The sequence below is a fragment of the Manis pentadactyla genome, chromosome 8 (assembly GCF_030020395.1).
Source record: "Manis pentadactyla isolate mManPen7 chromosome 8, mManPen7.hap1, whole genome shotgun sequence".
Classification (NCBI taxonomy): domain Eukaryota; kingdom Metazoa; phylum Chordata; class Mammalia; order Pholidota; family Manidae; genus Manis; species Manis pentadactyla.
This window is the reverse complement of record NC_080026.1, coordinates 130687439-130831617: the sequence shown is the minus strand read 5'-3', so window position 1 is coordinate 130831617 and position 144179 is coordinate 130687439. Positions and strand designations below refer to the sequence as shown.

Genomic DNA, 144179 nt, shown 5'->3' with positions numbered 1-144179 from the left:
ATGACAAGTAGTTAAATTTAACTTTAATTTAATAAAAGAAAATATCAACTGAAATAGAAACCATGGTTGGAACCACACATTTTTTGTATCTTATGAAGGATTTTTATCCAAAAGAGTTCTCTAAAGCTGAGCATTTAACTTTTAGCTTATGAAAAAAGAATTACATAGCTAGAAAGTCCGATGAGAGGGTGTTAATTCTTGGTGCAGCTCGGTCCAGGAAGGACGGTGAGATTATCAGGCCTCCGTATCTCTGCTTCACCCAGATCTCCGGCTGCTTTCCTCTGGTTTATTTCACACTCAGACCAGCTTTCTCCATGTGGAGGCAAACATCGCTAGGGGCAGCTTCACTCGTACATTACACCGAAAGAGAGAAGTTGAAAGTGTTGAGAGAAGTTGAAAGTGTCGAGAGATTGGAGTCATTACCTCTTTGTTTAACTCCTGATTTCAATTTTAGACAAATGCACTGACTTCCTGCTGTAATAATTGTAAAGGAATATTCTCAATGTTAAGCATTCTTTTTCACATTTTCCTGGAATGCTGTATCTTCCTTCAGTCAGCAGATTTGGGTCTTCATCTGAGCACATCTTCATGTACTGTGTATATAGATACATCTTTACCTTCAGTTGTATCTTTCATTACGGGGTACCAATTACTTTTACGTTGGATTGTTTTATTCTGACTTATATTTTTATTAGCTTTTTTCATTTTCCCATTTTTTGTGAATTCTTAAAAACTGTATTTAGGTCAATTATTTCAAATCTCTATGACAGTAATATGAACTTATAATTTACTTTATATTTACCATTTGGGGTACTATTTAATCAATCTTGCAGTACCAAGTTCCGATCTATTGTCATTTCTTTTTAGCTTAAAGAATTCCTTTAACCCTACTTGGCAACATAGTTGAGTCATTTACAGTCACCTTCAAGATGACCCTCTCTTGTTGCAAATGACACCAAATCTGTCACAGAGTAGCTTGAGCCTGAAGAGGAAATGTATTGACTTGCATCTCTGAGAAGTCCAGGGATATGTCATCTCACATGCACCCTGATCCGGGAGCTCACCCATTGTCCCCAGGGCCCAATTTCTCCCTTCGTCTCTCATCTGTACCCTTGGCAGAGCATGAACCGCACTCTCAGCAGATTCTCGCCTCACGGTGGCAAGATGTCCACCCAAGCCTCACTTCAGTTTGAGTCCAAGTCCAGGAGGAGTAGGAGTGACTCGGTGTCTCTCAGGAGAGCCACTGACTCTCACTGGCTCTGATTGCAGCATCGCTGTGCCTGAACCAGTCCCTGTACCAGGAGGATGCGAGCCTCTCATTGGCAGGCCTGAGCCAGCTCCCTCCAGACGCACAGCCAGAGCTGGCTCCGCTGGAGTGCGTTGGTTAATGGCACAGGAAGTACAGTTTCCCAAAGGTGAAGCATAATTGTGTCAGCAAAAGAACAGTCGTTACACTCTGGAAGGCCGTAGAACAGATGTTCTCCACAACAAAGTAGTGGGTTTGTTGGTTAGTTTGTTCCAGGTGTTATTTTAAAACTCCAAGTCCTGAGTACCACTAACTTCCTGCTCATCAGTTGCCTCCTGGTATGTCTTGGGACCTATAGGAACCACCTTGAAAGAATCCACCTGAGTTTTCCTAGCAGACAGTCTGAGATACTCACAGAAAGCTGGGATGCTTGTCTAAATAAAAGAAAAATTTGTTTTCTAGGAAGATTAATCATTTCAGGTTTACATAAGGTAAAATAAATGTTTGAATTTTATAAAATTAAATAGAAAACTATTTCCTCTGGCATTAAGATGAAACCTCTACTTACAAATATTTAATATTCTAAGCAAAAGATACAGGGCCAGGGCCTGTGGAGGCTACAGAGGCCTCCAGTTGACTCACATCATTCCTTCTTACTTATCTGTCATTTTTAAAAGAAGTGAGACTATTCTGGTATGGCCTGTTTTTGCAAAGTTTTAAATTTTTAGAGAAATATGCAGGAGGAAAGGATCTGAGAATGCTATCTGGAATTTGTTTTTAGTAAACCAGACAGAACTAGAAAGAATAGATGGAGATCCTTTGCTATGTAGCATGAAAAAGAATTATCCTGTGGGACAGAGCAAAGCCCAGTGTGGGTGTATCCTTTCTTTGGGGCACTTCATGGTCTCTGTTTCTTGTCACATCTCAGGTTATCTGGGAACTTTTAAGGCAAATGTGCAGGCTGGTTAGTTTCTCTTAATCAACATAAGCATCGTTTCATCTTTAGCCTGGACTGTGCTGTCTGGTAGATAAAGAGGTTATCACCGTGTTAGTCTTACACCTAACCTTTAGAAGTTCAAAATAAAATAAAATAAAATTCCACAGCTGAAGAGATTCACAGATCTCCTATTCCAGTTTGATGCACGGAGGCCAGTGTTCAATTTGATACTTTTAGGATTAAGAACAGATTTGAGACCTTCAGAGGTTTTTTTTACTTTGTAAATGTCTAACGCATTTTTCTGCAATATCTGCATGAATATTCTTAACTGGCACTATCCTCTTGTTAGAGACCAAGGAAAAAAACAATGACTAATTATTATTTTTACAGGACTTTGTGGCAAAGGGTCTCAGAATTGGGGGTCCCTCAGAGCACAAGGAGGTACAGAGCTGGGTGCCTCACTGCATCTTGTAAAATTCTCACAGTTTACCAAATATTATTTCTACTCAGTTTCATTTAAAAGATAAATATTTTACATTTCTAAGAGATAAGAAAATTGAAACCTAAAATTTTAAAAACAACCTCTTGCCAATTGCCCAATATCTAATGACTCACGAGACTTACAGGGTGACCAAGGTTTGCCTCCAAAGGTGTCAGATGAACCACCTTACGGTTTGTCTAAGGACTGTGCCATTTGGGGAGGTACCTTAGCACATGATCTGCTTGCTTCTGGGAAAGCAGTGGTGCCACATGATGAGGAAGCGGGCATTGCAGGACAGCTGGGAGGCTGTCACACGGAGGACTCGAAGTGAGGCTGCCTTGCCAAGGGCACGTCCAGCCTCTGTGCCTGCTCCCCTCTGCCCCAGTCTCTGAACTACAGATCAAGTGGTTTTGAAAAAGCACAACCTTGACCTTGTCACAAGCCTGGTGAAAATGCAGATGTCACCTGGTCACTGCACCCTTACAGCCCTGCATGGGTGCCCCCTACTCCCTTCAAGATGAAGCCCAAATTCCTGTGCATGCCTCTCCAGGCCCTGGTGTGGCCCCACGGACTGTCCGGCTCCTCTTGTCATGCCCCCTTCTGCTTGGGGCTGCAGGCAGGAAACGTAGCTTGCTAGCTCCTCTCCTCTCTGCTCTGCTGACTCCTAGCTGGTACCTAGGTTCTCCCCGTCTCCATCTCACCCTCCCCCTGACCTTTAGGCTCAGATATCAGCAGCTCTGGGGGACCTCCCTGACAGGCCTGTCCCTAAAACCTGGCCCCAACGTCTCTTCCAGCTCCTTCTCTGCACTGAAAGCTCCCGTACAGACTCATCTTCAGTATTGTGTCCTTGGGGCCCGGCATGTGCCTGGCTTGAGGTTGATGCCCAGGAAATATTTGTTGAATAAATCTAAGCAGAGTTCATAATCCTTTTACAGGAAGGCCTGGGGGACAGAAAAATAATTAGCAGAGAGCTATTTGTTTTGTTTCCTCTAAAAGAATTCTCTCTGAAAGTGATGTCATTTAAGAATTTCTGTGTGTTGTGTACGTGTGTGTGTGTGTGCATGCTTTAACATTCTTCAGTGTCTGCCATTTTACCAAAATCCTTTCTTGATTTAAGGCTAGCACGACTGAACGTCAGCAATGCCAATCCCTGGAAATGGTTTGCTCGGATTTGAGGTAGTGGAAGCAAGTGAATGGTCTTCCCACTTTCCTTCTGAATTATCCTTGTTTATAGTGAAGATTTTTCTCCTAGTTTTTATTTTTTTTTTCTCTTCAAACATCTTGTCTGAAGGAAGTAGGAGGAGAACTTGGAAAACTATCCCTTGAAGCATTCATTAACTGAAAAATAGTGTTAAAGTAAAATATATGCCTTATGAAAACGCAGTTATCACACATATGGGATGCATTTTACTCGAGTCAAAAAGTTTCTGAAGAAAAGAATCCCATAAATATACAAAGTGCTTTATGTTGTTTTTCAGCTCAATTCAAAAGTGCTACAGGGAATTTAATATAAGAAGGCTTGGCTTTTGAAGACCACACCTAAGATTTTATTATTGTTGGCATATTTATTGAAACATGTAGCACAGATGATTGATTTATTTCCATGCTGTTTTGCTGAGCTCATGTTTAAATCTTGATTTCTGTTCAAGGCTGAGTTTTGTCTTTGGGATTTTATTTGGAAGATTTTTTTTGACAATATAAGAATAGATCCATTTTGACTTTTATTTCTGTAAATAGCCGAAGTGGTCTCGGAGCTTCCTTTTTTATGGGTAAAGTGTTCAAATTAGATAGATAGTGCTGGTTAGAGAATCTTCTGGGAGACTCCACCGCTGAAGTGCCTTCTGGTTATCTCCCCAGAGGGCCACCTGGGTCAGGGTCGTGAACTCCCATGACTCTTTGTTATGGGAATGGCTTACAACATGCTACTTACCCCAAACATATAAAGAGATCTTGGAGGACCTTCATCTGGGCTCGTAATCCTGGGCTCCTGTGATACCTGCATGTGGCTCACACTTTCTGCTCTTTCTTTGCCAATGCTGGAGCAGAACGAAGTTAAAGAGAAGATAGGACCCTGGCAAGATGAATGGAAAACATATAATAAAATGAACATCTTACCACTAAATCCAGATCGCTTTTCAGCCACTCTAAACCACCTCCAACATGACCAGGGTCCTCAGGGAAATGCCCTGGACTTGCAAGTATACCAGCAAAGTTAGGTTGCGAGAATTCCTCTTATTGAAAGAAGCTTTGTGGAAAGGAGGGAGGGCGAAGGGGGAGCTTGGAGCATCCCCTACAGCTCTCCTGCTCTTCTCTTGCAAAACAATCCCCTCCAGTATTCAAAGGCCACTGTGATGGCAACTCTTGGCCTTGTAGATTCTCAGGAGTGTCCACGTTGGTCTTGACTGTTGGTCTGGCCCCTCCAGTCTTCAAGCTGTTGTAAGCCTGGGATACTGTTAGGTAATAGCTACTGCTAGGTATGCATACACCTTCAAGGAGGGAATGACCAGAACTCACTGCCCTCAGGGAGCCTCCCTAGAGAAGCATCTCACTCAAATAGGTTCAGGAACAGAAGCCTCTAAGACAGAAGTCTCCTGTGTTCAGCGTTACGCATGGAAATGTTTAAGGGAGGCACTGTGTTGGAGACCAGTATACACTGACATTCATCTTTCAATGTATCCACTGCTCCATTTCCCCCCGGGATTGTAGCTGATCATGGCTTCTTCTGTTGAGCACTAAATGAAATAGTTGACTTGCCTCTAAAAGGGCCATGTTAGAAAAACACATTCTACATAGATATGAGAAACATTCACCCTGCAAAATCCACAGTAAGGAGGTAGGGTGGGTTGGGAAGGGAGACACAACAGAGAGATATGCCCCTCAGGCACTTGCTCACTGGTGGAGAATTGTCTATTATTCCTCCTTTTCCTCCCCTAATCCACTCAGCTTCCCTCCCACACTCTCCTTGTTTGACAATAATTGAATGTGTGTTTGATGTTAGTCCATTATAAATCAAACAGGAGACTTTGTGATGGTGGGAAACCTGTTTCAATCATTCCTGTACTGCAAGGGCCTACAGTGTCTGCTATTTTCTGCAAAACATTTGTTAAATGAAATAAAATATTTAGGAAGAGATGACATGAGAAAAGAAAATTATCATAGGTGTTCTGGATGGTAAAAAATGGGTGAAATCACTTTGGGAGCTGCGAGAGTGAGTCTATCAGCTGCAATGGATCAAGGGCAGTTCCTGGAGGGTTTAGAAATTCCATCAGCTTCTGACAGTAAGGTTGAATTAAAGAGGAAGACGGAGCCTCAAAGTTACAAAGATTAAATAAGTAGAGGCAGGAAATAATGAGTGGTCCTAGAATTCTGGGTAGACCAGTTAACTAAGAGAGGTAGGGCAAAAGTAGAAAAATTACACAATTAATCAAAACATTGGGCTGAACTGAAGTAAAATCGTAGTTTCCAAAATATTTGGCTCCTTTCTTTGATGTTTCTTTTCCTCTCTGACTTCTCAGTTATCTACTAGGCTTTATGGAGTGTCCCGTGGATTAGAACCCTATTGGTTTAGTGTTCTTGGGTAGGATCTGAGGAAGGAATCAGGTGGCATCATTCTTGAAATTGAGGTTCTCGGTGGCTGAGTCCATGTTTCCATGAATTGTGACACAAACAGATAAAAAAAAAAAGCACTTCAAAATATATAGGGCGAAACCAAAGTGAATGGGGTATGATGGAATGCTGTCTCTCTCTAGTTTTTCAATTGTATATTTACAGGGAAACATAATACTTTTTTAAAAAGGAAATGCCCTGAAAGAGGGTGGCTGATTTGGGCTGATGAACCACTGCCTATCATGAAGATGGTTTGGTTATCAAAAAAGCGTTACCCGGTGAAGAAGGCACTCCAGTTCAGAGCATTCCTCAGGGTTCTAATGATAGAGGAAATGCAATAATCAGGAGCACATTTCCTGCATTACTATGCAAATCATGCTACCACTAAATTAGTAGTTGTCATGTGTTGTGTTTCCTGGTTTCTCTTATCCCCTTCATTTTGGTATCACAGATTAAGAAAAAAGGCATATTTCTACTATCAGTCAACTTTTGACTACATGTATTTTCCCTCTTTCTGGCCAAGCTCTAGTTCACTGACACAGACTTAATGGAAATAAATGATAGTACTATTAAAAAATAATTATGGACTCAAAATAGCAGGCACATTCTTAACTACCATGGTTATAATGGAGACGGGTTATGATTAGAACCTTAAATGTAACTGTGAATTATCTTCCTTCTGCTTTTTGGGGAGCAGAGGGAGGGGTACACATTGATTCTGACTGATATTTTTCCTCTTTACAATTATTTTTGGCTTTATTTATCTTTAAAATAATTTAAAGATGATTTCGCTGTGGCAGGCTCGAAGAAGAAAGTTTAATGGCTTATCCGTGATTCCCAAAGTGGGTGGGAGGGTGAGCTGCATATCAGAATAGGCAGGAGGACTTTGTTAATGTAAAGTCTCCTGGAGATTCAGACATATAACTTAAGGAGGACCATTTTCCCCACTCTTTATCAGCATGAACCACTTCTATTAGGGTTATATAATATTCTGAAGTTATCTTGGGGCTATGTGAAGATTGAGAACTGCTAGCTTGACTGAATTTTAGAGCCGAAAGAACGAGGGTGCTCTTACTTAACTCTCCGATTATTGAATATTCATTGTGTTCTAGGTCCTTTGCTAAGAGCTTACGCACACATACTGTCCCGTCTGAGTATTGTTCTCCCTGTATGGATGAGGAAGTGGAAATCTAGCAAAATGCCTTGCCTGAGAGTACCACGCCATTGGCACTGTAGTGATTTGCCGCCTAGCTTTTGTGGCTCCGGAGCTAATCAACAAGGTCATGTCAGTTCAAACAACTGGGGCCTGGCCCTGTGAGGGCACCTGGTTTTGACTGTCGCCAGCTCTAGTCTCTCCTAGGGTAGCAACATCCTGACTCTCCTTCAGGGATCATTCCTCACTCTCAGTTCACGTGGCTCATTCTCACTGCTGACCCCAGGGATGGGCATTTTCCCCGGCGCAGCCATCCAGCACATTCTGTAAGCCCGGCCACAGAGACTGCTCCAGGGACGGGCACGTGGCCCGTATATATACTACAAGGAATTGGTCCAGGCAATCATGGACGCTAAGAGGTCCCAAGGTCTGCAGCTGGCACGCGGGAGGCCCAGGAGAGCCAGTGCATGACTCCAGTCCACGTCGGAAGACCTGAGAACCAGGGCGGCCGGCAGGGCAAGTTCCGGTTTGAAGGCAGGCTAGAGCCCCAGGAAGAGCTCATGTTTCAGGCTGAGTCTGAAGGCTGGGAAAGACCCAGATGCCAGCTCAGGGGGGAGGCAGAAAGAGTTCCCTCTTACTCCTGCGATGGTCGGCCTTGTTCTAGTCAGGACTTCAATGAATTGGATGAAGCCCACCCTCCCTGGGGGTGGGGGGAATTCTGTTTTATTCAGTCCACACATTCAGATGCTCACCGCATCCGGCAACAGCCTCCCAGACACACTCAGAATGATGTCTGACCAAACGTCTGGGTGCCCCATGGCCCGGTCAAGGTGACACAGAAAATTCACTATCATACCTTTGGAGAGTAGAGCTGAAAGACGCTGTAGGAGTAACAACATGTCATTGGCACCTCTAGATCTAGCCACACCTTATTTTCTCTGTTGGGTCTTTTTAGTTACATGAACCAACAAACCTCCAGCTCCTGCCCTCCTTTCTGAGGGAGGAGGGAAGAATTCTGACTAATATGAACTGCTTGCCATCCAGTGTGTGTCTCCCAGTCTTTACACGGCCCTGATGAAATTGGTTAAAGTCGGAGAGCTGGGCAAATGCCACTGCACTGAAATGACTGAAAAGCAGCGCAAACATATGTGTATGTGCGGTCGTCAGCCCCACGGGTGTGTTCCTGCTCATTAGGATCCAGGGCATAGCCCACAAAGCGAGCACGTTGTCTATGGGCATCTCACACTACAGCAACAATATGTATAGCAAAATTCAAATGCTTTGAATATGTCTTCAATCTTCAGTGATCTAAAATTTTTACATTGGTCAGTTTTTTTAAATTGTTTACTTTGATTTTTTTAAATTGCAAATAAAAGTACTTAGTGAAGCAAACTAGCCCTGTGGCCTTGACCACATCCTTTAAAAGTTAACCTGATTTTTCTGCGGAGATATTTGGAATAAACTCTCAATGGCAAAATTAGACGTTGACTGCTTCCATATCTCCAGGGTCCTCTTTCTGGATGGCCTCATGCTCATTTCCACAATCCCTTGCACATGTGCTCTTCTGTGATCTAGCAATGGCATGTGATCGAGAAATGGGACTAAACAGGCATGAATTGTAATTACTTCCCAAAGTAGTCTGTGTTCCTTTAGATGTGTCCGTGTGTGCTGGCTCTGGATTCATTCAGAAATGTTTATTGCTAAAAAGAAGACAGATCCCCCAAGCAATTAATGCAGATGCCCATCTCACAGTTGAACAATATGCTTCATTTCTGGTCAAAGGCCTCTCTTTCACCAATTTGCTCATTAACTTCAAACTGTACACTGCTTAAAGGATGTATACCCATTACACTTATCCAACTGTTTGATGAATCCTTAGAACAAAACAGTAAAGCAATCTGGACTTGCAAATCTATAAAGATACTCTGAAAAAAAGCCTATAGCTCAGATTCTATTCCCCCAACAGATGGGACAGTTGATATATTCGCAGTCTACTTCTTGGGGCAATTTTGAAAATAAATTGAAGTACAAGATAAGGACAAGTACATTAAAATACTTCCAAAAGTAGTTATTCCATACTATTCTTTATAACATGGGATAGAAGGGTTCTAATAGGGCTGAGTGATGGGTAACTTTTTAAGCTAAATCATTTTAGGAAGTTGGTAAAGTGTTCTAGGGGTGCTAGTGGAGGACAGGGGACCTCAATCTTTCCCCGCCATGGTGTGGATGATAATCACAGCCCAGGTTCCTAAAAACCCCATACTCCAAATTTTCTGGCATTCAGCACCCTCCAAAAAAGCGTGGCCACAAATAGGAATCAAATATCAGCTAAAGTGGCACCTCTGGTCTGCTCTGGGGCAAGGACAGAAGAGGGTAGAGTGATGGAATCTGCCCCCAAAAACCATTCCTCATCTTCACCCCTTTCTCCCTCCTAAAGTGGATGGGAATCCAAAGGTGTGACAATAGATCAGTAGCAGCAAACCTGAAATCTGCAGTAATATTTTTAAATCTTTTAAAGTTTAACAACATAGCTGCTTAACCTTAAACTTATGCAAACATTACTTGGGGTATACCTCACAAATGAATGCGATCCATCAGTGGATCGTGACCCTGCAGATGAGAACCGCCTGTGTGGGGTTAGTAGAGATACTCGGTAGGAAAACTTGGGCTACATGTCTAAAAACATTTGGGAATATGCTCCTTCCAAAGATCAGTGGCATCCCTGGAATTTCAGAGTGACTTCCATTTCTTCTATGACATGGGGTTAGCATTAGGACTGGAGACAATGTATGGAAGCATCTAGCCTGCAGATGCTTGACAAATGGAAATGAATCTGGCTTTATCTGATATGACCATGGAGCAGTCTTCTGGGTCTCAATGACTCAGAAAGCATTATTGAGCACCAAATTTTTGCTGTGCATCGAAGTACTGGGAGGAACATGGAAACAAACTGGGCATATAATCCATGCTCTCCTGGAGCCCTCCCACCCACAGGGAAGACAGACACAAGCCTAAGGAATTCCATTATGCATGGGTAAAACCTACATGGAACGATAGAGAAAATTCCATGAATATGGGATTGGTAAGGGAAGGTAGCAAGTGTTTGCACTAAGCCAAATAGATATTGTTGTGATGCTTATGAGTCCCCATCTAAAGAAAAAAAAAAAGTCTGCCATTCTACCTTAACACATTTAGGACAGTGCAGTAGAAGAACTCCCCCACCTCCCTTTTTAAAAAATATATCAATGTGGCTCCTGGGGGCACCAAGCTGTTTCCTGGTGCCTTCCCAGGGAGCAAAAAGAAAATTACAAGGGTGTGAACTGCAATGCTTACAAAGAAGCTGAGACATGAGCCTCTTTCAAATGCCTATGTTCAGCTGGCTAGGTATAATCCAGTTCAGCTTGTCTTGAACAAACAAATGCTACCAGCTAGTGGCATTGTAGGTGGGCATCAAGAAGACAGGTGGCCACTAACAGTGTGAGTCTCCTGTCTTTCCCTAAAAATGTTTACACTTAAAGTAAGACAACTAAATGCTTGCCTTCCTTAGGACTGTAACAGTGAAGTGAATGATTATTGACCTCCTCTCCTAGGTACCGCCTGCCCAGTGGAGGATGGCATTGTCTTGTCTCTGTCACTGGCCAGAGCTTGACCTGTGACCTGGGAGCCTGAGAGCTGCCACAGAGCTTCGGCTTGTTGAGTGGCTGCTTAATGTGCATGTTGTGTTCAGACCAAATCCAGCCCTTTGTCTTGCACAGCATGGAACAGCCTCCGAGGCTAGAGAAGACCTGGCTTCATCCAAGACCCGCACAAAGCAAAAGGCTGGAACAATAGCTTGTTTGGAGCAGTGATCTGAAGTGAGGTTGCCAGCATCTGGTCTGAAGGTTAGGACAGTGTGTGCGAGCTCTTTGCTCAGAAGCCCCGTGATTAATGCACCGGCATGAACAGAATTGGACAGGTTCACTCCTAAAACTGGGTCAGGGCAGGGCAGGGCAGCCCCACATAAAGAGGCATTATGAAAATACTGGCACAAATAAAAGCTTGGACTGTTTAACGGCCCAGAACTCTTCTCTCTCAACACAAGGGGAGGGAGACTTGCCTTGTTTGAGGTCCTGTAGGCTGCCAGCTACCTGCTAAACACTCTCAGTAATTTACTTAATCCAGGTTCTTAACAATGTAGGAAGGGAGGATTGTTAATCCCATTTTATAGGTGAAGCAGACTCTCAGAGGAGTTAAGGAAGTTGCCTGAAGCAGTCACACTAATAAGCCCAATAGGAGAACTGAGGTCCAAACCCACCTTGCCAGACTAATGCCATTTTCCTACACTCCCTTCTAGAATGATCCTCTGTGAGATCAGGTGAGCTGTCCTTGTTGGTGTCCCTTGTGTGCTTAGCCAGGATCCATTCTCCTTAGATACTCATTAATGACCAAAGAGCTGAGCCTGAGGCATGATCTTGTGCCAAGCACAGTCCAGAGGGAGCCGAGACCCTCCCGTGCAGACGCTGGAATCTAGTAGATGGGGCTAGTCCACAAGCATTTTGATCTTCTGCCACAGGAAGCTGCCAGATTGGGGGCCCAGTGGGAGACACAGGGCAGCTGTGTTGCACAACCTCGGGGACACTGTTCACAACAGAGGAGCGCAGGATGAAAGGGCCGCAGGGGGTCCTGGCCAGCGGGTCTGTCTCCCACCCAGTGAGACGCAGAGCGGTGCTGCATTCGTTGGCTTGCTCGGTTTCAGCTCTTGGCAATATGTCAGCTGAAGGGCAGATACTGGTGTCTAAAATACAGTCAGCCTTCTTGCTTTTTGGATGTGGAAGCTGAGGTTCAGATGATTGGCAGTGACCTGTCCCAGATCCCCCAGCAGCGAGGGGCAGATCCAGACCCACGCCAGGCAGGTAGAGTCTGGGGCTTCCTGCAAGCCGTCTTTCCCTCTGAGCGCTGGAGTGCAAGGCCTGCCCCGGGCAAGGTGTGGCTTGAGAAAGACCTTTATGAAGCGTCACGACAACAGATCTGTCTCGTGAGAAAACTCAAGCTCCCTTTCACGACCACGATTGTTACCCAGTCTGCTGAGGGCCTGCTCTGTGGCAGGATTGTTCTCCGTGCCTTTCCAGCCTTCTCTCACTGAATCCCAGGAGAAATCCTATAGAAGCACCGTTACCACCATTTTTGCAAAAGAGAAAGACTGATGCTTAGTGACCTACCCACAGCTGACCCAGCTGAGATTCCAGTCGACGAGACCCTGGACCTCACCAAAAGCTGTTTCTCCCTCAACTTTGCACTGAACGCAATGATCACTCAGCCATCTTTTCCATACATGTTGCATTTCTTCTGGTTATAATATATATATATATTTAAAATGTAGCAAGGCGTGCTTAAAAGAGAGTAGGCTGAGAGATCCTGTTTGTTATTTAGGCCACAGTTTCAGTGATGACTTTCATATGAACCTTATCAGTGTCAAAGCAGAGTTTACTAACACTTTGCTAACTTATAAACAGACTCCCACACACTCACTTTCGTGCTTATGCAAAGAAATACATGTAAACATTTCAAAACATTCTGGTGGGCAATTAATTATTTTCCTTTGGGAAAATATCCGATTGGTGATAATAAGGAGGCGATGCGTATTTTGGAGATAAATAATATTAACATGGGTAGCTTCGGTCTCTTTCAGGAATTTTGGATGCTTAAAAAAATCTCTGTGTACTTAGAGATCCATTTTCTAGCATGCTCCAAGGGGTGTGCTCAGGAATTCGAGACAGAAGAGGGGGATCAGTCATGATGGTTTTTTTTTTTTTTGGTCTATTTGGAAATTCTCTGTGTTCTGGAGAACTGAAGACTTTTTTGGAGCATACTTTGCTTTTTCTAAAGTATGCTGCTGCATTTCTAAGAACCCTCTCTACAGCTCCTTCCAGATTTCTTCCTTGCCATTTCTGTCTTCTTTTTCTTCTTTTCTATCTCTCCCTTCTCTATTTGGGGGGCTAGTGCCGGCAGAGGGGAACGGAGTTGCTTGTGGACCATGCTTTATGACCCCGGTGCTTCAAAAAGAAGAAGTCTTCTGCACTGAGTATCTTCCCCGGGTCTACGGTCCATCTTGGACATTTTCAAAGATGTTTCCTCCAGGAGGAACCCCTGTGTCACACTGGCTTGCTTCCCTCTAGCTGCATTAAGATCATACCATTCCTCCAACTGACTGCCAGACAACCCCTGTGGTGAAGTACTTGAAGAAAGACACCAACCAATTCAAATCTGTGACCTGCAGGCTTGAGTGTTGCATATTGATCATCCGTTTGGAAAACCTTTCACCTGGGGTTCAGTTCAAGCCCTGGGAAAGTCATGAAGACATTCACTGCCTGTCCTTTTCTCCCAGAACATGAGGACTGCACTTCCCTGCCCCTTTGAATTGAGTGGGACCATGTGCCTTCCTTGGGCCAATGGGATGTCAGTGGCAGAGCAAGGAATCAGCATGTGATTTGCCCACCTTCTCACTCCCTCTGCTGTGGCAACCAGAAATGTTTTCCAAGGTAAAGGCTCCATCAGTCACAGAGGCCCCTGCTGACCTGTGGTGGGGTGTCCCATGTGGCACACGTGGGGTCTAGGCCCAAGCGTCCCTCTGTGGGGAATTCCTCGGCTGGGTGGGAGTTGCCTCCTGAAGTTCCTTTCTATTCTAGATTGCCTGTGACTGGGAATTAACTTGGAGTTACCTGTGGTATTTTGCTGTATGGTGCCTCCATCATATGTTTCCTCACTTACATCCAAAGATCCACAGGCAGATTTTGTCACTGCCTCTTAATAGCTGTGCAACCTTTATTAGCCAAATCACTTACTCTTCCTGAACCCAAGTTCCAGGAATCCAAAGTGGGAATTTTAGTTTTTCTGCCTATTTCACAACACATTGGAGGAGTCTGAAAGGCAAAGCAAGACGGTGTTTGTGGAAGGGCAACCAGCCGTTTAAGGGTGGAAAGCATGTCGTCATTGTGTCATCATTCCTAGCTACCAAGTTGCATCACTCCCACCAACCCCTTTTTCACTGGGATGCGGGGCCCAAAGGTTGGTGAAGACAGCCATGCATCCTGGTTGGGTAGGGGACCTTGCCGTCTCCCTGGCAGAAGAAATTGCTTCTAGACTCAAGAATCGGAGGCCTCCCAGCTACTGTGAATCACGCTACCTGAAGGTGGACTCTCTATCTAAACACAGGCTTTGCACCTGGACTCATCCATTTGCAAAGCACCCACAATTTCTACTCATTGGGTGGATGCTTTATTAAATGATATATAAAGAAAACTGGAAGGCCAGAGGGTCACACAAAGGTCCTAAGAGGGCCCCAGTCCTTTTCCCTCTGAGAGAGCTCTGGAGACCCTCCAGGCAGTTGGTCCCAATCTGTCTCATCTGTGAAGATTCCAGTCCCAAGAATCAGTCATTTGGGCCATTTCATAGTCAGTGGGAGATAAGGCAACATTTACCAACTTCCGATTATCTGTCTTTCTCAGCAGACAGATTCCCTTTCTTGGATATGTCCCCATTAATTTTTATGAAAGTACTCTTTTGCTGTAGAGTGCATCCTGAGTTCTGAATAATTTTTTAACTCCAAGACAATGTTCAGATGTTTCAAGACCCCAAAACACAATGGCCTTTTAATTTTTACGTATTTCTTTCTTTTCAATGTAACATTGCTTCTGTTTACAAAGACTTGGCATCACACAGAGACTCAGAATAACTCAGTTCCTCAATCCCTTCCTTCTTCCCCACGTTTCTCCCCTCCTTAATCCCTCCCTCCCTCCCTCGCTTCCTGCCCTGTGGCATTTTGACCACCTCTCTCTGTCTCTCAGCTGATCCTGGCTTCTTTGGGGAAGGCACCAAGGGTACCTCTTCCCCAGCAGCCCCTGCGAAGATGATAACTCCCATAGACTCTTACTCAGAACAAGCACCCCCAGGACCATTTGCCTCCCCATTTCGGGGTGTGGTTACAGGGTTTGGAAGGGAGGTCAGGCAGAAACTGATTCATTCATAAGTCTGACCACAGGGCACAGAGAGAAGCCATTTCTCTGCCCTGGACCCCCCTACTCAGCCAAACCGCTTCAGCTTATCTCTAAGAAGATTACAGGGCGTCTGGCTCATCGCTGGCTTTCCTTGTGCGCCGAAAGGCCTGGCCGATCAAAGTCGACATTACTTCACACAGCTAGTGGCTTATCTCCTGCCTGTCCTGAGACTGCTGACCTCTCAATTAAGGTTTTAACAACAGTTTCTCTTTGGGGAGGAAATGCTAGTAGGATGGAGGACAGTTTACACTACTGGACCTCTGATCCTGACCCCCTGGCTGCGCGGCCTGTCCTTACTGCCTACGGCGCAATTAAACGGCGTTTTTCAGCCCCCTTAGAAAGAGAAAAATGTTATTTTTACTCAGAATATCTCCAAGTGTCCTAAAGCATTCTATTTTTCGTATCTAATGAGGTGACAGTGGAATTTGTTAGATGAACATGACTGTATCAAGCTTCAATGCTGACGCGCCTCCCAAATCCAGAGCTTTGTGGCGCGTCGAAGGAGTCGGTGCTCGCCAGAGCGTTGTATAAGATTGATGTGTTTTAACGCATTCCTTTGCTTTCTCACCCCTTCTATGGTTTCGGCTTCGCTGGAGTTTCATTCAAAACATGGCCTGCTAGTTTGAAAGTTTTGAGTTGATCAAATAGAAATTGAATGCCAAAGGAAAACATTTTGTACCCTGGCCCTGAAAAATGTGCTTGAAAGATGTGGGCTTTTCAGATGGGTTTTGTAAACTGGTGAATTATGATTTTGTATATATACATATACATATAATGTTTCTTTGCTAGCAGATAAATTTCTTCTGTTGGAAATTTGTGGCAGTTACTCCCCTGGTAGATGCTATAGATGTATTTATCATGTGTCTCTCCCACGAAGAAACTCGCACTGTAATTAGGGAAACGGCAACACAAGAGGGTGATTAAGTGTTCGACTATTGCAATAGACTAGCTCTTAGTCTTGGGGACAGACAAACCTGGGTTTGAATCTCAGCTTTGCTCATTATGTTCTTTGCACCCTCAGGAAGGTTGTTTAACTTGCCAGTTTCTTTGTCTTCCACACTGGAAGATGCACCCCCTGTGCTTCTCAGGGGTGTTGTATGGATGAAATGATGTAAAGCATTAAGTACATAGCCCCGCAAGTGGCATATGGCGAGTACGTGATAAATGGCAACTGCTGGTTGTTTTATTATTAGTGTTTATATTCTGGAAAGTTTGTCGTAAAAGATAGGGTAGAATTTACTGAAAGGCAGGGAGGCAGGCATCCCTTCCTGGAGCAGAAGCAGACAGAAGCCCAAGCTGAGCAGTGAGAGGACAGCTGGTGAGCCAACCGTCAGGAGCCACTTGCTGGCCAGTTGATTTTACGCCTGCCTTCCTAGTCATTCATACCTCATCTGCCTACACAACTTGGCGAGAATTACTGAGGAAGCCACGAAGTTAGTTTTCTGTATCTGTTACAGATGAGGGTCAGTTGTCACTTCCATCATAAAATCCATGCTTCATGGATCTAAAGCTTGGAATTTAAAATGACATGGGGCTTAAACTCTACTTAACACTTGTGATTTAAAACCTTCTGAGGGAACAAGAGCTCTTAGGTCCACATGGCCGGTAATACCACTGCAGTCTCCTTGGTATAAGTTACCTTTGAAAGTGAACGCTGTATCTGACTTTGCATAACCTTTTCAATGACAAATAGCTTTAAACAAAGAGTCATAAAAAATCAACACTTAAAAAGCAAACAATCAGTCGCATTTGCATTTGCTGTGGAAGAATGACTGGTGCCTTGGGAGGTTTCATTTTCATGCATTTTAATGATGACTTTCCAAAATGGCTACTTCAGAAAAGTTTAAGCAGTTTAAGCAGAAGGAGGAGAGAGATTTTAGAGGCTAATGTCTTAGCCTTTAGAGGTATATATTTAATTGATTTATATTTTTTATGGAATTTTGATTTAAAGATAAAACTGCATTATATACCTTATAGGTAAATCTTTTGACTTTTGGCTTTTGCATCAAAGACTTACTACAGCTAACTGTGCATCTGGTAGTGGACTGATCTGAAAGCATTTTATTTAAAAGTCACAAGATCAGTATCCCACAGGAAGAATATGACAGCCAGAATCAGCAAGGAATTTTAACTTTTTGTTAAAAACGATTGCTCCGATTTCAACTTGGAGAGAAATGGAGACATGAAAATGCTCAGAGAAGACAAGTACCAAATGATTTCACTCATATGTGGAGCATAAGAACAAAGCAAAAACTGAAGGAACAAAACAGCAGCAGACTCACAGAACCCAAGAATGGACTAACAGTCACCAAAGGGAAAGGGACTGGGGAGGGTGGGGGGGAAGGGAGGGAGAAGGGGAATAAGGGGCATTACGTTTAGCACACATAAGGTGCGGGGGGCACGGGGAAGGCAGTACAACACAGAGAAGACAAGTAGTGTTTCTAGAGCATCTTACTACACTGATGGACAGTGACTGTAATGGGGTATGTGGTGGGGACTTGATAATGGGGGGAATCTAGTAACAGCAATGTTGCCCATGTGGTTTTATATTAATGACACCAAAACAAACAAACAAACAAACAAACAAATAAATAAAAAGACCTTTCCACCACAAAAAAAAAAAAAAAGGAAGAAAAGAAAATGCCCAGGGAGGTTTCCAAAAGAAGGTTGAGGGTTTGAAACATCTGCAGGAAAATTCTGGTGATGTAGTTGAAAATTCGGAAGTCCCGTAAGTGTTTAGTCTCATGCTATAAACCCTTCTGTATGGTGTGCAGGTGGAGGTGATGGGAATGGGGAAGAAATAATAGGGATGCATCTTCATTTACTTGCAGTTTTTATTATGAGCAGGAAGACAGGTCATAGAGGGCTGGCTTTGGGAAATCACCATTTTTCCTTCTGGACAGACATGGGGTATCTCCCATATTCTTTTACTTTTCATTTTCCAGGGTCCAGTGACTATATCTTCTGACCTTGGGCTACCTTCATAACTAGAGTAAGGTTTTAAGAAAAGCTATCAGAAGGTGTAAGCAAAGCTGGTAAGGGAGATCAGTTTCATGACTGGCAAATTGGCTTCTGTGGATTCATTCTGGTAATAAGGGGCCTAAACTGCTCACAGGCCTTAGAGGATTTCTGCCTACTGGGCAGGGATGTGAAGGCTGAGGCATCCTGCTAATTTCTGAGACAGATTGGAAAATAATAATGACAATATCGAGCCGCTCCCTCTAGGCTCCAGAGGGGGGTCCATTCCCCACACCTTGCACCTGGCCCCCGCTTGGGGTTTGCTTTGGCCAATGGAATGTGGCAGAAGTGGCTTAAGTTCTTGAGCCAAGGCCTCGAGAAGCCTTGCACATTCTGCCTTTTTCATTTTAGAATGTTCTAATCACTGCATAAGAGAGTCCAGGATAGATTAATGAACTTTGAGAGACTGTGTGGAGAGAGAGGCCAGCACCAAGGCCCAGTCACAGGAGTGAAGTCACGTTAGTCCCTCCAACCCACTGGCTGGCAGAACTTGCCTGCAATGAAATGGGACCAGCAGACCAGCAGAACGTCCCACTGAGTCATGGGAAACAATAAGTAGTGGTTTCAAGTCAGGGTCTATGGGTCAAATCTGACCAGGCACATGTTTTTGTAAATAAAGTTTTACTGGAACACTACCACACTTATTCACACCTGAGAGGGATGGCTCTCATGCTAAACAGCAGAGTTGAGTAGTCGGGACAGAGACCATATGGCCCATAAAACCTAAACTATTTACTATCTTGCTCTTTACAAAACAAAATTTGCCTTTCCATGTTTTATGCCGCTAAGTCTGGGGAGTGTTTTGAGATGCATCAAAGAAAAACATAAGGTTTGTGTATGAGTTAGGGCCCTTTGGGGAAACAGAACCAATAAGAACTGGCTCACGTGATTTTATAGGCTGAGGAGTCCCAAGATCTGCAGTCAGCAAGCCGGACATCCAGCCTTGCTGATGGTGTAATTCCAGTCTGAGTCCAAAGGCCTGAGAACCAGAACCAGTGGTGTAAGTTCCGGTCTAAAAGTTGGTCGTCACAAAACCCCAGAAGAGCCAATGTCTCAGCTTCAGTCTGAGGCTGGGAAAGACTGACATCCCCATTCATACTCCAGGCAAGAGGAATTGCCTCTTACTCTGGAGTCAGCCAGCCTTTTTGTCCTGTTCAGGCCTTCAGAGGGTTGGATGAGGCCCACCCACGTCAGGCAGGGTGTCTGCTTTCCTCGGTCCACCAATTCAATTCTTGATCTCATCTCACAGATACAATCAGAATAATGTTTGGCCAGGTATCTGGGCACCCTGTAGCCCAGTCAAGTTGACACATAAAATTAACCATAACAGTTGGTATCTAAAAGTGAGGTGTCCCAGTAACAAAAACCTAAAATTAATGATGTGGGCTGTGGACTAGGAGGTAGGCAGGACACTCCGCGTGAGGACTGGAAAAAGGTGGTAAAACTGCTATTGGGAGCTGGAGAAAAGGGGAAACTAGGCTATGAAACGGAGGAGCAATGGTCCAGAATGCTCCAAACGATCAACCAAGATAACTTGAAAGATAGAAGATTATCTATTGAATGCATAGATCTGGTCAAGGAGATCTCTAGATAGAATATTGAAAGTGCCCGTTGGTTTCTAGCTGCGTTTGATAGTGTGAATGAAGAGAAGATGAGCTACAGAACTGTTTAGTTTACAAGCAGAATTCAGAGGAAATATAGAAGGCCTGGGACATGCTTGATTAGGAAATGAGATTGCCTCTCATTTCCAGCATGCACATTCCACATTCCAGCCAGTAGGACATTCTCCAAGTGAAACAAGATATGAGGCTACAAATCCACCAAATGTCCGACTATGAGATCCTTTACTAAGACCTCAGAAAGCCTTAAGCTGATGCCTAACTGACCCTCTCAACCAGGCAAAGAGCTTCTAAAAATCTTAAACATGTATGCCACAGCAGGTTCACAGCCCAAAGTAAAGAGAGGTCTGTCCCCAAAAAGAATAATGGATGTGATTTGGGGTCCATAGATGCAACCCCAATCAGAATTAAGAGAAACTCACAAAATTTTAAAGCCACTGGATTGGTAAAAACACCCCCCAAACTCGTTATAAAAGGGCAGAGACATTTGAAAATGAAAGGAGCATCTGGGCCCCCAACTTTCTAAGGAAAGAAGCAGGCAGAGAAAAAAACCTACTCAAACATGCACCATTTCTTATGGAAAAGGAAGGACAACTCAGAAGTCAGAGCCAATACCCAGGAAGTAGAGCCAGGAGCTGAGGTGAATAGGTCATGGAGCCATTCTGCTATGGACTGAGTGTTTGTGTCCCCCCAAATTTATGTCTTGAGGTCCCAATCCCCAGCGTGGTGGTTTTTGGAGATGGGCCTTTGGGAGGTCATTGGGTTTGTGTGTGTTCTTGGATGTGGAGGCCCCATAATGGGATTGGTGTCCTTATAAGTGAATGAAGAGACCAGAACTCACTTTGTCATGTGTGGACACAATGAGAAGACAGCCGTCGGCAAATCAGGAAGGGGGACCTCCCCAGACACAAAATCTGCCAGTGCCATGATCTTGGGCTTTCAGTGTACAGAACTGCGAGGCTATGAATACATTTTGTTGTTTAAACACCCGCCTTCCCCCACCTGACCCCACCAACCCCAGTCTATGGCATTCTGTTATAGCAGCTCTCACTCACTAAGACATACTTTAAGGAGGCAGAAGTCAGCCCTGATCAAGGAGTATTCCATACTCCTGGAGTAGGGAAATGGGAAATTTGTGCTCAGCTGAATTTCAGAATGTTATGACCAGCAACTTGCATGTGCCTCCCAGTCCCCCCCTTTTGAATGGCATTATCTACTCTGGTAACATACTTTACCAAGCATGTTACAGAGTAGGGGCAGATAGCATCTCTTTATAGTTCTTTGATTCAAGAGAAGCTGTGTCTGAAGAACTGGACCTGAGGAACTGTGTTCAGAGCATCTCATCTGTATTTGCATCGAGATGGTCAAGATCTCAGGACTTGGCGACTGAGTCTGATGCTACTGTGGGATAAGACAAGGGGTGCATTGTGGGCAATGGGATATAGTTATTTGTGTGGAGGACCAATGAAAATAATTTTTCAGCTCCTTCTATTAGAAGGTAGAGTGTCTTCCCTCAACTTCTATACCTAGAATGGCCTTGTGACTTACTTTAGCCAATAGAATATGGTAGAAGTGACATTCAGGAGTTCCAAACTTCAGTCTTCATGAGACCTTTGCCCTCTTGGCCCCATGATTGAAAGCCCAAACCAGATACTCGACGGCGGGTGATCACATGAAGAGAGGCACAGTCAACAACCTGTACTAAGACCCCAGACATGTGAGTCAGGTCACCGTAGACTCTCCAGACCCAGTTGAGGGACAGCTACTGGGGCCACAGGAGTGAGCCCAGGTGAGACCAGAAAAATGACTACCTGGCCAACCCACAGAGCCATGAGAAGTAATACATCATGGTTTGAAGTGACTATATTTTGGGGTGATTTGTTACTCAGTGATGAGTAACTGATACACTTTCCAACTAATTGTTTTTATGTTCATATTCAGCTGAAGGCAATTAAGGAAGAACAGCTTATTTAAACTTGCCACATATGGAAAAGCAATTATTGCATACAGATTCCAATGTAATCCCTTTATTTCTGTTGGAATTGCTGCCAGTTTGTTTAGACTGAAATTCTCTATCTTCTCAAAGGAAAGAATTCCATCAAGAGACAGACTTAGGGCAATCTTATGTAGCAGGAGTTTATTAAGCAAAGCAAAAGCACACTGTGGAGAAGGGGGAGAGTGGGCCGTCTGGAAACCAGAAGCTGGTCCACTATTAGGGTTAAGGTTGGTTTTTAAAATGGTAGAAGGTTCCTCCCCACCTCTTACAACATTTAATTGACATGTTGACTGATAGTTTCATGTTATGTCACCTTCCTCCTACTGCACAGGTACCCACAAGTACCCAAGTGAATCCCATGGGGTGGAGGGGATAAGGGTAAAGGGAGGGAAGGATGCCAAAATAGCAGTGTAAATTTATTGAAATTATGGCATAATGAACCCCAAGGTAGCTCCGGGTCCCCTTCTGGGTCTTAGTATGCCTGCAGCCAACCTGTGCTGGTCTGGAAGCTCCGCTGGGCTTTTTACATCTTGTTTGGCCCTGATAAGGGAGGAGACTGAACCGTAAACAGGAGAGTTTGGGGTATGTTCTGCCATCTGACGACAAGGGGGTAAGTGGAGAGGGGGCGGACCTTGTCCAGGACAGGGTAGGACCCATGCATGTCTGCCTAGCTACCTTAAAAAATCCATTAGGCACAGGCACTATAGCAAACCGAATACAAATCCAAGATCATGAAAATGTATTTGGATCCAATAGCTAAAAAGAACAGTTCTAAACCCACAACTAATGTTATGTGTTTATTTTTATTAATACATATTTATTAGTTTGAAAAAATGACTCCAGGGACCTTCCTTCCAAATTAGAAGAAAGAGTTTTCATTCCAGAACCTACCAAGGGCAACCCAGAAAGGCATACCTAACTCAGAAATTACCAGTTTGCTTCACAAACTGAGAAAAAACATTAGTCAGTTGTGATAACATTGTCACTGCAATGAAGGCAAAGAGGAATTTGGGGTCAGTGTTTTAAAGCGTGGCTGACTGCAATACTTGCTACTAGAAAATTAAAATAGAGCTTGACGTTTGGACAAAAGTCTCTGTGAGTGAATAAATAGAGCTTTCTTCCTCTTTTTGAAAAAAAAATATATAAGCAGTGATGAATTTCCTTGTCACTACATTTTAGCAGAATGAGGGCACAAGGAAGCGATAGGAATGTTCAGCCAGCCGCTGGGGGTTTCACATGATTCCTGGATTCCTGCCCATGGCTGGAATTTACGTGAGTCATTTTGGTTTGTGTCTCCAGTTTCTGTTTGTGAGAAGGGAGCTTCTTTCTCCCCCCAGGGCTTGGCCCATGTCAACTTGAGGCTGTTCTTAGCATGCGAGAGTTGACTGATAACCCTAGGATTAAATGCCCCTTTCAAGGATTCTCTTGCCATTGCTCATTCTTCCGAGCTTTCTTTTGTACTAGGGTTCCAAGCAGCTCTGCTACTTACTGTGGGCCTTGGACAAGTTACATAATCTCTCCGCCTTAGAGTTCTGTATACAGAGGAACATAATTCCTTCCCCTTCCAGGATAGACCCAAATACCAGAGACAGTGTGGGCACAACACCTCTAATGGTGCCTGGCATGTAATAGCACTTCTCTTACAGGGCTGTAGGCAGACCTAGCAAGTGAATATTTGTAAAGCTCTCAGAACAAGGGCTTGCACATGGTAAGAGTTTGTTAAATAAACAAATATCTTCTAGACTCTGTTGTAATCAATAGACACCAACCCTGTGTGTATGTGAAGCACAGGGTCAAAAACCAGATCATTTGTAACCAAGACTCATGGTCAAATGCAACTGTGCCCTGGTTTCCATGCAGCCTGCATGCTTTGGGTGCCTGCTGTATGCACCATACTAGCACCCTGGAGAGCACGGTGGGGTGGGGGGGTGCACAGTGGAGGGGAGAGCTTGGCAAACCACTCCCCAGGTGTTCTAGGACAGTGGACAGTGGGGATACCTGCTCAGAGTCTTGGTCCGTTTTGGCTGCTATCACAGAATATCGAGACTGAGTGGCTTATAAACAGCAGACATTTGTTTCTCACAGTTCTTGAGTCTGCAAGCCCCAAATCAAGGTGCTGCCCGATTTGGAGTCTGGTGAGGGCCTGCTTCCTGGTTTATAGTTGGTCATCTCTTCACTGTGTCCTCACTCGGCAAAAGGGACAAGAGAGCTTTGTAGGGTCTCTTTATAAGGACATTAATCCCATTCACAAGGGTTCTGCCCACATGACCTAATCACCTCCCAAAGTGCTCACCTCCAGATACCATCGCATTGGGGTTATAATGTCAACACGTGAATTTTGGTGCAACACAAATGCTTCATAACAGCAGTCAACCTTGTACTTACAGTGGGGAGCCACCCCCCAAGGGATACAGGCACGGCGGGACTGCCCATCGGGGTGTGTTCCCTTCTCCAGCCACAAGGGAGCCTCTGCCCCGGCCAGACCAGTCAGAGGCGCTCCCCAGAGATCAGAATCTCTAGCCCAGAGCTATTGAGAGCCCACCGACACTGGTTCTGACTACCCCCCAAAATGGTATCAAATCTCGGGGGGTGGAATCTGGAAATTAGTACATTTATCAAGGGCCCTGATGATTCCTCAGCTATGAGTTGCACACTGGTTTGTGGGGACCCCTAATCCAGTCCGCGGCTAGACTAAAAGAACCACATGACAGGTAGGCCCTACCCCAGTGCTCTTCAGACTGGCAGTTGGTTAGTGAAATAGGCTGCAGGGTGGTAACCAACCCTTTTAAAGATGAAATAAAGTAGAAGAGAGTGGCAAGGAGTGGAGTGAAATGGAAAAGAAAATAATGGATGAAGATCACGAGGACATGTAGTGTCCCATGAAACTTTTCAAGTTAGTCGATTATGTGTATGTATGTGTGTTGATTTATCATGTAAAATGCATTTATTAATGTGGGTCTGACTGTGGGTCTTGGCAAAACAAACAAACAAACATGTGACAGCCAGGCCCTGAAGTGTGTTTCTCAAACCCCTGGTGCCCCTGGTGATTCTTATCTTCATCAAGTGGCTGGAGGTGGGGGTGGGGACACCACCCCAGAAGCACACAGCTCTGTGTTTGAGGAAAAAGAGGCTGGCAGAGCAGGGTAAAGACTCAGTAAAGCTGAAGTCAGAGTGGGAAAACTGCAAAACTGGCACGTAGTGAAAATGAAATGGTGAAGGCGTATGGAGGGGTGAGTTTGTTGACCGTGACCGTGGCCTGGCATGGCAGACATTTCTGCCACTTCATACACCACCTGCTCATTCCCTTTTTCAACGCACGTCTCCTGAGGCTGCCAAAGAGCTCCTGACAGACCAGCTCACTTCAGGCCCACAAGCTCTGTATGTAGATATGGACACCGAGGGCTCTGACACTCCAGCTTGGGGAGTGAGGTGGATTTTGAACCCACATCAGTCTGACCCCGTGCCTGGCTCTGCAGGCCTCACTGTCCTGATCCTAGAGGCTGGCCTCCAGCAGGCTTCCACTGCTCCGACTCCTCAATTGGCCGGTTGTAGCCTTTTGACCTTTCCCGCTTGTATCATTCTCCCTGGTCACAGAAAATACCCTCAGACAGCGGGAGGGAGGGAAGGCCATCTCTGGTCTCGGTTTCCTAGGAGGAGATGAGCCCATGGCCTGGTGAGCCAGAGCTGCAGGGGAGAAACGTGATTCCTTATTTACATCCACCTCCCCTGCCCCGAGGCTCTGATCAAAACACCGGGGAGGAGCCACAAGTCTTCCCGGACACAGTGCCTCCCCTTCAGGACACAGCTGTTCCTCATCATGAGATAAAACAAGACCCCGGCTTGGCACAGCCCAGGAACCTCTGCCTCATCTTCCCTTCCTGTGGCAGAAATCTCTGTCCCCCTGTGACTGAGGCTCAAGGGAGGAGTGGGGCCGGTTTGCCCCTGGCCCTTCATCCTGGCCAGAGGGTCCAGCTGCTGACTGGGGGAGCCCCTGGGGTCCACCATGTACCTTGGCTCAGGGTTTGTCCCCTGAGACCTGACAGAGGGGTCTTTTGCCTCACCGTGGAAAGAATCACAGACTAGAGCCACCAGCAAGAGGACCCCTGGGCTAGGTGGGGGAGGCTCAGAGCTGAGCTCACCCTCTGTAGAAATGACCCTGCCCCTCTGTCTTGCTGAGGGGTTTCAGCCCCGGGCAAGTTCACTATGGATTCAATGTAACCAAAGAAATGACAGTAACACGTTCCTGGGGTGAAAGGGTTATACCCAAGTTTATTTCCAGGGTGGCAAGTCAATCTCTAAAATCCCATCCGCTCAGAGTGAGTCTGCGTGCAGCAAGCCGGTCTCTGCCTCTTGGCCCGCGCAGCTGTCCTCTGGGCCTCTGTCCTTGGCACTGCCACCACTCCAGCCTTGCAGCCGTGCCACCGTGTTGCCCAGAGCACTAGGTGGAGCTCTTTATATAGAGTCACTAATAACATATTGCCCACACCTGTGTAGTGAGCTAGCCAGCCAGGGTCGGGTGAGAATCCTGGCCACAGGAACCTTCATTTTATCCACACCCTCTTTCCATCTATCTGTCTCTTTGAAGCCTTTACATGGGAATATGTCTTGGCTGGTAGAGAAATGAAGTATATGTTTGAAGAAAAAGTTAAATTAACATTAAATTAAAATGTTTAAGTTAAAAATGTTAAACCACTATCATGCAGTGAGTGTGTGTGTATGAGAGATTGTTCTAGAAAAATGGCACAAAGAGGCAGAAAGACCTGTGGCCTGAGAATCATAAGATATGCACATAAGTCCTAGCTTTACTACTTCTATCTACCCCTTAACTCAGTTTATTCTTCTCTGAAATGGGGGAAATGATAAAAGCCATCTTGGATTCAACAATGCTTGGGCAAACTCCTACCATGTGCCAGATACCATGTGAGAACTTTTCACATGCATGAGTTTAATGCACACTTACACACAATCTCATTCGGTGGAGAGGATGCCCATTTTTGCAGGTGCGAGTGTAGAAAGTTAGTTTTAGGGATTTTCATCGGGTAGCTGACTCCTTGATGATACATCTCTGTTGTACCATGTTATCCCAGGCTTGTATTAAGTGAGAAAGCAAGGTTGTATACTTTCATTCATTCATTCATTCATTCAATAGATATCTGTTAAGTGCCTGCAATATGCCAGACACTGGTCTAAACTGGAACTACACTGGTGAATAAGATGGATAGGTCCCTGCTCTTATCAAAGTCCTCTTCCAGAGGAGAGAGATTATAAACAAACAATAAGTGCTGTGAATGAAATAAAAAGAGGAAGTTCAAGGGCCATTACTTAGAAGAGACATGGCTGCCTTCAGACCAGTATTACTAAAACACAGGCTGGATCCTACTGGCTTTAAGGGACAAATGTGCTCTTCTAAGCACCTTGGTTCCCGGGATGCTAAGGGTCCTGTGACTCCAGAAGCTTACCTTTATAACCACTCCAAGCTGTTTTCTGCCTATCAGTGTTTCCATGCACTGTAATAGATGTGCGTCTTAATCTTCAAAAGAAGATCAGATAATGAGATTGAAGGAGGCCAATGCACCAAACAAAATATGTGGTTTTATACCAATTTGGACTCAATTTAGAAATATAAGACAGCATCTAAATAAACCATAATTTTTCGAAAATGAATAGCCTGAATGTCGGGGGGAAGGGTGGGGGAGTGTTGTGTGTGTGGAGGTGTGTAATGTTTCTTCCCATTAACAGAAATTTCTCTGTGGCCAGAACTCATCAATGAACTTCGGCTGTCCCTCCCTCCCCATCACATGCCCTTTGTCAGTGACACATGGAAAGAATCGCTCAGGAGCTAAGGACTGAGGACATCAGTATCTTGCTGTGGACGGTACTCAGCTGGACTCTGGCCCCCACTGCCGAGCCAGATTCACCCCCTTCACAGACCCACTCCAAGGCCACCAGGCCTTGTGTGTCATTACAGAGGAGCAGAGGATGACTCTCGGCTGCATGCCAAACTTTGGTCACATCTTTCATTGTGTTTGGCCTTGTGTATCTTTTCCTGTTATCTCTGTGTCCCTGGCAAATACTAAAGAAGCAGGCAGCATGGTTCTCATTTTCATTCAGCAATTCCCATTCTTAGCGTCCACTGCTGATTGTGCAGGGAGGGTTTTCACATTACATGGGACCTGAGAAAGCAGGTTGCTCAGCAGTTTGATTTAATGGATTCATGCATTTAACTGTTTAATTACTTAATGGGTTTTTGGCCACCAAACCCTATATGGAAACAACATTTCACACAGAGTTCTAAAACATGAAACAGATACAAGTGGGTCACAGACACAGAATCCCTCCTTCTGAGTCCCGCTTTCCCTGTGGCAGCCTCAACAGAGGCCCTTGAAATGCCCAGGGCTCTTCCCAGAAGCCAGTTTGGAGAATACCCATCTTGTTCAAACAGCGCTCTACCCCACCCCAGTTCCAGAAGGGCCAGGAGGAGCCTAAGTCCCTGTTTGCATGACCAGCTGGTGGCTATAGGTGATTGAGTCAGTGCAAAAAGCAGAAGACCAAAAACAAGTGCTGGAATCAGGAAATGGCTACTGTGGGAGGGTCATGGAGGGATCTGGAGGTTTTCCTGGGCAGCAGGAGCATCTGGGTTAGAGGGAAGCATGATCCTCATTGCCAAGGAGCTCCATGTGCACAGCACACGATGCCGGGAACCCGCAGAGTGAGGGCAGTGATGACAGCTCGGTGATACATTGATCCCCAGGCGCTCTTATACATGTTATGGGTTTTGATATTTTTATTTAACTGGAAGCGGTCAATCTGGTGCATGTGAGGCAACGAGGGTGGATCTGCCATTGGCCACCCCATGGCCACGGCTTGCCTCCACACTGAGAGTGCTCCTGGCTTCTGAGTGTTGGAAGTAGGGTGCCAGCATCACTCCGGGGCTCATCCCAAGATGCTCTGGACTTCCTCTTAACTTAACAGCCCCATGGAAAGGGTTTGGTGCCAAGTGTCCTGCAAGAAAGAGACTGGAGGAAAGTGCATTGGGCTGGAGGCTGTGTGGCATAGGGGCCACATGCAGGGATGAACTAGCTGTGTGCCTTGGGTATGTTTCTTAACCTCTCTGGGCATTATATTTGTCATTTGTAAAATGAGGTTGACAACAATGGGGTCTTCCTTGCAGGGTCAGTGTGAAGAATACACGAGGCAAACACTGTAAAGCACTTAGAATGGAGGCCGGCACATGCTTAGTAATTCTCCAGCAAATGCTAGTGGTTGGTACTGTTAGTTGTCCCAAAGTAACCCACATTGCATTAGCACCTAACTCCATGGAGGGCTGCCTTCTGAAGACATTTAGGAAGAATTTAGAGAAGAAAATTATGCTGCTTGTTAACAGGCAAGTGCCCCTGCTCTCTGCTGCATACGTCATCTGCATTTTATCATTTAAATCTCACACTGGCCCTAGGAGAGGGACCTGTGCTCAAGTGATCTTGGAGATGAGGAAACCAAGACTTGGGGAGTTCCAGTGACTGGCCCAATGCCTCACTGCTGGTAAATAGGCAGATGACCTCACTGATTAAACCTGAGGAATTCTTAGACAGTTTTGGCTGGACAGGCTCTTCACAGTGTCACCAAAGAAACTCTTGAGATGTAAAATTCTTATTTTTTGTGGAGAAATAATATGAGTGTGCTGAGTGCTGCTTCACAACCACCCTTTTGCAGAAGCGGAAGGAAGCTCGGCGGTGTCAGGCACGGGACCCGGGAGCACCCACTCTGATCAGAAGTGGCAAAGTGCAGGCTCGATCCTGGGTCTGTCTGAGGACCCCTGATGGTTCCACCATGCCACGTGGTGCCCCGGGGGTCTGGGCACTGACCAAGGGAACTAGCAAAGGGGATCTGATGGCTTGCTTGGTGCTGGTCCACAGTCGTTCACCCTCATGCGCTGCCTCAGCGCAGGGATTGGCACACGTAGCCTTTCAGAAGATCTGGGTCAGATTGTGCTGTAGAAAGAATCGCCCAGCACTGTTCCTGTCTCTCTCCTGCCCATGCCCATGGGAGTGGCTCTTGGATCTCCCAGACGAGGCAGTTGTCGACATCCTTCTGCCGACCTGAGTAACACACTTACCTATAGCTGCCAAGACGACAGTCCCCAGGAATCCTGACAGTCCCTCAGTTTATGGCAGCTGAGCCTGTAAAGTACAGAAGAGCATCTCTCCCCAGCTCAGCCCCTACCGTTGGGCTCACTGTCCCGCTCTCCCTGCCAGCGGGCCAGCTCTGTGGCTGATTAGGGTAATGAGGCTTATGCAGGCTTCCTCTGTCCCTCCCCAGCTCCTTGGCTCTGCAAGTTAGCCCACTGTCTATCGATACTGTCTGGCACCAGAAGAAAGCCCCTCTCCCTTCCTGCACCCAGCATCTGGTTGCCTGGAAACCAGGACAGAAGCATAGAGTATCTTGGGTTTCTTTTTAATTTCCCTGCCAGTTCCTGAAAGCAAGCAGTGTTTGTTTTAAGCAGAACCTTTGCATTGTGGAGACTTGCCTTAACCTTGCCCGGAATGATTTCATCAACCTGGGTAACTGTGATGCAGAGAGACAGGGACGGCCGCTCGGGGTTCAGTGTCATTCAGTTATCAGTGCACAGAACCATAATTAACAGTGAAGGCCGAGGATGGATTGTTTCAGAGGGAGCCAGGACTAGGATCAGTCTGCGTGTGTGTGCCCGTCCGTGTGTGTGCTCGTGCATGTGTGTGCCCGTGCACACGTGTTGAAATTGGCAGCTCTGTGAATTGCAGCTTGCTGTAGGCACGTGCAAAAGGGAAGAGGGATCTTCCCTTTTCCAAAAAGAACAAAAGCCCATCTTGAAATGAACATCTTTAAAAAGCCACACAATTTGGGGTAAAGGCTCCAAGACTGTGCTTGGCCCCCTTCCCAGCTGTTCCTCAGCAGGAATGTGAATCATCTTCAGATAGGGCCATAGGAGAGGTGAGGATTTAAAAAGTCACAAATGGGAAAAGAACTCCCCCTCCCCTTCCCACCCCTGAAATGACGCTTGGCTTACACAGAGAGGGCCTGCCAGAATTTAGGACTAAGCCTCAAATGTGTCCAGGCTCTCGAAACCTGGAGGCTGTATGTTTCCAGGGCTGAGAGGCATTTCTTTTGTGGTGGGTGGGTCTAGATGTTCTCTCTTGTCAAAGCTGCCCTGTGTTCCCCAAATATGAGATCTTTTGAGGAACCATCAAATCAAGCCCCACTGAGGAGGCCACTTACTTTCTAGGGGTTGTGAGCCAAGCACCTTGCCCCTCACTGCTGCTTGCCACTCTAAGTGGTCTCCCATTTTACAGATGAGAATGGAGAGGCCCAGAGTGGCCAAGCATCTTGCCTTAATTTACGCAGCCAGTGGGTAGTGGAGCCAAACCTGAACTACATAATTTACTCAGAAATCGTTATAAGAAATACTTTATCTGACTTCCTGAATCTAAAGATCTTTCAAGGAGATACTGGCTCTTTGAGCCAACAGTCTCCTGGAAAATTCTTATCACTCAGTGAGTAAATTGAAATAGAGCTAAGAATAGATAGGTAGGTAGCATGTCTGAAAGGGCCTATGTTGCTATATCTTTTTGCCAGACTTTTTTGGGAGGTGCTTTGATGTCCTTTTCACCAGGAGGTTGAAGTGTAGAATATTTTTACTATATAACTGAAATTAGATCCTCATTCCAATGCTTTTCTGGACTTCCTTTGTCTCTCTGTGTTTTGGGGAATCCTGTGTGTTCAGTGGTATTTTAAACAGAACCTTCGCCCTGTGGAGACTTGCCTTAACCTTGCCCGGAATGACTTCATCAACAGGGGCTGTTCTCCTTGCTGGAGAAAGAGTTTAGAGAAAAAACAATGTTTCCCCCCCAGGAATGGAGGCAGAGTGATTAAACAGCAAGTCGTCAATACTCAGCCTGAGAAGCCAGATGCTCTGGGTTCAGATCTTGACTCCCCCAGTTTCTGCCCCTTATGACTTGGAGCACATTGAAACACATGTAAGCCTCAGTGTCTAATCTGTGGAGTGGGGATGATAATGGTTCTGAGTCACTGTAAAAGATAGAAGAATTAACATGTAAAATGATGAGCACAGTGCCAGCTAAAAAAAAGGACTCGATAGGGACAGCAGCTGCCACTCTTATTAGCAAAATAGTAAGAGACTGGAGATCGCAGCAGAGACTAAGCCTGTGGCAAAACCCAGAACTAGAAATCAGACATTCCTAAACCTAAGACAGGTTCTCAGAAGAAGCTTTCCTGATACAAAGAGGATTTCTGTCACTGATCCATGTCTCATGAGATGTATATTCTTCAAATTTTTTGTTATCTTTAAAAATAGCCTATAGGGAAATATCTTTATACCCAGCTCCTCGGTACAGGAAGATATGGTACATCGAAGGCGATTCCTAATCCCTGCTTGAAGACAAAACACTCTAGTTTTCAGTGAAATTATGGCCTTAAGGAAAAAAAAAAAGGAAATTCAGCCCCAGGCTCCTCGAAGTCAAGTGTCCCCTCTGCTATTTTCTACTCATCAAGGCAATGAGGAAAGAGGGGATTGTGTTAAGAGCTGGGATGCTGTAACAGCTAAGGGATAAATTCTTCTAATTTCTGTGTAAACAGCAAACCTTCAAGATCTCAAAATATTTTTCATCTTTGTGGCTTTTATCATTCCCTGTGCAAACATTGACTGAGCCCACTATGTGTATAGCAGGGTGTTAAGCATTAAGGGATACAACACACATAAGAAACAGATCCTCTTTTCCAAGGGTTAGTTTCTGGTTCCAGCCACGTTTGTGTGCACCTCTAAGGACTATACTAAGCCTGGTCACCTGGACCAGCTCTCCCCAGTCCCTCGGCTTCAGTGGGGGCTGGGCTTGAATTTATACTCTGTGCTTTTGGCCAGGATGGGATTCTAAGGCTGTGAGAAGCCCCAGCAACCCTGCTCCTTGCCTCTCTCCTCTGGGACCAGTCACCTTGTGAGCCCCACTGTGCCTATTACACATAGCCCCTGGTCCATCACTGGGGCTCAGTAGAAAGATAACCCTCTTTCCATAGGCAAATAACTCTTCCTCCCTGTGTCCTTTCAAATTCTCCCTTATCTTTCTCATCCCCACCTCCCCCAAATAAACCCAGCCCCGCCATTTGGTAAGGGGATAACTGAATATATTTCCCTTTGCAGGAAACTGGTTTGCATTTTAATGTAAGTTTTATGAAGCCTTGAAGACCTTTAGAGACACCTAAAGGACTGAGTCCGGTGGTGTGAACCTTAGGCACCAAGGCCTAACATCTGGATTCATAATTGTGAACATATGGTCCATTTCAAATCATGCCATCCACCAGCCGGCTGCTCTATTCCTGCCAGCCTTTACCGCAGCCACACACTCAGCACTTCACTGTATCGACTTACCATTCTTCAAGCTAAACGTAGTTGTCCACACTGCTGAACAGCAGGAGCTACGGGCTGGCTGGTAACAGCTGCAGTTTACGGCCACGCGTGCTCCTTCCTCGTGTTGCCTCTGATCGTCACGGCAAGCCTGCCAGCCGTGGAGCCCTGCCCCCGCCGTACAGACGAGAGCAGTGAGGGCTCCAAAAGGGTAAGAACCTTGTCCAAGGTCACAAAACTAGAAGCCACAATTCAAATTCTGATTCTCGTTATTTTATCCATCACATTATACCCCTGCCCTGGGCAGAATAGACCCCGAGATCTATTTCCTGCTACTAGCAGTCACGATAATACCTAACAACGACATCCACGAAGCAGTGGACCAGGCAGTGGGTTTTTCATGATTTGCATTTGATTGTCCCCAGAACCTAATGTGGAAGCCACCAACCTCACACTCGTGGTATGAAGAGGAAACTGAGAACTTTAGTAACTTGTCAAAGCCAAGGGCAGTGGAGGTGTGCTGTGTTCTTAGCCACCACCTTTAATTGCTTTGTGGTTGACTCACTATGTGACTTTTGGCAGGTCCCTTAACCTCTGGGATGGGAGGGGGGCTTTTCTCATCTGACAAATGAAGTCACTGGCCTGGAAAATGGCTAAGGTGCCCAGGGCTTCCACCCGGACTCCCCTGCGATGAGATCAGGAAGCAGAGCCAGCCTGGCCGGCCTCCCATCTGTACTCCCAGGGCTTATTTACGCTCGATGTCTCTAGCGACAACTGCTAGGCCATATGGGCTGCCCTGGCATAGGACAGGCTCAGTGACAGCCCGGGGAGCCGAGGTTCTGGTGCCCCCGAAGGAGGTCCTTGGTGTTGCTGGTCTGCTGAAGGGCTGCAGCCCTGGCTGCATCCTGAGCAGGCACCTGTGGGCAACTGCTCTTGCCAGACGGCCCCATGCGGCAGAATCCTAGCTGGCTGCCTCTGCTGCTTTCACCGCTTCATTATCTCTCAAGGCAGAAAACACGAGGGCTGCGGCTTAGGCTGCAATCTGTTAACTCCCCAGCTCTTGGGAGCCCAGCCCTGGTTGAGTCCAGGAAATTTCACCATGCCTCGCTTTTCTTAACCGCCGTTTTACTGCATACACCCAGAGCTCACAGATTACAGATGCCTTCTCTTCTTTGTCCCCAGTTTTACTGACAGCACCGCTGCTCTGCGGCAATGAGAAGTGTTAGAAAAGAGTTTGTAAATTCTAATGCATTGTGCTCACATTCGTTGCTTTATTCCTTTTTGTTTGTTGTTGTTACTGTTGATCTTGGGAGGAAATGCCCTTCTGTGCACCCTGAAGCTGAAGGCCCCCAGCTTTCATCTGCAGTCCCCAGTAGCAGTGCTTAACAGATTGCTGCTAGGTCATGGGTTAACTGTTGCAGATTGCACACTGCAGAAGGGGCCCCGCTTTCTCAGTACTGTGTGTAGATGGAGCTGGTTTTGAGCCTGTGACGAGCCCTGAGAACACAGTGTGGCACCTTTACAGAGTCATAAAGCTGGTTTGCGTCCCTGGACTAGGTTAAAGGATTACTTCTTTGTTTCCAAACCCTCTGGCAATACCTGGAAAAACTACTGGAAATGTGTTTCAAAGTCCTGGGATTGTACCAATACTTCTGTTTTTAAAAGGCTGAGAACACCAGAATTGTTTTTCTTTCTCTGTGCAGAGGAGGTGTTCCATCTTGTAATACTGCTATTGAAAAGAAAGACCAAAAGACAAGAACGGGAGAAAGGGGAAAACAAGGGAAGTATTTTCAAGGACACACGGTCTTGGGCAAGAGGTGCCAACCTGGACGTCGGATGGGCCCTGCTTCTCCTCCAGTAGGGGTGGCCCTTCTCCCCCAGAGTTTGTGGCTCACCCTGGGAGGCACTGAGCCGCCGGCCTGGAGCTCCTTCTGGACTGTATCAAGCACACGGGGCAAAGCATGTAAACAGCACATGTAATTGCAACTGCAGTTACCAGCCCCAGTGAGCCCGATGCTACGGCCACCTGATCGCTAGCACCTTCCTCACACAGTTCAGAAGCGTGGCCCCTCACCCCCTCACCGCCTCGTGTTGGGGCCCAGGTTTGACGACGATGATGAGATTAGTGCCGTTTGCTTAGTTTAATTTTGGATTTGTGCTAGCTCACACACGATCAGCACCATTTGATGGTCGCAAGGCTTTTTTCAATCACGGTCCTTGAAAATCACGTGGAATGGCTGACTCTAAGGTTCCAGGTGTGGCTGGGCCTGGGAGGACAGCGAGGAAGAGGAGCAGGTGGCATCAGCTTGGGCAGCCCAAACCGCACAGGCGTAAGGCCCACCCTGGAACTCCAGTGGGCAAATCAGTTCCCTGCTGCTCCAGGAAGACTTGACGGGCTGAAGCAGGGCCAGAAAGAAGGAATGAAAATAACTGAGAAGTCAAGAAGTACACTGAGGAGTTGCCAGCAAAACAGATTAGGTTTTGGCTTCTGAAATGATGAAGCCCCAGGGAATGTGGGAATAAGCCCATAAATGTGTGAAGGGGGTACATACAGTTAAGTACATGTGCCAGAAACCTCTACCAGGAAGGAGCAGTCCCTGAAGCTGGAAAGAGGTCTGCTGTGGGACAGTTAATGCCCATCACTGCTGTTGTGCTAAGCGTGAGGTCTGGGACATACCCAGAAGATATGGGGGGATCTTCATTGGTGGGAGGTCCCTGGCCCTCCATAAGATACAATGAGTAAGGGTCCACATAAGCAAAGAAGCCCATAGGCAACATTCTTCTTTCTTCCAGCACGTATGGGGTGTTCCTGTCAGCCATGCACTGCGCTCAGTGCTGGGGAAGACAGGTGAAAGGCTGCAGTCCCTACCATCAAGGAGCTAGCAGGCAACCAGGAGCCACTGTGGTCATTGCTGCAGCGCGGCTCTGTGTGAGACATGCAGGTGTACGGGGGTCTGCGTGGATCCAGAGGTCAGAGAGTCATGGGGGAGGTTTGCCAGATAGGCCAGTGAGGCGGGCGTACTAAGTAATGGCAGTAACTACCATGTTATGCACTTCCTGAGTGTCAGGTACTGTGCTAGCAGTGTAGTGTAATATAGCGTGTTACAGCACAATGCAGTGTAGGTGCATATCATATAGTATCAAATGAGGTAGGAGACAAGTCTTACCCCAGGACTAATCTGTCCCTGCAGCTGGTGCCTCGACCACTATATTGGATGCCTTAACATTAGTTCCCAGGAGGGCAACAGGAGCCGGACAGGAGATGGGCATTCACAACAATTTGGGGATATCTGAGCTGTCTCCCCAGCATCTGAGGTTGACATCCTAAACTACAGGCCACTGTCCTCTGCTCTGTGGGTAAGACGACCACACAAGAGGGCAAAGCGTGAGCCAGCCAGGCAGAACTCACACTCCAAGTGTCGAGAAGCCTCACCGGGAGCCAGGCCTCTGCGATGCCCTTCCCCACACATGTCAGCCTTACTGGAAAAAGCCTTCCAGGTCTCTGGTAGCTTGAACTCCACTCTATCAGCAAAGACGGTCACCTGTCTGCTTTCTCACCCTTGACCCCAAGCAGTGCATTCTGGGCATGGCAACGAGGTAAGGAGGGGCCTGCCACCGGGTCTAGTTTCCCTCCAACACTGAGACTCAGGCGCTGGAATGTTCTAGCTACTGGCTCCTCCTGGGACTTCGAAGCTGGAGAAGATGAGGAGATTAGAAAATGAAAAATGATGAACTGCAGCAATTTTCCTTGTGGGCTCTGGCCCCAGAAGGGGTGTCCGTCTTTGCTTTGGATGCAGGTCCTTGTCTGTTCTGTTCTTAATTTATTTTCACGGATCTGCCCAAGTGTAAACTGAATGGAGAAGAGGAGAGTGGAGCGCAGGGAACCATGTGGCTGAGACGCTGATGGTGAGAGGCAGACGGATGGGGGTGTTCGGGCCCGGAACCAGCAGACAGCAATGGTCCATATTGGTTGCCTGCCCATTCCATTCTTTAAGGAAAATGTGGCAGTGCCATGGTGCCCGGCACCAGGGATCTCTAGGGGAAATGAGACTTGCCCTGCCTGCCCTGTTTCCTAGGAGAGTGGTCATTATCACCATTCAGAATGTGCCCGGGAAATTTGGAGACGGTGTCCACAGGTGACTGAAGAGGAGCAGCAGACAATGATGGTGCATTGTGGGTTGCCTGCCCAATTCAATCCATATTTGAACAGAGGAGGCATTTCTCTGGGCTGCAGTCTAACTCCATACTATTGCCTGAGAGTAAGAAAAAAAATGAGAGTGATTAGAGAGGATTAGAGCACAGGCTCTGGGAGCCCTTCCCCACCTTTTTCATCTCTCACCTGAACCCTTTAATATGCCCTGCCCCCCTCCTGCTCCATTTGCGACCCCCTACACCCACCATCTAAGTGCAGAAACTAGTGCAGGTGCTCTGATACACCCGCAGGACAGTGCAGCTCAGTCCCGTGCTCCCCGGGCTGCAGGATAAACTCTGAGACCCTGAGGGTGGTCTCTGCCCCTCAGGATCTGGGCTCATTTGGTTCAGCCGGGCCTCTCCATCACCTCCCTCCCACCGTGCACTCCACTGGCAAAGCCCACCTCCTTGAACTTCCGGCCTCTGCCCTGGCCCTGCTCTGGCCTCAGCCCTGCCACCTCCCCCAAAGGGTTTCCTGGCCATACAGCTCTTCTCCTGGCCAAGCCTTGCTCCTCTGTCAGGACAGATCTGCCCCAGCTTGCCATGGGTTTATGTCCAATAAACCCATCTCGAGTTGAAAATATTGTACACAGAAAATGCATTTAATACACCGAAACTGCCAAACAGCAGAGCTAAGCCTATCCTGCCTTAAAAATGCTCAGAGCACTTACGTTAGCCTGCAATTGGACAGAGCAGCTAACCCAAGGCTTGTTTTATAATAGCGTGTTGACTATCTCATGTTATTTATTGAATCTGTACTGAAAGTGAAAAATCGATGATGTATGGGGACAGCACGGTTGTCGGTGTATCAGTTGTTTACCCCCCTGATCGCACGGCTGAGTGGGAGCCGGGGCTCATGGCCACTGCCCAGAACCGTGAGAGAGTGTCTTACTGCATTATACCAGCCTGGGAAAAGCTCAGAACTGAGAATTTGACATGCAGCTTCTGCTGAATGAGCACAGGTTTCTCACTATGTAAAGTCGCAGACTCCTAAGTCGATCCGTCCTAGGTCGCAGGACCGTCTACCCTTGGGTTCAGATGACTCCTTCCCTGTGGGGCCTTCTGAGCCCCACCGCCAGGCCGCCTCCTCCTCCTCATTCCCCGCCAGGGGCTCCTCCGTCCGACTGGGACGTCCTCTGTGCACCTTCATTCCCACTCAGCACGGGGCATCAGCATGTGTCTTGACTCCCTGCCCAGAACGGGTGCTCAGCAACTGTTTACAGAAGGATGGCGGGGAAGAAGGGAGGGAGGAGGGATGGAAGGAAAGAGGGAAGGATGGACGCAGAGGAAGAAAGAGAGAAGGAGAGAAGTGGGGACGGGAGGGCAGGAATGGGGCGAAAGGAGAGGAGATCGAAGGAGAGAAGCCCGTCTCCCTGCCCTATGGTACCCTTCTTAGGACAGGACTGTGGTCCTCCACTCCTATTTTCCCATGTGTTTCCTCACATTGCCTGAGCAATCTTAATAAAACAAGTCAGACTGTATCACTTCTCTGTTAACACTCGCCAGTGACTCCCATCTCCCTTGGAATAAAAGGTCCTTACGATGACCTGTAGGCCCTGCCTGGGCTGAGCCCACCCCGGGATGTTCTCTCCTGCTGCCCCCCACACCCCAGTCTGCTCTGGGCCCACTGGTCTCCTTGTTGAGCCTACGTCCTGCATTGCCTATGGGGTTATACCACCCCCAAAGGCACAAAAACTGGTTCTTGAGGGCAAAAAGATCTTATTCTTTTTATTTATAATGTACCCACATACACATAGTACATAAACAGGTATAGATTCGTGGTTTTACATTTTCATCAGGGGGGCAATTAGAAAAAAATTGTTCCAAAAGGCTCCTTAGGAGGGTGATGAAAGAGGACAAAGGGTTGAGAAACACTGTCTAAATCATGCCAGGAACAAACCAGCCCAGGCACCCCAGGGCCTTTGCACTTGATATTGGCTTGGTTGGGATTCTCTTTCCCCAGATTCTCGGCTGGCCCACTCCCTCACCCTTTGCTTCTTCACACCCATGTTGTCTTGGTGGGGCCTTTCCTGCCACCCTATCTAAACAACAACCTCCATGCTTCCTGTTCCTCTGTGCTACTTTTTTTTCTTAACTCAAGCCTATCTAGCACAATATATTTTTTATTTATAGTTCTTGTTTGTTACAGGGAAGGTAAACTTTGTTTTGTTCATTGCTGTATCTTCAGTGCCTAGAATAAGCTCTGGTGCAGAGTTGGTGCTCCATAAATACTACTACATGAATGCTTAGAATGCAGCCGACACACAGTAGGTCCTTAGTGTGTCGGTGATCAGAAAGCACCGTTCTTGGCAGTTGTTTTCACTTTCTCCTTAGAGGTGACACATGGAAATGCAAGCAGGCAGCTCAGGAGACCCAAGGTCAGAGAGGGGAGGACAGTCCGAGGTTCTGAAAACACAAACCACTCTGGATAATTGAGAACTAACCGAGGGTGTCCTGTAGCCTAAGGTGTGAAGGACATGGTATATGCGTAGCACAATGGGCATTGTGCTAAAAACCTGCAGGACCCCCTGTTTCGGCGGCTTGCTGGGAATGGACATTGTAGCCTGGAGGAGTGTTGGAGCCTCTCCCAGCCCTGCAGGGGCCCCTCCGGCGCCCCACCCCCAAGGCTCCAGCAATAACTGCAGAACTGGGGACAGGGACAACAGGTGGGCTGTCACCACTGCCCCTGCTGACAGGCCATGGCGGGCCACATTCACCCCAAGACACATGTTCTCTTAAGCTTTACCCCTTCACCTGCCAATCCCTGTCATCATGAACAAAGTTGAGCAAAAGAGTACTTTCTAACTTCAGTGGAAAACTGCACGGGAAGAATGTTACCCAACTTCGTCATCACTTTTTTAATGAGTAAGAGTCCCCTCGCCAGACCCTTATTAGCTAATAAAGTGGTATGAAACCTGATGCCCTTTCTCAACTGATTGAACAGCTACTTAATGACCACTGGGTAAAATTGCACAAATGTATTTCTACAATAATATGAGTTATTTATAATCCTTCAAAACCTCAAAAGTCAAGGTTCATTATTAAGTTAGTCTTATAAAGAAAGGGATCTGCATTCTCTCCCAATAAAATTTTAGCCTGAGGTTGTCCAGTCCCTGCGTGTAGCCAACAACTTACTAGATAATTACTTAGACCTTCTAAATCCTTATTTTGTTTCCTTTTCTTCTCTTGTAAAAGAATTGTTTTTAACACTAAGTGAACCTTGTAAAAGTGCTCTAGAATCCCTCTAGCCTGGATTAGTTACTTTCCTGTTTCCTCTTCTCTTTTTCTCAGACAGTTGCCATCTCTTCCCATGCCCTCCTTTCTCTCTTTCCTCTGCCTCTCTATTATGTTTACTATTCTTATAACAATCTTTAAATTATAAATTGATGAACGTACATTGTAAGAAATTTGAAAAAAGGCAACAATCCAACCACTTGGTGAAAAAAACTAAATATATATGTATTTTTTTTTAATCTGCAGACTTCTCATGCCCTCCCTCCCTTCCTTCCTTTTTCTTTCCATTTTAAATATGAGATTGATACCAGACGGACTTTATAAACTCTTTTTCCCCACTTAATGTTTTGTGAACATTTTCCCACGTCACTGACTGTTTTCCACAATGTGTTTTGAATGGATGCTTAGTATTTGCTCATAGGGATAAGCTATAATTTATTAAACCCATCCTGTATTGTTGAGCCTTAAGGTTATCCACTCCACTCTTTTCACTGCTGTAAGTAATTCTCTAAGGGACATCTTCAGATGAAATATATCTTTGTGCAAACTGGTGTTTTCCTAGAATAAATTCCTGGAGGTGGGGCTGCAGGTCATAAAGTATGAAGGTTGTTCACTCTTCTTAGACCTGCCAATTCTTGGGAGTCAGATGTACCCCCATTCACCATGACAAGGGGAAGCCTATTGAGGCAACTGAGCTTTCAATGGCCCCTTTCCCTTTCCTTCACATTTGCTATTGGCCTTGACCCTGCAGATCCCCTTTCTTTCTATGGGGAAGCCGTGCCAGGAAGCAGCCGTGTATCTGTGAATCCACAATCCCGCTCCCTCTGACCTCAGTTTAGCAGTTGTCAAAGTCTGCTGGGGAAGTCCTAGCAATGCCAAGTCCTGGCTAGAATTGCCATGGTGACAGATCAGGGCAGCGACACTTTCTTCACTTCCCCCCGCTAAATCTGCAGGAGCTCTCAAGATTCAGAAGACGCCAGGGAGTGTGTCTGCTTTATCAGCGGGGGCAGCTGAGTCCTCCGCCACCCAGCTGAGGGCCCCATATGGGCAAAGGGAGTGGCCACAAGATTTCACATGGATCTTACAGAAATACCACTACTGTGTTTGTTTGTTTTTAATGCTTTTTCTTTTTCTTGCCTCTCCGCCGCTTTCGGTATGTCCCAAATAATCCTGGATTTCCAAAGGTCAGCCTGGGGCACTCAGAAAGAAGGGGCCATTCAAAGCATGAGAGCACAAACCAAATGAAAAAGTCCCTTTTGAGATAATCAGGGAAATTTGATTATGGTCTAAGCATTGGAGGATGCAAAAAAAAAAAAAAGAGAAATTATGCAGGTATGATAATGGCCGTGTGGTTATATAAGAATGTGACCATAATTTTTAGAGCTGCATATTTATAGGTGCAGATGAAATGCCATGAGGTCTTGAATTTGCTTACCAATAGTTTAGCAAAGAAAAAGAGAGACTACTGACAAGGCAATATGGTTAAATTTTCATAATATTGAATTTTGATGATAGGGTAAAAATGTACTATTCTATTTTGAGGGTACTTTAAAGTTCCACAAAAAAAATTTAATGAGAAAAAGTAATGTGCTTTATATTCACTATTGCTATCAAACTATTGAAAGGGTCATGAGAGAAAAAAGTCAGAGCTCTTAATTTTCTTCTGTGACTTAACATTTTCTTTTGAATTACACATGGGTTGCACCACTGTCATTTTAGAGTCCTGGTCTCAACGTCCCAGTCCCAAAGTTACAGGGGAGATTTCTCACTCCCCAGTGCCGGTCAATGGGACCAAGGCCAAGGTGACCCCTGACCTCTCCTCAGGGTGGGTTGTAGGCATATCAATTCTACAGTGGTTCTTGGCCTTAGAGTCCCATACACTGTCTGTAATTTGATGCTCAAAAATGCATTATTCACACAGAAAAGACTTTTACTGCAGTTTATACACAAGGCCTATAATAGTCAACCCTCTTGCTTCAGCTCTCCTTTGTTCTTGGTTGCTAGGCATTCTATTGCTTATGAGTACAATATTTACTTTTATTTATTTTATTCGCCCTTGTATTTGAAGAGCCTGGGCAGCACCCAGGATGCTGGGGCTGGGGATTTTCTGGGTGATAAAATGCTCTGTGTGGTAGTTTGTCCACGCCTGGTGACAGGCTTTTCCCACATGAGGTTAAGTCCCCTGATTTGGGCTTGGGTCTCTGCTTGAAGCAGCAAATGCAGAATTCCCACAGGAGACATGGGTCCAAAGCTGTGCAAAAGTACTGGCCAATTCACGTCAATTGTTCACACTAACAAATCTTCTTCGCAAAGTAACTGTTTTAAAATAAACATATTATAAAAGAATCAAATAATAAAACAGAAGTAAAATACAGAGGTCCTGCTCATTGTCCATTCTCAGTCCCTTCCCAGTGGTAACTACCATGTATGACTTGGCATTGTCCTTGACCTTGTAGAGCCCACGGCTCCTCAGAAGGACCTACTAGGTGTGGGGGTGCAGACACAAAACAGATAAGCTCTGGTTCCCACACTTAAGAAGCTTATGAGGTCTGGGATCAAGAGGACCTCTAAGAAGTCTCTAAAGGGAATACTAAAGGATGGGCTACATTCAAAGGTACAGATTCTAGTCACATCTGTTTAGGAAAGTAAAGGGAACTTCTGATTCCTCTTCTCAAAACATTATGGCACCAAACCTGTGTGGCTGCTCCCCACAACACCCAGTTCTCCGACTCTGTGGACACCAGCTGGGCGTCCTGCCTTCACCTCTGCCACTAACTACCCAGAGTTAGTGCAGATCCCACAGGTTAAGGACTTAGCCCCACACGACTTAGCTCCAGTTGTTGCCTGTGCTTCTGGATGGCAATAAATCAGGGTTCCCACAACCCCTTTTTAGATTCAGTAATTTGCCCTAATGACTCATAGAACTTAGGGGAAACACTACTCACATTAACCAGTTTATTAGGAAGCGTATTGTACAGGACACAGGTGAACATCCAGAGGAAGAGGCGCATGGGTTAGGCCCGGGGGTCCCCTCAGTTCTGTCCTCAGGGAGTGAGGCTGTACCAGCGTCCAGCACACGGATGTGTTTACCCACCTGGAAACTCTCCAAATCCCGTGATTTAGGGGTTTTTATGAGGGCTTCATCATGCAGGCATACTTGATCGCTAACTCAATCTCCAGCCCCTCTCCGCTCCCTGGAGGGTGGGGGGTGGGACTGAAAGTTCCAGGCATCTAGACATGGTGTGGTCTTTCTGGTGATCAGTCCCCACCGGGCAGTGATCTAGAAGTGCACTAACTCATCTGATTAGAACAAAAGACTGTCCTATCTCCCGGGAAATTCCGAGGGATTTAGGACCTCTGTGTCAGGAACTTGGATCAAAGACCAAATATTAGAACAAAAGATGCTCTTAGCATCATTATCACTCAGGAAATTACAAACAAGCTGGGGGCAGGAACTGTGGGCAAAGACCAAATATATATATTTATGTCATAAGAAGGAAACAATTAGTAAGGACCGGAGGAATCATGAGATGCTTCGGGTAACGTTTGAGCAGTACTCTAAAGGATGGGGAAGACTTAGATCATGAAGAAGGAAGACTTGCCTGGTGGGGGGTAGAGGGGAGCAGGGCCTGAGCCTTCCATATATCTACAGGCAAAGTGATTGTGTCCTTTAGGAATATTTCAGATGCAAATGATAGAAAATCTAACCCAACTTGGCTTAGGCAAAAAGAGGATTTATTTATGCATGCAATTTAAAAGTTCAGGCGATACACTGACTTTAGGCATGGCATGATCCTGGAGCTCATAAAAGGTCAAACAGTATCTTTGTTCCCCAGCTCTAGCCTTCTTCCTTCATGAGGACTGTATTTGGGTTATACAGTGAATCAAGATGGCGCCAGCAGCTCCAGGGTTCAATGTCTTTCAGGTTAAAGGCTGTGGAGAAAAGAGCACATCTCATCCTGTTAGCTTCTGAAGTCCCAGGCTTTACTCTGATAGGACTCAGCTGGGTTAGGAGCCATCTCTGCAGCAATCACTGACCAGAAATGAAACTGTGTGAACTGACCAGCCTGAGTCACATGCCCAGAGAGACGGGGAGTAGCCGTCATTCAAAGGAGACTTGGGTTCTGCTGCCAGAAGGTGCTCGGGCAGCTGTAGAGCATGGCTGCTACGAAGACTCTAAACATCGTGAGACCGCTTGTCCTACTTGCAGGTGCCTGTGCAGGAGCAGAAGTCCACAAGTAAGAGATTAAACTGAGCAAAGACTTCTCACTCAACGCTGGGGAGCCTACTGTGCTCCAAGACTTCAGGTAAGGTAACTTAGGAGGCCACACCTACTCCAGTCAGGGCTTCCCAGCACCTTCCGAGGACAAAAAGCTGGTTGCCTTGTGCACAGATCCAAGCCTGGGGGCTCCAGATGACAGAATTGCTCAGGCTTCTAGAGTGGTGAGTCATGCAGAGAATCAGGATACAGGAAACCCAGGGGAGTGTTTATTCAGTCTCTGGCCTGAAGTCTGGGTGGGTCTAGGTGGGCTAGGAGTGAACTGGGGCCCCTGCCATTGCCATGGCAGAGGCAGCTACATTCAGAGCACAAAGGACACAGAGGAAGAGGCTGATGTGCTCCAGATGCCCAGCAAAGAGGCAGCCCCTCGGGTGCCACTCAACGGCACACCACAGCGGTGGCCTGAGGACAGATCCTACTTCTGTGTGGTCCAGTAGGCTCCCAGCCACCCCCCTGTGGACTTGTTTAGTCCAGGAGGGACGTGGAGTGAATTCATCACCAGTTTCAAACAAACCCCCTGCAGCCCCGGAAAGGACATTTGTTTCCTTCTTTGTTCGGCTCTTCCCCAAGGACAAGGTATTGTTCTCCACTGGAACTGGAAAATATGGGAATAAGAAACGGCAGAGAGAAACCCACAGATATGGGGAAAAGGAAGATGAGATGAACTTCAGTTTGGAAGAAAACCAGGTGTAGGTTTGAGACTTACGTGTTCCTTAGGAAGATTGTAGAATGATTATGCTGCTTCTAAGTGACAACTGAAATAAACAGGGAGGGGCGGCACCTCGGGGTCAGCTGGGGAAGGGCAGGCAGAGGAATCAGCCCTAGGAGCAGTCCTGCTTTGCTTTTTACTTAACCATTTTGGACCAAAACATATCAGAGTGTTTTATGTAGCACTGGTATAGAACTGAGTGATTCATCTGTTCATCTTGGAGTTGTCATTGTGAGCATCAGATATGATAATCCCTTCTGGAATATACAGGATGTTTGACAGAATCAGAAGTCTGCACAGTTCTAGGCTGGGTATAATTTTGATTTCTTAAGAAAATAAACATTCAAAAACTAAGAATAAGAGGGAGATTCCTCAACATGATAAAGGGTAGCTATAAAAACCCACAGCTAACATAATGGTGAAGGACTGAATGTTTTCTTCCTAAGATCAGGTAAAAGACAAAGATGTTCATTCTTACCACTTCTATTCAAAATCGCACTGGAAGTTTTATCAAGGGAAAATAAATGAAAGTCATTGGAAAGAAAGGCATAAAATTACCTCTATTTATAGATGACATTGCTCTTATATGTAGAAAATTCTAAGAAATCCCACTAAAAATCTATTAAAACTAATTTGTAAGTTCGGCAAGGATGTAGAATATAAGATCAATATATAAAACTAATTGTATTTCTATATACTAGCAATGAGTAACCTGAAAGTGTAATTAAGAAAGTTCCATTTATAATGGCATCAAAAAGAAGAAAATACTCAGAAATAAGTTTAACCAAAATAGTGTAAGACTTTTACACTGAAAACTACAAAACACTGTTGAAATAATTAAAGATTTGAATAAAGAGAAAGACATTGTTCATGAGTTGGAAAACAATATCGTTAAGATGGCAATACTGCCCAAAGCGACCAATGGATTCAGTGTAATCTCTATTAATATTCCCATTGCCTATTTATTTTTTTCCCCAGATACTAACAAGCTGCCAAAAACTTAGATGGAAAGACAAGGAACCCAGAATAGCCAGAACAATCCTGAAAAATAAGAAAAAGTTGGAGAACTCAATCTCGCTGATTTTAAAACTTACTACAAAGTTACAGTAATTAAGAGAGTATGATACCAGTGTAAGGATAGACATATAGATCAATGAAACATAATGAAGAGCCAAAAAATAAATCCATTTGATTTTTTTAAATTAATTTTTGGGAAAATTGCCAAAACCACTCAATGGGGAAAGAACAGGCTTCTCAGCAAAAGTTGCTGAAACAACTGTGTATCAATGTGTGAACAAGTAAATTTGAAGCCCTACCTCCCACCATACATTTGAAATTAACTTAAAATGGATCACAGAGCAAAATATAAGAGCAAACACTACAAAACTCTTAGAAGGGAACGTGAATAAATCTTCATGAACCTAGGTTAAGAAATGGCTTCTTGGATATGACACCTAAAGCACAGGCAACAAAAGAAAAATAGACAAATTGGGCTATATCAAAACTGAAAACTTTGTACTTCTAAGGACACTGTTAAGAAAGCGAAAGAACAATCCCCAGAATGGGAGAAAATATTTACAAATCATATATCTGACAAGGAACTTATATCCAAAACATATAAAGAACTCCTACCACTCAAGAACAAAAAGACAAACAACCCAATTTAAAAAATGGGCAAGAGATCTGAATAGACATTTCTCCAAAGAAGATACACAAATGACCAACAAGCACATGAAAGGATGCTTGACCTCATTAGCCATTAGAGAAATGCAAATCAAAACCACAGTGAGCTACCACTTGATACCCACTAGGATGGCTATAACCAAAAAGACAGACGATTATATGTATTGACGAGGATGTGGAAGAATTAGAATCCTCATATATTGCTGGTGGGACTGTAAAATGGTGCAGTAACTTTGGAAAACAGTTTGGCAGTTCCTCAAAAAGTTAAACCTAAACTTTTTGTCCAGCATATGACCCAGCAATTCCATGCCTAGATGTATACCCAAGAGAATTGAAAATGTATGTCTACACAGAAACTTGCAGGTGACTTCATATCAGCATTATTCTTAACAGCCAAAAAGTAGAAACAACCCAAATGTCCATCAAATGATGAATAAATAAAATATGGTATATCCATATAATGGAATATTGTTGGGCCATAAAAAGGAATGAAGTACTATAATGGTAAACATGGATGAACATGTTTTCATTATGCTGAGTGAAGCAAGCTAGACACAGAAGGCCACATATTGTAAGATTCCATTGGTATGAAATGTCTACAGCAGGCAAATCTATAGGGACAGAAAGTAGATTAGTGGTTGCCTAGGCTGGGAGCGAGGGGAAGGGGAAGGTGGCCGGCAGTTTCTTGCTTAGGGATGCATGCTTTCTTTTTAAAGTGATGATAATGTTCTGGAATTAGATAGGACAGTTGTACGATTTTGTCTATATACTAAGAACTACTGTGGTACACTTTAATAAGGTGAATTCTATGGCACATGAATTACATCTCAATGAACCTGTCAAAAAAAAGGCAGAAAAAAATAACCAAGGAAGTAGAAAATTTGGGTCACCAAAAAATTGGGAGGCCAAAGATTTTTTTCTGTAGCCCCATTTTTCTCAATACAAAATGATATTTTAAAAACTTATTTATATACCTTCTAGATATTGCCACACTGGTTTTAGTCCACTGTTTTTTGTATGGTGTCAGTTTCTGCATGTACCATGAATGATTTTTTCACATATCTGACCAGCACCAAACTCCCCTGCTTCTCCTAACATTTTTGGAGGCAAGGACTCTGGTTCACAACTGGGTGTCTGATTTGGAGGGGAGATGTTTCCCCCCCTCCTATGAACTTTCTTAGGAAAGAAGTGAGAGATAATGGTATTAGTTTTCTATTGATGCTGTAACAAATTCGGTGGCTTAACACAACACAGATTGCCTTGGAGTTCTGGGGTCAAAACTCCAATACCACTCTCACTGGGCCAAAGACCAAGTGCAAGCACAGTAGGCTCCACTCTAATTTGGAATGATCTATGCATTTCTGTCCATCTAAGGGGAAACACTGGGAGAGTAACAGGAGTACCAAGCGGGTGGGGGCACCTGTGTGCCTGCTGCCAAACCACTGTCAGATCTTGGGCTTGCCATCACCTCTTTGGATTTCCATTTTTGCATTTGCAAAGTGAAGAGTTCCTATTATCCTCTGTTAGTGGAGAATTAAGCAGTAGCCCTTTAAGATTCTAGCTCAGTTTTTGCATTAAAAAAATGAAGAGGGTATTTTGTGGTATCTGGGTTCCGGTAATATGAGAGGCCCAGTCATGCTACCGCCCTCGTTAACTTGTGATGATAATGTACACACAAGGCACTAATTCTTTATTTTTAAAAAATAAGATGGTGGCTAATTTGATTTGAATGCCCCGGTCTGGGAGTACGCTTCATGATTTTTAATCCAATTAGTGTTGGAGATACTCCTGATTCTAAGCGGATCTGGTTTCTGCTTATGGTGTAAGTTCTATGCACCAATGACTCATGTTTCAAGAAAGGAGAAGTTGGGGCCTACAGTCAATAAAAAGGGTCTGTTTATATGGTTGCTTTGTTTTTTGTTATTAAACCCAAGCTGTAGGGAGCAGAGGCCTTGCTTTTAACTCAGATTTCTGTAAGCAGCAGAAAACCCACACACAATTTCAACTTGAAAGGTTTCCATACAAACTAGCATTATTTCTCAATAGAATCTCAAAACATCCTATTTGAAGGTAAACAAAAGCTGCCACCATGACCACCATGCTGGAGAACATTCTGGAAGTCTTGGCCCAGAGGTCAGGGGTCAATAAGCCAGTGGGTCAGCTCTTGATTTGTGCTGAATTATACAGTGCCTGATTCAGCCTGTCCTTTGCAGCCTTTCTCTTCATATTAAACCTCAGTCAGTCTGAACCATTCTCCAAATAAATAGTATTTTCACTGAGAAAAGAGTGCCCCAGATCAAATCTTCAATTTGTCTTGTCAGCACCACAATCAATGTAATACTCTGAAACCTGCAGAGAGAATAGGTGTTAGTTACATTGTTGTGCCATTTTCACGCTTACATTTTTTAACCAGTAAAACATCGTGGCTCTTGAGGAAATTTCATAATAAGAGACTTCCTTCTGTCCTTGGCTGTTGTTGATAAAAGTCACCCAAAACCATCTTAGTGACACAAGTTATGCCCTGTTTGCTCTGTGATAAATCAGCCAATGATTCGATTCTTACGCGACAGGAAAGGGAAAAGAAGATAGAGGAAAGAGAAAATGCTAGGAAAACACTTTGTAGGACCCCAACTGCTCTGAGGAAGTGTGTTTTGAGCTGTGATCCCACGCGTATGATTGGGGGATAGTTTGTCATGAAGCGCAAGTCTTGTTTAGCATTTATCCAAGGGGAACGTCACTAAATAGTTTTGCTGTTATTTCCCAAGATGGAATTTAGTATCTTTGCTGCTGAGGTTCTCAGGTGACTAGGCAAGAATGGGAAGATGAGTCTTCCAATATGTACAGCAGGAAAAAAAATTCCTGGGGCACAATTACCCACAATGTCCTCTACGATGAGTCTAGTTCTTTATATTCAATTAATTATGAAAACATAGATGAGGCCAACTAAAATACTGTACAGAAATTAAACACAAATACTGTCCCACCAGTAAAATGTTGTGGAGAGTATTAAAAACATACCTCTGTCAAGAATGTGGAAAACAGGGAGTGGCCTTGAAATAACATTTCTTTTCTAGGAAAATCAAAAGCATATTGAGCTTTGGATCAAGGCTCATGGCAAAGGGGGTAGTTGACAAGATTATTTCTTCTTGGCACATCTAAAAGAGGGATTAGTTAATTGAATCTGTGGTTTTTAGATTTAGTTGGTGCTTCTGGCATGGCTGCTGGATGGACAAGGCTCTTGGGTCCATATTCTTGCTGGGTCTCATGCCCAGTTCTTCAGTATGAGAGGAAATAATTCTGTGGTCCATCAGTGCCCCAGCCTGTTTGGACAGCCTGATGCAATGAGACAGTATTTATTTGAGCAGCAGTAAATGTAGATGTCACCAGGTACCAGTAGAAAGGGTTCTTTTTTTGTAGATGCAATCCTATACGATTATCTCAAATCCAAGACAGGATGGGGAAAAGAGAAAGGGGCTTCTGGGAAAGGAGGAATAAAACTCCAATCTTCAAAAGGTTCCCCAACCTTAAGATATGAAAGAGAACTACTTCAATATTTCAATATATTAGGCAGAGAGACAGTGATTTCCCTCTTTCACCTAATTTTAAAGCTCTTGCAGGTGCTACTCTCAAGATCCCCAAGTGTAAGGGTGTCATTGAAATCATAGGAATGATACCTCAAAAGGAATTCCTATATGAATTTTGTTTCCATCCCTCTATCCTCTGCCCATCACCAACAGTTATTAATCTTTATACTAAGTGTGAAAAGGGTGGGCTATTATTATCCCTAGTTTATACTCAGGGCATTTATGACCCAAATAACTTCTTTCCTTAAGAAAGAGAACTGCCTGAACAGTGTATTTCTCTTAAAACATCCAAAGCAAACAGACCTTGACAGTTGTCTGGAAAACATGGAGTCCTCAAACTTTATGGTTACAAGCTACTCTGTTTTGCTCCCCAAATCTCCCAAATCTAAAGTTAGAAGTCTGTGGTGATTGGGGGTTAGGGGGACAACAGCGGTAATGATTGTTCAAGCATGCAACACCAGCATACACATTTCAGCTGGACAACTGTCCTACCTCCAAATGGCTGAATGACTGCATAAAAATCAGGTGACCTAGACTAGGTCTTCCTTTCCTCATTAGTAAAGGAGTAGAGCTGGGACAGATCATCTCAAAGATCTCACCCTCTCCTCCCTCCAGATCTACTAGTCTAAGAGTTGATGAAAAATCTTTTTTTTTCTCCTTAGGAAACTAAGGTTCATACTTTTTAAATACCCTAATGTTCTGGTACATCTATACTTATGAATTACATACGTTAATGGCTTTTTAGAAGGCTAAATCAAAACTCCTGATTCTGGAAAAAGAATTTACAATGGTTTAAAAATATAAATACACAATGAGCGTCCTGATTATATCCAAATTCCTGGGTAAGTTTGAGAGATGAACAAACTATGGTTAGTTAATAATTCTCACCAATAGTTCACTCTTTCCTTAGGTGTGCATGACCATCCTGCCCAAACAGTCCATCTTTCCAAATGTCTAAAACAAACCAAATTACAAAAAGAAACAAACAAGAAAGCAAAACGAAGAATAAAGTCTGATCCAAATTCTCACCTCTTACATCAGACTAAGATGAGGCTATCTCTTCAGGTGTTTCCTTTCAAAATTCAGACAGTTCAAGTGTTTTGTATGTGATCCCTCCTGACACTGGCCACTGGGGAGAAAGGAGAATGGGAAAAATGGTTTCTCTTCAACTTACCTCTTCCAAGGGGGATTCCAGCAGGGCACTTGGTAGAGTTTCATCAAGAAGCAGGCTTTACTAGATTCTTTCCCCTCTTCCTCCTTCCTGACATCCTCTGCTCTAGTCCAAAAAATGCAGAGTGCAGCATAATTTCTTTTTGTGGCAGCCATATGGGAGGTTTAGAGAAAATTGCAAGATCTTAGATCTAATGACTTCCAGTGTTGCCATTCAGTTACTATGTGATTTGGGGCAATTCCTCAGCCTTAGTTTCCCCATCTGTGATAGGAAAGGTGGAAATACCTGAATGGCCCCCAAGGTCTCAGCCAGCTCTCTTACTCTATGGCTCTGACTCATTGTCCTTAAATGTTCAGTAAGTTTCTCAGAGATGGATTTTACTTGTTTGCAGAACCAGAACCTTCTAGAAGGGTTAAAAAAAAAGAAAGATGATAACTTCGTATTATCTAAAACTATTAGTTTGGAGCAGTTTTTGATATCTATTCCTCTTAATAATTAAAAATCTTCATAAGTAATTATCATTTAAAGTTAATTATTGAACTAGTTTAGAGTTCATTATGAAAGGAACATATTGGCACTAAGTACTTGCTCATTCCAAGATGACTGAGGTTTTAAATATTTAACTTGTAAATATTGTGATTCAGACAAACCAAACTTTATGAACAAGGAAGTACAGGAGATTAAAATCCAGGAACACCACACTGCAGTTGGGTCACGTTATAGACTGTACAACCTCATGAGCACATATTCAGTGTTTGGGGCAAGAGGTTGCAATTAAGGAAACACAGTTTTGACTTGTGGTAACCTGCTTCCTCAGATTGTCCTCCATCATGTTTTCCTTCCTTTGCTCTTTTAAAATTCCATGTCTCTGGATAGGCTACCCTAAATGCCAGCAAATCTTTGGCTCTGCATTCAGCTGGATATACAGCATCGGTATAGGAACATTAGTTACCTGAGTATGACAAAACTCTTGGAGTAACTGAAACTGTGAGTCATCCTGTGACAATTATCAATTTGTTGCCCCTGAGTTCCAAATGCACCCTTAATTGCCTGCTCTGAGAACATGCAGAGAGCCCTGACACTTTTTCCTTTGCCTGCTGGCATATCAAACTTTGTCAATAGAGGGCGCTGGAGAGGCATTACTGGAGGAGGGAAGGAGTTTTTCTTCGGGTTCTGACTCTTGCACCTCACATGACTTCTCAGCACCAGGTTTTCTGTGGCGGCTTCCCCAGAGCCCAGCTCCTGCCGTGTACATGGCCGACAGCACCCAGTAGCCAGAGCTTCCCCTGGGATGTCCTGAAGCCACATTGTATGGGATACATCTGGTGAGCATCACCCTGGAAAGTACTTCCCCTGAAACCCGAAAAAGCAGTTTCCCAGCAAGTCCCTCAGATGTGGCACCACAGCAACTTCCCTGCCGTCCAGTGAGCCAGGGCTGCCCTTTCCAATAAAATGGGTCTCAGCCCTGGCAGTGGACCAGGTGGGGTGGGGGGGTCCTCCTTGGACTCTCTCTCTACCAGCCCCAGGGGCAATGATGCTCTTGTATCTGCTATTCTATATTCCTTAGAGTTCTCTTCACCCTTTAGCAGCCAATCCCCCACTATTCCAATCCTATCAGGTAGTTAATAACTCTTTATATTAAACTTTTCTTACTCAAATTACTGTATGGTTTCTTTTCCCTGACAGGACCCTAAGTAGTACATATCTCAAGGTGAAATTTTACATATATTTATGGAGAGAGAGAGTGAGAGACAGATTTTAACCTGGAATAAATATGGATTAAATTCATGGTTATTTATTAATGTTGGCTGGTCAGTTCTGGTGTAAGCTCCCATTCAGCTGGTATTACTGTGCATCAGTTTGTTAGCGCTACAGTAACAGAATACCGTAGACTGGGGCCTAAAATAGAAATTTATTTTCTGACAGTCTGGAGGCTAGAAGTCCACAGTCCAGGTTTGGTGTCAGCAGGTTTGGCTTCTCCTGCGGGCCCCTCTCCTTGGCTTGCAGACGGCCACCTTCTTGCTGTGTCCTTACATGGCCTTTCCTCTGTGAGAGCATCCCTGGTGTCTCTTTGTGCATCCAGATTTGCTCTTATGAGAACATCTGTCAGGTGGGATTAGGGTCCACCCTAATAGCTTCATTTCACTTAGTCACCTCTTTAAAGGCCCTATTCCAAATACAGTCACATTCTGAGGTGCTGGGGAATTCAGTGGGGGGGACACAGCTCTGCCTGTAACATACTAGTTTTTATTTTATAACTTTGGTATTAGATATCAAATAAAAGCAACTCTGTGGTATGAGAAGATCATCAGACTTGGCTTCAGAAGAAGTGAGTTTGGGCCGAGGTCTTGCTCCTAAGCAACTGGTCAAGTGGTTTAACCTCTGAATCTCAGTTTTCTTATCAATTAAATGGGTTTAAAGGGGGCATAATGGAGATTCAATGAGATCATGCAAATGAAAATGCTTTAGAGCCTACAAAAGACCATAAAAAATGAGGTATTCCTCATAGGTATATGGACTCACACATTTTTTAAAACTCTCCCATTACATTTCTTACATTATACTTATTAAAAGACAGTTGCCAACCCATTAAACTGGTGTTAAGTATAAATGATTTGTGTAGCCAAAAAGTCTCTTTGACTTATTAGACACAAGAACCATTTCTCTAGTGCCACAACTATCTCTGCACATGCCAGGTAAGCTTAATTAAACAGAAATATTGAATTAATTATTGTATCATTTTGTTTCCTCATTCTCTGCAGAAGTATGAAGAAATATGTTTAAGTTCTCATGAACTTATTTCACTTACCTCTAGATTTTGGAAAAGATAGAAGTTACACAGCCTTTAGAATGACAGCCAGAAAAAAATTTGGCAATTAAAATATTCGCTAATAGAGGAACAGAAAAGAAGCTATAACCTGGTTTACATTTTACCCAATAGCACAGCATTTCTCCCCATCCCACAGTGACTCAGTGTTTGCAGTGGGCTTGCACAGCTGGAAACTAAGGCACCAGGCATCATCATCTTGTTTAGGACCCAAAACGAAAGAAAATTCTCATTAATTGAGGAGTTTTATGTACAAGGCACATGGCACAAAATTCATTCCATCCTCACACCATCCCTAGAAGAGAAGTATCATTAGTAACTCCATCTTACAGATAAGGAAGCTGGGGCTCACAGAGGATAAATGACTTGTCCAGAGTCATGTGGCTAATAAGTTTAAGAGCAGAGATCAGAACTCAGACCTGCCTGACTGGCCACTGCTAGTTTTACCACCTCCTTTGTCATCTGAAATTTATTCACAGTAGCCCCACCTTAACAGTGCTGTTAGCCATATAATTGTCATTGAATGGAAAGCAATTAGCAGTTGAATCTTAACAGAGATTTGATGAATAAAATACGCCAGTGATTAGTTACTTAGGAGTTCTCAGGCTACATCATGCATAATAAGAGTTAAGTACTGAATCCAAAAAAAACTTTTTTTGGCAAATATTCAACCATATGCTGTAATAGCACCAATTGGCCATTTGCCCCTTGTGCATATATAGGCGTTATCTACAATGATATTTATTCTGTTGCCTTTTCAGTTTTCCCTTTGCCATCTGTGTATGCTTTGACTTAATCTCTAAAGCAAGTTATGTTCACATATTTATCTGGTAGAAGAAAGTGCACTTATGATAACTATGTGTTTTCCTTTTTAATTTTTACATCAGATTCAGCAGCTGAGAAATAGCACACTTCAGTTTTTTTAAATTTAGATTCTTTTGAGTTTGTGCTAGATCTTTAAGAGGCTTGAAGCTTAGCCCTCCATAAGTTTCACTTTGAAATCTTGTTGGAACAATCTGGAAGACTGATCTCATTTCAAAAGGAAAACAGAAAAAAAATCAAATTTACTGAAATTGAAAAGACAGGTCATGAGGCTCAAAGGAGGAATGAATGAGACCATCGCTTTAATAGTGAGAGGGAGGAAGTGACATCAATCAGGTGGAACCATTCGTGGGAGCCACTCTCTTCTGAGGTTTCTCCCTTGGAGTTCTTCCCTTACAGGGCTTTGTAATTCAGTTGTTTCAGTATTAGATTTCACCCCCTGCAAGATAAGTACCTAGAGATCAGGAATTATTTTACCCGTCTTCATCTCCTATGCCTCATCACGTCTCAACTGCCTTATGGATCATCGTTTTCTCTAACTGGACCATTACAGTGGCTTCTGGAAGAATTTCTGCCATCGATCTGCTCAACATCACCTCCTGTCCACAACACAATGTGATCCAGGCCCGGAACTTCCCCATCTGCAGCCAGGTTGCTCCCCAGACACCATCTGAACTTCACTGACTCTGAAGGCCTTGCAAAACTTAGCTCAAACCAATTACTTTGTTGGCCATATTTCCCACCATCCCTACTCTTTCCCTGTTCCCCACTCCTGCAACTCTGTGAAGCAAATAAACAATGATAAGATAGCAAAGACCATGTATGGTGGGTGACTAAGACTTCTTTAGACTCAGTGGTCAGAGACGGCCTCTCCTAAGGAGGTGACATTTGTATTGGGACATTTTGGAGTTGACCACAGGGAGAAGCAGGGAAGAACATAAACTGGCATAGGAAGGCTCAGATAAGAAGACCATGTGGGAAGTTGATCTTTTAAAAGGACAAAATGGAAACCAGCATGACTGGACTGTGCTGAGGATGGGGAATGTGTAGGAAACAAGAGCTGCAGATTAGGCAGGAGGCAGGGACTGGAGGAGCTTTTCCTCCTTGGAGAAAGAGCAACATTAAACCTCTGAAAGTGTCTACATTATCTGCATTTTGAAAAGATCGTCCTGGCAACAGGTTGGGGAAATGGAGGGGGCTCCCTTCCAACTGTTTTCCAGTGTCACCTTTCTGAACACACCTCTGTGTATAGATGAGGGATTATTTAGGTCTCAGTAGTTTGTAAGAGGGGGGGTCACAGTATCTTTCATTGGGGCTGTGTTTTGAAGTCTCTATGGAGTAGGCAAGTAGAATCATTATGTAGTTCCAGCAAAGTTCCACTCAATAAAGTCATAAATCTATTACTAACACTTGCATCCCAAACAGAACATGTATTAAGTACCTACTCTGTATCAGGCATGGAATTCGGCATTGAGGACACAGAGACAAGTACAGTGATTCCTTAGACGATAGCAGGTGGTGGTGTTCCTGGGGGCCCATGTTTAAATTTCTGTTGGTGTATCATTTTGAGACTCTTAACCAACCATGTATTTTAACACTTGATGGTATTAGGACATTGCATTCTTTACATCAGAATGTAAATTATAATTTATAATCTTTTATATCCTTTGTGACCATCAGGTGACATTTTTCACAGCAAAGTCACTTATTTTTCTTTATTTCCCAATTTAATCTGTGTAGGTCTTTCTTTCTTTCTTCCTTTCTTTCTTTCTTTCTTCCTTTCTCTTTCTTTCTTTCTTTCTTTCTTTCTTTCTTTCTTTCTTTCTTTCTTTCTTTCTTTCTTTCTTTCTTTCTTTCTTTCTTTCTTTCTTTCTTTCTTTCTTTCTTTCTTTCTTTCTTTCTTTCTTTCTTTCTTTCTTTCTTTCTTCCTTCCTTCCTTCCTTCCTTCCTTCCTTTCTCCCTTTCTCTCTTTCTCTCTCACTCTTTCTCCCTTTTTCTTTCTCTCTCTCTCTCCCCCTCTCCCTCTCTTCCTCCCTTCCTCTCTTCCTCTCTTCCTCTCCTCTCTTTCTCTCTTCCTCTCTTTCTCTCTTTCTCTCTTTCTCTCTTTCTTTCTTCTTTCTCATACTTGGCCACAAGGACTCATTCTCTTTGGGCTTGGTGAAATTTCTAAGGATATTTATAAATTTGCATATTAGCTGCAAACAGCTCAGGGATCACTTCAGAGAAGTCTTTCCCATGTAATAAAAAACAGTATTATTAAATAGTTCCAAGAGGGGTTGACTGGGGTCTCCACAGTAGTTTGATAAGTTTCTTCTCAGTTTTGGCAGAAACTATAGTTAGGAAGTCATCACCTGAGTCTACTTCTTGAAAATAGGACTGTACTTAGGCTTGGGGAAAGACCTGAGATTTGCAAGGACTTTGGAAATTCTGAGGTTTATGCCCATAGTTATAAAATCACATCTTAGAAGCAAGTAGCCCATTTTTGAGGAGAACACGTAGCCTTCTATTCGCAACCACATCTGTTGCACTTGGATCCAGAAGGAAAAGTAAAATCTTGTGTTTGTCAGCAGTGAGGCCAGGACGCCTGTGCCCCAAGTTTACATATCCAGGAATCATCCAGTGGTTTGCTTTTATTGTTCATAAAGTCAGCAGAGACAAACCACCTGAGTAGTTCCAGATGTTGGATCAACAAGGCTGTACTTCACAGACCTACATGTACAAAGTAAATTTATAGGCCCTAGAAAAGGCTAGGTGGATTGTGCTGTTCCTGGATAGAAAGGTACTTTCATTCTTAAAACAGATTAAACACAGGATGTCCAGCCCCGCAGATGGCAGGCCGAGGTGGCTTTTACCTTTATTAGGCCACTTGAGGCTTTACGCGGTAATCCACTCCTCTCTGCTTGCTTTGTAAAGTGGAGATCCCAGCGATGCGCTGGCCAACTCCAGACAACTGGACTGGCTTAAGATAGCAAGTCTCTCAAGTTTTAGCAGAATCATTTGAGGGCAACATAGCAAAGAAGAATTTCTCCACATTGACTCAAATGCTGGAGAACAGAGAGACATAAATGTGGCTTACCATTAAGAAAGCCTTCTCCACCTCACTGGTGTTCTGGCAATGAAGCCTAACAGTTGTTCTAGGCACCTCACTTTGTGAGTTGGCTACACAAGGTAACATTATATGGTGGTAAGTAATATGACTTGCATGGGCCTGGGGCCAGGAGGCTGGAATTTGTTGCCATAAATTTTGAAACTGTTGGAGGTGTCTTATGTTCAAGTTTATCTGGCACAGCCCAAGAAGTGAAAGTTCTGACAGCCAGAATGCCTACATGGCTATAATACATAACCTTACTGAGTGGTATAGAATTTTTATGGCTACTGGCAAGAATTCAGACAAAGATTCGACTATCTCTCCACAAGAAATTTCAGTGGAGTGACCCCCGTTTTCCAAGGAAGATTTTGGCTCATAAATCCGGGGGTGGAATAACAACGTTATTCTGTGTCCTAAATAGTACATTACAGCAGCCAGAAGATGGAAGCATCTGTATTATGGACACACATGACTGTTCCAGTGTCTGTGGCTGAGTCGTTGTGATGATCATACAATCCCGTGTATTCTGTGCAGTAGCTAAAAATCTAGTATTTATTGAGAGGTGATTACGTGTCAAGTCCGGTGGTAAATGGGCTTCGAACATTATCCTGCTTAAGCCTCCCAGGTATTATGAAGAATGTGCTCTTGACGGATGAGAAGCTGAAGCACAGAGCAGTCGAGCAGCTAAGCAAATTGCCCAGGGTCACAGAGTGATGGGCCCGAGTGTCAGCACCGTGCTCTGCCCCACACTTCCCGTCTCCTTTGACAATAACGGAAAACTTTTAACAATCTGGAGCATTTTGAAATACCAAAGACATTTGAAAATGTATCAAGAATAATGGAAGGAGTATTCATGTAGTTTCCCTCCAAGCTGTAGAAAGAGCTCAATACGGCCTGTTGGACTTCCCTGTTCTCCTCCATCCCCGGAGTTCGGGGGTGGGGGGCACACGGAGGGACACCTACCCTTCTCATCCCCGCCCTGCGTTTGCTTTATACTTTCACTGAATCAGTATGTATCTTTAAGCTATATAAACGGTATGGTTTGGCATATCTGAATGGCACTTTATGGCATATGTGTTCTTTCACAGTTCTTCACACTCAATATTGTATTCGTGGAATTCTTCCATGCTGATGTGTGCGGATGTACCCTATTCACTTTCACTGTACGAAGGTACGCTGTTTATTTCTCCTTCTGTAAAGGACATCTTCACATCAAGCATGTTGGTGGCCTTCATTAATACCTTCTGTGGTTAGCAGAACTGGTACCCATATCATCATTTTCCTGACAGGGAAACTGAAGTTCAGGTCAATGCCTTCCCCAAGGCCCCGTCTCAGTTTGGACTGCTACAACGCAATACTGTACACTGAGTAGCCAATAAGAAACAAACATTTATTTCCCACAGTTCCGGAGGCTGGAAGTCTGAGATGAGGGTACCAGCCAGCATGGTCGGGCTCTGGTGAGAGTCCTCTTCTGGGTTGCAGAGGCTGAGTTCTCCTCGTAACCTCCAAGGTCAGAGAGAAAACGACAGCTCTCTAGGGTCCCTTGAATAAGAGTGCGAATCCCGTTCACAGGAGCTCCGCCCTCATGACCTGATCACCCAATCAGAACATACTAGTGATGCAGTCCCGCTCCCACGTGTGCCAAATTGCAAACTTTCTCAACGGTGGCACTATTGGCCTTTTGGAACGGACAATTCTTTGCTTAAGGGGGCTGTCCTGGGCATGGTACCCTGTTTAGTGGAGTGTGAATTCTACCCACTAGATGCCAGTAACACCTTGCCCCTCCAGTTGTGACACCCAAAAATACTTCCAGGCACCGCTAATTGTCCCCAGAGGGAGCAAAATTGCCCCTGGTTGAGAATTTTTGCTATACTTACAAAACATGTCTGTCATCTCTGCTTTTAAAAGAGAATGAAATTTCCTGATTTTATAGATTACAGGGAATCCTTTATAGATTACACTCATCCTTCCACTGGCCTTAACAAACTCTTTGACTAGAGATTCTGGATTTTTAAAAAATGCACAATGTCACCCATTCTTTAGTATCTTAGACATAAGCAACGGTAGTGAAATAGAAATATTTTCTACTCTTAAAAGACTGTCTGAGACAGATATTTCAAAAGGAAAAGTGTATATAGGGCCCCCAAGAGCAGAGTGTAGACAATGTTGGCAGTTTTGAGTATCACAGAGTCATAATTTCATATGTGAAGGTAATTCATTACATTAAAACATTCGCAGGCTTTAGTTTATTTAAGCCTCTGGGGCTAACCCAGCACATTTCTAAATATTATGGGTTTTGTAAAGGTGCATGACGAATAAGCAGACTGCCGGTGCACTGGAAAAGTGATAAAAATCAGCGCTGAGCTTAATCACGGCTTTCTTTGGAGTGTATATTTATGTGGTGATGTCAGCACGGTATCCTGCAACTGGCCAAAGGTCATGTTCTGTGTTCTTCTGCACAGGATTTAGAAGCTCTCTGACAGTCTTGCCGGAGAAAAACGGCCAGCTGAGTCAGAGCATGGCTGCCCCTTCCCTGTTAGGCTGTCCTCCCACGAAAGAACCCAACCAAGAAATCCATCTTTAAACGAATTCAAAACCGCAGCGGCTGCGTCTTTTGCCACATGAGTTATTTGAGTTATTGAGGCTGGCTCCAGTGTCAAGCCGTGTGTGTTGCCTTAATGTATTGATTTAACCCAGGACTGCCACAGAGAAGGCAGACCCACCTCAGCACGCGAAGGTCCGCGACAAAGAGAACATTCAGACCAGATCCAGGCTAGCAAACACATCGGGAACTCTGGGAAGGGAAAGATGTTGCAAGCCCAGCACAATGCTCGGCTTTATTCCCCACGAGGAGGCGGGCTGTGGCCAGCCAAACTGTAAACTGCTGTTCTCCCAGCAGACTCCGCTGACGGCAGACCTGGAGGGGAAGGGGCTCCAGCCGGGCTGCGCAGATCCCTGATGGTGGCGAATCGGGGCCATCAGCAGCCCATGTTTCCTTTAAGAGGCCCAGTATTGGCTGGACGCAGCTTGGTGGTCGCTTCACAGACTCTAGAAGCCGATCATCCACACTCTAGTCCGTGAGTTCACTCAGCGGTGTGGCCCAGCCCACTGGATCCTGGGCCCCTGCTCACCTCACCCACACCTGGAGGGGAGGGGACTGAGGCCCGTGGCCATTGCCTTCACATACTAGGTCCTCTAATTACATTGACTCTACAGATGACGCACTCACCTGTCGTCACAGACAGGCTAATCCGAGCTAATAGTATCCGGTTTGTTTTTCCTCATTGGCAGACTTGGTATTTGGGAGGCAGGCAAAGTCTCTGAGTGACGTGAGAGGCTCTGCTGCCATGCGAGGTAGCTCGTGTCTCCATCAAATCCATCTAAGATCTCATCCGCAAAAGTCCGTGTTGGCTGGGCCTCTATTGCCAATGACAGAAACGCGAAGCAAACTAACCTCCACAAAAAATAACTGTCACACGTTTGTGTGCCAAGCACTGTTCTAAGTCCTTTCCTATATTAACGTATTTAACTTGCACAGCTCTGTGAGGTAAGACTATCATCCTCATTTTAGAGATAAACGGAGGCACAAAGAGATGAAGCAACTTGCTTCCACATCACACGGTTCTTCAGTGTGGAGGTGGCATTTGAACCCAGGCGACTGGCTCAATTGTCCATGATCTTGAATATACAGAAAATGGGAAATGAATCGGTTCAGGGGACGGGTGTGCATACTGGAGTGGTCCGCAGGCGCAGAGTAAGAGCTGCCGGGACTTCACAGGCCTGATCTGCTCTTACGTTTGCTTCTCTTTAAATGCTGGTCTCGTTGCTTCATGCTGCAAGCCGGCCCTTTCTAACAGTGGGGAGCATGGCTGTTTGAAGCCTCAGCTGAGCAGCCCCGGGGGGAAGTGAGCTTTTTCCTCCCAGGATGTGTGTATCAAAACTTTGCTGGGCTCAGTGAGGACCGCCTGGGTTTGCCCACCATCTGGCCGAGCCCTGGTCACCTGCCTCACATGGAGATTGTAGCACTCTTGGCCCCACTTCCTCGGCCTTCCCTGTGTCCATGCCCTTTTCCATGGGGCTCTGTACTTCTCCCCACAATGAGTCTGCTTCTCCATCCCTCAGTTCTGAGTTTGGCCATGTGATGCTTTGGCCAAAGGGATATTAATAGATATGACACAGTGCTGAGTTTGAGAGAGCACCTGTGCACTTCTGTTTCCACTGCTGGGGCCCTACCGTGCCAGGAGGACTTGCTGGGCCGGTGAAGGCCGAGGGGCCTGTGGAGCAGAGCCAAGCATCCCCAGCGGCCTCTGCAACAGCCAGGCGGCCCCCAGGCTTTTCAGAGAACCCAGCCAAGACCAGAAGCACTGCTCGGCTGAGCCCAGACTAAATCATCAGCCCACAGACCCAGGAGCTAAAGCAGTGCTCTTAGGCCTCTGTGTTCCTGCTGTGCCTTGTTGTGCGGCAGTATTCACAGCAGAAGGGAGGGAGCAGGTCCACTGACAGGCCCCAGCACCTCAGGAGGGTCAGTGAGTTGGGGTGCAGAGGAAAGCGGGTGCTCTTATTAAAGAGTCTGAGGAAAGCGTTCTGGGCTGACCAAATAGTAGTTCTGTAGTCCCCAACATTTACTTTTTCTTTTGTTTGAGTGATTTTGTTGAGAACACTAGCTGTTACCCTTATCTGAAGTGCCTTTTGTAAGAAGCCAGGTGAATTTCTCTTAGATTTGAAATCCAAAAATCTTTCATACCCTTAAGTATTATTTTTCCTTATGAATAATGTACACTTGTTAACCCATCACTTTCCTTTTTGCCTTAATTTCCAGGAAGCTCAGGACCAAAAGTGTAAACAAAGATTAGTGAATTTTTGGATCTAAAGATACGCATTTTGTTATACTAAACTTGCCTTCTTTTTCATCTTACCATGTTGCCTCTATTTTCCTTCCTCTTCATTTAAACCCCACCCCACCCCCATTGTTTTGTGTGTTTTTTAACTTAACAGTCTCAGATTCATTTGGGGTTGAGCAGTAATACAAAAATGTAATTAGTAACATCTTTTTAATGTCAGGTTAACAGCTGTTCAGAATTAACACAATATTTACAGTTGCAGTACCTTTGACACCATGCAAACTGTGGTTTAACATCGAACTCCATTGTTGAAAAATAAATAAAGCGTCCTATTACGAAAAATGGATATTAAACTTACAATGAGATTAGAACAGATCAATAAGTTTGATAACCCACCTTGACAGTAGACGTGCCCATCGGCACAGTTTCTGTGGAGAGCAATTCAACAATGCCTATCTTAAAGCTCATATGTCCTTTGGCCTATCACTTCCAAGACTTTATTTCATTTCATTTTATTTATTAAAATTAATAAATTTTAAATTGATAAAGGTGAAATGTATTTAATTTCACACTTAGGAGTTTCTCTTACAGCTACATGATAGATGTGCAAAAGGATGTATGTATGAAGGTGCTCACTGTGACTTCGTTAGTAACAAAACAAACATTTGGAAACAGCCTTAATGGAGGGCTGCTTAAAATATGGTGCAATATATATAACAGAACAATCAGCAGCCACTTAAAAATGAGAATATTATCTATGTGATAGCATGAAAGGTCTTTAGGATTTACCATTAAATGAAAAAGCAAAGTATAGAACAGTGTGTATAATATACCACCTTCCATGAGGAGGGGGTGGATAGAGGCATACCTGTGAGCCCACATGTATATGCTTGTGTATGCACACATGATCTCTGGACATATACTCAAGAAAATGGGACAGTGCTTACATTCTAGGGATGAGAGCTAGGTGGCTGAAACCAGGGGTCAGAAACTTACTTTTCATTTTATACCCATTTGTGATTTTCACATTTTGTACCATATTTTATGTAACCTAGTTAAAAAATAATGAGGAAAAAATTGAGTTCTTACTGGCTTGTTGCATAAGAAATGACCACAATTGCTTCTGAATGAGAGGGAAGAAAATGAATCTAAGCCCTCTAGCAATTCTCCATATTAAGGCAATTATGCCATTTATTAAATTACAGTTCAATGATTTGATAGAATTAATTAATACTCATGCCCCCAAAGCATGGCTGTGACCCATGGAGTACAGATTTATATATAGCACCCATCATTACACTAGGCACCATATCAATCCAATTCAACCACATCTACTGAGAACCTCTCATCAAAAGCCAGGTCTCTATCAGAAGCTGGAACCAAAAATACTCATAAAATTCTGTCTTTGTCCTTAAGACAGTCACACAGTCAACTAATACACTGTGATGAGTTCTAGGATGCTTGAAGGCAGGAGCCATTGAAGTTATCTTCACTTCTCTGACATCTAGCACAATTACAGAAAGTCTATAGAATGAATGAATGAATGAATGAACGAATGAAGTGCTAAACTGGGTGTGAACAAGGAAGACAACTCTAGAGAAGGAGGACACTAAGAAATGATAAATTGGGTCCTGAGGAATTACCCACAAACACAGCCGCATTACCTGGCACTAAGGCTATTACAAAAGGTGTTCATGCAAAGGGTTAGTCATTATTGACATAAGCTGTATTTAGTGGGTTGGCAGGTAGACAACTTCATGGAAAAGCAGGAGCTGTGGGGTCCAGAAAGACCTGTGTTAGAAACCCAAATCCATCATTTATCACCTAAATGACCATGAGCAACTCAACCTTTCTGAGCCTTGGTCTTCTCATTTATAAATTGGAAATAATCTTACCTAACTTACAGGTTAATTGTGTGTGTTAGGGATCATTGACTCATTGATAATTGAGAAACAGGGAGCCATTAGTGGGTGCCTGGCATTGTGCTAAGCACTGAATCATGCATGAACAGAGCTGAGCCCAGTGGTCTACCCAGTAGGTAGTAATGCATGGAACGTCTTGGGACTATTAATAGCGTCTGGTAGCAGGTCAGTCCTTCTATCCCCGACCAGGAGCAATTAGAAAACAGTAACTGAACATTCCTGTTAGTGTGAAGTGAGTGGAAAGGGGCTTCATAAAGAAAACAAAGGTGACTAGAAGGGTAAATCCATTTCCAGCTCTATCAGTTCAGAGCTATTCAGAGAGGATTCTGACTCTCATTAATAGAATGAGCAGGGCCTGTTGGCACGAATCCCATGTTCCTGGTGTAAGATGTGTGAATTTTTTTTCAAAGGTCATAGCGATCACCAAAGGAAAAAACAGTAAAAGTAGAACCAGGAGTGGATGATTGTCCTCAGTGGCCCCCACCCAGTGCTCTGACCTGAAGCTCCCCCTTCACCTGGCTGAGGAGAGAAGAGCTTTCACTCACGTCTGAGCCAGGGAGGCTGTGAGTACCAACAGGCCAAGCTATTTGCTGACCTTTCATGGGGAGCAGGTGGGGCATGGAGAGTGGCTAGAATAAGAAGGGAAGGGGGGCCTTGTTGGAGGAGAAGAGTTAAATGGCAGAAGTTCTGGAGGGGACAGGAAGAGGACAGGTGCCTAAGGGACACTCCCTACCAACCAAGGGAAGGCCTCCAAGAGGACATCCAGAAGTGCTGGCTGGTGAGGCCTCTGCCTGTGGATGGAGCCGTGACAGATAGACTGGAAGGTCAATGTCTGATTTATACTAACCCCCCACACTTAACCAATATTGAAGCTTTGGATGAATTATTGTAGGCACTGAACACATTTGAACTTTGGTGTGCGCGCAGGCATGTGTGTGCATGTGCTTTGGGAAGTGCAAAGCAGATGGGGATGGTGGAGGCCTAGGAGAAGAGGTTCCATGCCCCCACGGGTATCGCCAGATGGGCTGCCTGGCCGCAAGGAGAGGCACATGCAGATGTGGCTCAGTGCTGAGATGCGCCCATGGACCAAAAATGACGGACTTATCAGAGGGGCAAGGACGACAGAAGCCAGCATCATGACCTGGCCTATGCCTCACTCCCCAGTCTTATCTCTGCCCTCTGCTCCCTTACAAGGAGTGCTATAGCCCCACCATGCATTTCCCTTCTCACTCCTGCACCTTTGGGAAGGCTGCTCCTTCTGTCTTAAACACTTTTGCTAAATCCTTTGTGCTCTTCAAAGTTCAGATTGAGGTTCCCTCCTCCAGGAAGCCCTCTTGGGTCATCATTTCCTTCACCTCCCCATGCCCTCCTCCCCCAGGTCCTAAGTATTATAAGCCTTGCCAAGGCGCCTTCAGCTCTTTACTTCTCTGCCTCCTCTGCTGGACTGTGGGCTCAAATACTGGTAATGGGTTTTGTATCTTCAAATCCCCAGAACTTATGGCAGTATTTGGTACATAGTAGGGACTCAAAAAGTGATTGGTTCAATGAATGAACTAGTCACTGAATGAAATTGGAAAACTCCCAGTGAGAAAATTGTGCTTTTATCAGGTTAATTTTCAAGGAGTGAAGGTGTTCTACTGAGGCGTAGACCAGGGGCCACGTTTTACCTCTTGCAGGGTGAAATGAGGAACAGAGGGATCCCCCAGCACGGCTGAGGGCAGGGGGTGGGAGAATGTGCCCGGTGCGTAAAGGACAGAGCCAAAGGAGTCCACAGAGTAACTGGTGGTTTTATGAGTTTTTCCCTGGAGGTAACATTTTCAAACGCCAATCCCAAGTCCTGGGTACAGCCTCTTTGGAATTAATTCTTGAAAAGCATTTTTCCAGAGAGAGAGAAGTCAACAAACCTAGAAACACAGGACTTCACTGACAGGAAGCACTTTCTTTGTTTCCTCTACAGTTGAAGAATGGAAAACCCAATCCCATTCTTCTAGAAGATTTACAAACAGATGTGGCTCCCACCGTCCATCCACAGCCCTTGTCCCAGAGCCTCCGTGTGTCTTATAAGGAACAGCTTGTCTAACGGGAACCCACCGCCATCCTTTCCAAGGGCAGAAATGCAACCAGTTTCCTGCATAAGGTCATTACCTCACAATGGGTTTTCAAGCTATTTGTTTTTTAAACAACTGGTCCCAACCTTGTTCTTGAAACCAAACGTAACATTGCAAAGCAGTTATTAACATTTCACGTCACATTAAGTGCAAGCAGTGGGGTTACACCACAGACCTGTCTTATTCTGGTGACAAGCAGTGCTGAGCAAGAGAGGGCCTGGAAAAAGGTGGGGCAGAAATGCTCTGATGGAGGGAGAGGAAGATTATCTTCTTAGGTAGTGTTGCGCAGATCTCAGGGCTATGACACCCAGGACCGTGGAAGGTTCTGGAAGGCTGCTGTGGCCCAGTTATACATTGAGGAGACTGTATTCCCTCAGACAGCCAGTCACCTGAAGGATTAGACTTGTAAAGCCATGGGGGCTGCTGGATTGAGAAAGCGGAGATAAGAGTGGCATCAGGCTAAATCTTGCTGAAATCAATTTGAAAGCAATACAGTTTTGTCAGCTATTGATAATGAGGGAAAAAACACAGTATTTAGCATTGGCAGGCTTAATTTCATCAACAGAGTTGTATGACATTGGGCAAGTTACTTAACAAGACAGAGCCTTTGTTTCCTCCTGTTTATTATGGTAATTATAGAACCTACCACAGATTTATCCTATGGATTTGAGGTAATGGGCAGAATGCCCTCCGCACAGTTACTAGCACAGCAAAGATATGGTGTCAACAGGGACATTAGTCATAGTAAAGTAGTATTTTGCTGTGAAAAACTGTCTCCAGGTAACCAAGCAACCCACTGAAAGTCAGGAAATAAAGAAAGCAGCAGCAGGCAAGAGAAAAATGATGACAGGGCCAGGGTAATGAAATCTCATTTTATTAACGAAATGACAAGGTGCATATGGCCTGGCCCAGTACCTTCCTCTTTATGGGTTCCTGCAGGATCATATATTCTTTCATGTGTTGACTAAGGTAGGGCTAAAGGTCTCTGCATATTAATGGCCCAAGAAAACTGGATCATTTCATTGTCAGATGGAAGGGCAGCCTGCTCAGCAGGGAGGTTTATTTGATCCGTACTCCCTGAGGCCCCAGCTTCCCAAGGGAATTCCATTCCGTTCCTTTCCTGCCAGTGCGTGGAGCTTAGTCCACACAATCAGTCCATCTTTTGGCACCTGAGAGATGCCAAAGAAGCAGGTGTATCTGCTTAATATCCAACCTGTTTTTATTGCCAATCCCAGTGACACAAGTGGGTTCGACCTGCCATGATTTTAGAAGAGTCAGAGTTTGTCATTGTTCCAAGAATACAGTTTCATAACAGCCATAAAATGAGGACTGTTTAGCTCAAAGATGTTGAATTGGGGTGAGGAACTCCAGCTGTGCGACTAAGAATGAGAAACTTTAGAGCAGATTGGCAGGAGTCTTTGGTCTTGGAGAGGTCGCAAAGGTCATTTAAGATGCTGTGTTTGAGTTCTAATGGAATGAAGATCCTCCAGTCCCTGGTCCCTGCCTCAGGAGTGCCTTCTCTATGCCTCCCAATGACACTCTGCAATTAAATAGCCTTGGATGGCTTAGAAAGGGCATTCAATGAAATCCTTTTTATGTGGAATGCTGAAAGCACACTATTAACAATAAGCCTGTGGCCCAGTGTCCTGAGAGCCAGTGGCTCACCACCTGGTTCAGTCTTGGTTCAGGACAAACCAGCACAGCCATCTCTACCTTGGGCATAAAAACAGAGACCCCAACAACTATGTGCCAAGATGAACAGGGATGTTACAGAGAGCCACCCAAAACAGCTGGTGGAGTTGTACCGCCACCTCCTCCCAGAGACAAAAAGCATCTTTTGTTTATTGTCAGCCAATATTTCCCATTAGAGAATCACCCCAACACTTGCTGTCAGCTCCTGTGGGGACATGGACCCCATATCTGATTTAGGAGGTTGAATGATCCAGACTTAAACCAATCAGCATGTTGTATTTCCCCTGGCCACTCTGATTGGTTGAGAGATGCCATGTGACTTGAACAGAGCCAATGAAACTGTCTCATATTGTTGGACCTTGAGGGGATCTATATATTTTTTCTATTTAAAAAAGCACGTATGTGGAGCAAGGAGATTTTTCAGGGAAGTGAAACTATTATGATGATACTGCAATGGTGGGTACATGTCACACATTTGCCAAAATGCACAAAATGTGCCACACAGTGAACACTAATGCAAACTATGAACTTTGGTCAATAGTAATATCAATATTATGTCATCAGTTGTGACAAATATACCACACCACTGCAAGAAACTGGACAGGAGGGGCATATGGAAATACTCTGGGCTTTCTGCACAATTTTTCTATAAATCTAAAACTTCTCCAAAAGAGATTCTGTTCATTTAAAGTAAGTAATGAATTAATTAACAGTATAAATGAACAAGCACACAAAAAGCAATGTAAACATAAATTCTTCCTGAGTTCCGATTATTTTCTTACAATGAATCCTTAGAGTGGAATTACTGAAGCAAAGATGAAGATAGTTTAGACATACTGCCATGATTTCTTTTCAGGGAAACAATGTACCACTTTACACACTCACCACCACCGTATGAGGGGGCCTAGTTCATCAGAGTCTTGTCAACACCAAAAGTTACTGAGTTTTCAAATCTTTGCAAGTTTAATAGGAAAAAACATAATGCCTAATTGTAATCTGCCTGTCTTTGATCATTAGCTATGAAAATTAAGACACTATGATATAGGTTAATGGTATAGAATAAATACTTCAAAAACAGAAGTAAGTTACTGGAAAAGATGGCATCACAAATGAGTGGGAGAAAAAAGAGTGATTCATCAGGACAAGGTGAGACAAAACGAGACCCAGACGTCATACCAGTGGTCTTCCAGACCCCCTGTGCATCCAGACCCCCGGAAGGCTTCTTAAAACAGAGGGTGCTGGAGCCCCAGTTTCTGATTCAGTAAGTCTAGGATGGGGCTCAAGATTGTGCATTTTAAGGTCTCAGGCAAAGCTGATGCTGCTGGTCCAGGAACCACACTTTGAGAAACATCCCCATGTATGTTAAACTCCAGGAAAATGAAAGGGGTGAATGAAAAAAAAATCAAATTCTAAATCTCCTTTAGTCCTTGACAGATCAAGAGCATAAAACCTGTGGCTAGAGATGATCTCAACAGTATGATTAATAATATGTTATATTATTATGTAACATATATATATATTAATATTTAACAATCTTCAATATTAAATTATTATATAGCATACAATTTAATATTAATATGTTTACATTAATATTAAATTGTATTATATACATAATAATATATTGTGTGTATATATATATAAATGTATAGTGTATGTGCATATCACCTGTATGTTACATTATAATATTAGAGAATGTATGTTCTTTTCAAGTATTTATGAAAAAATTACAGATCTTAATATCATCCTAGGCATCAAGTCCACATTATTGCCATAAAGAAAACCTCAACATATTTTTAACAGTAGGGGAGCATAGATCACATTTTCTGACCAAAAAGCAATAAAACTAGAAATACATAAGTAGAAACAAACGAACAGTAACTTCCCAACCACTTGGGAAATATACCCGTCTCTCTCAATACCTATTTGCCAAAACAGCAATAACTAGACTGCTGCACACCATAATTTATTTATTGAAGCTAAAGTTGTTCTGAGGAAAATTTTTATAGCTGTAACTTCTCTTATTACTAGCAAAAAAAACACAAAACAATGAAATCAAATAAATTAATCACAAAACTCAGAAATTTAGGAAAAGAGTATTAAACCTAAAGCAGAAAGAAAGAAGCATACAGAAGCATGAAATCAAATTTAAACTAGAAAACCAAAACACAGCAGAATGGATTGATCGATTGAAGAGATATGGGAACCTAGAAGAGGCAGGTCATAGTCGACCTTAGTCCAAGAAGAAAAAGGAGTAGGGAAATACAGGCGCCCAAAATGAGACAAAAGAAAGGGTAGAGAACCACAGAAGCAGTGGCACATTTTTAAAGTATTAAGGAATACTCTGTAAACCTGTGGAAATAAATTTAAAAACTTGGATGATATGAACAATTATTCTAGAAATAATTAATTTCCTATATCAAGAAGGAACAGGAAACCTAAAATGAGCTCTGAAATGATTAGGAAGGGGCTTCTCCTGGAGGGGCCAGGCCCATACAGCCCACAGGGCTCAGACCACCAAAGAACAGGTAACACAGAAGTTGTTCCAGAACTCAGGGGGAGGAGTGCTTCTCAGTGCTCTGAGTGTTTTTATAAGGCCAGAAAAGACACTGCAACAAAACCTACCAAAGATACACCAAAAAAAAAGCTATAGACCTCACTTCACCTATGAGCAAGTATTATTCATCAGGATCAGTGGGTTATTATCATGACCAATACATAACATCTGTTCATGCCAGCACACTAAGCCAAAACAAAAGGTATAGGAAAGCAGCAGGCGAATTGGCCTTCTTTGAGGATAAAAGGATTAGATACCAGGGAAAATTCAAGAGAATAAACTGAGAAAACTACTAGAAACAATAGTAATATGACTCCATTTCCAGAACAAATATTCAAAAAAGTAATAATCTTCATATAGTTTCAATAACTAGTCAGAAAGCATAATGTATAAAAAATTCTATTCATAACAGCAATTTACATATAATAACTAATAAGACATATGCTCTATAGAGAAAACAACAGAACAGACAACAGAAAAGACTTGATAAAATGGGGAGACATACCTTTTAGGAACACTTTCTTAACTTTGTGAAGTAGGGAAAAAATACTTGTTATTGTTTGAAGTGTAAGACTTATCTATGGAATTCCACTTGGGAAAGAAAACTGTTTTTATTTTAACCCAAACGTTTTGATGGGCTGGTTTAATTTTGGAGAGATAATTCCTATGCCCTACTATAGTGGACTGGAAGTAAGATAGTGAGCTTGGGTTGGAGGTGAGTAAATGAGGAAAAAGAAAGGAAGAGATCAAAGCAAGAGGCCCAGCAGGGGCTTAAAGGGAAAATGAGGACTTTATTCCTGTAAGAGGACAGTAGAGGAACTTTCAAGACTAAACATGTCCAATATTCAGTTTAAAGTCATTTGTTGTACTCCATTATAATGTGACCCATTTGTACAGTCTCCAAGCCTTCAGTGATGAGGATGACAATGGTAACAGCTGGTATTTATTGAGCACCTAATTTCTAGACAATGCACTGAGCACTTTAACTGTTTGTATCATTTAATCATCACAAAAATCCTATTTCCCATTACAGATGAGAAATTCAGGCAGCAAAATGTTCAGTAACTTGACCAAGTTCACAGCTTACAAGCAGGGTCTGGCTGTTGACCCAGACATTCTGACTCCAAGGCTCAGGCTGTGACACTACCCTGAAGTTGCCTATCTACTGTGCTCATGGCCTTGAGTTAGTGCCAGCGAAAAGAGCAGATGGTCTCCAGTATGGTGTTGTGGACTGGAGAAAGGACAGATGTATGAGGGTCAGAGCCAGAACAGAGATCAAGAATTCTGTGGAAGCAGGAAAATGGAACCAGCTTGGGGAAAAATAAACACCAAACCCCTCCACTGCCATGAAACTCCAGAGAGACTGAAAAGCATGTTGGGACTTCTATCAGGTGTGAGATGTGATGTTAAAGACAAGTTTATTACATCTTAAAGTCAATGATTACTTCAGCTGGCTGAATAACTTAGGTTCATCCAAGAGGCTAAAATATGGCTTATAATTATTAAAATGCCAATGCTCCCTAATGAATCTACAAAAATAAATTCAAGCACTCTCAAATTCTAGTGGGATTTTCTAACTTATTTAAATTATTCAAAAATGTATTTAATAAATCAAATTTATACAGATTGACAAGAAAGGGCTAAAAAGGAGAAATTATCAGATTTTTTTTGTTATTGAGTTATATGAGTTCTTTATATATTTTGGATATATATCAGATATATAATTGGCAAATATTTTCTCCCATTCAGTAGGTTGCCTTTCATTGGATTGTTTCCCTTGCTGTGCTTGAAGCTTTTTAGCCTGATGTCATCCTACTTGTTTATTTTTGCTTGTGTTGCATTTGCTTTTGGAGTCAGATCCAAAAAAAAAAAAAGTAATTGCCATGATCAATGTCAGGGAGCTTACTGTCTAGATTTTCTTCTAGGATTTTTGTCGTTTCAGGTCTTACTTTCAAATTTTGAATCCATTTTGAGTTAATTTTGTGTATGGTGTAAGATTATAATCTATCTTCACTCTTTTGCATGTAACTGTCCAGTTTTCTCACATCAATTTATAGAAGAAACTATTTTTTCCCCATTGTATATTCTTTTGTCATAAATTAATTGATCATATATATGTGGGTTTATTTCTGTGCTCTCTATCCTGTCCATTGATCTCTATGTCTGTTTTTATGCCAATAACACACTGTTTTGATTACTATAGCCTTCCAATGTAGTTTGAAGTCAGGTTGTGTGGTGTTCTAGCTTTGTTCTTCTTTCTCAGGAATGCTTTGGCTCTTTGGGGTCTTTTGTGGTTCCATACACATTTCAGGACTTGCATGTGAAAAATACCATTAACATTTTGATAGGGAGTGCATTGAATCTATAGATTTCTTTAAGTAGTATGGACATTTTAAGAATATTAGTTCTTCCAATCCAAGAGCACAGAATTTTTTCTATTTATCTGTATCTTCTTTAGTTTCTTTCATCAGTGTCTTACAGTTTTCAATGTACAAATCTTTCACCTTCTTGCTTAAATTTACTCCTAGGTATTTTATTCTTTTTGATGTAAATGGGTTGTTTTCTTAATTTCTCTTTCTGATAGTTTGTTATTAGTGTATAGAAATGCAATAGACTTTTAAGTATTGATTTTGTATGTATCTGCAACTTTACTGAATTTGTTCACTAGTTCTAACAGGTTTTTGGTGGAGTCTTTATAGTTTCTAAACATAATATCATGTCATCTGCAAATAGAGACAGTTTTACTTCTTCCTTTCAAATTTGAATGCCTTGTATTTCTTTTTCTTGCCTAATTGCTCTGGCTAGGACTTCCAAATACTATGCTGAATAAAAGTAACAAGAGTGGACATCTTTGTCTTGTTCCTGATCTTAGAGAAAAAGCTTTCAGGTTTTCATCACTGAGTATGTTAGTTTTGGGCTTGTCATATATGGCCTTCATTATGTTCAGATACAGTCTCTCTATAAAGGGATTTTGTTGTGGGGGGGAGTTTAACACATAAACCCACAAGCACAAACAGACTGGGAAAAAGAAAAACTGTAACAAAATTTAGGGTACTAAGAAATAGATGAACCAGTGGTCAAGAAAGTGGTCAAGAAAGCTGGCTCCAATGAGGAGATGGGGGAAGCCAGGAAACAACCTGCTCTATACAGCAAGACTCCCAAAGGGCATTGAGCTTGGCAGCATCAGATGCCTCTCGAGTCTGAATTAAGGTAGTGCAAATAAAATGTGTGTTTAAGAAGTCAGTTCTGTAAAAATGCCATATGAAGACACAGACACAGGCACACCACCACATGAAAATGGGCAGAGATGGCATGACACAGCTACAAGCCAAGGAGCACCAAGTGTCCATAGCCACCTCCAAAATGGGAGAGAAAAGATTAATAAATTAAAGCCCAGTCCAAACAGTTCATTCATCTAAGTTTCAAAAAGAGATAATCAAAAAGGTTTCCAAGAAAATTTCTGTAATCAAAGAATATAAGTCTACATTGTAATTACTCCTGTCCTTGTGACTGTTGATTTTGGTCTATGCCAGGTAAGAGTCCATGTGTGCACGCATGAATCTGTGCAAAGCCAGATGGCGTGGGCTGTATCCACATCCCCATTTTCAAATTCAAGCCATACATTCAACGTCTAATAAGGAAGTCAAATCACACATTTGTTCTTTAGACTGAATACAGGTCATAGAAATACTTTGTTTGGCCTATATGGTCTTCTTAAAAAGATTTTAATTGGTTGCTGGAAAATCAGCCTCAAGTTCCTTCAAAGCAACAGTAGCAAGTGTCCCTTTGGACAGGGCACGTGCTTGCCCAAACCACTGTGCACCAGCCTAAGTGGAAGCAAAGCAATTCAAACTCATTATCTTTTGAACACAGTAGAAAACTACCCCACACTCATCTACTCAAGATATTATGAAGCACCTCCTGGATGTCAAGCACAAGGCCAGTCAAAAGGGATGCAAAGATGAAAGTGCCATAGGATGGATATTTGAGCAGGAGGGACCTTAGAGATCATCTTCATTAGTTTCCAGATTGAGAAATAAAAGCTCAGGGATGTCAAAAATCTTGCCCAAGGTTAAACACCAGTTGGTGGCAAAGCCAGAACCAAAATCCAGGGCTCTCATGCTCTTAATGCTCTTACGTGTGGATGATTTCATTGCATTTGTTCTAATCTTGTCTTTAAAAAGCTCAATGGAATGAAAGGTAATCTGATATTAAAAAGAAAACAATTCAGTTAGTAAAAAGGCAGGGGGCAAATTTTAAATAAAAAATACCTTGTATACCTTCAGTTCTCTATAAAATGTCTTGTGGAGATTATTATTCTGTTGGAAAGAATAATCTATGTACATAAAGACTTGAGTATTTTTTCTGAAGTCTTACAAATCTTTACTCTTCTTGAGTATAGGTGAAACTTTACAAACATTAAGGAATTTAATATCAGGGAGGAATTTGGACTCACCATATAGAAATGGAATCCTCCTCCAGGGTCTGAGGGTCCCTGACTTGGAGGCACTGTTACATGGAACCCGGAAGAGAATTCCTGGCCAATACCTTCCTCTGTTTTCATGCTGAGTGTTGTGGGTGGGAGGAAGGCTTGAGGGTGGCCCGTTAGTCACAGATGAAAGCCATTCTGCTCTCAGCCGGATCGAGCACCATGTTGGAAGGACCTAGAGAAGAAAGCCTGTGTGAGGACGGGAGCTCTTATGTTCAACTGCACAGTAGAGAAGAAACACAAGAGATCTTGAGTTAGACCCTAAGAGATGAGAAGATAGTACAGATTGCCGGGATCCATCTCTCTCTCTCTGTCTGTCTATCATCTGTCTCAATCATACGTGGTTCTGTCTATCTGAAGAACTTGGATTCCTCATGGGCTTCTGCCCTTCATCCTTCCTCTTGCTGCCCCCCTCTCTCCCACCCTAGTCTGAGCTGCACACCCACCTACATGCCTCTTCCTTTAAAGCATGGACTTGTTGAAGTTCCACACTGTCTTCCCCAAAGCTTTCCAGTCTTTGATTAGAAGGTTTGGTTTTTGTTTCCTAGAAACCTAGGGCCTCTGCTAGTGGTCAAGTCCTTGGTATCTGAGCCTTCTTATGAATTACAGAGAAGGAAGGGCTTTGTGAGGGTAGAAGCCTCCTACAGACCTAGGAGGTAAGGCTCTAGGTTGTCAAACTTGAGCCCGATTTGCTAACTGGTGTCTGTTACACAGGATGAACTATCAACCTTAGTTTTCCTTGTTCATTTAGCCTCAACCTTTTCTTCTGGCCGGGTCACTCTACTCCTTTTCCACCGACACCTGGTCAGTCTTCACCTCCATCCCATGCTATTTCCCTGCTTCCGTGTTCCAGCCTCTGGGGAGCACTAACAGGTTCCTAAGCCCGTGAGGCACACTCATGCCCGTGAGCCTTTGTGCATGCTGTTCCCTCAGTCGGGAACATCTTTCCTGGTCCTGCTTGCCTGGTGCTTCCACGGTACAGGTTTCCTTCTGGACGACTTAGAACATCTGGTCAGTGTCTTGCTTTGACCACGACACCTTCCAGCGAAGGCACTTCTTGAAAGCATGGGCTGTTCCATCAATTCTTTTGTAGTTCCAGGGCTGCCACAGATAAAGTCTCATTTCAAAGTGACTAAGAAGATGGTTGTTAAGAAATAACAGTGTGGTCTAGGAGCTATTCTTAGGGGGTCTCCTTTTCTTTCTTTTTCTGAAAACTTCTGATTTTAGGGGGTCTGTAATAAATTCAGGAGATATCTCATACTCTAATCATTGTAATCATTGTCAACTCCCCACAATTTCACTAATTTCCCATCATCAGAGTGAAGAGGAGGACTTCTAAAATTATTATTGAGCATCTGCCTTTCATTGGATTCTCAGAGTAATGCTTTGTCTACTTTAGTTAATCTTAATTCCAGTAGCTTAACCACATGCAAATACACATGTACATGGAGTCTTTCATTTATCCCATGAGAAAGGGTGGCCATAGAATTCTGTTATTGATATAGGGGTCGAATTTTCTTTGCCATATGGGCTACTGGACACTTGTAAAGCAGCAGAATTAAATTTTGCTCCATTGGGCCATTTGTCTCAGGACCATCGTACATCAGTTTGAATAATCTATTTGTACTATACACAAAGTCAGACAATAACAAGGACATAATTTAAAACCCAGCAAACCTCAAACCCAAAGTTATTAAGATGACATGGGAATGTTCAGATTTTTCCTCCCCACCCTCCCTCCTCTGCCCACCCAAGATAATTCTGTAATAGCCACTCCAGTTCAGGGCTCGTACAGAGAGAGGCTTGGGCACCCCATGGAGAGAGAGGTCCCCCAGAAACCTGGTAGGGTGGACACAGTGGGCTGGTGAGAAACATGCCAGTAGAAGAAACTGTTGCTGCAGACTCTAAATTTGGAACCCCTTCACAGTTTTGAGAAGCCCAAGTAAGGTTTAGAATTCCTTTTTAATTACTTTCTTGGCCACAAGACTGTGGTTCTTTGAATGCAGTGCTGCCCACGTGGGTCCTGGGATTTAGAAGGGTTACAGAAGCAATGCTGCTCCCCGTTGGATGGGCTCACAGTCTTTATCTGCCTAAACATGCCTACTGTATGCTGTGCAGACATTTTCTTAAAGGAAGGTAATTACTGTGTGACTGAAAAAGAAAGTAGGGAATGACATGTAATCTATAAAGTAGTTTCTGAGAAGAAATATATTCCTGCTTGGCACAAATAAAAAGATCTTTTTTGTTGCCAGAAGAAAGTCTAGGTTTTCAGGGCTGTGAAAACCTCAAAGTTTTGCCTACAGGTTTTTCCTTCTACAAGAGAATTTTGAAAATCTTAACTTTGATCTGCCTTGTTTGATCCATGGAAAGCAATATCGGCAATATCTCAGGGCTCAGCAGAGAACCCCATTAACCTGCCATCACTGTGAAATGATTACTTCTACTTAAAAAGAGGCATATTTAAAATAAGGCAGAAGCCTTCAACCAAAGGCATCTCATACATCCTAAACAGTCCCATGTGGTGGACACAAAACCACTGTCAATAAACCAAATAATCCAGCTGGTCTTAAGAAGAAGTCCATGCTGACAATAGTGTAAGCCAGGGGTTTTATACTGTCTGGCAGAACCTGGTGTGGGGGGCAGGCCCTAGGCCACCTCCATTCCCTCCATCTCCACTGTACTTGTTGATTGTAAATTCTGTTTTGTATCTTGGGCGGCATGTAAAATGTTACTTGAACACAGGTTGCTATAGCTAAAAAATAGTGTTTGAAACTATGAGTAGTCCATCCACAGCTGCAAATGAGCTGTTTTCAAACAATGTGTAAGTCAGTTACTTGGAACTCAGAACACATTTCCACACCCACCAGAAATAATATTAAAGATTGTAGCTAGGATTCTAAACTGGTTCATAGATGCCTGATTTATCACCTATTGTGTCCGAGGAAAACAGGACAGATAATGGAACTGCCACTGCAAATGTGTGTTCTAGAAGCAGGAGGATCACTGTAGCTCTCATAAAGGACAGAAAAGATTGGTAATAAGAACTAATATTGTTTATTGAGCTCACTGTATATTCCAGGCTCTCTTCTGTGTAGCTGATGTGTATCATCTCATGTTAATTAGAGTGGCCCCTCCCAAGCTCTGACTGTGTGCCAGGCACTTTTCAAAGATTTTCTCATTTAGGCTTCTTGGTAACCTATTTCAGAGACAGAAAACTAAACCAGAAGTTGATTGATTTGCTTTCATTCATGTTTTGATCACATATTCCACAAGGTAGAGTGAGTCCTTTCAGACAGCCCGCCCCCTATGACTGTGCACTTTGGGCCATGATGGGCGGGTGTGGCCCCTGGGCAGCAGGGCAGCAGAGCCAGAGGAGCCACAGCTTTCTGTCCTAAGTCTCCACTTATCAGCTGTGGAAGCCCAGCAAGTGGTGAGCCTCTCTGAGCCTTATTGTTCCTACCCATTTACCAAGGATATTAGTAGGATCCACCTCATGGTGTTTCAGGGAGGATTAAATGGAAATGCATTACATGTCTTAGCCAGGGCCAAGTGCATAGCAGCTGTTGTAACTCTGACCTGTCCCCTGCCTCCCAGAGGCACTAAATTAAGACTCATGACACCGTTAAGACCTAGGGTACTTACGTGTTCTATAGAGACCTAATTATATACTCTAACATCACAGTGGGAAAGCCTGTGATGTCCAGAATAACAAAAATGGTGGATAGCCTGCAGCCTCCCTCAGGTTCAGCTCTGTGATGACGTCATTGAGCCTGGGTGTACGGAAGTCTCTCGGTCTTTTCTAGAGAGCTCTAGAAACTCTGAAAACAGTGAGCTGGGCCTTGAAGCAAATACTGCAGAAGAACGGCCACCTCACGTTTCCTGATGACAGTCGGTAACGAGACGGTGTGATAGAGGCCCAGGCATGGGGACTGGGTCACAGGCCAGCCTCTCTCGGCCTCAGGGGCACAGGCCTGTGAACAGGGCACGTCAGGTTTGCTCCCCACAGGCTCGTGGGGTAGAGCTTCCCCAGAAGGTTTTATTCATACTCGCCCTTCCTTTTCTTTTCTTTTCAAATGTTATGAGTCAAAGGGAGAAAAAACTTATTTTTAAAATGAACACTTGATTTGTGAATTCATGAAGGAAAAGATTAGAAAGGGATTGAACCTTGAGTAAGATACACTTTCTCCAAACACTGCAGACTATAGGAGGAAAAACAAGGCTGAAGATGGCACAGCTCTCCAGAAAAAGTAGCTTAATACAAATTGAACTGGTATAAAGGACTAGGACTGCAGCACACGATTCACAAATATCCAGAAAAAGTAGCTTAATACAAATTGAACTGGTATAAAGGACTAGGACTGCAGCACACAATTCACAAATAATATTCAATAATCTTAATTATAAATTCCATACACCTAAAATTTCAGTGTGACTTCCTACGTCTTGCAAAATCCACTATGTTTTTTAATTTGCAACTCAGTAGTGTCACCAAATCAGACTATGAATAAATGCTTGAATACAGTTTGGACCAGAAGTTGCTCACATCATTGACAAATGACTATCTTCTAACAAATGTGTAACTTACGTATGTTGGTATTTTCATTAGACAAGAGTGAAACAATGAAGACATATGTTGGAACTTTGCCAGTGATGTGACTGACTTCTTTGCTAAATCAGATAACAGTTTTCTAATGCTGTAAGACTTGCTCAATTTTTGGTATAATTCACAGTGAAACTGCTGTCTATAACGAACTTCTACATTTAACTGTAGTATGAACATTTTCTCAATCACTTTCTAAATCAAGACAATAAACAAACAAAACACTAACTCACACCGTTTCCTGTGGTGTAAATAGCCCTACCATGGCTACTTCAGGCTGCAAGGTGATGTCACTGAACACACAGTTGGAAGAGGCCCAGTGGCCCCACTGGGCCGTATTTCCACCATACAGATATGATAGATATAAATATCCTCAAGACACCAAGTGTTGGTGGAATGTAAAATAGCTAGGAAGTGATGTGTTTTTGGTATTTGCTACCTTTGACTGTAATATGTGATAAAATATATAAAATTCTACATATAACTTAATCTTTAATACTACTTTCTTTAGCCAGTCCACAAAATCCTTGAAAATGTAAAACCAGCTGGCAGGCCAGTACAAGGAGGGCTCAGCACACCCTGGCTAAGGAGGGGAGAGGAGGCAGGCCTGAATGAGAAGGCAGGGCAGGAGCGGTGCCCGCAGAGACAAAGCCCAAGTACAGCTGGGGAGAAACAGGTGCAGAGAAGGAGCTTTGCACAAGCGAGAGGCCAGGCAATGGTGTGCGGAGAGCCATTTTAACCAGGAAGACCGAAGTCAGCAAGCACCTTTCTGCCTGAGGGTGGCTGCAGCACGAGGGAGTGCATCCTTCCCCCAGCTAACTCCTGGCTTGCTGCTTCTCACCTCTAACGTCCCGTAAAGGCCTAGTCTCCAGGGAGGTTTGCTGTACCCACCTGACTTGTCCCTGTCCATATCAAACATCCTATTTGCAACGACACATTCCCAGTAGATTACAAGGCATACAAGGGCAAGGAGTCTGGTTTCCTGCTCCATCCTCAAGGCCTAGCACACAGCTTGGCACTTCGGAGGTGCTCAGTGGATATCTGAGACATCATATTAAATGGCTGATTCCAGGCTGGTAATGATTCCAGGCATTGCCTTCCTGGCCTTATCTTAGTCCCGGCTTCCTGTTTGGATTTGGGCTTCAGATAAAAGGTGCAGGGGAGTAGCAAGGCCTTATCAACTGGGCAAACTTAGCCAGGTCACCTTTCAGATTAAAGAAACTATGGGAGAGGAGATTTGGGCATGAGGTCATAGGGGAAACCTCTTGGGCTGGTTTCCATAATCTTGAAGACGTTTTGTTCTCTCATTTCTGCATTCATTCATTCATTCATTCCTCACTCACGTACCAGATATGCTATTAAAGCCTGGTCCTGCACAAAGATATCTGGCACCTTGTACCTCGGCATTTGTAAAGAAATCTTCTGGGATCAGCCAGACATGGCTTCAGACTTGGGGTCTTTATTGATAGCTTATGAAACCTTGGTTATTTTTCTTAACCTCCCTGAGCCTCAGTTTCCCTCCCTTGTGAAAAGGGCTAATCAGGTTTATCTTGCAGGTTTGTTGTGGGGTTCAAAAGTGATAAAACATCTCCAACAGCCAGCTCCTAGCTGGAGCTCTGCACATGTTATTTCCAAACACATCCTGCCCCCTGCCCTCTCCACTACATCTCCAAGTGGTTTGGTCCACCTCCTTTCTCCACGCATTTTCTGCTCTCCAGTGTTAGAGCATTTGGAAAGCTTGCATTGGTGTGATTCAGAGCTTCTCAAAATGCAATGCCCAGACCACCAGCATCAGTCACCAGGGGAGCTCTTTAGGATGCAAATTCCTGGGCTCTGATGCAGTGTTAGAGAATCAGGTCCTCAGGAGGCTCAGCAGTGGCACTGCAAACATGTTCCTGAGGCACGAACACCTGCAGCTGGGCTCTAGGGTCTCTGAGAAGCCCTTGGCAGCAGTGATTGGTGCCAAAGATCTAGATTTGGCTTGCAGAGAAACCAGAATCAAAAAGCCTGTGTGCTTAGCAAGGAGGCTGGAGGGGATGGAGCAGCAATGTGGAGTGATTTTTGGCATGAATGAGCAGGGTGAGTCAAGGTGAAGAGGATGCCAGACAGCAGCGTCCTGGCCTGGCAGAAGCCAGGGGACACCACCCAAGACTGCAGGTGGATATCTGCCCCACCCTGCAGGTGGCAGCTCGACCCAGGTAACAATTCTTCCAAGAGTGACATGGGAGGGTCAGGTCGGGACCTGTGGCAAGCCCTGCAGGTGGTGACCTGACAGTGAAATTCTCCAGGTCATCCTGGTTTCAAAGACTGGGTCCCCTTACTGGATCATGTACCCTGATGACATTAATAGCTGCTACCACTGATGGTGAACTTCCCATGAGGTGGCACCCCTGCAAATGCTTGGAAAAAGGAGGCCCCAGGGTCAAACTTGAGTTCAAACCCTGGCTCTCCCTGGTAACGAGGGTGGAGTTGGAAAGTCCTGCATCTCTGTTTGCCCATCTGTGAAATGGTGGTGACAAGTTCACCCTTCAGGATCATGGTGAGGATTCAGTGGAAGAGACGGTTAAAAGCCTGCCATGAGGACAGCTGCAGAGCAAGTACTCAATGAACATTCCTTGCTGCCTACCCATCATTCCAGAACATGAACCTGGCCAGCAGCCTGCCCCACTCAAGCCCAAGTCCATGGTCTTGGTCAGACCAGGCAGCTCTGGTAGCCACAAGTCCTGAAGCCACTCACAGAGATGATTTTTTTTGTCTGCATGTTACTCTGGCTGATGGGTCTCTGCCAAACACAGAAGGGTTGCATCTTCAGTGGGATGGGAGGGGGGACAGGAAGGGTGGGATGTTGGGAGGCCTGTGATCTAGAGCTGATGGTCAGCAGACAAGTCTGAGAGCAGGAAGTGCCAGGGGCCAGTGAAGGGCAAGGGGAACTTGCCTAAGAGCTGGCTCCTTGGCATTACCCTTGGAACAAGCTGAGGTTCCAGTCATTCCGGGCTATAGAAATGGCTGTGAAGTCCTGAGGATGGAAGATGCCCACGGGCTGGGCAGGGATGCTGTGTGCGGGGTTCCACGCTATGCAGCTCCGAGGAAGTGCTGCTGGTCACAGGGGAGTCAGCCTGAGGACTGTGGGCTCTGCTTTCAGTGGACTTGGGGGGTGGGGAGGCAATACCCCAGCTGTTCTGCCTCCACCCTCACTCCCCTTCTACTCCCTTCCCTAGACGTCATCGCTCTGGGACCTCGGTGGGCAGGGCTGGGGCCCACTCTGACATCGACCGCAGCACCAAACAGTCTCAGGGGGCAGGAGCATCCCCCATCGAGCTTCAGGAAGGCGCTAGAGAAACTTACAATGAACAGCTCTCAGCTTTCAGTAGGTCTTGCAGGGACTTGCTGCGGCTTCAGGAAGTGGGGAAGACATGTGCTCTGCTGGCAGGAAATGCAGAACCCCAGAAAGAGGACTCAGCTGGGCCCACAAAGGCAAGAAGGGCATGGAAAGCCATCCCCCTCCTCTTGCCTTTATAAGGGCTTGGAAGAAGCCCATGAATTTGGAAGCCCGTTGCAACCCCAGAGCTGAGGGCTGAAACTTGGTGGTGAAAATCTGTGTCTCTGATTCGTTTTAGAATTGCAGTCGCTTAATAAAGCACATGCTGCCCCTCTTCCTGACAGCGGCCCACCCTCCTGGGTAGAGGCCCGACTAGCCAGTGAACCTGTGCTGTGACCCCAGCAGCCCCCTCATTCACCATAAATCGACCCTTCTGCCCTCCCCCCAAAATAAACACCTGCTTCCATGCGGGCATCTATGGTCCAGAAGATTCTCCTGTCCTGTCTCACTGATTGGCCGAGCCCACTCTCCAAGAATACCCTAGTTCAGAGGCGCAGCTAACCGAAGAGCCTGTCTCCCTGCCTCCAAACCCTGATGCACTCTGCTGCCAGCTTCAGCTCCACAGAACCTGACCCCGTCGGGGCCCCTGCCCTGCCTCCCCCAGCGTCAAACGCGTTTCAGGCCCCAGTTGTCCTCTGCGCCCCCTAGTGGTTGATCTGGGGATACAGCAGAGAATAAGTAAGAAGGGCTGCTGCCTTCAGGGAGCTTCTGTCCCAGGGAAAGACCAAGTGAATACAAACGGAAATCACAGCCTCTGAAGAAACTGACGTGCTTCCTGGAAGAGAAAACTGGACCGTCAGGGAGGCTTTCTGAGGAGGTGGCATTGCATCGGTGGCCCAAAACATGTAAAGGCACACGCTTCATGTCGAGGCTTCCCGACTACTAGGACCTCATCTCTGCCTCCTCTGTCACCAAAACACTTCAGATCCCTCCAAACTGTGTCTGTGGTGGAAGCAAATTAGCAAGGCTCAGGCTGTGAGACCTCTGAAGCCCTCGCCAGCTGTCATTCCCCCACGATCCTGGGTCCAGAGAGGGATGCGTGAGTGGGACCCCAAGGGTTTTAGCCCTGAGACCCTGTGTGGCCCTGAGGACAGAGGCTTCCTTTCCTGCCTCACGCTGAGGCTGCCCCGTGTTCTTCCCAGGAAGGAGGGATGGGCGGCCCCCTCCTGGGGGTCAGCGATTTTGACTGTTCCTGGGGTTGCACCGCCTGACTGCCAGCATGACAGCCCGACAGGCCACGGTGCCCCCCACTGTCTCAGCCTCCATTCCTCGGCTAGGGGCAGGGGGAGGAGAGGAGCTTCCCCAACCCCTAGACTCGGAGAGTGCCCTCAGGCTCCCCTCTTGTCCCAGTATTACAGTACTTGTGCCCTAGTCTCCCTGCCTGGATGACCTTTGCCCTCCCCAGCAACACCACATGCAAGAACACCACAGGTCCTTAAAACCTGACCTGCTGCTCAAGCCCACAGTGTATCCAACATGAATCTGGCTTCTGGCCAGTAGTTCCTAAGCTTTCCACCGACCAGCTTTGCCCCCAGCCTTGTTCAGGGAAGATGTCTTGTGGCCTTGCCCTGCCCCCCTCTTCTCTGTCCTGTTGCAGGGCTGAGCTTCAGGAATCCCCCACCCAAGGGAGACCCCAGCCAGGCCCTTCCTACTCACAGAGCAATCCCCTCTTCTGTCCCAACTCACGTCACCTCTGGTCAGCTTCACTTCCCCCACCATTCCCAGGTCCCCAAGCCAAGCTGTATGCACAGCCAGGTGGTCAGATCAGGAGCTGCCTGTCTTCAGCACTCGTAGCTCCTGGCACTTGGATGGTGACTTTGTTCCAACCACATGGTCCTTTTTAAGAAAACGTTCATCACTCCCTGACATAGGCCAGACACTGGGCTGAGGGCAAACGCCATGTAATTCTCACAGTGACCAGCCACATGGGACAGGCAGCATTATTTTCCCAATTTACAGTTGGGAAACAGGCTCTGAGAGGCTGAGTGACTTGCCTAAGACCTTGTGGCTTGGGAGGGCATTCCAGGCCTGCCTGATTCCAGAAATCACCTGCCACAGCCTCGGCTAGAGGGCTCCTTGGCTGCGTGCAGGTTTCACAGAGATGCTCCGCGGCAAAGTGGGAGGCGACTGCGAACACCCCATGGAGCAGCGCCAGCCAGCAGCGGGGCCGGTTGCACCCCGCCTGAGAGCCGAGAGGCCAAGGCAGCTGGCTGCTGCCATGCTGGAGGGGTCCTGTGGGGGAGGCGGGAGGCTCCTGGCCAGGGAGGAAGTCAGCCCCTGGGGCCCACAGGTCAGACCCGCAAGGCTCAGTGTCTGCCAGGCGATGACGGGGCAGGGCGGCCTTGAGAGAGGGCACTACTGTGGGGAAGCCCCCAGAGCTTCGGGGCTGCACAGCCACATCACGGCGGACCTGGTTCTCCTGGACACCGGCCTGGGGTGACATTGCCAGAGCAGGACTCACCCCAGGACCTGGGCCTCCAACAGGAGCGTTCCTCGCTGTGCCCTGGGGCCTCTAGAATGCCAGCCAGCACCTGGGCACAGCGGCTCTAGGAACTCTAGAACACCACCAAGAACAGTAAGAGTTAACATTTATTTAGCACTTTCTGTGTGTCAGATGAACACATGGCTACACAGAGCACAGGATACTAAGAGAGGTTTGGGTTGGGCAGGGGATGGGCGTGCGGTAAGAAGATCCACGGAAGAATGGCCTCTTTGAGGTAGAGGAGGCCATCCTCCCCATCCATCCCTCTGCCTTCAGTGCCTTCAACTCCCTCTGCTCCGCCAACCTTCCATTCTGCTCGGGACTCTCCTCCTTCCGGAAGTCTCCCTTGGCTGCCTCCCCTACCAGGCTGGGTTGGGGGCTGCTCTCTCAATGCCTGTGCTCCTCCGTGTTGGTCCTCAGCACACTGGGCCGTATTGGTCTGTGTAAGGCCCTGCTTCCTCCCCTGGACTGTGAGGTCCAGGTGTGCTGTTACTCCGTCTAAGCTCGAGCCCAGCCTTGGTCAAGGAGACCACCAGTGTTTGGGGGAGAGATGAGCAGAGCTGTGAAGAAAGGAGAAGGCCAGGCTCATGGTGGTGACAACGTCTGGTTTTCTTGGAGCTGACGGTCCTTACAGGAGCAAGTGGCAGGTGGCTCTGGAGAGGTGGCTCGTCCCCATTCTGGTCCTGGCAGCCATGAATGCTGAGGTTGCAGGTAAGTTGGGGAAAGCATGATGGCTTCTCCACATTTCTTCAAATAAAATCTGAAGCCCAAATGCCCCACATAGCTCTTCTCTGTAGAATTGCTGTGAGTGTTCATTTTGCCACCTCGCCCGGAGCTGCTGCACAGGCTCAGAGTGCAGCCCTGGGAGCCTCCGGGTGCGCACAGCAAGGGCGTGCAGTCGGAGGGACAAACGCAGTCCGAGAGTGCAGTCAGGGCTGAGCTGCCGGCTTGAATTCCTCATTCCTTGCTCCTGAGGCTTTGAAAAGTAAAACACACTGTGACTTGCTCAGAGGACTGACAGGAGCTCCGTCTCATCCGAGAAAACACAGACTCCTTAGTCATGAACTCTTCCTTTGCTGGGGAGTTCTGGAGCCCTGGAGGGTGGGGGGGGGGTGGCAGCACCCACCTGCGGACAGAGGAAGGCCCTCCTCTCTGCAGTGGCCCGTGCCTGAGTCGTCCATCCTCCTAGGTGCACGAGTCAGCTTCCAGAAACTCAACTTAGGTGAGGAAACTTCCTACCCAACAATTGTTTTGGCTTCCTGTTACCTGAGGAAGTGTGCCTAGTTGCCTCGACCTGGTGTTCACGGCCACTCACAGCTTCCTGGTCTTCCTCTCCACTGCTCCCTTGCTTGCCACATGCCAGTCACAGGCTCTCTGTCAGGGGCCCACCCTTCCCCGCCTCCCTGGCACTGGTCACGTTACCTGCCATCGCTGCCTTGAGTAATGCCCCCCCAGCTGAGAGATGTGCGAGTAGCACTGCTTCTTTCAAGGCACCCCTGCCTGGGAATCAGGCCTGAAATCACCCTGCTCTAAGATTGCTCACTGCCCCCCGTGGCTTCCTTGGGGAAGACCCCATTCCACCTTGTCACTGCCTATTGCTCTGCCTGTCTCACCTCCCCTGGTCCATGCCAACGCCTTCAGGACAAGAATGGGGCTCGCCCATCTTCCCTGACCGTCTACATATTTCCTTAAGGAATGCCGGTGACCTTGGGTAGCCCATGGGAAGAGGCAGGGAGGTCAAGACATCTGAGAACTGCGGCCAAATAATCCCAAAGGCCAAGTTTCTACAGCACTGGACAGTTTTCTAATCATGTACAAATCTGTGAGCACATTTGAGTCTGTAGTAGCCAATTTTACCAAATCTTTAAATCCAGCTGCTGACATTTACTAAGTACTTGGACCTTAACACAAACCCCAGGAGGTAGGGAAAATGCCAAAGTTTCCCTCCAGCTCAGCTGAAGAGAAGCAAAAGTGAATTCAAAAAATAATAATAATAAAATAAGTACTTTGCATGCATCTCTGCTAGAACTGCTGCACGTGGATCACTCCCCGTAACTCCTCACCACTAGGCAGGGAGACGCTATAATCTCCCTTCTGTTACAGAGGATGACAGTGGGGCTTAGACAAAAGGTCGCAGGGATTCTAAGCAGCTGGGCTTCCCCTGTGGCCAGGAAGCAGCGGACCCGGGCCCAGAGCTGGGGTGTGCTTCGGCAGCCTGCGCTTTCCCCACACTTCCCATGGAAACGTGCTTCCAACATTTTGTCCCAAGGACACAGATCCCACCCTGAGCCTTATGGACTTGGGGGATTTTCTCTACTTTCCCAGCCATACAGACCGCTGGCTGCCTTATGTCCCCATTCTGGGTACTTGGGCCGAGATGTATCTACACCATTTATTCTGGGCTGAATTACCTCCCTACCAAATTCACATGTTAAAGTCCTTCAGAATGGGTTGGATTTGGAGATAAGGTCTTAAAAGATGTGATTGATCACATTAGACAGAAATATTTAGGGTGGGCCCTAAGTCAATATGACTGGTGCCCTAATGAGATCAGGAAATCCAGATACCTGGAGAGACCCCAGAAACGTGCACAGAGGGAACACTCCTGTGAACACACGGCAAGAGGCAGCCATTTACAAGCCAAAAAGAGGAGCCCCAGAAGAAACCAGTTCTCTTACCACCTTGATTTCAGACTTCTAGCCTCTATGAGAAAATAACTCTCTTGTATAGGCCACTCAGTCTGTGGTATTTCCTTACGGCAGCCCTGGCAGATTAGTGCACCACGCAATCTTAACTGCAAGGCCACACACCCCCATTAGAATGGCTAAGAAGAAAAAAGACAGAAGGAAGGAAGGGAGAAAGGGAGGGAGGGAGGGAGGGAGGGAGGGAGGGAGAAAACCAAGTGTGGGGCAGGATCAGAGCAGCTGGGTTCCCATGCGTTGCAGGGGCAGATGCGTGATGGTACAGCCCCTTTGGGAAAACAGTTTGGTAGTTTCTTATAAATTAATATGTCCGTGTGTGACCCATCAGTTCTAGTTGTAGGTGTTTACCCAGGTTAAATGAAAATTATGCTCACACAAAAATAAACATAAATGTTTGTAGCAATTTGAGTCATTGTCACTCCAAACTGGGCATAAGCCCAATGTCCTTCACCTGGTGAAAATCCTGGTGCCAAACTTGGTACATCTGTACAGTAGAATACTACACAACCACGAAAGGAAGAGACGGCCGGCACACAGACACACAGCTCGGGAGGATCTCATGTGCAACATGCCTGGGGAAAGAAGCCAGTCTCAAAAGGTGCATATACTATATGACTCCCTGTATGTACCACGCGTCTATATTTCATCTGTGTAACAATGGAATAACATACCATATGATTCCATTTATACACCATTGAGGAAAAAGCAAAGTCATAGAAATAGGATGCAGATCAGTGGTTGACAGGCTTGGGAGTGGGGAGAGGGCGTGACTACCAAAGAGAAGTATGAGGAATATTTTAGGATGGCGCAAATATTCTGTGTTTTGATCGAGGGGTGGCTATATGACTCATCACCTAGAAATGTACAACAAAAAGAGGGCATTTGATGTATAGAAATGCATATGTTTTTTTGAGCAAATAAAAGCAAGGCTGCAGTTAAAAAAAAAAAATCAAACTTGCAAGCCAGTTATTAGCAGGTGGAATGTAAAGTTGATACCCAGCCCCTTCCTCTGGTGCCTATCGGTTGGCTGAGGCCTTTCCTCTCCGTTCTCTTTTTGATCTTCTATAATTCTGTCAGGCAGGGTGATGACCCAAATTGCTTCATTTTATAGATGTGGAAACAAAATAGAGGTTTTGTGACCATCCAGAGGATGGGCAGCTTGTTGGCAATCCTGACTGTGAACCCAGGCCGCTCTCACTCGGCCCTTCTCTGGTAGTCAGTCCAGACGTGGTAGCCCCCCAAGGCCCAGGAGAGACATAGAAACCAGAGGGGATGAGGCTGCTGCCTGGGGAACTGTGCTGGGCCCATGGCAGTGCTCAGGGCTGACTAGCCAGGGCAGAACTGAACCACACAGGCTGGTTTGGGCTTTTATGCCCTTTGGCTCTCCGCCTCTCCGGAGCCCTTGGACTTAGGTGGGAGTGTGCTTCCCATAAGCCCCCACCCAGCCTCAGCCCAGCCTGGCTCGGGCAGCTGTGTCACAGAGGGTACCGCTCGGCCTGCTGTGGCCACAGAGCGGAGTCTCTCTCTAGAACTGGCCTCACGCTCCCTCCCTGGATCTCAACATCTATCCCTCAGACACAAATGTTCTAAATTGTAGGTTTTATTATTATTCCAGTACAATGAGGCCAACAGATCAGGAGACAACGTCACTGAAAAGACAGTTTGTTATACTCACAGACCGCAAGAGAAAGGGGCAGGCCACTCCATGCAGGGCCCCAGGGGCAACACAGGGGAGGCCAGGAGGCAGAAGGAGGGGGAGACTGGCTGGGTGGGAGGAACAAGGGTCATAGCCTTCGTGGTGAGCTACATTGAAAAGAGGAGGGCAAGCAGGGTGTGTGACCCTCGACAGATGCATGGAAAAAGAAAATGATACACTATGGAGTATTATTCAACCGTCAAAAAGAATGAAATCTTGCCATTTGAGACATGGTAGACCTTGAGGGCATTATGCTAAGTGAACTAAGTGCGAAAGACACATGTGGGGTGATCTCACTTACATGTGGACTCTAAAAACAAACTCATCGATAGAGAGAACAGACTGGTGGTCGCCAGAGGTAGGGGTAGATGGCTGAAATGGGTGAAGGGAGTTAAAAAGTCCAACTTCCAGTTCTGAAATAAACAAGTCAGGGGATGTTTACAGCCTCAGGGCTACAGTAAATAATACTGTATTGCATATGTGGAAGTTGCTGAGAAAGTAAATCTTAAAAGTCCTCATTATATGAAAAGAAAAATTCCATGACAATATATGGTGATAGATACTAACTAGACTTACAATGATGATCATTTCATATATATACAAATATTGAAATATATACTATACCTGAAACTAACAGAATGTTGTATATTAATTATACCTCAACTTTTAATAAAATCAAGAAACTGACCCCAAAGTTAGACATCTCCCTCCAAAACATTTTTCCCCAATGGAGACCAGAACCTCAGCCTGAGTTTCTACCTACATGCTTGGCTGGCACTGGCTCCTGTAGTTCTCACCAGTGCCCTGCCAGGATTACTACCCCACATTATCAACCAGGAAATTAAGTTTGGGAGGGGTTAAGGGACTTGCAAAAGGTCACGTAGCAGAAGGGACAGGGCAGCTGGGATTCCAGTTCGGGTTGTCAGGAGAGAACAGAGGCCTTTCTTCCCAGCCTCCCAAGTGTGAGCCATCAACTGCTGGGTGATCAGATCTCCAAGATTGATGAGTCCACAGGCCTCTCAAAGCACTATCTGAAGGTAAACAAGTCAGTATCACCTCCCCTTAGGGTCTGTGAATGATTTTTCCTCTCTTGGGAGAGAAAGGTGGAAATTTAACTAAGCCCAAGGCAGGGGCTCAGGTTTCTCCTGGGGCACCCTTTGCTTCCAGTGCCCTGGGGATCCTGGCCAGGTGCTATTTCCAGGAGGGCTCCCCCTCAACAAGGAAACCAGAGCAGGATTTGCAGAAATTCCAGAGAGAGCCCTGAGGAGCCCTTGGCTTAAGCCAGATCTGAACTGTTTCCCTTAATCCCGCTCCCAGGCAAGAGGCCTTCTGCAAGGCCCTAACTGCACCCATCTTATCTCCTCCTGGGGAATTTTCCCACAGGGAGGTGGGAAAGGTCAGCCCTGTATCCTGGGAGCCTAGGGACAGGCCCAGCCCCGACTATGGCAGGCATCCGTGAACCTGCACAAATGAGCACCCTGGACTCCTGTGTCCTTCTAACACACACGAGAGGGGCCTGGGGATAGCGGTGTGCGGGACGCACCACCATGGTGCCTGGTCCGCAAGACAGCTGAAAATCAAGTACATTGGCAGGTTTTATTAAGCTCCCATTTGACAAGGTTTAAAACTGGTTCAACCTGGGCAGGGGTGCAGGATCAGAAACTGCATGACCCTAAATTAGTAGGCAATTCACATACTGCCCTCACTATTTCTGCCTTATCTATGTTCCACCAGGGCTGTTATTTAACTTTTTAATTAAGTCTATTGTTTTATTCTTTAATAATTCTCAAAAGTATCAACAGAGGTACATGGAAAAACAGTGTGCATGCATTATACCTAGTCACCATAAAAATAAATACAATGAATACTCTTCAGAAGTGAGAATAAACGATCTACAACCACACACAGAAACAGGTGAATTTCACAAACAGCATATGCCAGGGGAAGGAAGCTGGCCCTGGGTGATCCCATTTGCAAAACTGATGTGGAAACAGGCAAATCTAACCTATGCCCTTAGGAGGCAGGAGAGTGGTCGCCCTTCGAGAAGGGGATAGTGACTATCAAGGAACAGGGGAGGGGGGCTCCTGGGAACCCAGAAAATTCTGTTTTCTGAATTCAGAATGATCAAATCTGGGTTCTGGGTCTGACTGCTGGCCTCATAGGTTGCTCAGCTTGTGATCGTTCACCCCATTTCATACCACTTATGGTGCTAAGCTTCAATATAAAAAAAAAAGTTAAACATTTAATAAAAGTGCAATGAACACATGACAGTGCTTATTAAATTCTAGGGAGAGACCAGAGTGGGCTGAGGGCCCTGAGCCTGAGGCCAGAGACCCAGCTGTCAAGAAGCAGGTGTAACATGTGCCCAAGCAGGTCAAAGACCTGCTTCTCCTCATCAGAGAGTTTGGAGGAGATTTGGAAAGGAAATGGCTTTCTCACCATGTGATTTCAAGGCTTTGTCCAAGCACTTGGGAAAACACTGAATGAGGTGACTTATTCCCAGCTCCGGGTAAATGATTAAAATGAGATAAGGTGGTGAGCTGGGGGACAGTTGCCCGTGCAGGGAAGGCAGGTGGACGCTGGGTGCGTGGAAAGATGAGGGCTGGGGGGCCATCAGATGTCAGAGCTGAATGCACGCGTGCTGGGGAGGAGGGGTGGGGTTGGGAAGAGCTGGGGTGCCCCAGGCACGGCGGCTGGCTGGCTTTGGGACCTTCCCCAGGGCCCTGGCCTCTCAGAGGCACCCCTGTGCGCAGCTGTGAGCTGCTTCCTCACTCGGGTCTCAGTTCTGGCCTAGAAAGTGAGCTAGCGCCAACTCCTTCCTTGGGCAAGGTGAACCCCTAGAAAGGATCCAGTGCCCCAGTTCGGTGCCACCTGTGTGCCCCCCATTCGCCCTAGATTCTCAGGCACTTGGAACCAAAAGGACCCATCTGCCACTCTCAGCTTCAGCAGTGCCCCGGCCACCCAAGGGGGCCCCGACAGGGTCCCTCCAGCAAGGGGTCCCGCGCAGGCGGGCCTCCCGGGGCTGCTTTAGTATTAAGCGTTAATGATTAAATCCGCGGTTCTCTATTAACCCCGCGCCGGCCTTTGTCTCCAGCCGCCTACTAGCCTCCTCCTTTGAAATGCCACATAAAATTGATAGATGCTCTTTCCCTCCCTCCCGCGATCTGCAGGTCCTGTTTGCCTTTAAAGTTTGAGTCCCTACACAGGCACACCCCGCTTCAACTTAGAAGCCAAGGCCGCCTGGGCTGCGCGGGCCTTTTGCCAGCACGTGGCCTGTGGGGACCCAACGAGCGCCCATGCAGGACAACGCCGCACTCGGGGTGGGAGAGGATTTGAAAACCCATCTTTTTGCCAAGGACAGCCTTGATGGCAATACTATCATCCACAAGGAGAATGCTTGGTCTGTCCACATGGCAAAGCGTTGCCATGTGACTTGAATGGGAAAGGATGTTGGCACCATGCTGTGTAAATTCCGAAATCTGCACCTACACTGCTCAGAGTGGGGTCCAGGGACCAGCAGCATCACATCACCAGTGAGTTTGTTAGAAATGTGGCATCTCACCTGCATGCCTGGATCAGAATCTGCGCTTCAGATTCCCAAGTAACTCAGGTGCACAATACAGTCTGAGAAGCCTGATCTACATAGCCAGTGGTTCTGGTAATAACAGCAACAATACTAGGGAATGTGTATTGAGTGCTTATCATGAGACAGCATTGTTCTAAGCACCTGATGTAATTGTTCTGTTTAACCCTACTGCATGCCAAATGCCCTGTTTTGCAGATGTGGGGTTGAGGTCCAGGGAGATTTGGTGCTGTGTCAGAGGTCCGGCAAGGATGAGAAGCCGAGGCCAGAACAGCACCCACACAGAAACCCTTCTGGGTTAGCTTTCGTGTACATGCCACATCAAATTGGGGACTGTCATGTAGAAGGACCAGGGGACAACTCCTGGTGAATTAGTGTGCCCCCGCCTGAGATGGATTAGTAGCAAGCACACTGGCCACAGCAAGACATGCGCTTCCAGTCACCCATCTCTGTCTGCGGGAGACCGACATGTGGTACATCTTGTTCCCGCACTCCAGATTTTAGGAAGAAATACCAGCGCTGGATGAAAACAGTCCCCACTACACACATCCCCTGCCCAGTTTTTCTGTGGTGCCGGGAAAGGGTTAAGTCAGGGCTCAGCCACTACATAAATCTGTGTTTATCTGCTGCAAAGTAAGCTATTTAGGTTTCTGATTTACAATCCTCGGTTTTCATAAAAGTCAGTCATTCCCAGTAAAAGAATGTGGGTTAGATTTATAGGATCTGCGTTAGTCTTTAAAGCCCAACGCTGGTCTATGACTCACCCTCCGAAATGTTTTTGCTCTAGTCCGGAGATATTCATGTGCAAAGAGAAAGATTCAAATCTCTGCCCTGAAAAATAAGACTTTGGGGGAGAACTAATTATAATGGCGTCAATTGTCCTATGCTTGTAAACTTGCCGTCAGCAGGCCCCCCTGGAGCCTGTTTTCCAGGAGTTTTATTCCACAATAAAATGTGCTCTGGTGTGCAGCTTGGCATATAAGATCTCCAGTGGTATGACTGAATGTTTTTTCCTACCAAATTATTAGAAATAAACAGCCCACCAGTGGAAAGGCAGAAAAATTATAAGCAAGGAAAATAAATGTTGGAATGTTTGCATCTGATGACTTTAATAAAATTGGCCACTTAGCCCAATGGTCCAACTGGCTAAATGGAGCCAGCCTGGTATTTTTATTTTCATTTGGGTTTGTGTTTTGCCAGTGTGAAATGGGGTCAAGGCAAGACACCATGGAAAAAGGCTTTGATGTCTTCTTGAAAAATATTTTGCACTGTAACTTTACGGTATTTCATGTCCTTCTCCGTCTCCCCAGCCCCAGCTTGATGAACTGCATGTCTAACCATGACCATCACACATAATAAAATATAGCCATCACTGACAGTCCTCTTTCCAGCTCTCTCCAATGAAGTCAGAATTCAAGGCAGAAGGTCTTAATGCAAAATAAGAATGCTGATCAAGATAACTGAATATGATTAAAGGAGGTGGAGGCAACCAGCCTTTTAAACTTTGTCCAAAGCAAAGCCAAGGTGAGGGCCCCACGTGCAAGAGCAGGCGAGGGAAGGTCATGGGGACTGGGCCTCCAGCCAGTTCAAACAGAACCAGATTGGGAGGGGAAGGTTTGCCAGGGGCTTGAGAAGCAGAGAAGGATGGATTTGAAAGGATGGCAGAAAGCAATGGGCCCGTAATTAAGGCAAGGTCTCCTTCATCAAATGTGTGAGAGAGAAAGATGTGATTCTGTTTGCAAGAACTGTAATTCAGTTTCAATGTGGGCACATTGGCGATTGCATATGGTAAAGTAAAAGACTTGGAAATATTTGCTCTTGGTCGGGGTCGGGAAAGGTTTACTGTGGACCTACCACTGTGGGCTGAGGCCCAGGGACACGCAGATGAATGTTATTTGCCCTTGACTTTTTCCTGGACTGGTGCTGCACAGATGAGCTGACGGAACAAGGCAGCTGGGGGCACAGAACAGTCCAAACCTACCACGTGTAACCCATTCGTGTTTCAGGATACCTGGGACGAAAGTTGTGCTGGGTCTCTTCCTTAGTTTGTCTTCCCCTCAGTGCCAGGCCCTAAGTAGACAGGTTTTTTGGGGTTCTCAAGAATGAATAAAACATGGTCCCTGCCCACCCCACCACTGAGGTCAATGGCGCAAAGAGGAGGTATACAGACCATGTAGAACACCAGAACAGAGAGGGGTAAGGGCAGTAGAGAGAGAGATTGTGTGTAAATCCAGAAACTAGGGAAGCCTTCAGAAAGGGGGTGGTGTTTCTATGGCTTTTAAAGACTCGGCAGTAGTTTAATATGTAATGGTGAAGAGCAAGGAGAATCCAGAGAGAAAGAAGAAAAAAAATTATTTAGAAGTATGTGGTGTTGGCCTGTTTGGAAAGAGGCAAGAGCCCTTCGTGGGTGCTTCATGGAACAGGTGAGGAGTCCAGAGGCCAGGAAAGGGAAGCCAGGCCAGGTGTGGGGCAACCTTGCAAGCTTTCTGATGAAACTGGACTTGACCCTGTGAATGCTGCGGGTCTTCCCTGGCCCACGTCTGGGGAGAGTCCACATTTGAGACCCCAGGGAATGCCCCCCCCTTTATTAAAGCCCTTTCACACTATGGGACTTCATGTTTGTCTCCCCTCATTGGATCATGAGCCCTTAGAGTCTTGTTCACTGTTACAATCCCAGCTCCTAACACAACACCTTGCACTTAATAGGTATTCAAGAAATACTGGGTGCAGAAGGAATGACATGGATTCTCGTGATGATGAATGAAAGGCTTATAGCAGGGATAGATAACTTGGAGCCAGGCTTTAGAGAATTTGGACTTGGGTCTAGGGTAGACTGGAGCAGGGAAAACTGGGAAGCAGGGATCCATCCGTGCTGGCAGGCAGCTAGAGGCTGTGGTCTGCTGGGGGCTGGGGTGGATGGGAGAGGTGGGGAAGCCAGGATGCAGAGAAATTTGGGGATAACGGTGATGAGAGAAGCACATGAGAGAATGAATGAAAGAAATTAGGGATATGCTGCATTTAAAGCATGCTATGACTCTGCATAGAGGATTGGTAGCAGGTCAAAATTTAGCAGGGAAACATCTGCACAGTGAGTTCCAAAACAGACAACACAGAGAGAAAGCCAAGATCAGATCTGGGGAGGTTCCTATTTTGGGAGCTGGAACATCAGACACTAAATTTGAAATTCCTTTTTCTATGATCTCCATCTTCTGTACCTGTTTTAGTTGAAAATCACTTTGGACTCACAGTGGGTCAGCCTATTTTCCTTCTGACCTTGTTTGATCTTAAAGCCCCATAAATTGGAGACCTCTCTAGGCATGTGAAGTGTATGTACATACCCCCTCCAGCAAACTGGGAAATAGCCCAGCTGGCAGAAACCTTGAACTTTGCGTCACATTGTGATAAACGGTTCCAGACAATGAACGGCCCTTTGCTTCATAGGCTCTTGCATCGGCTCTTTTTGCAGCACGAAGCATTACCTGCTGTGAGAGCACCTAAAAGCAGGTGTTTTCTGGTCATGCTTTGGGGCTGGTTGGGAAGATCCGTGGGGAATGAATGGAAGGGGGTGGCTCTCAGAGCCAGGGAACAAGGAGATGGAAATGCAACGGATTAAGGTAAAAAGTGACAATGAACAGGACGGAGTGAAGGGCAGGAGGTGGGGGAGATTGGGCTAAACTTGAGTCTGTGGGGAGAGAGCATTTCTGGAGATTCTGAGTGTGTGAATCAGGCAGGAGTGGCTCAGAAGACACTGCCGTGGAGCTGTGTCAGGCTATAGCCAGGCCTCCACCTGGATGCCCAGCCAGGAAGGGCCTGGGGTCCTCAAGGGGTGGACAGTGAGGGATGCTGGCCTGGCTAAGGAGTCCTCCATGACTTAGTGACAAGAGAGGCTCCTGGGCCAGTGGCTGCCTCTTGGCCCGCCACTCAGGCTGCAGCTCCAGCAAATGGTCTTTCCTCTGGGCAGGTTGTTGTGGGGACTGTGTGGTCACTTGGTTACTTGCCCCCAACCCCAAAGAAGAACACAGGACGGACTGTCCTCGGATCCTCAGGGAAGAAGTCAGAGTGTCCAGGGTGGCCTCAGGGATGGCCCCACTGTTACTCCAGAAACTCCTGGGATCTGTTCTGGTCTCCATGCCACACTGGACAGCAGCAGCTGCCAAGACCAACTGACCCTCCTTCGCAGAGGATTTATTTGCAAATCCAGAAGAAGACATAGTTTAACAGGAAGGGCCCTCCCAGAAGTAAACAGCAGTTGCTCCCGTAATGGGAATGGTCGGCAGAGCTTTAGGGTCCCGGCCTCATAAGTGATGGCACCCTGAGGGAAGCGCAGGAGTCATACGGCACATTTAAAGGAATTTAAAAAGGAATTTTTGTACACATACCAGAGAACTTACCATTTAAGCCATTTTAAAATGTGCAATTCATTGGCATTTAGTACCTTCACAGTGTTGTGCAACCATCACCACTATCTTGCTCACCAGAATATTTTCCTGCCCCAAAAGGAAACCATAAATCCATTCAGCAAACAGTCCCCACCGTCAACTCCCCCTGCCCCAGGAGCCAATCATCCACTCCCTGTCTCAAGGGATTTGCCTGTTCTGGATGTTTCATTTAAATGGAATCACACAAGTCCATTCCTGTCTGGCTTCTTTCATTTAGCATAATTTTTCGAGGTTTATCCATGTTGTTGCTTAAAGCCAGAACTTCATCCCTTTTCGTTGCTAAATAATATTCCACTGTATGGCTATATCACATTTATGCATTGATGTACATTTGAGTTGTCTCCACCTTTTGGCTACTGGGAATAATGCTACTTAAAAAATAGTAAACGTTCACATACATGTTTTTATTTGAACCCATTTTCAATTCTTTTTGGTATGTACCTATGAGTAGAATTACTGGGTCATATGGTACGTCCACATTTAACTTTTGAGAAACTACCAAACTGTTTTATGCAATGGCTACACCAGTTAATACTCCCACTGGCAATGTAGGAAGGTTCCACTTTCTCTATATCCTCACCAAGTCTTGTTGTTTTCCTTCTGTTTTGGTTATAGTCATCCTAGTCTTTTCTCATTGTGTTTCGATTTGTATCTCCCCATTAGCTAAGGATGTTGAGCATCTTTACATGTGCTTGTTGGCCATTTGTCTATCTTCTTTGGAGAAATGCCTGTTCAAACCTCTGTTTTGTTTTTGTGATTGAGTTGTCAGAGTTCTTTGTATATTCTGGATATTAAACTCTTATCAGATATGTGATTTGCAAACATTTTCTCCCACCCTTCACTTCACTTTCTTGCTGGTGTTCTTTGAAAGACAAGAGTTTTTGATTTCAATGAAATCCAGTTTATCTATTTTTTCCTTTGTTGATTGTGCCTTTTTTGGGGGGTCATATGTAAGAATCCATCAATAAACCCCATTCATGAAGACTTACCTGTGTGGTTCTGAGTTTTACAGTTTTAGCAGTTATATTTATGTCACAGAAGAATTTTTCAAGAGTTAAAGGAAACCAACACGAAAGAGTGTCAGACCTTGGGGTTGGACAGGGAGGGGCACAGAGGCCACCCCTCAGCCTGGGGACAGGAGGGAGAGAGAGGAGCAGGCTGGACTGGGGCTGGAGCTGCAGAAAGGGCCATGCAGCAGGTGTTGTGTGCTCTGGCAGAGAGATGCGTCTGTCCTCAGCTCCCGGGGGAGGGAACCAGGGACTCTTCTGTTTTCTGATCTTCACTGGTTCTTACCATTGGTGGAATCCTACCAACAGAGAGCGGGCAAGGGGCCAGTAGGTGTGGTGCGAACAGTCCATCTCCTGGGGCCCTGAGCAGTGTGGAGGAGGTGAGGAGAGGATCTGGAGGAGGGCTCTGCGAAACAATAGCCCCCAAAGATACGCATGTCCTGATCCTCAGAGCCTGTGAATATGTTACCTCAATGGCAAAAGGGGCTTTGCAGATGTGCTTAAGGATCTTGAGATGGGGAGACAATCCTGGGTTACCCGGGTTGCCATGATTTAATTACAAGAGCTCTTATAAGAGGGCGGCGGGAGGATTGTGAGAGAGAGACGTTTGAAAAGGCATTGCTTTGAAGGTGGAGGTAGAGACCGTCAGCCAAAGAATGCAGGAAAAGGTGGGTGAACAGATTGTCCCCTTGGGCCTCCAGAAGGAATGTGGTCTTGGGGCTCCATAATTTTAACCCAAGGAGACCCATTTTGGACTTCTGACCTCTAGAACTCCAAGATAATAGGTCTGTGTTGATTTAAGCCGCTCATTTGTAGTCATTTCTTACAGCAGCAATAGCAGCTCACATAGGAAGGGCAGGTGGGGGCTCCCTCTGCCTCCCTCTGCCCAGGGGGACCTGGGCTCCCAGTCGGGGAAGAATTCCAAGTGACTACATTTGCTTTCCCTGGGAAGACCACACTTCATGAGTCCTGCTCCTGAGTTTCTCTCAAGGTCAAGGCACCATAAATGACCTTGGTGATTGTATTACACAGGATTTGCTCAGAGAAGTAGCATCACTCTGAAGGATAGAGAATCAGGGGCTGCTCGTAGGAATTTGGCCTTACACAATACTGGAAGCTGGTGGAAAATGCTATGCAAGGCTGTTGCCTCTGGTGTAGAAGCTGGTTAGGTCGCCTGGACCAGCAATGAGGAAGGAAAGCTGGATGTGAACTACAGGAGAGCAAGGACCTGCCCGGGGAGCTGGAACCCAAACCTATCTCCCAGGCACCCTGGGTGACACAGGTGACCTGCTGCAGAAACTGTGCCCTGTGCCACAGAAGTCCCAGGCAGTTGGCCCAGGACCTGGAGAAGCTGAAGGAGGAGACCTAGCAGGAGCTGATGGAGCAGCTGATGTGCATGCTGCCCCATGATGACCAAGTGAGGCCGCAGAGCAGTGGCCACACATGAGCTGCCACAGTGCCCTGTGCCAACCTTCAGAGCATGGAACGGCTACTGCTCCACTTGTACCTCCTCAGTTTCCCACAGATACGACCTATGGTCAGTCTTAACCCAGAACCGTACATACAAGGGAATTCTGGGAAGCGTGGTTCTAGCCTAGCCAGGTTAATATGTTTCATATCAACGGGGTGGAAGGATAAAATTCTGCTAACTGCTTACTATGTATCTGGAACTCCAGCCTCATTACCTCATTTAATCACCTTCAGATTATCTCCAGTTTACAGGCACAGAAACTAAAGGTCAGGGTTCCATGCCTTTTCAAATCACATAGCTACTCCAAAGAAGATACACAAATGGCCAATAAGTGATGAGAAGATGCTCAACATCATTATCCATTAGAGAAATGCACATCAAAATCACCGTGAGATGTTAAGCAGAAAAGAAAAGGCCACAGCATAGCTACAAATAAGAAAATGATGAAAAGGAAAATTTCACTAATAAAAGCAGACATATGGTAGAGATAGGAGAGTGATCACTTAAAAGCTAGTATGGAATTCAAAAGTCAAAAGTAGAAACATCAAAATATCTTAAAAAGTTAGTTAAGGAAATAAGAAATAAAAACATGTAAAATATGACACTAAAAAAAAACACAATGAGAGGCCTCTTCATACCCATTAAAATAGTTAAGATTTACAAAACAAGTGTTGGTAAGGATGTGGAGAAATTGCAACCTTCACACACTGCTAGTGGGAATGTAAAATGGTCACTTTGGGAAATAATCTGGCAGCTGCTCAAAATGGGTTGTGCAGGGTTACCACAGGACCTACCAACTCCACTCTCAAGTATATAACCAGAGAAATGTAAGCATGCATCCATGCAAAAAACTTACTTACAAATGTTCAAAGGAGCCTTGAACACTTGATAATAGGCAGAAAATTAAACCAACCCAAACGTCCATCAACAGATGAATGGATACATAAAAGATGGTATAGCCACATGAGGGAATATTACTCAGCCATAAAAAGGAGTACTGACATGCCACTACATGGATGAACCTTGAAGACATTATACTAAGTGAAAGAACCCAGACACAAATAGCCAATTATATGGTTCCATTTATATGAAATATCTAGAATAGACAAATCTACTGAGACAGAAAACAGATGAAGGGTTGCTCAGGGTTGAGGGGTTAAAGGGAAATGGACAGTGACTGCTAATGGGTACAGGGTTTCTCTCAAGCAGTAAAAAAAATGCTCTAAAATTGTAGTGATGGTGGTATAACTCTGACTAGAAACCATTGAATTGTACGTACAAAATATGTGGGTGAATTGCAATGATATGTATATCATAGCTCAATAAAACAGTTAAAAAATCATGCCACCAGCACAGAGAAAAGGACAGAATCCAGCCAGGGCTTTTTGTGACTCCAAGGGCATGCCCCCCACCTCCCCAACCATCACCCCACCTCACTTAACAGTGGATCTGGAACTCCAAAGAATCACCAGGTGAGCTTGTTAGACATGCAGATTCCCTGGCTTCCTTCCCAGAATCCAGTTCAGTAGAGGTGATGAAGATCGGGGGGTCTTCCTGTTTAGCAAGATGCACTCAAGTCTAATGCAAGTGGTCTGAGGCCACACCTGGAAACCCACTGTCCCCTGCTTTCCAGAGTAGGACCTCTGAATCTCAAAGCCAAACATGGGCATTAGTGAATGAAATTAGAGAAACTGGAAATTTCAAAGGCCAATTTTTCTACAGAGAGTACATTTTTTTTTTCAGAGGCTGGATAGAAGAAAAGGAAGGAAGAAGAAAGAGAGACATGGACACCCATGAACTAGGAGATGTATTGGAGGGAGATTAGGCAGCAGGCTGGGGGTCAGAAACCCATCAAAGGGAGAAGGAATGTCAAAGGCTTGTAGAAATTACTCCATAGAGGAAAGAGAGAGCAAATACACACACACTAGCCAAGTTTACCACCTGCCTGGGGCTTCCAGGATGATTTGCTTCATGCTCAAGTGTAATCCTGGAGAAAGAGAATTTCGGTGAGCTTGAGGAAACGTCAGTTCTCTGGGGCTTCTTTTTGAAGAACTAATCTGAACAAGCTTGGAAAGCACCCAGCAGTGGAGGTTAAATTTCAATCTTTTTGTGCTGTTACATCTTTGTTCCCTTTGCCTTCTCCTTGAAGCGGAAATGATTGATGCTTAAGTAACTTCAGCTATTGGGTAATGTTTATTCAGACTGCGGGGGAACAAGATAGGGCTTAAAAATGAGGTGGACATGTTTCCTTTGAATGGCACAAGTTGAGCCTTTGAAAGTCAAGTGTATTCCCAATTGCACAGTATAATAAAGAGAGGGGGCCAGTGGGCAAAAGGTCTCCTGCAGATGATCAATGTACAGTAGTTAAGGGCAGCTCAAATACTCTCATGAAGCCACCTGAGCTGAAGCCCTGGGTTATAAATATTGACTGGGCCCCAGATCGTTTTGAGGCTATCTGAGGTCTTTTTATGAGCCCTTTCAACCCAGCAACTGGTGAGCTCTGTAAATAAGCTTCTAAAGCTTTGAGAAAAGAGGCAAGTCATGTTCCCATTTCCAGACTCTCTCTAGATGGCGCCAGCCCCTCCTCAGAGATAAGGGGAGCCAGGTAAGGAGAAGACACAGCACACACACCCAACACACACCCACCACCAGTGCCAGACAGGTTTCAATCACCCCTGGAGAATCCCACGCTCTACCCCATGTGGGCTTCTTTAGCTCAGGTTGGCTGGCTGTAGTAGCCAACCAAGCTCAGACCCATCCAAAACACGCCCAGAGATTCAGTCCAGCATGCTCTTATTAGATCTTCAAGTTTGAAAATAGGCAAGCAAACATAGGATAGTGTCATGTCTTACTTGTCTTCATTTTGCCAGGCTGACCTAACAACTGACTTGGTCATCTGTGAACCTATGTGTTGAAGATGGGACTAGGGACCTGCACTCTCTGGGAAGCAAAGGGAAGTCTTTCTGGCTCTGGATCCATGACAAGTGTCTTTGGAACACTGTGAGGAGATAGCCCCCCCCTTCTGGGGGGCAGGGAGCTGAGGGTCTCCGGGCACGCTGTCTCCCACTCACCACCCGCTCATGGCTTGGTTCCTGGGTCTGGGAAAGAAGAAAGTGGCTTTCCGTACTGAGGACTGACGCCTCGTGGCCAGCCATTCCCACCAGACTGTGACCAAGGAGGCCTCATCTCCAATGGGAGAGGGAAGGAGAGGCAAAGGGAACTGCCCAGAGCTGCCACAGGGGACTCCGGGGTTGGTTTCGTAGACAGAGCCAAGTAGGTGGGAGTGTCTCAAGACCCATGAGCTGGGGTCAGAAGGGTTCCTACTGCTCAGAGGCCAGGAGGTGTGGACATGGCTGCCGGACCGATGTCACATCTCTGCAGATGGATTTATCAGACTCACCCTCCCTATCTCTTTGGGCAGATAAAACTGCCAAAGAGCTGCATGCTGAAAAATCAGTCCCCTGCCACTCCTGAGGCATGAACTGTGGCTGTCCGCAGAAGGGGACCAGGGGACAGAACCAAGGAGCCTATCTGTCCTCTGCCAGCTCTAGAGTCCTTGACCTTGGCCAGCGGCTCTCAATCCTGCTGTCCCATTAAAATTACCTGGAGAACTTTGAAAATCTTTCAGTGAGTGGGCCTGACCTCAGATTCAAATCGGCCTGCCAGGGGTGTGGCCCAGGCATCAGCAGTTTTTACACAATCCTCCGGGAGCATCCAGTGCGCAGCCAGAGCTGGGAGTCGCTGGCCAGCAGGGGCCACCCCTCTGCTCTAGGGGAGAGCTGCCCCCTCACTCACAGGGGTGCTGGTGTCCAATTTCTCCCGGCCCCCCCGCAGCCCGGCTGGCGTCAGTTTGCCCACTAAGCCAGCTCCTCCCAGACAGGCAGGCCCAACCATAAATTTTAATTCAAAACTTCTCCTTTTTATTATTTTCAAGTGCTCAAGGCCCTAAAAGTGATGAGAAGTTTTTCTTGCACTGTGACTTGCCGAAAAGCAAAATTTCTCTGCAAGTTCCCTTCAGCAAGGTGCCTCATATTTTAGCTGCCTCATGGCCCCCCACCATACACACACACACACACACACACACACACACACACACACACACACACACACACTGAACTGGTTATTCTTTGCATCTGTGGATGCTCTTCTACCCAAATGCAAGACCAGTGACTTCACTCTGTGAAACTCTTTGTGTGGCAGCTCTTTCTCTGGGGCCAAATGGAAAGAAAATCCAGATTATCATGGATAATGTTAGTGCTGACAGGTACCGGCGCATGACTCCACCTGTACAGGCTGCCTCCTCGATGAAACACATGTAACTTGTGGCAGCATGAATTACTGCTGCTCCAGTCAGCATGAGCTCACCTGCATTCCAGGGTTGTTTTGTTTCTTGACTGTGGGCCTGACGCCCTATGCGCCTGATGCCATGTGCCTGAGAGTGGCTGAGCCTTTCCTGGCTGGCCTCCTGCCTGCAGTATTGAAAAACCTGAGCTGAAGCTCTGCTTAGCACCTGGAGAGAATTCCTCGTTTGGCCCCACCCTGTCCTCCATGGCCTGAGCCTGCGTGGGGAAGGCTCCGTCCTCGAGGTCACATTGCCCCTGGGGCAGCAGGCTCTCTTGGTCCAGGAACCCTCAGGAAGGCACGTTGCTCTGGTGAGCTAGAGAAATTGTGCCCAGCAGGGCATGGCAGGGCCTGGGGAGCTGCATTTCTAACCAGCTCCCAAACGATGCAGACGCTGCAGTCCCTGGACCACACCTTGAGTAGCTAGGTCTGGGGGTGTCCTACTGACTGTAGATCTGGGTCCAAACCCAGCTGGAGCTTTAAGAGAAACATCCTGGTTTGTAGGCAGAAAAGCTACAAAGGGAGCGGTAGGTGCAGTGGAATGGCTGCACAGCGTGTGACTGTGCTCTGGCTGATAAGTACTGCTGATGTCGCTAAAAAGCAGTCCGTGGACGAGCCCTCCCTTTTCTCTTCCCTCCCTCCCAGCCCAGATCTGCTATGCAGCACAGAAACCAGAAATAGCCCTCTGTTGAATTCCTTCTGTAGCCCCTGCAGACTAGGAGGTGCCCTCCCAATTGCTCAGTGCAGCATGTTGGGTCACAGCCCACCTCTCCAGCCTGAGTGCCTGCCTGCCCCATGTTCCCGTCCTGGCCCTGATTCCCACCCTCCCTCAGGCGGGCACCCAGGACACCCTGCTACTGTCCTAGGCCCAGGCCACAGTTACCTCCTCTGTGTGGTCTCTCCACCTTCAGCTGGAATGATTATCTTCCCCGGGGTCTCAGAACACTTTGAACACCGCCTGCTCCAGAGCGTTCCTCCTTGTGCTATAATTGTCTCCCCTGCTGGCCTCTGAGCACCTCCAAAATAGCACCTGCCAGGCACGTGGTCCGCATCCAGTCAATGCCTGTTTAAAATATAAATACTCTGAGTGTCTATTCACTCTGGCTTCCCCCTGTGCACAGAAGCAATCTTTCCCTAACAATGTAACAAAAATGCAGTGGGGTTGAGAGATGGAGGAGGAGGCCCAAAGGGCATTCTCAGTGCTGGAGAGCGGGCAGGGCAGAGGATTACTGCTCTGCAGGAAGAGGAAATAGATGGAAAGTTACCTCTTGCCCACTCTGCACTCCCCGTTAATCTTTCCTGAGGCACAAAGCCCTGTCTGCAGCCCAGGCCTCCCTGGCAGGTGTACAGACCCCTGGCTGTATGAGCGCTGAGGACTGATCCCTTTAAAAAGAAGTGTAGCCCCAGAGCCACTGGTCCAGGGTGTCCCTCTGGGCCTGGGGTCCCTGGGAGGCCTCAGCACTTCTGCGACGGGATAGGCTCACGTCTCTCCATCTCTTGGTCTCTTGGGCAGTGGGGCGGACCTAGGTAAGAGCTTTGTGAGCCCCAGGCAGGTGCCTTGGGGGAAGCCATTCCCTTTTACTGCAAACAGACTAAGATACATCTCTGCTAACATCCAAACTCATTTTTATGTAAGTATTGAAGCAGGGTGACTTTTAGATGCACTATTACGTTTTGGAGACGTTGAATTCAAAAGGTAGTCATTCCGGTTTGGTGGTTTTGCTCCCTCTCTTTGAGGGAGAGGCAGTAGCTCCAACCCGTCTGGGGGGTCCGAGTCCCCAGTGAGCTCAGCACCTCCAGGGAGCAGGCCTGCCTGGCTGGGGATGAGACAGGGAGCAGAGAGGTGTCACTTTTCTCTTCTTCCTTTATCTTCTTGGACAGGCATCAGTGCCCAGCTAATGGCTTCTCTTCTCTGTCCCCAAACTAGATTCTTCCTCCAAGCCCCTCCTCTCCAGAGAGGGGGAGTAAGTTCCCTGTAGGGTCAAGTCATTTACCTCAAGCCAGGAACTCAGGGACAGCCACCAAAAAGTCACCAGAACCAAGACATCAACTTACGGGCTTGTCCTTTCTTGGAGAGGGCCCTCCAGACGTAGTCCTGCAGCTGTGCCTTTTTGATGTTGCCTAAGCACCCAGCCCTCTGCAGGCAGCCTGACTTGGGCTGAGGGAAGCTCTGCTGCCCAGCCTAGCTCCTGCCAGGGGCCATGCTGGCCCTTATCTCTGGCCATCTTGCACCCGGGGACCTTGGTGTATGGGCCCTTTTAACCTCAGGTGTCTTCAATGCCCAGGCCCTGCCAGACGCCCCAGAAACACACCTGCGGCCCGAAGCCTCCTGACCTGGGCTGGGCCCGGCAGGTGCAGGCTCCTACAGCCCTGAGCGCCGCATTCCACCGGCGCCTCACCTCCTGGCTGGCTCAGACAGGCAGCCCGCCCTCCCCTCCGGAGGCCCAGCAGAGGCCTCCCTGCTCCCTCGGTGGCTGAGCCTAATCGCAGCCTGGGTGGGACCTGGATGGCAGTGCGGAGGGCCCCAGAGCGTGCTCCCAAGCCAGGACGCTCCTGCTCTGAATTCTTTGGCAGGGAGGACTCCCGCACTGAGCGTGTGGCAGCTGAGGAAAGGACAGTGCAGGGACGCGACTAATTAAGCTGTAAGCCATCCCCAGAGCCCCGGTTCATTCGTAATTACGTTCTCTGGCCTCAGAAGCGCCTTGGGCGCTCTGGGAGAGCTGGGAGGGGAAGTGGGAGCAGGTGACTGAGAAGTTGATCAGATTTAAAATGGATTTTCATGAAACTGACATTTATACCCGCCATTCTTGGAGAATCCGGCTCCCTGCGAAGAACCATGAACTGTGCCTAATTCTGCCACGTGATCTGAGGAACTCCAATTGGCCTGCTCCGGGGGGCACCTACTTGTTTTATGCAGGTCAGGGGACCCCTGTGTGGTGTGATTTTGGAAGGCTCCCCCCCACCTTGCTCGGGCCCACAGAAATACCCTGGTTAAGCTCACTGATGCTGAAAATCGAGTCGCACTTTAATTCTAGTGCTTTGGCATCACAAAAATCCAGACACTGTGTTTGTCTTAACAGACGCTACACCTCAGTGAGAATGACCCAGTCTCTAGGAGGACCTAAGTGCTGGATCCCCAACTTGTGTGTTTTAAACAGTCAACTAATCAAAGTGTGACCTAATTTTTAGACCTACTTTTTCATATGGGTAAACTGAGGGCCAGAAGGAATCAGTGACTTGATTCAAGGTCACACAGGCAGAACGTGGTGGAGTGGGACTTGCATCCCAGTTCTCTGGCCTCAAATCGAGCAGACTCAGCAGTGCACACGGAGTGGTGTAAGAAGAAAAAGGTGGATAGCCGAGGGGAGGAGTTGTCAGGCAGGATTGCAGAGGCTGGTCCTGGGGAAGGGCGCCATGCAGAAAGGGAGCCTGAACTTGGTTCCCATTATCACCTTTGGTCATTTTTTGATTTGTTGACTGTTAGAAAAATCCAGGTTGGGGATATAGCCATGCTCCAAATATAAATTACAAGCAGAAACACGCTGATGTACTTGCTATCTGTTAAGCTCAGCCCTGGGCACTAAGGGGCCCTGCTGACATATACTCCGGCCTGGGTGGAGCACATGCTCTCCCAGAAACCCTGCTCCCCAGACAGCCCCGCATAACTCAAGAGCAGCAGCTCCTCTTTGCACAGCCTTTGAAGAAAACCAGATAATACTGGGCTCAACCCAGTTTAGGCAGTGGCTATTTCTTTTAAAAACAAAGAAGGAGACAGACAGAATTCCTGCCTGAATCTGTTCACCCTGTGCTGGTGGCCAAGCCCCAGGAATTCTGCCTTGGCTGCAAAGACTCAGGCCTTAGCATTTTTCTGAGCAATGGGGCCTGGGGCCAGAGGCTCCGCCCAGGGTCCCGGTTCCCAGAGTGGCAGCAGGGCCAGTGAGAGGGGGCTGGCCCTGGGAGGCCGTCCAAATTCGTGGAACAAAGCTAGGGGATGTTGGGACTTTCTGTTTTTACTACAAATTATAAAATATAAACAACTATTGCTTCCTAAAATTTTAATAAAAATTCAAAAGTTAAGGAACTTAGCCCAGTGCTTGGCATAGTATCAGCACCCCAAAAATGGTCATTGTAGGAATAATACATTTCTAATTATAAAGGTAATCTCTCTCATTGTAAACAAATTTAGAAAACATTGAAAGTATACAGAACAAAATTAATTCATCTATAATCCAAACTCCCAGACAGGGTACATTATGGATATATATCCTTGCAGAATTTTTTCTAGCCATAAACTCAGTATATCTATATCATAAACTGTGTGTGTCTATATCACACATCATAAATGGAATGTATTTGCAAAAATGGAACCATGGTACATGTACTGATTGTATTTTTACTTTTAAGCATTTCATGAATTTCTTTCCATAATAACAAATATTTTATCGAATCTATTTTTTTTAGAACTGCATAATATTCCATTATATTAGTAATGACTCTTCAATAAGTATCCTTGCACATAATGTTCACTCCCTTGCCTGTGATTTTCTCTGGATAAGTCTCAGAAGTTGGACTCTCATAAGCTTTTAGGGTGCATGTTCCCACTTCCCCCCAGAATGAGGTACCAGTTTTCATGCTAACATCTTCTCAGGTACTAACAATATTGACATGAGTCTATCCTCACCATTCATGGATCTCATGTCTACAAATTCACAAAAAACATTCCAGAAAGTCTCTTAAAAACTCTGATTCAAATTTTTAATCTTTTAACTTTGAATGCCCTGGTACCTAGCAAACACTCAGTAAATATAGAGTGTGTTAAATGAGTGGAGAAAAGTCACAGGTTGTTTTGTAGTTGGGACATAATGAATTTGCCTCTTTCCTCTTTTTCTTTAACCAGTATCTTTCCCCACCCTGCCTTTGGCTGGTCCCTTCTGGGCATTTCTCTGAAGTGTAATCACCCAGCTTACATGTTGCATCACAGAAAAGCAAACTCCAGATGATACCCTTGACCTTCCACTACCCACTTAATTTGAAGGCCATCAGTAGCACTGAAAAACTGGTGATGTCGCATGGGTAATCATATTTCCCAAAGGAAAAAGTAGAAAACAAAGATGTTATTTGATTTATAAATCTATTTATCTGGAAGAAGAAAAATATTTGCGGAAGAGTAATATTTTGTGACATGTGGAGATTATACAGAGTTCATATTTCAGTGTCCTTAAATAATTTTATTGGAACAGAGCCACCCCCATTTGTTACCAATTGTCTGTGGCTGGTTTTGCGAAACTACGGTTGAGTTGAATAGTTGCTACAGAGACTATATGGCCCACAAAGCCTAAAATATTACTCTATGGCCCTTAACAAAAAAGTTTGCCAGCTCCTGCCCTGGACGTAGGAAAGGATAGTTAATCACAATGTACTTTTAAGCGTCTGTGTGTGTACACACAAGCACTAGTGGTACAAAACTTGTTGAAAATAGTGGTTCTCAAACTGTTTCGCATCAGAGCCCTTTTTAATCTTGAAAACCACTGAATACCAAAAGAGCTTGTTTAATATGGGTCATATTTGAAATTTGAAATATTTGCCATACTTAAAATTAAAGTCATGAAACATTAAGAAGTTTATTTATTCACTTGTTTAAAATAACATGTAATCCCATCACATATTAACACATATAAAACATTTTTATGAAAAACAACTATATATTCCAAAACAGAAATTTCATCCAAGAGGAGTGGTGCTTTTACATGCATGCTTTACATTTTTGCAAATCTTTTTAAAATGTGGGTGAACAGAAGACAGGTAAGAGTCTCATAATTGCTTCTGTTCTCTCTCCTTTGCAGCATTACCCATCCAACGGTCTCTGGAAAACTCCACCATAAACTTACAAGGGAATAAGGGAGAAAAAGACAAATAACATCTTAATATTGTTATGAAATATTATTGTAATATTATCATGAAAATAGTTTTGACCTAGTGGATTCTCTGGAAGTTTCTTGGGGAGCCACGGGAGCCCCCAGCCAGTCTTTGAGAAGTGTTGGTTTAGAAACACAAGGATGTACATAGGAAACAGCTGCAGAAGGAAACCCCTGTGAGCCGGCGGACTGAGTGGGAGCAAAGACGACCCCTGTTGCCTCCCCTTCCAGCCAGGTGACCAGCGTGTCCGAGATGGAAGGTCAGGGCAACACAGGCCATCTCCTCCCTTGGTACACAAACCTGGGCGGGGCCAGCCGCCCACTGGCAGTCCTGGTAGCCAAAGCCTGGGGAGGAGCAGAAGCAGCTTCAGGGGCAGCAGCTCTTCCTCCTCAGGTCCCCACCTTTCCATAAGCCTCCTCTGTCTTCCTTCCTACTCTGCATCCTCTCTGTGCTCATCCCTGTACACGGGGAAGAGAAGCTGGGGACATGCCACTCTGTAGGTGGTTGGGAAGGACCAGAGCAGCTATTTGCATTTCCATGGACACGTCTGTCTGAAATCCTTCCTTCAGTTGGAGGAGCCCTTTGCCCTGGAGGCTGCACCTCTGCCCCCCGCCAGGGCTCCCCTTGCAGCCCCGCTGTACCAATGCCTGGGGCATCATTAGGATGAGCTATTTTCTCGCCCAGGGAACACAAGATTCAGTCTATTCCCATACCTTCGTTTGCTCTTTTTTAGTTTTCAGTTGTTGTTGCTGCTCTGTTAAAACAGAGGCCAGAATGCTGAATCTGAGCCCCAAAGTGAACTCGTCTGAGCATGAAGGTGAGGTCTGTGACGTGCTTGCTGCGTGATGAGCTCCGTCCACTGTGGCAGATTCTGATCAGAGTACTTATTAGTCCGCATTTATTCTCTGCTCACTAAGGACCAGGCTCTATTTCAAGCACTTGAGACACAGACCACAAATCGTACATCTGCTTTCCCCGTTTTCTTTAATTCTGCGGTTTTAAGCTAGGCGTATGGCTTCCCAGTCTACAGACAACTTCTGAAGCCTGCCTTGCATCCTGGTGCGGCCCCGGGACTAAGTTTTGGTCAATGAGGTATGCAAAATAAGCCCTTGGCCTCTAGTTTCTCTCTTCTTCCTCCCTGCAAGCTGCTGTGAGGATCTGATGGCTGGAGCGCCAGTGACCATCCTGGGTCAGAGAAGAGAAGCCATTTGTTGAAGATGGTGGAACAAGTTAGTAGGAGCCCGGGTCCCTGATGCTGGGCGATATACCAGCATGGACTGCCTGGCTCTGGACTTCCAAAGGCAGTAACTATCTTCTGTTTTAAGCCACTGTTTTCTATTTCAAACAGCTAAACATAATCCTAATGTAACCTTTAAGAGTTATTACTGTTAACCCTTTTATCAATAATAGGACATCAACATTTTCCAAATGAGGAAACTGAGCATATAGAGACGATATAACTAACCATACAGGTCATAGGTATAGGCCTATGTAGGCCATGTACATAGGCCATACACCCAAAGAAGGATGAAACCAAGATTCTAACCCAGGCAATCAGAGTTCAAATTCTGCACTTTTAACAGCTATACCTTGCTACCTACTATTTCTCCCTTTTGAGGTTTGTCTTTTCTAGCTTCCTTAATTTACTGTTTATAAAAATCTGTTATTATTTTGATACTGGCTTCTCTGGAGCAGACAGATTGGGTAGCCAACTATAAAATGGGCCACCTATTTATTATATTCTCCACTCCTGTGAACTTACAAGTATGTAGACATACATATATGCACATAGGAACACACACACATGTGCACACACTGATGGTCCATATCCATCTCAGAAGGAAATGCCGGGTATCCACCTAGTTCATCAGACAGTGGCTTTTAGACTTTGTACACACTGATTATGATCCTGAGCTCACAATATGTCCCAGAATAAACAATCATGTCAAGTGTCAAATATATTTATTGTGTTTCTACGTGTCCACAAGAAGCATCTTTCATTGGCCATTGACAGTCCCAGTTTTCTATTCCCTAAATCAAAAGTTAGGTGGCACTTCTTGCCACCCAGAGAGTAGCTTCTCACACCTGGGCACACTGGGTGTCCTGCTTAGGCAGACAGGACCGCTCAGCTAGGCTTCCATGAGAACGGGGCTAGCTCACAGGATTTTCTTTTGGTGTAGACCATTGTATTAGTCAGGTTAGGCTAAGCTCTGCTATACTAACTAATTAAACCCTAAAACATTAGTGCCTTAATATAACAAAGGCTTATTCCCTGCTCAGTATGGGTGGCCTGGGGCTCGTGTTCCACATAGTCACTTAAAGATGCAGGCTAATGGTGGTCTCTGCATCTTGTAGCTATTCTCTGAAAACATATGCCCTCCATGGAACGGGACAAGAACACTTGGATCTCCCACCCCCACAGTTCTGTGCAACCCAGAAGTTCCTCTCACATCCCATTGACCAGAACTAGTCAATAGCCCTATCTCTCTGCAAGGGGGCTGGGAAGCATGGGGCAGGGGCATGTGATACAGGGTGAACAGGAAACATCTGGGCCATCCTATACGAACATCGACTTGTGTACGATCATGAGTCCTGCTAAACAGAACATCCTGGGTTCTTTCCTTAGCAGTGGGTGGAGACAGCTGGGAAATTCAAAGCTCCAGTTAATGAGAAACCCCAGATGCAGAAGGACTTCCCTGGGCATCTCTGTCCTAGTGACTGGATAGGTCAGGATATTAATAAATATTTGATAGTTCAGGAGCAATTAGCCAAGCAGGGCCTGAGAACTAGAAGAGGATACGTATGGCCCGTGGAGCAATATGCCACTTGTCCATCTGGGTCTGCCTACAGGCCGTGAAGAAACCTGCTCACCTTCTCCTCCACCCACCGTGATCTCCTCCAACAAGGGAGAGAGGAAATGGATGCACAGACTTAGGAACTTTGGAAAGAGATGAACCCAAGAGTATGTATCAAGAGAAAGGCATTTTTATTTATCCTCTGAGTCCTTCCGTCTAAACGCATTAGACTTTATTTACTTCAAAGGTTTTGAAGAGAAAGAGTCAGCTTCTCTTTTATAGTTGAACAATTCCAACTAGTACCTAAGACGTAGTTGAACCAGGGGCTGGCTTAATTTTGCTCTGAATGGTTAATCAATCCCACAAATATATACTTTGTCCTTATCATCTGCCTAGTAGAAGTTAAATTCTTGGATGGTTGCAAAAGAAAAGTGCAGTGTTATGAGGCGGTGAGACAGGTTTTGTGGTAAAACACGCCACTTTGTAATATTTAGCCCAGAAGAATCTGCCCTTCTAGAAGGTCGTACGCTTATGTCTGAGATGTAGGTGAGAAGGGCTGTGGCATCCTCTTTGGGAAATGCCTTCAGGCCGCAGGGAAGGACCCAGGACCGTGGCCTCCATCACGTGGTGACAGCTCCTCTTCTGGTGGTCCTGTCACCCAGCAGAATGTCCTGCCTTGTTTCCTGGGGTTGGCTTTCAACATCTTTTATGTATTTTCAGAAATCAGATATATGCTCAACAGAGGAAGAGTAGCCATGCCCAGAGAATATCTAGAAAAATGTGCTGCAGCCTCTGAAAGTAAATTCCAAGGTATATTTTTAAATTCTATGGCAGATTATGTTTTCCAAAAACAGTATCTCTCTCTCCTATTGCTCATCACAGACGCTTTTCAAGAAACTTGACCCTCATCCACCAAGAGATCGAGTCTGATTCCCTTCCCTTGAAAGCAGGTGAGCTTCTGACTCACGTGTACCCAGTAGAATGCATGGAAATGATGCTGTCTGACTTCAGTGTGAGGGCATGAAAGGCAATACAGTTCTGCGTGTGAGATGGATACTCTCACCAGAGCCCTGAGCCACACCACGTAAGCGCCCTGATGGCTCTGAAGCCACCAAGCTGTGCGGAAGCCCAGACCCTCACACATGGGGGAACCACATGACTCTGAGCAGAAGATTCCCAGCCAGCCACCTGCTGCTCCAGTCCTCCCCTCTCCGCGCTTCGGCCATTGTCTGATTTGCAACTTCAAGAGAGACCCAGAACCATCCCACCAAGCCCTTCCTCATTTTCTGTCTCATGGGAAACGGTGAGAGACAATAAAATGGTTGTTGTTCTAAGCACAGCTAATGGTGTGCTGTAGATTTTTATTTAAGATAAAGTAATTCTAGGATCTCCAGGCAAAAAAAAACAAAGGAAAACCCTGATCTGTAGTGTCTATTTCCATGGTGTAAATACTCCCACAGTGGCCAAACTTATGCTACCAATATGGTAAATGTAGAGTTGGGAAAAGATGCTGCATGGGCTCTGGCCAGCAAAGCGTATCCTGGCCCACCCCCATTTTCACAGGCAGAGCCAACCCTGAAAAGGCACAGCTCTGCGGGGCCAACTGGAGCCCCTGAGTGTTTCAAAGTTCCTTCCCCAGTTTATGCAATGGAGCCCAGAGTCAGGAAACACCAGGGTATGCAGAGCTTATCTGTGCTGGATTTGGCCAAGATAAAGGAGGAGTCCCTTCTGGCTTCATGGTGTACAGAGAACTAAAACATCTGAACAACCCTAAAGGACCTCTACTTTGACAGTATCTTCCCATGATACAGAAGAACGTAATGGAACAAGCCCCTCACCTTCTAAGGGGGAGGCAGGCAGATGTGGTGAGCAAGTGGGGCCATAGCTCTTTGGGTTTGGAACACCGTGCCTCCCTAACGAGGCAAGGGAAACCTACCCTATGGGAGTTGACAAGTGCAGGACAAACTTAATGTAGAAGAAGCCACAGGAGTGCCAGGCCTGCTTTGTGAGAACAAGGCCATGCGTCCAGTGAGAGAATGTGCCTCCTCCCACCACCTGGGAAAAATATCTTTCCCCTCTGATCACCACCGGAGTCTGCATGGGGGGATCAGACAGTGAAGGTCGTGTTATTTTCAACAACTTGTTTTCTATCATAAATAAATGTATTTTATTATGGAACAAAATAAACACATAAAAAGAGAAAATAAAAATTGCACCCAATCCCCACTATTCCCACTGAAAACTTTTGATATTATTTTCAATCCTTAAAAATATACAATATTTTTAAAAAGTAATTAAAAAATATACGGTATAGAGAGGAGGAGCCAAGATGGCGGTGTGAGTAGGGCAGCAGACATCTCCCCCCAAAACCATATATATTTTTGAAAATACAGCAAATACAACTATTCCTAAAAGAGAGACCAGAAGATACAGGACAACAGCCAGGCTACATCTACACCTGCGAGAACCCAGCACCTCACAAAGGGGGTTAGATACAAGCCGCAGCTCGGCGGGACCCGAGCGCCCCTCCCCCCAGCTCCCGGCGGGAGAAGAGCAGGCAGAGCGGGAGGGAGACGGAGCCCAGGACTGCCGAGCACCCAGCCCCGGCCATCCCGCTGCACTGAGAACGCTGACACACAGTGTGTGAGGTGCTGGATACTAGGGAAACAGGACAGTACGACTGGGGGAGGAAATAATCGATCAGACCATGGAAATACACAGAACCCCCAAGAGAAGGGACCCAAGGAGGACAACACCAAGACACATAATAATTAAAATGGCAAAGATCAAGGACAAGGAAAGAGTTTCAAAGGCAGCTAGAGAGAAAAAGGTCACCTATAAAGGAAAACCCATCAGGCTAACATCAGACTTCTCAACAGAAACCCTACAGGCCAGAAGAGAATGGCATGATATACTTAATGCAATAAAACAAAAGGGCCTTGAACCAAGGATACTGTATCCAGCATGATTATCATTTAAATATGAAGGAGGGATTAAACAATTCCCAGACAAGCAAAAGTTGAGGGAATTTGCCTCCCACAAACCACCTCTACAGGGTATTTTAGAGGGACTGCTCTAGATGGGAGCACTCCTAAGGCTAAAAAGATGTCACCAGAGAAAATAAAATCACAGCAAAGAAAGCAGACCAACCAAATACTAACTAAAGGCAAAGAATAAAATCAACTACCCTCAAAAGCAGTCAAAGGATACACAAAAGAGCACAAAATAAAACACCTAGCATATAAAGAATGGAGGAGGAGGAATAAGAAGGGAGAGAAATAAAGAATCATCACACTGTGTTTATAATAGCTCAATAAGCGAGTTAAGTTAGATAGTAAGATAGTAAAGAAGCTAACCTTGAACCTTTGGTAACCACGAATCTAAAGCCTGCAATGGCAATAAGTACATATCTTTCAATAATCACCCTAAATGTAAATGGACTGAATGCACCAATCAAAAGACACAGAGTAATAGAATGGATAAAAAAGCAAGACCCATCTATATGCTGCTTACAAGACACTCACCTCAAACCCAAAGACATGCACAGACTAAAAGTCAAGGGATGGAAAAAAGATATTTCATGCAAACATCAGGGAGAAAAAAGCAGGTGTTGCAGTACTTGTATCAGACAAAATAGACTTCAAAACAAAGAAAGTAAAAGAGATAAAGAATGACATAACATAATGATAAAGGGGTCAGTCCAACAAGAGGATATAACCATTGTAAATATATATGCACCCAATACAGGAGCACCAACATATGTGAAACAAATACTAACAGAATTAAAGGAGGAACTAGAATGCAATGCATTCATTTTAGGAGACTTCAACACACCACTCACTCCAAAGGACAGATCCACCAGACAGAAAATAAGTAAGGACACAGACTAGTGTGAGAACAGCACACTAGAACAGATGGACCTGACAGACATCTATAGAACTCTACAACCAAAAGCAACAGGATACACATTCTTCTCAAGTGCACATGGAACATTCTCCAGAATAGACCACATACTAGGCCACAAAAAGAGCCTCAGTAAATTCAAGAAGATTGAAATTCTACCAACTTCTCAGACCACAAAGGTATAAAACTAGAAATAAATTGTACAAAGAAAGCAAAAAAGCTCACAAACACATGGAGGCTTAACAATATGCTCCAAAATAATCAATGGATCAGTGACCAAATTAAAATAGAGATCAAGCAATATATGGAAACAAATGACAACAACACAAAGCCCCAACTTCTGTGGGATGCAGCGAAAGCAGTCTTAAGAGGAAAGTATACAGCAATTCAGGAGATATTTAAAGAAGGAAGAACAATCCCAAACGAACAGTCTAAAGTCACAATTATCGAAATTGGAAAAAGAAGAATAAATGAGGCCTAAAGTCAGCAGAAGGAGGGACATAATAAAGATCTGAGAAGCAATAAATAAAATTAAGAATAAAACAAAAGAAAAAAATCAATGAAACCAAGAGCTGGTTCTTTCAGAAAATAAACAAAATAGATAAGCCTCTAGCCAGACTTATTAAGAGAAAAAGAGAATCAATACACATCAACAGAATCAGAAATGAGAAAGAAAAAAACCACGAAGGACCCCACAGAAATACAAATAATTATTAGAGAATACTATGAAAATCTACATGTTAACAAGCTGGAAAACCTAGAAGAAATGGACAACTTCCTAGAAAAATACAACCTTCCAAGACTGACCAAGGAAGAAACAGAAAATCTAAACAGAACAATTACCAACAACAAAATTGAAGTGGTAATCAAAAAACTACCCAAGAGCAAAACCCCCGGGTCAGATGGATTTACTGCAGAATTTTATCAGACATACCCATTCTCCTTAAAGTTTTCCGAAAAATAGAAGAGGAGGGAATACTCCCAAACTGATTCTATGACGCCAGCATCACCCTAATACCAAAGTCAGGCTAAGACCCCACCAAAAAAGAAAATTACAGACTAATATCCCTGATGAACATAGATGCAAAAATACTCAACAAAATATTAGCAAACCAAATCCAAAAATACATCAAGAGGATCATACACCATGGCCAAGTAGGATTCATCTCAGGGATGCAGGGATGGTACAATATTTGAAAATCCATCAACATCATCCACCACATAAACAAAAAGAAGGACAAAAATCACATGATCATTTCCATAGATGATGAAAAAGCATTCGACAAAATTCAACATCCATTCATGATAAAAACTCTCAACAAAATGGGTATAGAGGGCAAGTACCTCAACATAATAAAGGCCATATACGATAAACCCACAGCCAACATCATACTGAACAGTGAGAAGCTGAAAGCTTTTCCTCTAAGATCAGGAACAAGACAGGGATGCCCACTCTCCCCACTGTTATTCAACATAGTGCTGGAGGTCCTAGCCACGGCAATCAGACAAAACAAAGAAATACAAGGAATCCAGATTGGTAAAGAAGAAGTCAAACTGTCACTATTTGCAGATGACTTGATATTGTACATAAAAAACCCTAAAGACTCCACTCCAAAACTACTAGAACTAATATCAGAATTCAGTAAAGTTGCAGGATACAAAATTAACACACAGAAATCTGTGGCTTTCCTATACACTAACAACGAACTAATAGAAAGAGCAATCAGGAAAACAATTCCATTCACAATTGCATCCAAAAGAATAAAATACCTAGAATAAACCTAACCAATGAAGTGAAAAACTATACCCTGAAAACTACAAGACACTCTTAAGAGAAATTAAAGAGGACACTAACAAATGGAAACTCATCCCATGCTCTTGGCTAGGAAGAATTAATATTGTCAAAATGGCCGTCCTGCCCAAAGCAATCTACAGATTCAATCCAATCCCTATCAAATTACCAACAGCATTCTTCAATGAACTGGAACAAATAGTTCAAAAATTCATATGGAAACACCAAAGACTCCGAATAGCTAAAGCAATCCTGAGGAGGAAGAATAAAGTGGGGGGGATCTTGCTTCCCAACTTCAAGCTCTACAACAAAGCCACAGTAATGAAGACAATCTGGTACTGGCACAAGAAGAGACCCACAGACCAGTGGAACAGAATAGAGACTCCAGACATTAACCCAAACACATATGGCCAATTAATATATGATAAAGGAGCCATGGACATACAATGGGGAAATGACAGCCTCTTCAACAGTTGGTGTTGGCAAAACTGGACAGCTACATGTAAGAGAATGAAACTGGATCACTGTCTAACCCCATACACAAAAGTAAATTTGAAATGGATCAAAGACCTGAATGTAAGTCATGAAACCATAAAACTCTTAGAAAAAAACATAGGCAAAAATCTCGTGGACATAAACATGAGCGACTTCTTCATGAATATACCTCCCCGGGCAAGGGAAACAAAAGCAAAAATGAACAAGTGGGACTCTATCAAGCTGAAAAGCTTCTGTACAGCAAACGACACCATCAATAGAACAAAAAGGATCCCTACAGTATGGGAGAATATATTCATAAATGACAGATCCGATGAAGGGTTGACATCCAAAATACATAAACAGGTCACGCACCTCAACAAACAAAAAGCAAATAATCCAATTAAAAAATGGGCAGAGGAACTGAACAGACAGTTCTCCAAAGAAGAAATTCAGAATGCCAACAGACACATGAAAAGATGCTCCACATCGCTACTCATCAGAGAAATGCAAATTAAAACCACAATGAGATATCACCTCACACCAGGAAGGATGGCCACCATCCAAAAGACAAACAACAACAAATGTTGGCGAGGTTGTGGAGATAGGAGAGCCCTCCTACACTGCTGGTGGGAATGTAAATTAGTTCAACCATTGTGGAAAGCAGTATGGAGGTTCCTTAAAAAATGAAAAATAGAAATACCATCTGATCCAGGAACTCCACTTCTAACAGCAGCCCAGTTTGAAAAAGACAGATGCACCCCTATGTTTATTGCAGCACTATTTACAATAGCCAAGAACTGGAAGCAACCTAAATGTCCATCAGTAGATGAATAGATAAAGAAGATGTGGTACATATACACAAAGGAACATTATTCAGCCATAAGAAGAAAACAAATCCTCCCATTTGCAACAACATAGATGGAGCTAGAGGGTATTATGTTTAGTGAAATAAGCCAGGTGGAGAAAGACAAGTACCAATTGATACCATTCATATGTGGAGTATAAGAACAAAGAAAAAACTGAGGGAACAAAACAGCAGCAGACTCACAGAATCCAAGAATGGACTAACAGTTACCAAAGGGAAAGGGACTGGGGAGGGTGGGTGGTAAGGGAGGGATAAGGGTGGTGAAAAAGAAAGGGGGCCTTACAATTAGCATGTATAATGTGGGGGGAGGCATGGGAAGGGTGTGCAACACAGAGAAGACAAGTTGTGACTCTACAGCATCTTACTACGCTGATGGACAGTGACTGTAATGGGGTGTGGTGGGGGGACTTGGGGAAGGGGGGAGCCTAGTAAACATAATGTTCCTCATGTAATTGTAGATTAATGATACCAAAATAAAAAATATATATATAATTATATATATATATATATACAGTATATACAGCTTGTACATCCAAGTCTTTCCCTTAGCATCACATCATAGCCATTTCCTCACATCATGAAATCATTAAAAAAATAATAATAATAATAATAATGCTACATAGTATTCCATCATTTGGATGATAACTCTAATTACTGGACAGATCGGCCATCTTCCCAGATTTTTAAGCTACTCCAAAAATGGGAAACCTTGTAAATAAGTCTTTATGTTCTGATCTGACTATAGAGCATGTGGCCTATTGACTATGGTCATTTTTAGGCTTTTGGTTAGCATTATTGTTTTATAGAAAATTTCTGTCAGTGCAAACTCCCACCAGAAATGTGCAAGAGTACAGGTCCTACAGAAACTTAATCTGCAGATAAATTGTCATGATTGGTTTGGCTTACATTTCTGACTAATAAACTTGTATATTTACATGTTTGTTGAACATTTGCATTTTTGTTGTTTACTTGTGCTCTTTGTCTATTATAACATAGTTATGTTAGCCCTTGTCTCATTGTTTTGCAATAGCTTTTCATATAAAAATAAGATTTTTTGTGATATTTATCACAAATATCTTCCCAGTGTTACTGATATCTAAAATTTTATTAGATATAATGTTGTAATATGATATTTAATGTTTTTATGGTCAAACCCAATAATCTTTTACTTTTTAACCTATTTCTAAGCTTTTATATCTACAGAGTCCTTCTCTCAAGGTCTAATATTTACCTGTCTTCTGTTTTTATGTTATTTTTGCATATGACTGTTGGATGTGGAATTTATTTTGGTATATGGGGGAGCTAAGGGATTATCTTTAATTTTTCCACATGGTTGGTCCTAACGTTTTACTGACTAATCTTCCTTTCTTCATGGAGCTTTACCACATACTAATTTTTATCTATATTTTCTTTATTAGGGTCTGTGTTGGAGATTTTCTGTTATACCCATCCATCTGTGGATGGTTTGATTTGGCTGTTGAAGTTTTATAGTATCTTTATTTTTCTTCTTTTCCCTCAAATACATCATAGTTTTAATTTACTTCCTTCTCAGAATTCTCTGGGCTGGATCAAGCTACCAAAATTTCCTTAAAGGGAGCATTCCAGGCTACTGCAAGTCTTGTTTGAATATAACTTTGAGCTGAGCAGCCACTGTTGTCTTTTGATAATAGTCAAATTCACAACCTCCCCTGAGGAAACTGCTTTTTAAAGCCACCTTGAAGGGAAATTAATTTGTGTCATCACTTCCTCCTTAGTAAGGGTGTTTTTTTGGCTGCTGTTGCTAGGAAGGAGCACCTTGCACTTAGCCATGTCTTCATGCATCCTGCAGGAAGACACCCATAAATGAGATAGTAGCTGCTCATTAAAGAACACTCAGCCAGAGCTACAGGCTCTGTTTGTAACTTTATCTCTAAATCATCTTGGGCATGCAACTGTCACACTCTGGAATCCTCCTCATCATATGTAAAATGAAGCTTCCCGACTGGACACACATTGTAGCTCTAACTGGTCCAAATGGGTAGGTGGCTCTTGCAATGAAATCCTCAAACTGCCTTTGTTTCCCTGAAACCAGCACTTGTCAGAACTTCTCAATAGCTGTAAGTTCAGATGTCTTCACATTTTCCTGAGCTTTCCTGCTTTGTGAGCAGTCCTTTCAAGATCCCAGGGATAAAAGTGTCCCCAAAGTGTGAAACAGATAAAAAGCAGTAGTTGCACAAGACAAGAAGAAAATTGTGGGCTTTTTTTCCTTCATTAGTTTAACTTCTAACCAATTTAAACATTTGTTACACTTTTCCTGGAAATGTAAACGTTTAATTTGGAAGACAGTCATGGGCAGAAAATTCTGCTGCGTATATAATGCAAAAATATGGTTGCTAATGACTGTTGCTGATTTAACAGGAAATAAGGAAGAAAAATACAAATTTTGGAAGAAAATAAGCAATTTCACAATGTTTCCATTTGCTCCAAATCCAACTTCACTTCTTCAAGGGGTAGCTTGGAAATTTTTCTCATGGAAGTGCAGTAAATATTCTTGTAGACTGTCTGTTTTCTGGCCTGGAAGAATTGGGTAGAAATGACAAATTTCCTAGAATAACTTTTGAGAAATCTGTGCTGATGGTACCTCTGATTTTAAACTCTTTATTCTTTCCTCCAGCAAAAGCACACCAAATGATGCAACAACACAGAATAACAGAATAGAGTAGCAAATTCCTGCTGCATTAATTTTTTAAAATCTCTTAAGTGATTGTGGTTGTGTAGTTTGTGAGTGAATGTGTGTGTGTGTGTGTTTCAGCTGCGATTCGAAATAGTTTAGGGAGGTATCACAAAAGAATCTCCTTCCCTATTAGAAATTCTGATTTTACACCATTAATTGGCATTTTTCAAAACACCAAACACCCAGTTTGAAGTCTACAAATAAAATACAAGCCCAGATGCTGGTTTACACTCACATGCATTTAACACATCATAAGCAGTTCGTTAAACTGATAACACTTTAAACAGTAACACCGGCTCTTTCAGACTCCTTCAGCCTGTAATTGTCCTGAGGCACCAAATGAACACTTCCTAGGCTGGGAACCACAGGGATTTACATTCTTGACGTGTGTCTCTTAATTATGGACGCCCTGGTCCCTAGCTGACTCAGAGAGGGCCAGCTCTGCACGCCCCAGTGACCACGTGCACAGGGACGCGCCAGGAGGAGTGCGCAGGACATCGCGCCTCAGGAACGACAGCCGCAGGAGCAAAGCCATCCCCCCACTGTCTCGAAGCACCTCGGCTGGGGTTCAGCTGGGCTTCTGACCAGGCAACTTCCTTCTGATCAGAAACTAGCTGTCCAAGCTCGAATTCCCCATTTTATAAAGGGCTTGGGATGAATGTTCACCACATTGCCGAGTTTCCTTCCAAGACTAGCAATCCCCACATTCCCTCCAGAAAACGGGAGACCCTGGAGCAGTCTGCACCCCATCTCCTTGGCATAAACTTCTAGGACGTGGGGTGACCGTACTATTACAAGAAAGCCCGCTGCCCTCTCGTAGCTCCCCATGCAAAGGACGCGCTCTAGAACAGGAGCTACCAGCCCTTGGCCATCTGCTGCCGGCCGGGCGCTGTGCCAGCCCTTCACGCGCCCCACTCAATCCCATAACAACCCACAGCGGATGCTGTGCCTCTTCTGCGGATGACGCAGCCGAGGCTGGCCAGGCCTGAGTTTGACTTCAGGAGGATGACTGTCAGTCCGGTGGACTTGAGCGCCGGCGCTGTTCCAGCATCTCTCCTTCAATCCTACCAGCAGATCAGGACCATTGTTATCTCCATTTTGCAAAAAAGAAAAGGAAGGCAGACAGGTAGGGACGCAGTTGGAACTCCAGTCCCTCGGCCTCTCCTGTCAGGGCGCTTGGCCTCTTCTCGACGGCCCCCTCTGAGGACATGGGGTTTGCACAGCAAGTGCGAGGCTCTCAAAGCCCGGATCCTGGGGTGTCAGCCGAAGTCAGATAGCACCTGACCCCTCTCTACCCGCCTGCCGGGCCCGGGAACGCGCCCCGCATTCCCACGCCTCCCGCCCTGGGGATCATCCAGCCCCAGAACCGACGGATGGGTAACTGATTGGGAATTGACCCGCTGCTCATTAACCTCAGTGGGACAATGGCGAGGCTAGAGGCGCTCCGCGAGCGCCTTTTCCAGGCCCGGACCCCGCGGCCACTCGGAGCCGTGAACCGAACCTCCAATTCCTAGCCCAGAAGTTCAGAGTGGGCGCGCTCTTGCGAGGAACTCACGGAGGCTCTGCGGCCGGATGCACAGCGCCATCGCGTGGCCAGAGCGGACAGCGCAGCTGGGGCCGCGGGCTTCCGCCTCCAGGACCAGCTTTAAAGTTGGGCGATCACCGCAGATGGCGAAGGACAGCTAGTCCTTTGGAGAACATCCCCTGATCTTCAGCCCAACCCACGTGGCTGCAACGTCAGAAGGAATGTTCCAGTAGAGTCCTGCTTGGCGGGGGACTCTTTGGTCAGTCCTGAACTCTCAGTTGGAGGGGCAAGCTCCCACCTCTCCTGGCAGGGCAGCAGGCTTGTTGAGGAGAAACAGCAGGGGGCAAAGGGGCCCTGGAACCTTCTGCTCCTTCCGGGGTCCGTGGGTCCCTGAACCCCAGCAAGGTGTATTAAGGCCATGCTACTATTCATTCACTTGATGGTTCCTTCAGTCAGTCAGTCTGCAAAAATGGAAGAAGCACCTGCTCTGTCGGACCCGAGGTGGATTCAGTGATACAGAGGAGGGTTAAAAGGGATGGCTTAGCGTGTGGTGGACCCTCTACTGGTCAGGTGAAGCCCCTGGGGCCCTTCTCAGGATGTTCGAAAATGTATAAAATAAGATACTCAGAATTACAAATATCATGAAAATATCTTTTAAATTGTGGAATAGCCACGTTCTTTGTTCATGTCTGATGTAACAAGATCCACAGACCACTATGTTAACTACCGTCCTTTCAAACAGTGATGATCCCCAATGATATTTTGAGATAATTGCACCAACTGCAGTGTAATATGAAAGCAGCCGTGATTTCTGTTGGTGACTAGGTCACAGGCATTGCTGATACACTGTGACATGCTGTGTATATTCATAATCGAAGATGTTAAATTTCAGCTTGAGGTTAGTAAAAATAATGATGTAAATGCTTCCCCATCCAAGTTCATGGAAGCCTCTGGGTTTATCCACAGACCTCCTGGTGAAGACACTGGTAGGTGAGCAGACAGTAAGTAAGTTAATGCACAGGCGAGTACGGAAGGTGCTGAATGCTTTGCAGGAAATCAACAGACTGATTCTGACAATAAAATCAGAATGGGGCCTGGATGGCCTGGATGCTAGGACCTGTGATGTAGAAGTCTCATACAGAGGTGGGAAACGGCCAGCAGGGGGACCCACTGAGCCCACAAACCTAAATAGTCCGGAAATTTGACTTTCCACACAGGACCTGTGTTCACGCTTTGGCCACAGTACCCAATTCCTGAAGTCTGGCCAGACTCATTTGCATCCCTGCCTGGGCCCTGAAAGCACTTGATTTTGCAATTTTGCCACTTAGGGCCACAGTGATCCACCTGAGAAAGTGAACCCCTCAGAGTTTAACCCAGAGAAAGGCTCAGAATCTCTGAGTCTTATTTGGGAATTAGGCTCTTAGAGCTTCCGGGTCTCTACCCACGTTTCATCCAAGCGGGGACTGCCCAGGGCCCCTCTAAGCTAACAGCTATACACCCCTCGCCCCCCTTTCTGGGTCCAGCAGCACCACAGGCTGCATTTGGGGGAGCGGTTGGTGAGTTTAGGGCCGGATCAGAGGCAGCCTTTGTCGTTGGGGACGAACCAGCATGGCAAGCTTTTAGGGTGATGTCAGGGGCTGGCACGGCAAAGAACGACTCAGTTGACAAGAAGATTAATTAAACAAATGTAGTGCCATCCGTTACTGCCGCCGCCTCCTCGGGGGTCAGCGCTAGTCAAGCCTTTGCTAGAGACTTTTTTTTCATCTTTTTAAAAGAAAGTTCAGGCTCCTAACAAGGCAGCCCCAAAACAATTCATGGTGTGCCAGAGGAGCAAGTACATACAAGCAGATTCTGAAGGGAGGGTTCCTGCCAACTGCCAGGCCTCAGGCCGGCCCAGCCTGGGAGCTAACTGGGCCTCTTCCTTCTACCTGTACAGACCCAGCCCCAGGAAGCGTGTTGAGCCCTGAATCCTGCCTAGCGAGGGAGGATGCCCCGTTTGAGAGCTCTCTTGGTCTCGCTCTCCTTTCTGCCTTTCATGGGAGAGTGTCCCCAGACAGGGGCTGGCAGCCAGCCACGCCGGGTCTTCAGGACTTAGAGGCTTCCGCCACCTACACCTCCCTCGTTTCAAACACCCTCTTTCTCCAGCAGGCACCTGCCCCATTGTCCCATCACAGGAAGCGGCAATGAACCTCTGAGTTGTAGTGGCCTCATTCATCAACAGATACTCATTGAGCCTATTCAATGCCAGCAGCCCTGGGGATAGAAGGGTGATCTTGATACATCAGGCCTTTGCCCTGGGTCCGGGTCAGGGGGCTTATACCACATAAGGGGAGACACAGCACTGAGTAATATAAACACACAAATGAGCTAGTTTGTGCATGTAGTAAAGGCCAAGAAGGGGCTAAATGAGGGGATAAGGTGGTAAGGGCCTGGAGTTGGCAACCATTTTAGAAAGGGTGTCTGTCCCTGAGGAGGTGAAATTGCAGTTGAGACCTGAGGAAGGAGGGAATCTGCCTGGGGAAAGTTGGCTTCTTCTCAGCCGCAGGAGACAGGAGTCCAATAGTGTCAAGGGAGGGACTGCTCTGTAAATATCTGGTGATTGGGTGAATGAAAACAAATGTTTCCAAGATGTGCTTCTCACACTTCAGTGTGTGTTAGAATCTTCTGGGGGACTTGTTAAAATGAAGCTTCCCAGCTCTCCTGATTCAGAAGGGGAGATGTGGGGTGTGGGGCCCAGAAAGCTCACTCCCAGGCAGCTCTCCCCCTGGAGATGGAGATGGTGCTGTAGGTGGTCTGGCCTGTCCCGGGATGCTCTGCCGCCTGCCCAGCCAGCAGCCATTGCAGCAGCCCTGAGCTGCTGCACCTCCTGCAGCCCCACCTCCAAGCAGCTGCTCAGTCTTGGATTGCTGCCATCTCTGCCCCACCAGGCCTCCCTGAGGCTCAGAAAAACCTTCTCAGTCAGGCTACGGTGCCCAAAGTCAGTGCAAGCTCAGCAGGCCCATCTTGGTAGCTCTACAGAACCCAGGCCTTTGCCTCCCACAGTCCTGCACACGTGGGCCAGGCCTGGGGAGGGGCCTGAGTCCGGGCTGAGGTTGGCCACCCAAGGCCCCTAGGCCCAGACATCTCCTTAGAAGTGCAGGGGCATTTGGCCTTCTCTTTGAGAGGTTCTGGTAGCTTCCTAAGCTAGGGGCAGGGATGGATGTCCACTCAACTGACTTGTCCAATTATTGCCTCTCCTACAGACTCCCTAAGGCCCCACAGGTCTCCAACAGCCCCCAGAATCCCCATCTATTTTCTCTTGGAAAGAGCCGAGAATCCCGCTTGCAGGAATCAGCTTAGTTCCACATCTGCTTCAGTGGCAGATGAGGACACCCACACATTGAGGGGGGACCCGCAGAGTGCAAAGGTGTGGCTGACCCTTTGAGAAGCAGAGCATGGTGTTGAGCATCTGTGCCACCCCAGAGGCAGTCCTGCCTGAGCCCCAGGCAGGAAAGGGCAGGACCTGCTCTGTCCCCCGGGGCCATGCCCAGTCATTAGGTTGAGGAAGCCCTGGGCCGGGATCTGCCTACCTGGGTCCTAGACCCTGGGTCCTGCATCCTGTCCTTCCAGAGCTCCCCTCAGGTGCTTGGAGCCCCAAGCCAGCTCCAGGTCTGTGTGGGCCTCTCCCTGGGTCCGTGCTCCTCTGGCTGACAATGCAGCTGGACGTGTGTGTGTGATGGGAGGGGGCGTGGGCAGAACTCGGCATGCTCGCAAGGCCCTGTGAGGCCCACTGAAGAGTTGGGGGTGGACCTCGATGTGGAGGGACTGCAGCCCGGCTCCCTGCTGTGTTCTGCCAGGCAGCTCCTGGCCTTCCAGGGGATGAGGCAGATGTGTTTATCAAGGTAGAAGAGTAACACTTGATTTATCTACCAGCTTGTTATTTTGAGTAGTTTTTAGTAATCTGCACACAGTATGGGGCCTCCGCTTTTGCTCTTGTCCAAAGCATTAGGAAGCTCACAGACAGTTGAAGGAAGTTTCCAGAACCAAGGAATCTTCCTCTTGACCGGGGAGTGGGGGAATAATTCCAGGAAAGATGCTGGGAATTTCCAGTTTTGCTGTGCCTTATCTCCACCCAGCATGACCTCCTCAGCCACCCTTGGAAGAAAGCTGGCCTTCAAGGCCACCTGGCCTGATTCTCTTAGCGGGGCAGGTGAAACTTACAATGGGGTGGAGGGGTAGGCCAGGGCATTGCCTTCCACCTGCCACTACGCGTGACCACGGACTGTTCCTCTCCTCTCCAGGCCTCAGTTTCCCTGTGTGCCGAGGGCTATAAAGGAGATTTAAAGCATCTGACTCCAATAAACTCCCATGTAAGGTTACCTCTTCTCATCACGGAGGAGAGTGCAAAAGGATCAGGAAGTTTCTTGTTCCCTTGGCAGTGGTTTTCAGAGGGCTGAGCCACAGACGGATGTTGTTCAAACAAACAGAGGACAATTCAGTGCCCGTGGAGTTCCACGGAGCGGTTGACCTGCCCAGCTAAGCTCCATTTCCTGTTCTCTGGTGCCCTCTGCTGCCCAGCACCAGCTGGGCTGTGCTGACTTCGCCTGAAAGAACCGCACCTAAGGATTCTCTTTTTACTCACCAGGAAGCTGAGGCTTGGAAATTCACAGTGACTTCCTCCAGTCCCCAGGGCAGGTCAGGCAGGCACTGCCTCCCCATCGCCGGGCAGGCCTCTGGCTCCCAGATCCTCCGGGGGCGGTGCGGAGACCCGCAGCCTCAGCGTCGCCTGGGAACTGGCTAAAAGGCAGCTTTACCAGCCTCGCCGCAACCTCAGAAACTGCAGGTGGGGCTCAGCATCCAGCAGCTTAGTAACGCCGCCAGGTGATTCCGATGTTCTATCTCAGGGAGAACCTTTACTGCCTCTTTGGGAACAGAAGTCTGGAGGAGGAATAGACTTTTTTTTTTCATACTGGGCCTACTCAGTTTGAACTTTTGCAGACAGACTCCTCAGGACAGACACTTAGGACGTCTTCTCTGATCTGGGAGATGTTTGTGCCATGCCAGAGTGACAAAGAGCCTCCACTGTCCACCAGACTTGGGCATTTTGGCTAGACATCAGATGGCCTACATCATCAGGGGCAGAGAGGTGGATTTTGAGAGTCCTGACTTGAATTCATTCATTCCCGCCTTTGAGATCTGTTTACGGTGCACCAGCCACATAGTCTAAAGACTGACTCCTATCCTCGCTGATACAGTCCACGGGGGAAGACAGACATCAGGCCAGAAATCACACAATAAATTGGCTGAAATTAGTCACAACTGTCATGAGCATTCTGAAGAAGACATTCTGGCTGCTCTGATAGGGAGAAGGGTGCAGCCTTGGGAGGAGGAGGGTTCTAGAACAGTGCGATGACACACCCCACCAAGGAGGGCTGAGAGCGCAAAGATGCCCCAAACTCCACCTTCCCAGGTGGGCTGCATGGGGGGGTCAGGGACTGGTGGACTCAAGCCTTTTACCATTAGGGTTCAACATGATTTTTATCATTTTATTATGGGGCCATTTTAGTGTTAGAAATTGAGCAAATATAGAAAATACAGATAAGGTGAACATTTTAAACCACTTATTTTCCCACCACATAGACATAACCACTAAGAATTTGTGGCAGAGCCTTGAACTTTTTTAAAATCAGTATATGTGATTTTTTTAAATATATGGGATTGTGTTATATTACATTAGCCACCAAACTGTCTCTTGGTAATTGTGGGTAGTCTGCTTCACAAGTGAACGAGGCACCTCGGTGTTCTCCCCTCTGCCCCCTGTGCACTCACCCCCTCTGCCCGCGCCTGGGTGTGCCAGGTGCGCCAGAGCCCATTTCATCCCAGCACCCGTCATGTCCGCTCCCCACCCAGCTCCCAGGTGTACCCTTAGCTGGAAGGGATTTTTTCATATTGAAAATACGGTCACCTTAAGAAGACAGTGAATGTGTTCTGGAGCTTTTGTGGGAAAAATAACTGCATACTTACAAATATAATGGTGCCCCAACGGCCAGAAAAGCAAAAATTAGGATTTGGGAGCTCCAGGCAGGAAGAGAGAGCATGCTGCCTGGGCACAGACGAGGAGAAAAGGGGCAGGGAGCCTAGGGTGGGGGTCACACTGGGAGAGCAGAGCTGGGCTGGAGCCTGCGAGGGGGGCTGACAGGCAGGGACCGAGGCACCCACCACACACTCCTCCGAGGGGGGGTTAGGCGACCGACATCCGTGACAAGGACCAAAGCCTCCTGTCCCCAGGCTGTGCCGATGACCAGTGAAGCCCAGGGCCAGCGCTGGGCCCTGGATCCGACATGGCCCCAGGACTCCCATCTCGGGGAGATAACAAGGCAGGAGTGAGGACGAGAGGGAGTGGCCCTGAGCAAGCGGGGTGGGGTGTTCAGGGGGTGACTTAGAAGTTACAGGGAGGAGACCTTCACAGGGAGCAGCAGCTGCAAGGGTGTGACGAGAAGGTGTTTGTGGGTGTGCTACAGGCTTACTTTAAACCACTGAACTTATGCCCCCACATAACTGTAATTTAATGTTGGCACCATAGCAGAGTACAAATAGCTTTAATTATGTGTTTAAAAGTCGTATGTTCACGACCTTAAATCTGGATGGATATCAGAATTTGAGCAATTCTTGAAATGTATGAATGTCTCCTTAAATACTGATCACAAAGCATTAAAAGGAGGGCAGGGGACAGTGAAAAGCAAGGACACACAGAGAGGTCGGGGACAGGAGAGACTCGGCTCCCGGCTTGGCGCTGCTTGCGGAAGGTCGGGTCTCCTCAGCGGCTGCGGCACCATCACGTTAGAAGTGGGGCCATTCAGCTCGCAGAGCAACATGCCCGACCCAGCCACGGAGCACGACGGACGCTGCCCTGGGGTCTGGTGCTACATCTTCCACTCTTCCCGGAGCAAGTAGGCCCAGGGGCTGTGCATGCGCCCCCATGTGGGGTAGAAGGTCCCTTCTGTGCCTCCACGGACCTTGATACATGGACTGCCCACCAGGGGCACATCAGCCCTTAGTCACCATCACTCTGATAGGAGGACAGGACAGGGACAAGCAAAGTAAACTCAGTCCTGGCCGCACACTGGAACCGCTGGGGCACCACGAGCCTCAGATGCTCACGTCAACTTTTGAAGCTCCAACCGAACAAGGCTGTGTGGCTGCATATGTATATGTGTATGTGTGTGTTTAATTTGCACGTACATTTCAGGTGACTAGGAGTGAGGCAGAAACATCGGGGACTTGGGTTCAGGAGAGGTCCTAAGTAGTCCAGCCAGGCCACGGTGCTCCAAAGCACGGAAAACCTTTACCTTTCTTTGCTTATTAACATAGTGGAGCTACAAAATGAAGTGTGATGCTGATGTTTTCTTATTTTTATGATTTTGGAAGTCACAAACTGTCAGCACAAGAGCTGATTTTGGCCCACAGATGTATTTTGTTTGGCTTACAATGAATTTTTTAAATCAAGTCAACACATAAAAACCTGGGTATTTCATGAAGTAATTTGGATTTCAGCTTCTTTCGAAGATCAAAAGATCTGCGGCTCAGAGCCCGTTTTCCTGTGCCAGTAGCTGCTCCTGCTTTTCCTTCCTGAGCCTGCGGCCCTGGGAACCCCTCACCCAGGGTGGGCTTGCGCCCTGCTTCCTGACTGTCTCACTCACATTGACGTCCCACCCTTGTAGGTACTAGACGCTTTGATTTGTTCTAAAGTCTGTGGATCCCAATTATCTGTAAAAGAAAAAGTTTGGGTCCATCTGAACCTAACCTGGATTAAGATCGAGCAACACATACCAAGTCACTCACGGACTCTTTGTGCAACCCCAGAAATGGGTGTACATTTTATTCCAGCCCCGAACCAACCAACCAGTCAAAAACACAGTGACACTGTGTGTTTACATTTTCTAAATATTATAACCACAAACACATCTAGGAGAAACAGCTGTGGACCTCTCAGTACTGGTGATTTCCAAGTCCCTGTGGTATACACTGCGTCTGGGCCTTTGCTAACTAGTGGCAGGTAAGCATCATGCTTTCTGCCCAGTTGGGAGGAAAGGAACACAGGGCAGGCTATAGACCAGGCACCAGGGGACTGGAGTCCTACGTCCTTCTTCGAGAAGTGGCCAAAATGTTTTTTCCTGGATTTAAAGTGGTGACTGAGAGGCTGAGGTCCTAAGCAGAGAAATCCCAGGCAGGAGAGAAGGAGAGTGGGGGGGCATCGTCATTGCTGATGTTCAAAAAAGCACAAATAGCTAGAGGCAGGCAGAATACAGACAGACCCCGGGATCAAATGAGTTCGGGACACCCGAATCCCATATCCTTTGCTTGTAGGGGCACCACTTGCATCTGGCATATCAAAGGCCCTAAGAAGGTCTGCAATAAAGAAACTTATGTAATCCTATTTATTTTGGCAGTTTCCAAATTTATTGGACTAGGATGCTTTAGAAATACTCATTAATACTTCACAGGACCTTACAGTCCCAAGGAATACAGATTGGGATGCACTGACAAAAGGGATTCCTGGCTCCAGAGCCTGGAAATCTAAATCCACAGAGATCCCCACCTCTGGAATCTTCCCCAAGCCACTATCATAGCTGGCTATGACTGCCCGGCAGGACTTCTCTGCACTATGGAGTTAGAAGAAGTTGGTGCCCACAGTTCTCTCTGATCAGCAGTGGGCAGCAGAAAGAAATGCTGGTGGGGCATTGTGATAGCTGCTGAAAATGGTGATGGACACAGAAGGCAGAGAGCCTGGCTGTGGACATCTGTATACAAATGAAATTTCTGGGGCTCAAGGTGCCATCAAAAGCTATTCTTTTCTTTTTAATCAATGGAGTCTTTTCTTGAGAAAGCTGACTGAGGAATGCAAGCCAGCGGCCTCCTCCCAGCTGCCCTCGGCCAGGAGGGACGGACAGGGACAGGAGAGTCGTGATTCCTGCTTTTCTGGGTGCCTGCCCTGCTACAGGGGCTCTCTGAGGAAATCTGAGCCCTCATTTTCAGTCAGCAATGGTACATGGGTGTCCTAAAGGGGCTGTAACAAACCATCACACACTGGGTGGCTTCAAACAGCAGAAATGATATTCTCTCACAGTTCTGGAGGCCAAATGTTGGAAATCAAAGTGTTGGCAGGGCCGTCCTTCCATGGAGGTTCCAGGGAAGAAAGGCTCCTTGCTTCTTTCTGGCTTCTCGAGGCTTCCAGCAATCCATGGGGCTCCCTGGCGGGCAGCTACATTCTCCAGTCGCCTTCTTCCTCTTCACATGGCCTCTCTGTGTCCTCTCTCTTTTCATAAAGACACCAGGCATTGGATTGATGATTCGATCACCAAGGTCTTCAGAGATCCTATTTCCAAATAAGGTCACATTTTGAAGCCCCAGGTGGACACGAGTTTTGGGGTGACAACACTGAATCCCCTATAGGAAAGTCAGCAATTCCACCAGAAGCTTCCAGCAGGCGTTCCAGCGTCCCAGCCCTCACTGAACTCTGTGAGCAGCCCCGGCTGTAGGAGGATGGCCACAGGGCTCCCTCTCTGAGACCAGTTGGTTTAATGATGGTCTGAAGGTGCAGGAGCTTAGGGGCTGAGCTGTGCACACAGCCCTGAGATGTGCCAAGCGTCGTGATTACTTTGTAAAAGCCATGAGCATCCACCTCCCAAACACGGCCTGTCCCCTGACATCCCATTATTGTGTTAGAATCAAGCTGCCTCAACCACTTACCGTTAAGGCCTATGAATTCTAACTAACTTAGAGATCAGACTGACGTTCAAAGGGAGAAAGTCGCATTTGCTTGGACCTGACCCAGGCTGATGAGGACTCCCATCCATGCCACTGGGTCTCCAAGGGCAGAAGCACGCAGCTCCCTTGCATCTTCGGACTGGAGCAGGGTCTTTACTGACTCACGGACTAGCTTTTGCCTCTTTCTGGGAGCCAGGCAGCAAGGTCAGGCCCCCCTGACAGTTGGGGCTTGCTTCTCCATGTAATGTTCTAATGGCCTCGGGTGGCTTCCACAGGGCCCAGTTCACACCTGGGAGGGTCAGTGGCCAAGCTGTTGGGGACTGAGGAGGAATGGGGTAGGGGGACAGAGGAGTAGAGAGGTGGGCCTAGAGGCAAATACAAGTAAAGGGAGCATCTTTTCTGGAATCTTCTCTACATCTCCCTCCCTGCTTGCAAGTGCAGGCAGCATCCTCACCACTAAGGAAATCACAGTTTAGTCTCCGTTCACGATGCTTGGGTCTGGGAAGTTGTCGGATGTTTTCTCGTTGAGTTGAATCCCACCAGGACTCCCAAGACCAACAGGGGAAGCTGGCCCTGAAGAGGAGAATCACCGAGACCAGGATTCCAACCACTAGGGGCCCTGCTGACGGTGGTGGGGACTAACGCTGTCCCGCGCTGGCCTCGTAATTGAAAACAGAGCCACCTCTGAGGTAGCAGGAAAAGAAACAACATTCCAGAGCCCTCGATGGAGGGAGGGGCAGACGCTGTAGAGATGCTTTGATTTTCAGCCGACAGGTAGTTTCAGCTCCTTCAAGGCATCTGCTATTTATTTAAAAGAAAAATAAAGCCCGAAGATAAAGCAATAGCATTTTTCAGTAGTTTTTGTATGAAAGGTGAGCACCTCAAATCAAATTGTATACAACCTGTTCCAGTTTTGCAAATAAGTCTAGTTAAAGCGTCCAGGCTTCCCCACAAAAAGTTTAAAAAAATGTTTTGAAAAACCCTGTTCTTTCCCACTTCTCATGCCTAAGAAGAAAATTCTTTCATTTTCACCCCTGCTGATTTCTGGGCTTTCCTCTGATTTGCTGAACCCAGAAGTGACAGGTTCTGGACTCAGGCTGAGCTGCCATCAAAGCCCTCTAGACTCTCCCTGCTGCAGACAGCTGGGCAGGCTGGGAGCTGCTCCGACTGAGGTGCCAGGCAGGTCTGTGTCTGGCACCCCAGTTCTGTCACTTACTAGTCGAGTGACCCAGGACTGTCCTGGTGTTAGCATTTAAAATTCCAGTGTCTTAGGAAAATCCTCCTTTTGGGTCAATCCAAAATAGAGGCTCATCCTAGTTTTCCTGAAAATCTCTGAATCTTAGTTTACTCTTCTGTGAAATGGGGCAATAATATCTACTAGGAAGCCATGAAGATTAGATTAGATGGTGCCCGGCTTGGCAAGTGCAGGCTGCTGCACACTCACTCCCTGGGGGTTGAGATGGGCTCCCGGCAGGGCACGCACTCACCAGCCCAGACCCACCAGGGCCACCCGGATAAGTTCCCTCCCTGACCACCTTTGCCTGGCCTAACGTCCTTGCCTAGGGGCTTCCAGTGGAGACACTGGCACCTGGGCATAATCCCAGGAGAGGGACAGGCAGGGAGAGCTGCGGAGGCACCTCTGGAGAATGGATGTGCCTCCAGACAGCACAGCGCTGTCTCAGGAAGAGCAAGAGGGGCCGAGGATGTTCTGCCCGGCCCAGCAGAAGAGGCATGAATGGCTGAAATCTCGACGGAAATCAAGTTTGGCTCAAACGCTTGCTGAGGAGTGGGCGGGCTCCGGGGGACATGGACTCTGTGGTTTTCCTGTTGCCTCTTTGCCCTTTTCGTCTTCTGCTGTGTCCTGGAAGCTGTGAGCAGCTCTGTTTCTGGAATGGCTGGAGTCTCCCTCAGGGATGGGCTCTCCTTTGTTCCTGGACAAAGCAGCCCCGAGGGTGCTGGGGAATGCTGCTGGGGACGCTGTTCCCTCTCTAGGCCCCGGGGCTTGGAGCACATGGTGGGACAAGTTAGGAGAGGTTCTCCATCTTTGGCAGCCACAGAGGGTCCCCAGGAGACGGGAAGGCAATGAGATCCATAACCTTCCCACTTGGGGGCTCAGAGGTAATAGGACAGCCTCGGTGTGGAAAGGAAGTGGGTACAGGGCCCCTGAGAGGCCACAAACCCAAAGGGGCAGTTGTTTGGATTCCGGACTTGGGCTTTGGGCAAGGGCACTGACTGGTTACAGCAGCACCTGCTGCCAGGTCCCTCCCCGGCCTGGTCCTCCCAGTGTGATGGCTGCGCCATGGGGAGCTGGCTGCCTGGGTGTAAATCTGAGCAGGAGTCTTGGTGCCTGGTGTCTGGGCACGATCCACAGACCTGGACATGGTGGGCAGAGAACTCCAGAGCAGACAGGGCAGGTGGGTGCCCCATGTATGACAATTTAGAAAAGAATCTCATCAAAGAGGCATATGGCACCAGCTGCCAGACACCATGGTACGGGCTCAACCCATGGCGGAAGAACCACATGTGAGTCCCCCTTTGGCAGGTGAATCAACTGAGGCCCAGGGAGGCACAGCTTCCTGGTACACAGCTCGTGAGGGACGGAGCCGGGATTCTAACCCAGGTGGTCTGATTCAGAGACCAGGTTCTCAGCCACGGCCAGGTGGGGGCTTTCTGGAGTCACCTTGCCATCACCTAGAGCGCATCCTGGTGGTGGGAGTGACAAGTAACACACGGCACAGCCCAGTAGGTAGTGAGCACCCCATCACAGCAGGTGTGCAAGCAGAGGCACGATCGCCACTGGAAGGGACCGTGGCAAGGCTGACTCTCCACCCTGGGAGCCTAAGAAACAAAACCCAAAGAAAGCTACAGGGGCAGGAATTACTCAGATGCTCAAAAAGGCTAAGAAATCTCATTAAGTGGGCTCCGGTTCGCTGGGTTGCTTTTGTTTTGTTTCATTTTTCAGTTTAAGTGTTTTTGTTGTTTCTTCCCATGAAATTCATAGGCCTGGAAGAAATTTGTTTGATGATTTAAATTCCAATTTCATGTATATAAAAGATTTAGTTTCTCTCTGGGAAAAGACATTAAATCCTTCTGCTTCGGTGGAAGTTAGATCGGTTCAGAGAGAGCCCAAGGCTGTGCCCTGGAAAGGAGCCATCTCCATGCTCAGATGCCAGCCTCCCGCCAGGCTCAGACCCCCAGGTCACCCTGGCCCCTAGATGCCGGGCATTCCAGAAATCCCGCTAAGAGTGTGGAGCCATCACTCTGTGCCCTGCTTAGAATGACATCTCACACCCAGCACGTCCCTGTGCATCTCAGATGACTGAGCCCACTTCAAAGCACTCAGCATGGATGCCATGGGACCCTTAGGCAGCATGTAAGGGAGGAAGGAAGAGAGGGAAGAGGGAGGGAGGGAGGGAAGGAGGGAGGGGAAGCAAAGAGGGAAGAAGGGTTTCTTGTTAAATGTGTTCAGCCAAACACAGTTAGCAGTTTTCTTTATTGCAGGACTTCTCAGAGCCTTTAAAGGGTTGATGTGCATTGTGAATCTCCAGGGGGAGGCTGTGGAATAACTTTTCTTCCCAGCTTATCCAATCTCCCCCTTTAAATACTCTTCATGTTTCAGAGCACAGTCCCCCGCCTTCTACTTAGGAATGTCTCCTGGGACTAGTTTTCCTCGGCATTTCCTTTAGGAGAGAGTATTCTAACCTGAAACTGTCACCTTTGTATTAGAACCTTCTCCACAAATACATATCTGCTTCCACAGGTAAGTCTGGAGTATCTACTGTGAGGCACCAAGGATGCCAGGCAGAAGACTGAGCTCTCCCATTCTTTCCTGATGGCATTCAGATAATGGCTGGGGCATTTCGTGGCCTGTGGCCAGAGTGGGGGCACAGCATTCCTTCTCTCCTTCCTCGGGGGCAAAATATGGATCTCTGGGCCAGACCCAGCAAAGAGGTCCCCTCCTCTTCCTTCCTCCGTCCCTCCTTCTCCCTCCCCGCTTCTTTCTTGAGCTGCGAGGCTGCTGCAGCACCTCCTAGGCGCTGGCCTGTGGGGGGCTTTCTCAGGGCTCAGTGGCCAGGGCACTTCAAGCCTCATAGAGTGATACACACCTCCGGGCTGCGGAAGCAACCTGGCCACCTCCGTCCCTCTACCTCCCCACCAGGCCCCCTTTATTAGCATCCACTCATTCAGTATTTATTTATCAAGGGCTTTCTGTGTGCTGGGTCCTCTTCTGGGATCTGAAGGTCCAGGAACGAATTAGACAGACCAAGCCAGCCCTGCCCCCACAGAGCTTACCATCTACTGAGCAGGCCAGGCAAAAATACACAAAGCCATGTCTGGGGTTCCAGAGAGAAAAGGAGCGGGTCTAGGACTAGAGAGGATTGGGGCACTACCTAGATGAGCTGGGCCAGGGCTGGCTTTTGTGATGATGAGGTGACATTTGAGCAGAAGACTGAGGTTGGAGAGAGAAAGAGCCAAATGAATGGCTGGGAAGAGAGCTCTGGGCACAGCAAGCGCAAAGGGGCTGCGGTGGGACCTTGGCAAGGTCAGACTGGTAGGCAACAGGGACTAGATCAGGTAGGGCCTCCCTTATACCCAGGCCATGGTAAGGGCTTCGGGTTTTACACCGAGGGTGGTGGGAGGTACTGGAGAGCTGAGGCCAGGGCTCTGGGTGATAGGCGGGCACGTCAAAGCAGGGCTCCGGCTGCTGCGGGGACACAGCTAAGGCTGTGCATCTCCCACCTCAGACCTGAGCCCCCTTCTCGAGTGCAGTGGGCTGGGTCCCACCACAGAGGTCTGAGGGAGCCATAGCCTCACTGCCCCAGAGGTCAGAGGCTTCTGCGCACTGGCCCTGCCACCTTGCTGAGCCTGCCACACTGAGGATGCAGGGCCCTGCCTCCTGGGGTGGCTGGCAACAGCCCCCGCCCTTCTCCAGCGAGCAGAGCGTCCAAGCAGCTGGCCCGCCCGGCCCCGGGAACGTGCCCCGGCTGTCCTGAAAAATGGAACCAGCTGCTTGCGCTGCTTCAAGGGCCACTATGTGCCCAGACCTTTTCCTGTGTTGTCCTATCTGCCTGGACACCCCGGCTCATCACTGCTGGTCCTGATTCTGCCCATCTTTCAGGGCCATGCTGAGAAACCTCCTCCTGCCCCAGAACTTCCCAGCAAGTCAAGCTGCCCCTCTCCGTTCTGAAGCCCACCGCACGCGCTGAGCGGCTTTCCCGGCCTGCCTTCCCTTGTCTGCTGTGTCCTTCCACCGTGTCTCCCCGTGGGTTCTGCTCAGTCCTCCCCTGGCTATGGGGTGAACGTTCCCTGTGCCCAGGTCACCTCTGCGCCCCTATCAGCCCTAGTCTTAGCTGGTTTTAGGGAAGGGAGCCCCCATAGGCATGTGGAGCCCCCAGAAGAAAGTGGTGACTCAATAGCTGGAGCCCCAGCGGCTCCCACAGTTAGGGACGGGACAGGGGATGGGGAGGCAGCAAGGGTTGGGACGTTATTTTGAGTCTAAGGCAGTAGGAGACTTGTTGCATCAGGGAGATTTTCAGGGAGAAAGAGCTGGAAACCAACTGAGCAAGCTTCTAGATGCCTTAAGAGAAGGCGATCCAGCTGGTCCAGGGCACGTTCTTCCTGCCCAAACAAGCATTCTACCATGCCAGAGGGGGTGACGTCAGACACGTTAGGAGTCAGTCTTTCCTTCTCTCTGCCGCTCCCTCCCACTCCTGTTCTAATCCCATCTCTCGTCTCTGCCATGCATGCAGACTCCGTGTCATGAATGAAAGCTGACAGTCTCATCCACCTTCCAACCAGCATAAACCTGACGGATCACGCATGTCCCCAGTAACACTAAGGACTGGAGCATCTTCTAGACTGACAAGCCCTTGCCTCTGTCATCTGTCATCTTTCAACCACCCTGGGAGGTAGGCAATATTATCATTTTACAAATGAGGCTCCGGTGACAACTTGTCCAAGGACAGCCAGCTAGATCTCAGGGACACACTGTCCCAAGTTCCACTCTGTCTCCTTTCTTCCACATCTCCAGCACTGATGTTCACAAGCATTGCTGAGGGGGTTCACAGAGGCAGAAAGCAAAGCCCGAGGCTTGGCTGACAGGTGCTCTGTTAGCCAGAGGGTGGCTCCAGCAGCCCTGAAGTGTGCAGCGGCATTTCCGAAAGCACAGACTTAGATCCCCAGCATCACCTGAATGAACTTACATTGGAGTCTTGCTGGACCACTATCCTCTAGGACAGCTTTCTGGCTGCTTAATGGACATGGACAGCCATGGTTGTGCTCCAGTAAAACTCACTTACGAAACAGGCAGTGAGCTGGCTTAGCTCTGTGGGCTAGAGTTTGCAGACCCTTCACCTACAGAAACAGTCACAGCCGAGGGGCCTCTGCTTGCACAGCTGTATCTCCTCCCTGCTGCCTACAGGCAGTCCACCTTACTTCAGTTTTAAAAATACTGTTAACTGCCGAGAGAAAACTGACCCCAGCTACATTTTTAGGATGGTGACTGAGCAATGTCTTTTGATTTCTTAGAATTCTCAACTACTTGTTCAACCCATCTTTCTGAAGCAGCACATCACAGGGTTTTGAACGGCTTTCTTCCTTAGCTGTACTTGGTTTTGCTCAATATAAATGTGTTAGATGAGAAAGCTAGAAACCAGCCCGAATCGCCAACAGGACCTGGAATGCCTCTCTTCCTGTGGTGCCCAGGACAGTTACTTTTACCCTGACTAAGTCCTATTTCCCAATGCCCCTGAAAAAGAATGCAGGGTGAAGGTAGAGCAGTGCTTGTTTAACCTTTTTAGGCTTGAGAGTCTAATGCTGAAGAAAAGTGCCAAAAATTGCCTGAAGGGACTCATCTGAGGGCCTCAGAGTTGCTGAAAACCATCCGAGCAGGAGAGAAGCGAGGCTTTCATGGGATGATTCTGGGTGGGTCCTGCCAGGCTGTCCAAACACACGAAGGCTCCTGTAAGGACACAAAAGGTGGCAGGACACTCTGCTTCTCGGTGGATTCCAGCCATTCTCAGAGCTGCATTTCTAAAGCCTAGCTCCACCCTTTCCTTCTTTTAAAACCACCAGTGCCAAAACTTGTCATCAATTAGAAATTCCTTTACATTTTAATTGAGTTCTTTCAATTACAAATTACGTCAGTCAAATAAATTACAAGCAGGATCCCAAAGAAATACAGTCCTATTGGCTAGTAGACTATACTCACTTGCTATCATTTCTGCTTCGCAGAATTTTTATTGTAATAAAATTACTAGTTTGCACCTTAACACTGTACTTCAATCACGTACGGCTGCTGAGGAGAATGAAATATCATAGGTGAGCACAGAGTTCAGGGTTCACTGGAACCTAACGGTGTCCGGATGCAAGATGAAATCTCCACACAACCAACAGCGCAGGGAGGAACTGCTCTCATATCAGGGTCTATCCTGCGGAGACTTTCTTATTAGGCACATCTCCAAGGGACATGGGGTTTGTACAGATGTTCTGGTACCTATTTTAGAACAAAGTGTCCTGCTACCACCTTCAAAGCAATGGAAATACCCAAAGCAAGACTGGCGAGGCCCAAAGTACATGCCACCTTTGGCAGAACAATGAAGTAACCACAGAGCAGGAAAAAGGTAGTAACAGTGAGTGACAAGAAATGGCTCTGCTGAGACTAGCCGGAGGGAATGCCTAACTCTGGGTCTTCCTCCTGCAGGGCCCCACACATCAGACTAGGTCTCCCACCTCCAGGCAGGCTTCGCATTGCAAAGAGAAGGGCCAGGGTCCTAACTAGCGCTCCTGTGAGCCCCAGCACAGGGAGGGGCCTGCTGCCCTAGAGTCACTGTCACTACCACTCCTCAACGCCAGCTGTGTGTCACCCTGGGAAGCCTCCTTTGCTAATGCATCAATAACACCATGTTCTTAAAGACCCTGTGTGAAGAGACAGGCTGAAGTGGGGTGAGGCGGGCTGGGAAAGTGATTCATCCTAGTCAGCTCTTGACTTGAGTGCTGACTGCAGGTGAGCACAGCTAATGTCAGCCTCACGCCCACAAGGTCACCAGGGGGGTGGAGATGCCGGGCTGTT

The 144179-nt window shown here is 46.1% G+C and overlaps 1 long non-coding RNA gene across 1 annotated transcript; it reads right to left on the bottom strand.

The window, feature by feature from the left end:
• Positions 1 to 44629: 44629 nt before the first annotated feature.
• On the bottom strand, positions 44630 to 131158 carry LOC130684665 (uncharacterized). The gene is made up of 4 exons (XR_008999038.1): positions 130983 to 131158; positions 107259 to 107438; positions 76643 to 76850; positions 44630 to 45120 (listed from the first exon to the last, which is right to left on the bottom strand). It is a non-coding gene; the product is annotated as an uncharacterized LOC130684665 (long non-coding RNA).
• Between the last annotated feature and the right edge of the window lie 13021 nt (positions 131159 to 144179).